The 121,896-nt window shown below is 37.4% G+C and overlaps 1 protein-coding gene across 2 annotated transcripts; it reads right to left on the bottom strand.

Annotated features, from left to right (window-relative positions):
• Positions 1 to 245: 245 nt before the first annotated feature.
• Positions 246 to 61,722, bottom strand: LOC131076215 (uncharacterized). 2 transcript variants are annotated; one of them, XM_058013289.1, is made up of 6 exons: positions 61,492 to 61,721; positions 61,347 to 61,402; positions 45,240 to 45,363; positions 44,836 to 44,942; positions 668 to 752; positions 246 to 590 (listed from the first exon to the last, which is right to left on the bottom strand). In XM_058013289.1, the coding sequence occupies exons 1-6, from the start codon at positions 61,577 to 61,579 to the stop codon at positions 517 to 519; spliced, it is 534 nt and encodes a 177-aa protein (XP_057869272.1). In that variant the 5' UTR covers positions 61,580 to 61,721; the 3' UTR covers positions 246 to 516. The 2 variants fall into 2 exon arrangements, with proteins under 2 accessions (XP_057869272.1, XP_059073060.1); XM_059217077.1 differs by lacking the exon at positions 246 to 590 and having other exon boundaries at positions 663 to 752; positions 44,841 to 44,942; positions 61,492 to 61,722.
• Between the last annotated feature and the right edge of the window lie 60,174 nt (positions 61,723 to 121,896).

Below are 121,896 nucleotides of genomic sequence, written 5' to 3'. Positions count from 1 at the left end.
TCCAATGTACTGCAGCCTGAGAAACCATGCACAAAGGCAACACCAAGAGGTCTTCTAACGTTTCCATCACTTACTATATTTCTGCAACCAAGTCTGAGGTCGACATAACAAATGAGCGTTATATGACTTTTAACAAAAGCTTCTATTCAGAAGTGCATTGCAATATAAATTGGAACCCACCTGGAAAAAATTTTAAAATATTATATGAATCTCGAATATAGAAGATTTTGCAAACATGCTGCCAATACTTCAAACATTATGTGATTAGATATTATCATATTAGACATCCATAAACAGGCAATAAAAAGCCATTCTCTACTTCGCAAAAAATTAAAGCTACCACCATTTACTGTAGCAAAACATAAAGAAAAAGGTTTATTTCTGAAAAAAGGTTCTGGCAATCACTTGTCCTCATCTAATATTTAAACTTATCGGCCTATGAGAAATTTTTCATTCGGCATCTTTCACTCATCTGAAAATACAAATATATATAGCATTTATATTTTCCACATGTTCTCAACTCCTCTTTGAAGACATGTTTAGTAGTAGAGAAATCGTTGCAGACGTCGTAACAATTTGCAGCAGCACTCCTGAGACAAAAATGCGTATCAAAGAAAATGATAACACAGCAAATTTCTAACCATGCAATAAAGAGAGATGAACCTACCTATAAATATTCGCCATGTCTCCAAAGTATCGAATAACACTGACAAGGAATCTCTGTCTTCGCTCTGTTTCGAATCACTAGTGAGCTGTTCAACATATATAAGAGCAATATTAAAATCTATATGTAGAGAGGCCATGAGCCTACAACCAAGAACATTGTCGATCACCCTGCATATTGTTAAACATATTAATTTAGCTTCAAATATCATAAATAACTTTTAGAGTGTAATTTTTTTTATCGTGAAAACTTGCCCTGGCTCATATCAATTGGATGTTCATGTAACCAGATCGCTGCACCTGATTAGAAAATGTCCTCGATGGAATCAACTCATCATTATGAATTTGCCATCAAAAGATCAGAAACCTTAAAGGTGAGAGGAATTGGCTATTGCAAAATAAATTTAAACTGATTTTCTGTCATGTAGAACTTTGTTGACATTTCATACAGCTAGTTTAACAATATATGAGGAGATTCTGCTGCCCCAGGTAAACAATTGTAGTCAAACTAGTTTATGCGTTGTTGCCATTGTAGCAATGAGGTATCAAAAAAAATATGTCAGCATATACATAGTACATATACCAAACTAGGAAGATCTAATATAAAATGGGAAGTATGACCTTACCAGATAATGAAAACCTAAAAGATCAAATCCGTGGAGAAACCAATATGTAGAAAACTCAATCATTATATAGCAAAATAATATCAATATACACATATTAAATCCAGTAAACTGAATTAAACTTTGGGAAATGCAAAAACATATGCAATGAGTCACTGAGTAAAAACTACGAACACTATTTTATTATCAAAAAAAATCTGTATTGGCACCCATAACCCCAGACCAGGACTCGCCTTGTCCAGTGTACAAAGATCCAAAAGTACTGGGGGTACACCCAGTTCACCCAAAGATTACGCAAAGGAGACTTTCAGCTTGTAGAAGAGAGCATTGGCAAACTGTGAATCTGAATAAACCGCAAATATGATCTGTCAGAATTCACGACAGAAAAATTAATTAGCCCTTTGGTGGGAGTGCCACTTGGCACATAATGCTCAGAGACAACATTCTTCAAGTACAAAATAATGTTTGATATCGAAGGGCTGCTTTCTACAAAGAGTGCCATTTTTAATGACTAGCATTTCTCAGTCCAGGGATTGCTATTTTTAGAGAAAATTAAGAGGGCACGAAAATTGGTTTCTTCTCATCTAAAAGCTTAATATACAGATTTTCAGACTGCTGAAACTTGGCAACAGTGGAATTTGGCTCTATCAGTACATTTCAAATTCACTTGATTCTGTTTCCAGGTTTGCAGGCAGGAAACTTCCGGAGATAGGGATTGGAAAATGAGATTATTAGCAGAACTCTAACCAGGCAGATTAGTTCTCTTTGAGAGAGACATCTGGATTTACTTTTACCAAGTTTGCCTGTGGAGATGATTAACATGGTTAACCATGATAACAGATTTAACGAATTTCTATTAGAAAGGTCCACCCAGATGTCGAGATTGTGATTGGCTTAACAGTACACCAAAACTAGGAAACTTTGCATCAATTCATGGCCAAAACTGAAAGCACATATAAGAAATACATGAAACAGAGCATATCAGTTGTATGTTGATCAAAAAAATTAAATAGGCTCAAAAATATACTATAATTTATAGTGTGGATTAGATACACTCCCTGGTAAAGCAAGTCACAAGATAAAGGAAATATAGAGTTATGCCTTTCTAGATATCTCTTGAGGAATCACCCACCATTGAAGCATCAGATGTGCTTCCAAAAGAAATCCAAGTTGAGCAAGCGTTAAAGTGACTTGGAATAAGAAGAGTTTTGCATTGCTCCACGAGGATGCATCCCTTGCCCTGAATGTCCTTGTCCCCTATAGAGGATGTTTCAAGGGGACAGTAACATGTAGGAAACGTCCCCAGGACATCCCGAAAAAATAAGAGATGTAGGGACAGCTAGGCAATGTCCAAACCATCCTGAGAACAGCTAGCCATCCCCTACAACCCAAGCATCTTTTTGGTGCTTTTAAAAAACACACAATTTTGATTAAAAGGGATGGGTGGGCCATGAAGGTCTGTGTGGTTTTGATGGTCATTGTTTGGGCTTGGTGGCGGGGGGGCCACCCCTAGACCCCTAGACCCCACACTGTATCACAACAGAGAACGCACCAGCAGCATTGCCCCTGGACCCCGTGAGAGGTGCTGCCCCTCAAACCCAGTGGGGGCACTGAACCTTGTCCTGGTTGGGGGCATTGTCCCCAAACCCCCACCAATTTATAAGTATAACCAATTAAATGACCAATGATTAATCATGATCACAAAACCTATAAAATAGTAAAACACATAAGATCTCTATATCTTCATAGTCAAAGTCACAGTGGAGATTTATCTTATTTCATACATTGGACAATTGTTCAGTATACAAGGACTGCCGGTTAAGTCATAGTCAACAAGAAATGCCCACTTTCATAATGCAAAAAATTAAAATGTATCAATCATACCCTTAACAAATTGATAAAACAATCCCATCTATTGGTATCCCAATTAGAGGCAAACTAGAACATAACCAGTTATCTTTTAGTTTTTACTTCATCATTCTTCTTTGTTGTTAGTTAGTTTGACAACATAGCATGCAAAACTTGAATTGACAAAATAACATGCAGTCTTCAATAATTAATTCCACTTGAATATACACACCAGTTAGGCATATATATATATATATATATATAATGTCATTCTATGAATATTTAAGAAATTTTTATTTTTTTTATTGCCATCCCTAAAAAATGGGCTTAGAAAAAGCTGTCCCGAAAACATGTCCCCTGCCATCCCTGCCCTGAAAACATGGGGGAGCATTGCTTGAGACTCATTTTTTTGGCACCATTTTTTTGAAGTGCATATTTTTCATAAAAAAACTTTTTTTGATAAAGAATACATATTTTGCATTGACATATGTCAAAATATACAATGATGTATGCAGCCTCTGAGCAAGCATGAAGATTACAAAATTGTTGTGGCAATAGGAAACAAAATTGGCCGTGATCAATTCCTCTAACAATACAGCAATATTATTATCTAAATATTTCCAATAAGAAGTTGCCTATGAGTGAGGCTTATTTCCACCATCGTCTTTGTCTTCGATAAGCAAAATATTTCAGTCTAATTCATTGATTGGAGCAATTCTTCAAGAAAGCCTTATTTCTCCTATTCTTTTCTACTCAGTCACCAGTTGAGGGAGTTAAGATCACCCACAAGTTGGCTACTACACCATTGCTGACCAACAAGGCTGCAATTGGGATGGCAAAGCTGTGTCTAGGAATGCATCAATCGATATTTGATCTAGCCCTCCCAACCAAGCCAATTTGATAAGAGCTTTCACCAAAGTTTTGATGATAACTTTATCAATGTTTAGATCTAGCAGAAGAGCAATAAAACATTGAGATTATATCAATGTTAACTTGATTGCTATGATGATTTGCCAAGAATTCATCCCCTCGAGCCATCCTAATGGCATGAATAACAACTCCACATTCAGTGTTGAAGACCTCTATTTGTCGATCTGAGATATTGCCTAAGAATGCAGTTTGTCTTTTGTTTGCTACCAATCTAACATTGAAATCCATGTTTCAAATAGCACACTGCTTTTTTGGCGAGATGCAAGGGAGACATAAGAATGTTGTCAAATTAACTAGCATAGATGTTATTTTCAGCCTGAAGCCTATCATTCTTCCTATATTACTGGCGTTACCATTATTGTACGGTTGTACTCACCCATCATGTTGCTTTATGCGGTTCATTTTCTCAAGTCGCCAATGGTGTTCATCAATAATTTCCAGTGTGAGGCCAAATCTTATGAAATTTTACCTTTAGCCCAACTAAATGATTGAAGATCAATGCTTGAGAGTTGAGACAATAGCTTTTTTTAATAATTTCATAGCATCAAAAGATCCCTAGGCATCTATATGTTTGCCAATTATGCACTCCACTTCTTTGCCGATGGTATAGTTATCTAGGAAGTTGCTTCATTGTTAATTTCTCTATATACATGTTGTAGAGAAAAGGCTCTGAAAATCTAGGATAAGCCAATGTTCTTGTTAGATATTGATAATTGTCCAATGTGAAGAGCCCCTATTATGAATGGCATTAATGATGATCATTAAATCTCCTTCCACCTTACATTGCATACACCAAGTTTTTAGTATACATTAAGACCGAGAAGGGGTCATGTCCCTGTTTTGAGCTAAAAAAAAAACAATTTAACAATTTAATTTTATAAAAAACAACTTATATTTTATTATTAAAATAAAGTATTTCAAAGTGTTATTATATAAGTGCTTTAAAAGGAGGGCCCAAAATGATGTCACTAGGACAAAGGGGCTAATTAAAATATCAAATTAAGATGCGAAAAAATTTCAAGGAACTTCTTGAGGAAGGCTAGAAATAGCAAACTGGTGATTATAAATGGAGCTGAGTTATTGGAAAATGCATCCATTGTTTGTTGTCAACACCCCCTTTCTTGAAGATTGAGCATATGTTGTTCATCTTTTAGGTAGAGGATGAAAACCCTCTAGCTTTCCGAATTGGACTTGGGGATAAAATCCAACAGCAGAATTGCACTGGTGCAAAAAGATTAGTTTCAAGAGCATATTGAAGATTTCCAAAGTTGTGCCAAAGATCAAAGAATATTCGACTTCTGATTGGTTTGTGGTTTTCCAGGTTCAATTATTTTGCATAGATGGAATACTCACATAGTACTAGGCGAATTTTGAAAAACTCGCGATTTTTTTTGCTCTGCGAGTATTTACGACTTTAACTTGCAGAGTTTTTGGGATTGGCGAGTTTTTCACAAAAACTCGGCGAGTCTTTGGAAAAAACTCGGGCTGAACATAAAAAAGGCCTAAACATGTCAAAAAATTATCTAATTTTTTTTTACAAGTCACTCTCATTCTTCTCATTAGAATATATACATGAAATATAGCATTCAAGTATAAGTGACATTTTCTTATAATTTAAGTTAAATTTCATGTATATATTGGCAGTTATATAGTGGGAGTTATAATGCAGATTCTAGGTTTTAGAAAAAAATTTAAATTTTCAGACTCAGTCAAATTTCAATAACCAGTAGGCTCCTACTGGCATAAGTCACATTTCAATATGTCTTTTTCCATTTTTATACATTAAGTTATATTTCATGTATATATTGGCAGGATGTTTGAGAGTGGTTACCAGGGTAACCCAAGATGGGAGCCGAGACCTATGGAGGCCTACCAAGGTAGCCATACCAAGCTATGTGTGGAGGAGTTATAATGCAAATTCTAGATTTTAGAAGAACTTTTAAATTTTCAGACTTAGTCAAATTTCGGTAACCAGTAGGCTCCTATCAGCATAAGTCACATTTCAATGTCTTTTTCCTTTCTTATACTTTAAGTTATATTTCATGTTGTGAGATTTTGCCAAGAACAAGGGCACAATGAAAGCTTAAAAGAGAGACAAAAGTATGACAAGAACAGACTGTATTCTCATCAATATGCAAATGATCAATTGGATTAACCAATACAATGAATATGGGCCTACTTATATAGGCAAGGCCATATGGATATGTGAGCACACAATCATGACATGTGGCTCAATGAGAAATAAGGGTAGGTAAGAAAAAGTAGGGGTAGGTAGGAGAAATAATATAATATTCCACAAGAGGTGGATGACCCACCGAATGTGGAGTGTAACAGCAAGATAAGACCACAAAAGGTGGAATTTCTCCTGCAAGCTACATCCCTATGTGCACACTTCCCTAAGTGTCTCATATCCAAACTAAGATGAGATGCATTATCCTAAGTTAACTTAAGTAAAGTAATAATATCCATGATGAATAATTATTTACACCAACAACCCCCAATAAGTGCAACTTAGGGGAATGAAGACTCAAGTCAACAATGCAAGATGGGTCCCGGCTACTAGGCCATGATAGGTACCCATGTACAATATGCAAATGCAAGCAAACCTATGCAATGCAATCTCTCACAAACGAAGAAAGGGAGAAAACCCAGTGGGAAAAAACTCCCCCCCAAAAGAGAGATGAATGTACAAAAGACTCAAAGAAGAAGGACAAAACTTCAAAGAGGAAAAAGTCCCCCCCATAAGAAAGGAAGGAAAAGTCCGCTGACCCCCCCTAATGAGACATCCTGCAACCCCAAGAGAGCTCGCAACTGCTGGAACTTACTCTCAGTGAAAGGTTTGGTGAATATGTCTGCAACCTACTCCGTTGTAGGACAATACTGCAAATCAATGACCTACACCTGAATCAGCTCTTGGATGTAGTGCATATGGATTTCAATGTGTTTGGTCCGTTGATGCTGGACCGGGTTCTTCGAGATTGCAATAGCACTCTGATTGTCACAATGTAGAACTATCGGTCGTGGAGTGGTGAACCCAAACTTTGTGAGAATCTGCTGAAGCCAAATGGTCTCAGTCACTGCGTTAACAACTCCTCGATACTCAACCTCAGTCAAAGAGAAAGCAATAGCATGCTACTTCTTGCTCTGCCAACAAATGGGGGCCGAACCAAGGTGGAAGCTGTAACCTGAAGTAGACTTACAATCATCAAGATCGCCAGCCCAATCGGAGTCTGTGTAACCAACCAAGCGAAGTCCTATGCCTATTGCATAGTGAATCCCATAGTGATGTGTACCCTAGATGTAGTGAAGGATGCGTTTGGCGGCTTTCCAATGAAGCTCATGTGGTTCCTCCATGAAGCAGGAAACCATGCCAACTGCAAATGAAATATCAAGGCGTGTGTGAGTCAAGTAGATGAGACTACCCAAAAGTTGACGATACAATGTGGCATCAACTGGTGGAGAAGAGCACTGAGCCTCAAGCTTGACTCCTAAAAGAAAGGGAGTTGGGGCAGGCTTACAATCAGCCATATGAAAGCGTGCAAGTAGATCAAGAGCATACTTGGGCTGCGATAGTGTAATCTCGGAAGGTGACTATGAAATCTCTATCCAGAGAAAGTAATGCAAAAGACCCAAGTCAGTCATAGCAAATCTATCATGCAAAGCAAATTTGACACTGCTAATGATGGATGCGATGCTCCCTGTAATGATCAAATCATCAACATAGAGCACAAGTATCAAGTGAGAGTCATCCTGTCACAAAATGTAGACATTTGGATCGAAATGACACCTGGTGAACCCTGCTGAGAGAAGAAAGGAATCCATCTTGGCGTACCAAGCCCAAGGGGCCTGCTTAAGGCCATAGAGAGATTTCCTTAGTCTGCAAACCAAGGAAGAATCTTGGATGAAACCCTGTGGCTGCTCCATATAAATCTCCCATCAAGATCCCCATGAAGAAAAGCACTCTTCACATCCATCTGATGTACAGCCCAACCATGAGCTGCGGCAATAGCAAGTGTCAAGTGAATGGAGTTCATCTTGGCTACGGGCGCAAAGGTCTCATTATAGTCAATACCTGGAACCTGAAGGAAACCTTTCACAACAAGCCGAGCCTTATACTTATCCACACTACCATCTGCTGCAAACTTGGTCCGATAGATCCACTTACATTGAACCATCTTTCTCCCCTTAGGGAGAAGGACTAACTCCCATGTGTTGTTCCTCATCAAGGAACTATACTCTTCCTCCATAGAGTGGTCCCACTCAGGAACCCCTGATGCTTCCCGAAATGTCTGTGGATCGGAAGCGGTAGCAATGAATGCATGTGGAAGGTCCTGATGCTGCGATCAAGTCCTTTGTGTATCTGAAGGATCCCCAACAAGAGAACCCGCTGACTCGAGTGTTTGTCGAGCCCAACGAGGTCTAGGTTGAGGTGGAGAACGAGGCTCCTCAGCTGCAAGTGGACCCTGCGGAGGTGTAACTCTGCGAGTCGAAGTTGGAGTCTCATCATCTGAATCACTGGCATCACTATCCACAATGGAGGAAGGTGGAGGAGGTAGAGAGGCTAAGCTAGGAGAGCTTTCCTCAAAATGAACACTCCTCTCAATAAACACCTCATGTGTCTCAGGATCTATCAATCGATATGCCTTAACACCCGCAGGATATCCAACAAAAAGACATGGCCTACTCTAAGGTTCCAATGCCTTGCGTTTCTACCGAGGAATGCGAGCCCACGCTAGACACCCAAAGACTCTAAAATGTCTCACAATCGGTTTCCTACCAGCCCAAGCCTCAAAAGGAGTAATACCTCTCAAAGCTTTGTGAGGAACCCGATTTTGGATGTGTGTGGCACAACTGATAGCCTCTGCCCAAAAGGCGGGATCAAGAGAACGTGCATGAATCATACAGCTAGCCATTTCTTTGAGAGTTATATTCTTGCGCTCTGCAACTCCGTTTGGTCTTTTGTGGCACAACTGATAGCCTCTGCCCAAAAGGCGGGATCAAGAGAACGTGCATGAATCATACAGCTAGCCATTTCTTTGAGAGTTATATTCTTTGAGGGTGTATGTTCAGGATGTTCCATGGGCAAGCATCCCAAGGAGAAGTTTGATAAGGGGAAAGCTTGGAGAGCTTTGGAAGTTCTTCAACTTGTTCACAGCGATGTAGCAGGTCCATTTCCATCACCTTCATTTAGTAAGGCCCGCTATGTCCTCACCTTCATTGATGACTACTCCCGCTTCACTTGGGTCTACTTTCTTATTCATAAGAGTGAAGTGTTTGACAGATTTCTAGACTTCAAGGCTCATGTGGAGAAGCAATCCGAGAACGTGCATGAATCATACAGCTAGCCATTTCTTTGAGAGTTATATTGTGTGTGGCACAACTGATAGCCTCTGCCCAAGAGGCTATTATGTGGAGAAGCAATCCGGGAAAGTGGTCAAGATTCTTCGCATAGATAATGGAAGGGAATATGTGAACAAAAGACTTGAGGATTTTTGTACATTTGAGGGGATTGATCTTTAGCATTCTGTTGCTTACACTCCACAACCAAACAGAGTTGCAGAGCGCAAGAATATAACTCTCAAAGAAATGGCTAGCTGTATGATTTAGGCTTCCGACCAGACCAAACCTCTTCTGGAGTCTTCCCCTTAATAGCCTGAGTAGGAGAACGGTTAAGTAGGTAGACAGCAGTAAACACTGCTTCAGCCCAATACTTATTCGGAACACTCCTATGTTGTAACATAGAGCGAGCCATCTCAACAACCGTACGATTGCGACGCTCGACAACACTGTTTTGCTGAGGAGTTGTTGACGTGTATTTTGTACACAATCATACACAGAATAAAATACCTAAAGGCATCTTATCCTCTCTTGAGAAAATAGTCTCTAACTGCTGAAGATTCGCGTAAAGGATCAGTTAGGTAGACTCCAAGGTTCTTTTAGTGGGGTCTCCACGTGTGGACAAGCTCCAGTGGTATGATGTGATTTGCTGGAATCACAAGGGGACTTACATTGAACTTCCGATCTGCTTTGCTGGACACAGGCTCTTACTAACTTAGATTAAAAAAAATAGAAAAAGGATAAGGGCGAAGAGAGGATCTAATCCTAATACTAAGAATGTAGGAGCAATGACTTGACCTTTTGATGAAACTCTAACTAGGTCTTGTTTTGACATCAATGGAACATCTACACAAGACTAGTGCAATCTTCTAAGGGGAGCTTTATGATGTTCAAGTTATCACCGCAGGCATAGATACCATCCAAGTTGATGCATATCAATGAAGAGGCAACAAATTGAAATTGAGCTTAGGCTGAATGATTCCAGTTGACTACGCAAGGCAAGTCTGCAATCAACAAACTGCTAGTAGTATGGATGTACGAATTCCACCATCAATCAATCACATTTCCTCCATTCATCTAATTATCTACCATCTAAGATTGAAGACTCAACAAGAAACCATGCAAATTGCAAGAAAAACGACATATTTCACCATTACTTCAATGAAAATGGAGTTTGTTTACAATCAATGGCAACAATTTCTTGCCTTGTCCTCCTATTCTACTCTCTAACTACTTTCAACTATTTACAAATCTCTCTAATTCTATCTAAAAATCTCTTTCACTCTAATTCTCCTTTTACAAATGAAATGTTTGGGCTTATATAGTGCCCACAATACAATTTGATGGCTTAGATCAATTCAAGATCAATGGCCAAGATTTTACAATGAAAACCCTAATTAGGGTTTGTTACAACCATTACATAACATTTAATGCTTGACCAATGATAAAATTGTATTGCTTGGACACATGTCCCTTCTAGAAAAATCGACCAATGGATAGCCGGGGTAGGTACATCGGAGTTTGTGCCACCTTCCATGAGTTAAGTACATTGAATCTGGACATGCTGAGATGGACTTCTCTGATTGGAGAAATGATGACTAGGACGCCACCTCATCTGACACTTGAAGCTTGCTAGATATTTAATTTGATGTCGTTGAGAGGCTATCTTTGATTAACTCTTGTTCTAACTCCTTTTGTCCTTGATGTGCAGGATGATGTACCTCGCCTTGGAACGCTGGATTGGAAGAGGTCGCCCATGTCTTGGCTTGATCGTCCTGGCGAAGACCGTCCTTGATCCGGCTTGATTTTCCTTGAAGAGACCTCCATTTGACGCCTACACAACATTTCAAAATTAGTAACATGATTTTGCAATACATAACATAAATTAGAGAGCAAATTTTAGGAAACTTAATGATAAGTCCTTTATTAATCATTTCCTAAAAACAACTGAGCTAAGGCAAAACAAAATTTCAAAATTCAAAATTAAGGCAATGACGATCAAAATTTGAAATTAAAACAAGAGATCTTGCCATACCTTACTTGAGAGCTTAACTCTAAAATGCAAAATAAAGGAATTCGCCTAGGCAAAATTTGAAATTCGATAGTCTTGATGTGATCTTCAAAAGAACGTTCCTCTTATCAACTTCGCCACCCTTCAAGCCTTGGACGTGATCTTTTCTTCAAGTTAGCAATTTCGCCATCTTTGATATGTCTTTGACGTCCTAGGCAACTTCGCTCAAATAGAAACTTCAAGTTCGCCTCTCCTTTGGATAGTTACTAGTGCCTTCTAGCTTGAAATGAAATTCGTTCCTCCTTTGCCTTCTCCAAGTCGCATATGAGAGATGATAAATGATGATGTGAAAATGAAATAAACTACCCCTCCCTTTATAGCGCTCACACCTCTCACCACCATTTAGGCCGACTTTGTAAAAATAAAGCAATTTAAATGATTTTTAAATGAATAACAAGGGCCGACCTCCATAAAACAAATAAATACCAAGCGCTCCATTTAATTTTTTAATGAATTAATAATCAATTATTAAATGCCTTCATTTTTAATTAATAAATTCGATTTTCTTACAAGGCAAAAATAATCAATTAATACCAAGCGCTAAATTTAAATGCCATTAATTAAATATCGATTTTCCTAGCATTTAAATAAATTCAAAAATGCGTTTGAGCGCCAAAATTTTTAAAAAACATGGAAAATATGTACCTCATCGCCCTGGTCCCTGACTAAGGGACAGGAGCGATCCATCACTTGGTCTTGATTTTTTGCACTTTTGACGTTCAAAGCCTTTAACCTCACGTTGGAATTGGCATTTTCGCTAGGATTTTCAAACTTGAGTGACTTGTCTTGCAAATAAATGTCCCTTAGATGTGATATCGCCCTGGTCCCTTGAAGAGGGACAGGAGCGATCCTGAAGCTCTAGCCAAAACGTGTCATCTTTCATCCTTGGTTCCTCGTTCATTGCCTCTTAAAGGACGTCCTTGACCTTAGCTATCCTTGCATTGTCTTGATTTTGTCGGAACATGAGTGTTTTAGTAAAAATCGCCTTGGTCCTTGTCCAAAGGACAGGAGCGATATGAGTCCTTTAACTTAATTGATAACACTTTTACGTTCAAAACTCTTGCATATCATCTTCAAAAGACACCTTGTACCTTTTACCCCTTTGCAAAACCTTGACTTAACGTGATTTTTGAAGGAATTAGCAACTATAATCAATATCGCTCTGGTCCCTTCCTGAGGGACAGGAGCGAACTTCAAGTCTTTGGGTTCATGCTTGCGTTCTCCAACTTGCAATCACCATCATCGTGCAAAATAAAGTTCCTTGATCCTTCGTGATCACTTGATGCTTGATAAACTTTCAAATTTTAAGCCTTCATAAGAATTTCGCTCTGGTCCCTTGGAGAGGGACAGGAGCGATTTTAGCTCTATGGGCCTTATTTCACTTTGTCACCTTCAAAACTTATATTCAACGGGTTCGTAATGTGCTCTTCTATTCATCCATGCCTTGAGATCGGTTCAAACTGTGCAAGAAAGTCATCCACAACAAAAATCGCTCTGGTCCCTTCCTGAGGGACAGGAGCGAACTTAAGCATTTTGGTCCTTTGTTGACGTTTGATAATCTTCAATTTGTCTTCAACGGGTTCGATTGACCTCCTTTCTTGCCTTCGAACATAAAATTTGCTTGATCTTTGCCTAGATCGTACCTTATGAAGAATTTCGCTCTGGTCCTTCAGTGAGGGACAGGAGCGAATTTGACCCTCTAGGCAAAACTTCATCATCTCATTGTTTTTGATCAAGTCTGGATGCTCTATCATGCTCATTTCGTCCTTCACCATGCCTTTGATGTCTCGATTCGTCCAAACAAGGTCAGGAATGGCTCAACTAAGCATTTTCGCTCTGGTCCCTTGGTGAGGGACACGAGCGAAATTTGACTTGTCGCACTCTCGATCAGGACAATTTTAATGGAATATAACATTTAAGTATAAGTGACATTTCCTTCTATGTTTCTTCTTTCTTATACTTTAAGTTATATTCCATATATACTTTCAGGATGTTTGAGAGTGGTTTCAGACCTCCAGGAGTTATATTGCAAAATCTAGTTTTTGGAGGTTTTTTCAGTTTCCAGACTTAGTCAAATTCAGGATCAGGGCATTCCAGACTTAGCCAAATTTCAGGATCAGGACCTCACTCAAGCCGGACTTGCTACCCTGTTGATCTCCCCGACAGCACTTCAAGTTATATTCATTTGATAAAATGTACCTCTTTGGACCTTCTCACATCGTCAAGACGTTAAAATCTTGCAAGGACAAAGCAAAATTGGATTTGTAGCTCCGGTCCTTCACTGAGGGACAGGAGCGATTTTGCTCCTACAGGCCAAAATATCATGATTTTACACATTTTATCACTTCACAAGGCGAAAACAAATCATTTGAAATGCCTAGGATCAAAAATCAAAAAAGTCAAAATTTGGTCAAAATTACTCAATTGGACAAAATTCATGTTTCATCATCAACACTTAGACGAATTTAGACTCTGCGTCAACATTCCAATTGAAAATTAGACCATTCTGGCGAATTCATTTCATTCAAAATTTGCATTCTAGAAAAGGAAACTCAAAAGCTCTCAAAAGCGACTGGATTCTGGTCCGAAAAGACGGTAATTAAAACCCTAAGGCTTGACCCTAAATCCAGACAACTAACAAACTAACAAAACCCTAAAAAAAAGCAAAGCGAAAACGAACAAAACGAGCAAAAAACATGGGTCCCCATTTGCAATGGGGCGATGTGTGAAAACGTCACAACATCTAGCGCCACCTTGAATAAATGTTGAAAAACATTTCAGAGATAAAGACTCAATCGACACCTAGAACCTCTGGAAAATTCAACCTAGCTCATCAAGAGATTAGAAAATGTACTCAAAGTAGAAGGAGAATCCTTAACCATATCTAGACACTTAGTCTTTGATTACCCAGGTGTGTGCAAGTGTATTCATTCCTCTCGACAAGACAACTATGACTTTCAGGTTCCCCTGTGATAGGCTACGTAGTATATCTGAACTTCAAAAGCATCCTGGATAGAGCCTCGCTGCCAGTCAGACGTCCATAGTCCCGACGAGGTTATCGCCGCAAGCTCACGAACATTGCTCCATTGCCAGCCAGGCGTCTATAGCCCCGATGGAGTTACTCGCATATTCCCTTTAGCCAATTTTGATATTTCGTTTCATTTCACTTTTCTCTTCATTTTTTTCTTTCATTTTCTCTTTTTTTTTTCTCTTTTTTCTCATTTTTTCCTTTTGATATTGCTTTTTCTCTTCGTCAATTCCTTTGGCTTGTAAGCAGTGAAGCTTACTGGGGTTTGAGGATTGCGGTGGCGCTGAAGCCAGATTTTAGATTTTTCACCAATCACAGCTTTGCCTAAAAACCATAATGACTCGGAGTCTATTAATGTGTGAAGATATAGTAATCAACAGATGTCGGCATCAAGACACAGAAAATGATTCCCTTCCAAGTCAAATACAGGTCCTGATCAGATGATAAAGCTGAAGAGGAACAACCTCGGATTCCGAGCACTTCATGAATAGATATCTAAGAAATGAGTCTAACATAAGATCCAGGATATTGCCAGCGTGCGGGCAACAACACAAACGCCCTTCTCACAAGATGGAGGCTCCCACTCAAGACACCTAAACTAAAGCAAACCGACCGACAAACCGACCCAAAGCAAACTAAACTAAAACGCACACCAAAAGAAAACAACTAAACTACCTGAGCCACACTAGATCATGAGTCAAATGACTCAAGGCAAATTAAGAACAAGGCTCAAAAGACCTCTAATCTAAAAACACAAAAAGAAAACCTACTCTAAACCTATATACAAGAGTCCTAGACTCGACACGACTCAAAGAAGCAAAATATGTACATGACTTTACATGATTTCTCAGGTTGTGCAACAGGAGCATGGCAAACGTGATGGTTCTCAATCGGGCAAATTCATCCTTAAATACAAAAAGGCAAACTCTCACCATGCACATCTCATACTCAAGCAAGTTTTCACTCAAAATGATCAACTGAGGTAATTCGTTAGGACCATGATCAATCCAGATGCAAGTTGTTTTCCCAAAATCCCCATAATCAAAATCATAATAACTTTCAAGGCTAGGACTAAGGAAAGAGACAACCTGGCGTATTTCAGGCTCAGACGACATTGTATTGTCGGAAGCGAGGTCACCAACTGCTTCAGGAGGTCGCCATTGATGACGAATCATTCCACGAGTATCCACAACATATTGATCTTGATTAGGAAATTCCTCTTGAAACAAGCTCAGCGCCCCTTCGAATAGCTCAAGATTCTCTGTTTTCACTGAGATATCTTGCATAAACCAGGCATCTTCATGAAATATTGTTAGCATATCTTCAAAAATGAGAGTCTCCTTGATAGATTGAGCTTCAAACATCTCCTCTAGTGGATCAAAGATAATCTCAGGTGACCTTTCTTCTTCAAGTATAGTCTCGGGAGGTCGAAGTTGATGATGGATCATATCACTCCCAGTAACTTGCTTATCTAGAAAAAATTTTGGCAGTGATTCCATTTGTGTTTCCTCTGCAAAATCTTTCAATGCTTCCTCAAATAGCATAATGGTGATAAAATCTTCAAGCGCCCCTTTGAATTGTTCTTCATACCTGGGCTCACTTATGATAATTTGTAGCTCTTCACTCAATATCTCAACTTGATTGTCTTCTTCAATGAGGCCATTCGAAAACTCTTGCAATTCAATTTCAAGGATCTCCTTTTGTAGCATAAGTGAGAATTCTTCAAGGAATGAGTCGTCCTTTCCTTTAGTTGCTTGTTCAACTCCTGGATCTTCCTTTATTATTGCTTGAATATTCTCAACTGATTCTTCAACTTTTGTTTCATAGTATTCCTTTTCAGGTGCAAGGCATGGCAGGCTATCCATTGTAATACATTGATCATCAGGTGCATTGGTATTGTCAACGTACACTTGATCCTTCTCACATTCAGATGTTGGAGCAATGTCCTGTTCATAGGTTCTCCTAAATTCGGCTGCGAGATGTGCACCCCAAGATCCATTCATGATACATTCTTCCTCGGACAAAGTTGGCATTCCAAACTGGTTTATGACTTGATTGATAGCCATTTCACATACTAAGCAAGTAAATTCCGAGTGAGGTGAGTTGTGAATTCTACACCACAATGGTAGCAATATGTTTTCCAGACGCATTTCACCATCCAAAACGAGTTGACTCTCGATCATCCACATGAAGCTTAGAAGAGGATCTTTAGTCTCTGGGACACTGAAGTTGCCTTCTTCCGTTTCTGGCCTTGGGACATCCCAAAAGAAGATTTTTCCCTGTGCTGCCGATTCCATCCTTGATAAGTACTTCAAGCAATGCATTTCATCATGTTCCTCTGTCTCGTGAACTCGACACTGCCCTGGTCTTGCAAACTCGGACAATCTACGTGGATAAAGTTGTGTATCTAACCTCCACCAAAGTTCAGGAAAATCAACTTGTTGCTCCTCGTGAAACTGTTGTCGCTCCATTGAGAAATCCTTCTTTTTGATTTTTTGATTTTTTGATTTTTTTGGATTTTCTATTTTTCACTTTTTTTGGATTTTCTATTTTTCGCTTTTTTTTTGGATTTTCTGGAATAAGAGAGATCTTGAATATCTCGGATTCAACTTGAACGTTCAACTGGTTCCAGCTTGATTCCTTCTTGCGTAAGTCCAACTAACGATCCAGCAGTCACCTTCCTTCGAGTGTTTGAGAAAAAGCTTTCCACTGATCTTCCTTGGATTCAAGAGTTCGTGTTCACTGTCAAGCGCTTCTCAGGATCTGACGTTCAAATGCTCAGCCCTCCTTCTAGCGCCAATTCTGTTGTGCGCGGGAGGAGGGACAAAAGCTCTTGAGATAACCTCCGTAAATTTGAAGTGATAGAATCTGGAGTTCACGTACAAGCCCTCCTTCTAGCGCCAATTCTGTTGTGCGCGGGAGGAGGGACAAAAGCTCTTGAGATAACCTCCGTAAATTTGAAGTGATAGAATCTGGAGTTCACGTACAAGCCCTCCTTCTAGCGCCAATTCTGTTGACGTGTATTTTGTACACAATCATACACAGAATAAAATACCTAAAGGCATCTTATCCTCTCTTGAGAAAATAGTCTCTAACTGCTGAAGATTCGCGTAAAGGATCAGTTAGGTAGACTCCAAGGTTCTTTTAGTGGGGTCTCCACGTGTGGACAAGCTCCAGTGGTATGATGTGATTTGCTGGAATCACAAGGGGACTTACATTGAACTTCCGATCTGCTTTGCTGGACACAGGCTCTTACTAACTTAGATTAAAAAAAATAGAAAAAGGATAAGGGCGAAGAGAGGATCTAATCCTAATACTAAGAATGTAGGAGCAATGACTTGACCTTTTGATGAAACTCTAACTAGGTCTTGTTTTGACATCAATGGAACATCTACACAAGACTAGTGCAATCTTCTAAGGGGAGCTTTATGATGTTCAAGTTATCACCGCAGGCATAGATACCATCCAAGTTGATGCATATCAATGAAGAGGCAACAAATTGAAATTGAGCTTAGGCTGAATGATTCCAGTTGACTACGCAAGGCAAGTCTGCAATCAACAAACTGCTAGTAGTATGGATGTACGAATTCCACCATCAATCAATCACATTTCCTCCATTCATCTAATTATCTACCATCTAAGATTGAAGACTCAACAAGAAACCATGCAAATTGCAAGAAAAACGACATATTTCACCATTACTTCAATGAAAATGGAGTTTGTTTACAATCAATGGCAACAATTTCTTGCCTTGTCCTCCTATTCTACTCTCTAACTACTTTCAACTATTTACAAATCTCTCTAATTCTATCTAAAAATCTCTTTCACTCTAATTCTCCTTTTACAAATGAAATGTTTGGGCTTATATAGTGCCCACAATACAATTTGATGGCTTAGATCAATTCAAGATCAATGGCCAAGATTTTACAATGAAAACCCTAATTAGGGTTTGTTACAACCATTACATAACATTTAATGCTTGACCAATGATAAAATTGTATTGCTTGGACACATGTCCCTTCTAGAAAAATCGACCAATGGATAGCCGGGGTAGGTACATCGGAGTTTGTGCCACCTTCCATGAGTTAAGTACATTGAATCTGGACATGCTGAGATGGACTTCTCTGATTGGAGAAATGATGACTAGGACGCCACCTCATCTGACACTTGAAGCTTGCTAGATATTTAATTTGATGTCGTTGAGAGGCTATCTTTGATTAACTCTTGTTCTAACTCCTTTTGTCCTTGATGTGCAGGATGATGTACCTCGCCTTGGAACGCTGGATTGGAAGAGGTCGCCCATGTCTTGGCTTGATCGTCCTGGCGAAGACCGTCCTTGATCCGGCTTGATTTTCCTTGAAGAGACCTCCATTTGACGCCTACACAACATTTCAAAATTAGTAACATGATTTTGCAATACATAACATAAATTAGAGAGCAAATTTTAGGAAACTTAATGATAAGTCCTTTATTAATCATTTCCTAAAAACAACTGAGCTAAGGCAAAACAAAATTTCAAAATTCAAAATTAAGGCAATGACGATCAAAATTTGAAATTAAAACAAGAGATCTTGCCATACCTTACTTGAGAGCTTAACTCTAAAATGCAAAATAAAGGAATTCGCCTAGGCAAAATTTGAAATTCGATAGTCTTGATGTGATCTTCAAAAGAACGTTCCTCTTATCAACTTCGCCACCCTTCAAGCCTTGGACGTGATCTTTTCTTCAAGTTAGCAATTTCGCCATCTTTGATATGTCTTTGACGTCCTAGGCAACTTCGCTCAAATAGAAACTTCAAGTTCGCCTCTCCTTTGGATAGTTACTAGTGCCTTCTAGCTTGAAATGAAATTCGTTCCTCCTTTGCCTTCTCCAAGTCGCATATGAGAGATGATAAATGATGATGTGAAAATGAAATAAACTACCCCTCCCTTTATAGCGCTCACACCTCTCACCACCATTTAGGCCGACTTTGTAAAAATAAAGCAATTTAAATGATTTTTAAATGAATAACAAGGGCCGACCTCCATAAAACAAATAAATACCAAGCGCTCCATTTAATTTTTTAATGAATTAATAATCAATTATTAAATGCCTTCATTTTTAATTAATAAATTCGATTTTCTTACAAGGCAAAAATAATCAATTAATACCAAGCGCTAAATTTAAATGCCATTAATTAAATATCGATTTTCCTAGCATTTAAATAAATTCAAAAATGCGTTTGAGCGCCAAAATTTTTAAAAAACATGGAAAATATGTACCTCATCGCCCTGGTCCCTGACTAAGGGACAGGAGCGATCCATCACTTGGTCTTGATTTTTTGCACTTTTGACGTTCAAAGCCTTTAACCTCACGTTGGAATTGGCATTTTCGCTAGGATTTTCAAACTTGAGTGACTTGTCTTGCAAATAAATGTCCCTTAGATGTGATATCGCCCTGGTCCCTTGAAGAGGGACAGGAGCGATCCTGAAGCTCTAGCCAAAACGTGTCATCTTTCATCCTTGGTTCCTCGTTCATTGCCTCTTAAAGGACGTCCTTGACCTTAGCTATCCTTGCATTGTCTTGATTTTGTCGGAACATGAGTGTTTTAGTAAAAATCGCCTTGGTCCTTGTCCAAAGGACAGGAGCGATATGAGTCCTTTAACTTAATTGATAACACTTTTACGTTCAAAACTCTTGCATATCATCTTCAAAAGACACCTTGTACCTTTTACCCCTTTGCAAAACCTTGACTTAACGTGATTTTTGAAGGAATTAGCAACTATAATCAATATCGCTCTGGTCCCTTCCTGAGGGACAGGAGCGAACTTCAAGTCTTTGGGTTCATGCTTGCGTTCTCCAACTTGCAATCACCATCATCGTGCAAAATAAAGTTCCTTGATCCTTCGTGATCACTTGATGCTTGATAAACTTTCAAATTTTAAGCCTTCATAAGAATTTCGCTCTGGTCCCTTGGAGAGGGACAGGAGCGATTTTAGCTCTATGGGCCTTATTTCACTTTGTCACCTTCAAAACTTATATTCAACGGGTTCGTAATGTGCTCTTCTATTCATCCATGCCTTGAGATCGGTTCAAACTGTGCAAGAAAGTCATCCACAACAAAAATCGCTCTGGTCCCTTCCTGAGGGACAGGAGCGAACTTAAGCATTTTGGTCCTTTGTTGACGTTTGATAATCTTCAATTTGTCTTCAACGGGTTCGATTGACCTCCTTTCTTGCCTTCGAACATAAAATTTGCTTGATCTTTGCCTAGATCGTACCTTATGAAGAATTTCGCTCTGGTCCTTCAGTGAGGGACAGGAGCGAATTTGACCCTCTAGGCAAAACTTCATCATCTCATTGTTTTTGATCAAGTCTGGATGCTCTATCATGCTCATTTCGTCCTTCACCATGCCTTTGATGTCTCGATTCGTCCAAACAAGGTCAGGAATGGCTCAACTAAGCATTTTCGCTCTGGTCCCTTGGTGAGGGACACGAGCGAAATTTGACTTGTCGCACTCTCGATCAGGACAATTTTAATGGAATATAACATTTAAGTATAAGTGACATTTCCTTCTATGTTTCTTCTTTCTTATACTTTAAGTTATATTCCATATATACTTTCAGGATGTTTGAGAGTGGTTTCAGACCTCCAGGAGTTATATTGCAAAATCTAGTTTTTGGAGGTTTTTTCAGTTTCCAGACTTAGTCAAATTCAGGATCAGGGCATTCCAGACTTAGCCAAATTTCAGGATCAGGACCTCACTCAAGCCGGACTTGCTACCCTGTTGATCTCCCCGACAGCACTTCAAGTTATATTCATTTGATAAAATGTACCTCTTTGGACCTTCTCACATCGTCAAGACGTTAAAATCTTGCAAGGACAAAGCAAAATTGGATTTGTAGCTCCGGTCCTTCACTGAGGGACAGGAGCGATTTTGCTCCTACAGGCCAAAATATCATGATTTTACACATTTTATCACTTCACAAGGCGAAAACAAATCATTTGAAATGCCTAGGATCAAAAATCAAAAAAGTCAAAATTTGGTCAAAATTACTCAATTGGACAAAATTCATGTTTCATCATCAACACTTAGACGAATTTAGACTCTGCGTCAACATTCCAATTGAAAATTAGACCATTCTGGCGAATTCATTTCATTCAAAATTTGCATTCTAGAAAAGGAAACTCAAAAGCTCTCAAAAGCGACTGGATTCTGGTCCGAAAAGACGGTAATTAAAACCCTAAGGCTTGACCCTAAATCCAGACAACTAACAAACTAACAAAACCCTAAAAAAAAGCAAAGCGAAAACGAACAAAACGAGCAAAAAACATGGGTCCCCATTTGCAATGGGGCGATGTGTGAAAACGTCACAACAGGAGTGTAGGGTGTAGTCAATTGGCGTTTGATGCCATGGGTATCACAGAAGTTGGAGAATGCAGAAGAACAAAATTCCCCCCCGTTATCTGTCCTAAGAGTAATGATACTATGTCCAAACTCTTTTTCAACAAAGGACTTAAACTTCTGAAAGATACTAAATACATCTGATTTATGTTTAAGAAAGTACACCCACATCCTTCTACTAAAATCATCTACAATAAGCAAAAAGTATTTGCAACCAGTAACAGAAGATGTATTCATAGGACCACAAATATAAGATTGAAGTAATTGAAGAAATGGCTAGTCTGAATATCAGGTAACCCTGAAACAAGTCCCTCCCGAGATAGCTGAGAGAGATACTGAATGTTGAGATGTCCATATCTCTGATGCCACAAAGTGCTGAGAGGAGAAACACGAGCTGCCAGAGCCACTTCAGGAGAATCACCAGTGTCAAGAAGCCTATGTAGGCCATGATCCTCTAGACCAACAGCAACAGTAAGACGAGTCTCCCGATCAATAATAGAACACTTGTGAGCACTGAACACCACATCTAGCTGAGGAGAATTCCTCATAATCTGACTGACAGAGAGCAGATTAAGTTCCATTCCAGGAACATAGTACACATTCAGAAAAAAAAGAGTCCTCCCACCAGACTGTATTTGAACAGTGCCTCTGCCAACAACTGTATACTCCTCACCTCGGCCAAATACAACGGAATCACTGAAAGGTGAGAAGTCTGTAAACCAGTCACGCCAATGAGAAAAGTGACGTGAGGCACCAAAGTCGATGTACCAAGCAGAAGACCTGGCATGATCTGAAGACCTCTTAGCCATAAAGGCATAAAAGGCAGACTCCTTCTGCTCGGAATGTTCAGCAACATGCGCCTTCTGGTGTGACCCTCCCTGCTTCTTTTGTTCAGAAGCGAGCCTCTGACGGCAATCTTTCTTCATATGGCCGTACTTGTGACAGTAATTGCACTGCACATTCTTCTTCTTAGCTCCATCCTGTGTCTGAGAAGAGCCTTTCTGCTGAGAAGACTGAGAGGACTGAAATTTGCCTTTATCCTTGTGAAAGGATTGGGCTGTGAAAGCATTTTCCGAGGAGGCTGATGTAGTACCACTACCAAACTGTTGTTTCCAATGATCCTGCTGTAGAAGTTTGGTGCACAATTCTGAAAACTTCAGATCAACATTAGTGGAAGTAATATTGAGGGTCTCAATGAAGTGTTCATACGATTTCGGAAGACTTTTCAGAGTGATTACTACCATGTCTTCTTCCTCCATAGTCCGACCAATAGCTTCGAGCTGATCTCGAATGTCCTTAATTCTTGTGAGGTGTTCCTGTAAGGACATACGTTCGTCCATCATAATGGAGAACAGTTGATTCTTTAGAAAGAATGCTCGGCTCTTGTCGGATGTCTCATGCAATTCCTTCAGATGCTTCTAAATGTCGGAAGCTGTCTTGCCGGAAGGAATCTGTGGTAACTGATCATCAGTCACTTAGAGTTTGAGAAGCATAACTGCCTCCCGATTGCGTTCATCAAACTTATCTTGATCTACACCAGGTGTACCAGGACTGAGCTCTTTTCCCAAAACAAGCTGGTCAAGACGCCTATATTCAAAAATGGTCAACATACGCTGTTTCCAGATGTTGTAATTGTTGCCATTAAAGCATTGACTGCCTTCTAACATCAGGTTGGTTAGAGAAGCCATTTGCACGTTTCCCAAAATAATTCCCGGCTGACCCAGAAAAATCCAAAGACAACCCACAAATTCGTGCGAAAAACCCAGAAGGAATCTGCTGTCAGAATCTGGATCTGTGGGCACGAAAATCAAGGCACCCAGAAAAAACGGACAACTACCCAGATTAGGGTTCGAAAAACCCACCACGAATCTGCAAGAATAATTTATTTTCGATGGAGACTGAAAGGTAAACACCTTAATCGAAAATTTCAGAAGATCGTGGGAGCCATGGATTTCACAGAAAATAAATGGCATCGCCAAAGGTGCAGGTTGCGACGCGTTTGCAGGTTGCAGATCGCGACGCCGGAGGTTGCAGACGCGCCGGAGGTTGCAGGTCGCGACGCCGGAGGTTGCAGACGCACTGGAGGTTGCAGGTCGCGACGTCGGAGATCGCAGATGCACCGGAGGTTGCAAGTCGCGACGCCGGAGATCGCAGACGGAACATCGGTCACGACGACCCTGCAGGTCGCGCGAACACAGGTCGCGAAAGAAAAACGCGACTGTACAACCCCGAGGTAGGTCACAGGAGCTAGGCAACAGAAAAAACCTTGATGGATTTTTTTTTTTTTAAAAAACCAGAAATAATTTCGAAAATTTCCACTAATTGGAAATTAGGATTAAAAAATTTCTCCTATAGCTCTGATACCATAAAACAAATGCAGAAGCATATGGATTTCAAAAGAATTGATCTATTAACAAAATGAGCAAGACGCTCATAAATAATACACGAATATTTACAAAAATAGCAAGTTTCTAATAAGAAACTGTTGAGAAGATCGAAGACGATCTAACTAAAATAGAATATACACCATTGAGCATTAATACTAAAATTAACATTATTTTAATATTCTATTACTTGGGATTAAAGTTGGTGAGCTCATTGTCAATCTTTTGACCTCTGATTTCATCAACTTGACCATACAATTTCTGAAACATTTCCCAAGCCTCCCAAGCCTCTTTGATTGTAGAACACTTCTCAATGTGAAAAATGAGGTCATCTAATACATACTTACGCAAAGTTCCAAGAGCCATGCAATTCTTAGTGAGCCATTCTAACTGAGCATTAGGATCAACCTTAGGATCAGGTGGTGCTGCTATTGTTCCATCTATGTAATGCATGAGTCCTTTTTGCATTAATTTGCTCCATGTTTTAATTTTCCAAGATACATAATTATGTGGAGTTAAAGGTGGAAATTTATGAGGACTCATAGCAACAAAAATGAAAGAGCACAAGGAAAGAGAGGCACAATCACACAAGACACCCCCCCAAATTCACTCAATCAAAGAACCCCCCCCCCCGCCCCCCCCGCCCAAATGATGATTTGGCACTTTATACTTAGTGCGTGTACAATGGGCCTCTTGCAAAAAATGGCAAAGTGGACTTCTGATTTCAACTTTACAATTGCCTCAATGAGGCCAAAGGAGACTCAAACTGATGATGCAAGAGATCTAAACTAAGATCCAAGCAAATTAGAAGTACCAAATAGGCCAAAGAAGACCAATATCTGAAAGCAAAATATCCACTCAAAATCTCTGAAAACTAATCATAGATTATGAAAGTAGACGAAAAAATATGCACTTTCAAAAAAAAACCTTTGAAGTTGCAAAATCAAGGATTGGACAGGAGGTCGTATGAGCTCAAACGAAGCCCTTGAAGTTGCAAAATCGAGGATTGGACAGGTTAAGCTGAGAGAATCCGAAAATTCTGAAAAAACTGTGCACCAAATTTAGAAAATAACCACACCACAGCGGAGAGCATAAAAAATTAGCCCAAATCAAAAAAAAATTGCACCCAAAAAAGAGCAAAATTGAGCAAGTTATGAGCCTCCAAAGTTGACCCAAAAAACCAAACTGCTCAACGGAGAGGGGTCTAAAATTTTCAAAAAAAATGCTGACGTCAGCAAAACACTGTGTTAAATTTGACGCTCGTCTGACCATCAAAATGGTCATCGCACCCCTTGGCTAACCGTATGGAAAAGCTGACGTGGCGTTGTTGACAAGTTAGAGGGTTTCCACGAGCCAGTGGCCTCCTGCCACGTGGCGAGCGTGGATTCGCCAATGTTTTCCGCTGACCGGCCCGATGGTGGGGCGTAAGCCTGTGGGGTTCCGGGAGCCGGTGGCCGGAGGGTCGGAACTGGTGGCGGTGGGCCCGATTGTCGATGGTCGGGGCTGCCGGAGCCGGAGCCGGAACCGGTGGTTGTCGGGGCTGCCGGAGCGGGGTCACCAGTGGCTGGAAGGTGGAGGCGGCAGCGGAGACCAGGGAGCAGCGTCGGGGAGCAGGGGAGATCGTCGGTGGACGGGGTCTGCACGGTGGCTGGGAGCACAGAGAGAGGCGGAGACCGAACTATGATGGCGACGGTCAGACTCAACCTGCAACCTACAGAATGGCGGGGTTCACGAGGGGGGGGGATCTACAGACCCCCAAAAATTTGCCTTTTTTTATTTATTTATTTATTTTTTGAAAAAAAAATCGCCTTTTTAGAATGAAAGGAAAAAAAATATTTTTTTTTTTTAAATCCGAAAAATTCCTTACTGTACCACTCAAACTGGGCAAAAAAATTCTCCACACCCAAAATCCGACTTTCGCCAAAATAGGTCGAGTTTATACTCTATTTTTATGGAAACGGCCTCCCGAATGCAATGGTGAGGTCAAAAACACTCTAGGATGCTTCCAAAACGCGCAGTACCTCAGATCCAAAAATTGAAGCCTTCCAAGGTGTCTCCCAAAACTAATCAATGAAGCCCCAATGGCTCTGATACCATGTGAGATTTTGCCAAAAACAAGGGCACAATGAAAAGCATAAAAGAGAGACAAAAGTATGACAAGAACAGACTGTATTCTCATCAATATGCAAATGATCAACTGGATTAACCAATACAATGAATATGGGCCTACTTATATAGGCAAGGCCATATGGATATGTGAGCACACAATCATGACATGTGGCTCAATGAGAAACAAGGATAGGTAAGAAAAAGTAGGGATAGGTAGGAGAAATAATATAATATTCCACAAGAGGTGGATGACCCCCCGAATGTGGAGTGTAACAGCAAGATAAGACGACAAAAGGTGGAATTTCTCCTACAAGCTACATCCCTATGTGCACACTTCCCTAGGTGTCTCATATCCAAACTACGATGAGATGCATTATCCTAAGTTAACTTGAGTAAAGTGTAATAATATCCATGATGAATAATTATTTACACCAACACATGTATATATTGGCGAGATGTTTGAGAGTGGTTTCATATTTGTAGGAGTTAGAATGCAAATTCTAGGTTTTAGAAGATCTTTTAATTTTTAGACAGTCAAATTTCAATAATCAGTAGGGCTCCTATCAGCATTCTTTCGCTCTCTCTACCTCCCTCACTTTATCTACCCCGAATTCTAGACCTATCTATCTTCCTATCACTCTTCCTCCATCCCCTCTCTACCACTCTCTATCTCTCTCTCCTCTCTTCCCCAAGATCTAGACCTATCTCTCTACCTCTCTCTCTCACCCTCAGACCCCTGCAAGGGGTGCTATGCTCAACCTCATTTTGGAAAGGTGGAGGAGGCACATCGAACTCCTAGGACTAGAGCCTCTAGTTCTATGTCTCCCCTATTTTTCATTAGAGCTAAGAAGAGGAAGATGTAAAATGTTTTGATGTAGTATTGACCTTTAGTTTTAGAAAAACAATTTGCTATTTCATTTTGTTTCAGTCTATCAGCCACCAGCATTCCATAAGAGGATGCCATTTTGTACCCAATTTGTGTTTAAATCAATCAAATATATCTAGACTTAGCGCCTGTTTCTTTTGTGTTCTCATTTATTGACTCATTGGGTGCATCTCATCACAAAGAACGGTAAGGTCTTATTTTTCTTTTTTAGTTTTCTGTACTGGACGATTTAGAATTTGTTCTATATGCTCTTTCTTTTAGGGCGATCTCAAATTCTTTTTGATACTTTCTTATAAGGAAGACCCTATCCCGTATAAGAACCGTAAAAAAAAATACCTATTAAACCAATAATGAGAATACTCGCAAAAAGGCCTATCAACCAAAGAGGGATCCTTCCGGTGCTATCGGTCATTTCTATAAACTCTTTTAATATTTACTTTAAGTTTTCATGTTAGATTATATCTCAATAAATGAAATTGGGCAAGAAAAAATATTCTCACTGCTCCTAATTGAAAAAGTAATTAGAGAATAGAACAGCAAGTACAAAAATAAGTAACAACCCCCAATAGAGGCTGGTACGATTCAATTCAACATTTTGTTCATTCGGGTTTGATTGTGTCATAAATAGCTCCGTGATTTAGTTTATAAAAAGCTTATCGCTGTATGAACTGTATTGCTGATATTGATCCCAAGAAAAAAACCGTAGGTACAGCTAGCCCGTGAACGGCCAACCATCTAACTGTAAATATCGGATAGGTTCTATCTCTAGTCATTAATACCTCCTAAAAACTAGATCTTGTAAATTCATCAAGTTGCTCTAATGAATCGAAACGGCCAGTGACTAATGGAACCTCTTGTCGGCTTTCAGTGAAATACTCATTTGGCCGAGGGCTCCCGAATACATCATAAGCTAAACCCGTACTGACAAATAACCACTACATTTTGAAAAAAAATGCATTTCTAATTAAATTTAAGCAATTTTTTAAGTTGTCGAGTTTTTGCCGAGTACTAGCCTAGTTTTTCCCAAGTTTTTTTTTCAGGCCTTGGCGAGTTTTTCCTTTTGGCAAGTTTTTGCTTTTGGCGAGTGGTTCAACTATGATTTTGGCTGTTTGGGATTCTCATAATATAATAAAATGATGTTATTTTCCAAAATCTGGATGACACCAAAATATATATTTTTTACATACGAGATTTCGGTGATTAAGTTTTATCTATGTTCCACAGCGCTTCAGGGACAGGGACAGGGGGACCGCAAAGGACGCATTTCCAAGACGGCAGTCCGAGGACCATTTTTAGGGGACAGCTGAATACCTTACCATCTTCAACTATTTCCCTTACCAGCTGAATACCTTATTTTGAAAAATAATGTTGCATGGTTGACTGACTTGTATGTCCTTTACCTAATTCAACCAACTGAATATGTATGGTTTAGGGTGAGATTTCCTTGGAAGATTCATTCTCCTGGCAATATCTACCAAAATCACATTTGTTTGATAACCATATGCTTTTGTTGATGTTACAAAACGTCCTTTGTCATGTCCCTAGCTGGAAATCATGTAAAATATGCGACTTTTCTGATTTGTACAAGCTGAAATGAAACCTTATTTTAGAAGGAAAAATTTTTTTAAAAAAAACTTATATTAATTATTTTTTTGGGCCGGAGTGTCCCCAACCATGGGGGATGGCTAGGCATCCCCAAACAGCATGGGGACGTTTCTGGCGTTTCCAGAGCATTTTGAGAGATAGGAAACGGCAGGGGGACGTCCCCATGACATCCCGCCATCCCCAAAACAGCTAGGGGACGCGTCCCTGTGTATCCTTGAGTTTTATTAATTATGGTGATGATAAAGGTACTACTATAACTCCTACTAGAGTTGGTGTTTATTTAAAAACTTTGTACTACTATAAGTTGGGCCTGACCATAGCCTTTAATGACTGCTGAAACCATTTTGTTTGCTATTATCAAGTGCCGCAGCTATTAGCCTTACTAATTTACTTAGTGAAGAATAGCCAAATCATATCATATGATGGAATATTGGTGAGTGGCCAAGACAAGGTGACAAGGGATTAATTAGAAAAGCTTAACCATTTGTGTTGTACAATCGAGGAGCGGTACCTAACACATCTTCTGACAAGTTGATGACTCCTTAGCTCATCACAGTTTATAGTAAGTCAATTTTCATGCCCAGTGATCGTAATTAGAGGATAAAGAAATAAATAGAATGTAAAGCTTGCAGGCCCAACCACAGCCTATTAAGGAAGGGAGTTGAGTGAAGGAGCAGCTTAATAGTTATTTAATTTGCTGTCATTTTGGGTCTCCAAAATCCCAGCTGTCCCTTTATATTCTTTGGAGAAATTATATACTAGAATATGCAATGATAACTAATATACAAGGGAATTTTGTGGAAAAAATAATAATATTTGATACTGAGATTATGGAAAAATAATAATATGAGATGATAATTCAGTCTACCAAACATATTAAAAAGCTTCCATACAGCAATACTAGTTACAGAAAGATTTACAGCAATTGACTTAGGTATTCAGGTTACAGATTTTGGAGCTTGTGTACAAAGGGTCCATATCAACTTTGTATCAGCAGCACTAATTCAGGTATTTTACATCTTATGCAATTCGCTTTCCACCTTTTTGACAGAATGTTATTTTTCAGATTGTAAGACAACTATTTTTCATAGTTCCTGGATTTGAAAATAGAAGTGTTTCATTGCTTAATCACTCATATTGTAATCATCTATGCAGTTCACCACCAGATTATCTTTGGATTGTAAGTCTGCATGGAAATGCAGCAAATACATAATTAATAATATATCCATTCTACATACATAGTAAAAAATTTGTTTGTCATAAGTAAGTTGGTAGCCCAAACACCATATGCTCTCTCACCTTACCCACATCAAGAATTGGGCGATGAGACAGTGTGAGAATTATGCATTTCATCAAATATTTGTAAAAAATTCAAGAAAAATCAATTTCAAGGACATTACAAAGGAATGTTTGTGCTTCTACTTCATTGTTGGTGACAATTGTCAATTTCTTTTAAGTTGCACCAAGCATCTCCCCTTTGTCGTCTTCAATGATGCAGCCTGCACTACACAGTGCCTTGGTTGGCTGAAGATGACAGTTGCCCCTTGCTGCCCCATCAAAGGTCATCTTCAGCCAACCTGCAGGAGGGGAAGGCCAGCTGATTCCAACTCTAGAATTGGGCGATGAGACAGTGTGAGAGTTATGCATTTCATCAAATATTTGTAAAAAATTCAAGAAAAATCAATTTCAAGGACATTACAAAAGGAATGTTTGTGCTTCTACTTCATTGTTGGTGACAATTGTCAATTTCTTTTAAGTTGCACCAAGCATCTCCCCTTTGTCATCTTCAATGATGCAGCCTGCACTACACAGTGCCTTGGTTGGCTGAAGATGACGGTTGCCCCTTGCTGCCCCATCAAAGGTCATCTTCAGCCAACCTGGAGGGGAAGGCCAGCTGATTCCAACTCTAGAATTGGAAGTATAATTAATTCTAATCACCCCTTGTACATGAGGACCTTTTAATCCTTTCCACTTCTTTAGGATTTCATTATTCTAGGCTAAGAAGTTCTTATTTTGAGATTGTTGAGTTGCCACTTTTGGCATGGCCACTTCTTCAAATCGTGTTTCACCCTTAACTAGAAATTTGCATTACTCTATATCTTTATCCTAAAAAATAATCCTATTCCATTCATTCCAAATCTCCCAAATAACAATGAGAGGCAATCTTCCAAAGGCGTGAGAACACAAAAATGTTTTGTATATGAGGCCAAGAGATAAAGATTGCAATATGATCATTAGGAAGTGCTCCTAAACAAGCACAAAGCCATTGCCAGTATCTATATAAGAAGGGGCAAGAGACCAACAAGTGATTCATTGATTTTTTAGGTAACCCACTACACACACACATTGACGGACCAAAGTATCTTAGTTTTTTTAACTTGTCCACAATTTAAATCATTCTTAGTATAGCAAACCAAGCAAAGGCACATAACTTGGGAAGACAATTCTTGCTCCAACATTATTATGTTCTTCAATCACTCATTCTTGGATGCATAGCAGCAGCTTTGTAACCCATTTTGACATTGTAGTTACCTAACTTTGAAAATTTCCATTTGAGATTATCCCCATTCTCCTTGATGAAAACTTTTTGGTGAGACTCCTACTTTAGAATAGGTTAAACTAGATCCTACAGGATCCCCAAGCCATTCATCTCCTTCCATGATCATTCAGCTATTCCATTAACAACCCACAGATATAGGCATTATAATTCTCAAGTTCATATAGAAATGCAAGAGAAAAGCATGCTCAGTTTTTAGGAAACCTGCGGAAAACTTATTAGCTCCCCCTGGATCTCTCAAATAAGGAAACTAAAATCCATTCTTGCACTAGAATGGCTCTGGTGCCATGGTAGAATCTAAAAAGATGAATAACCCAAAATAACTAGTGCAAACGAATAAAAATAAAATTGTGAATGTAAATGATACAATATCAAAATAACAACACAGAATTAGTCTCCAAGAGAGAAATGCAAATGCTGCAAAAGCAAAATAGCATTGGGAGAATGCAAGAACAAAAAGTTGCAGAATGGAATTCAAAGACTAGTAAAGAGTGAATATATATAAGAAATGAGAGAGGGAAGAGGTGGCAAATACGACCGATGGAAAGACACTACCACAATAGCCTAAAAAAGGCAAGTGTAACTCCCATGGAAGATGCTGACACCTTGCACCCACTCACACTAACACTCAATTAATCCTAAGCAAGTTTAATTAAAAGTGTAGGAAAAACCTAGGAATAGGAAAATAAATAACCAACTAGGAAATAAAAACCTACACTAACACCCCCCTTAAGCGCAACTTAGGTGGATAAAAAGATGATGGATCTCAACAAGTGAGGCCATACTAGGTACCCATCTACAAAGAATTCCCACTCCCCCCCCCCCAAAGATATAGAAGAAGCCCCTCCCATAAATAGATAGAGAAAAGAGGACTAAAAACCCCCCCAAAGTGGACACCTGTCACACTCTCAACAAAGCTCGCAAATGAAGGAACTTGCTCTCACTGAAGGGTTTGATGAAGATGTCTGCAATCTAATCTGATGTAGGACAATACCTGAGATCAATGATATTCTCATGAATCAGTTGCCAAATGTGGTGCATGTGGATCTCAATATGTTTGGTCCTCTGATGATGGACCGGATTGCGAGAGATCTGTATGGCACTCTGATTGTCACAAAAGATGATTGTTGGATTCCAAAAAGAAATGCCAAGCTCAATGAGAATGTTCTGAAGCCAAATAGCCTTAGTAGCAGCATTAACAGCAACTTGATACTCAGCATTTGTAGATGAACGAGCAATTGTTGACTGCTTCTTGATCGACCAACAAACTTGGTCAAAACCATGAGGAGCAATATCTTGAAGTAGATTTGCGATCCTGAGAATCACCTACCCAATCTGAATCTGTGTATCCCACCAAGTCGAACTTTGTGCCAGCTACATAGTGAATCCCATAACAATATGAGTACCCTAAATGTAGTGAAGAATCCTCATAGCTACTTTCTAGTGCAGCTCATGGGGATCCTGCATGAATCGAAAGACAATGCCTACAGCAAATGAAATGTCAAGTCTCATGTGAATCAAGTATATGAGATACTAACAAGTTGTCGATAGAAAGTGCCATCTACCAAAGGTGAACAACAATTAGCCTCAAGTTTGACTCCAGACAGAAATGAAGTTGGTGCAAGTTTACAATCAGCCATTAGAAATTTGGAGAGCATATCAAAAGCATACTTAGGTTGTGCAAGGAATATCACTGAAGAAGACTAAGTGATTTCCATCCCCAAGAAGTAGTGTAAAAGGCCTCAGTTTGTCATCAAGAAACAATCATGAAGGGTAGTTTTCACTACCTGAATGGTGCATGAGTGACTCCCTGTGATCAACAAGTCATCAACATAGAGAACCAAAAAAGTGAGAGTATCATCTTGCTAAAAAATGTAGACATTCGGATCAGAATGGCAACGAATGAACCCAAATATCAGAAGGAAAGAGTCCATCTTGGAATACCAAGCCTGAGGGGCCTGTTTGAGGCCATAGAGAAACTTTCAAAGATGGCAAACAAGTGAAGGATCTTGAATGAACCCTTATGGCTGCTCCAAGTATATCTCCTCCTGAAGGTCACCATGAAGAAAAGCACTCCACATCCATCTAATGAACCTTCTAAACAATAGCAAGGACAAGTCGGATAGAAATCATTTTGGCAAGTGGCACAAAAGTCTCAGAGTAGTCAATCCCAAGAACTTGGGAGAATCCTTTAGCAAACAAGTGAGCCTTATGTTTATCAACCAACCCATTTGAAGCAAATTTTGTCCAATAGATCCACTTACATCGAACAAGTTTTCTTCCCTTAGGAAGAGGGACAAGATCCCAAGTTTGCTTCCTCTCCAAGGAATTGAACTCTTCTTGCATAGTTGCATCCCACTCGACAACACTTGAAGCTTCTCAAAAGGACTGTGGATCAGAAGCTAAAGCAATAAAGAGATGTGGAGCATGTTAAAACTATGACCTTGTTCTTCTAGTATCTAAAGGATCACCAACCCAATCACCTGCTAACTCTAGTGTCTTACGAGCCCAAAGAGGTCCCGAGACTAGAGAACCTAGAGGAGCATCATCATCACCTGAGTGATGATTGTGGGAGGAATGAGAATCCTCATCATCACCATTTGAAGTGGAGAAAGAAAACTCCTCATCAAAAGTAGGAGGATTAAGATCCTCTAAAGAACTATCATCATTATGTAGTGGCCTCAATATGATAGACGATGGAGAAGTGGTAGAAGAGCTAGAATGACTCTCCTCAAAACGAACACTCCTCTCAATGAACAACTCATGAGTGGTAGGATTAAGTTTGTAGCCTTTGACATTATCTGTAATATGTATATCCAACAAATATGCAAGGCTTACTCTGTGGATCCATAGCCTTGCGTTTCTCTGTTGGAATGTGGGCCCATGCATGAGAATCAAACACTCAAAAGTGCTTAACGAAGGGTTTTTGACCAATCCAAGCTTCAAAGGGTGTTACCTCCTTTACAACTTTGTGAGTACTTGATTCTAGATATAACACGCACAGTAAATGGCTTCTACCCAATATGGTGGTGCCAAAGATTTGGAGTGAATCATACAATTGACCATTTCTTTCAAGGACCGATTTTCTCATTCTGCAACTCCATTCTGCTAAGGACTATAGGGAACTGTTTGTTGCAATCAATGTCCTCAGAGACACAAAACTGCTCAAACATGTTGTTTACATACTCCCCCCATTATCCGTATGCAAAACTTTGATAGATTTCCTAGATTGTTTCTCTACAAATGCTTTGAAGTCCAAGAATGAATCAGAGACTTCAAACTTTTGTTTGAGAAAATATATAAAGGTGTATCTAGAAAAATCATCAATAAATGTCAAAACATATCAAGCTCTACTGAAGAATGGATGTGGAAATGGTCCAACCAAATCACTGTGTACCAACTCCAAAAGTTGTGAAGCTCTCCAAGCTTTACCTTTGTCAAATTTCTTCTCATGATGCTTGCCAAGAATACATCCTTGACAAACACCATCTAATAAGTGAACTGGAGGCAATCTTGTAACAATGTAGTGTTGACTAAGCTACTGCAAGTAGCAATAGTTTAAGTGGCCAAACCATTGATGCCACAAGTTACTCACTTCATCAGAATGAGTGAGAAAAACAGATGAAGGAGGATCAGGAACAAAATGAGAAAACAAATAAAGTCGAGATTGATGATCTGCTTTCCCAACTGCAACTGTAGAATCATTGTGCAACTCACAAATTACCGTTGAATCAGGAGAGAACTCAACCCACTTGCTTGAACCTGTGTGAGTGATCCGACATACTGATAGGAGACTAATTGATAGTGATTGCACACAAAGAACATCATGGAATGTGCCATCCCCCACATCAACAGACCCTCTCCCACACACCTCAACAAGAGTGTCATCACCCATCAAAATAGCAGGCATAGAACATGGCTCCAAAGATGCAGTTCATCCTTTGATGAAGCCATGTGGTGCAAGGCACCTGAATCAAGAACCCAAGTGGATGGTGGTGAAGCAAATGCTACAAGGGCCTTGCCCTTTCCTTTTCCATTGTTTTATTTAGCCTTGTTAGACCCATCACTTAAACTCTATTTTACTAATTCAAGTAGACTAATATTATTATTTTCAAGAATGTGTCAAGTGATCAATTTGTTTCTTCAAACATTTATGCTCATCATGACCGAGTCTTTTACAATAAGCACATTTTACCTTCTCTTTCTTAGGCTTGTCACCATTAGAAGATTGGGTCTCATTAGCTGCTTTTGAGGCAGCTTGTTTTTTATCCTTCTTCTCACTGCTATTCTTTTGTTTCTTCTCTGTATTGTTGCTCTTTGTCCTTTCTGGTTTTTTGTGCCTTGGTTGACACCCAAGGCATGTGACTTAAAGGATTCTACAATGCCCATCTGGATTAGCTTATCTTGCTCATGTGAGAGAAATAGCAAAATCATCTAATGATGGCATGTTAAATAGAATCCCAAGTACACCTTTAGTAGCATAGAAAGTAGAAACAAATACTGAATATTCAGAACTTAGCTTAAAGATAATACTAAGAATCAGTTGTTCATTTTTCTTTTCAATTCCACATTGCTTACTGCAGCCTTACTGATTTCAATTTTGTGAATAAATCTTGGATTGTGTTAAAATTGGCTGGACTTTTATGAGTTCATTTTCCAGCATATGACCCCTCATTGAAAACTGAGTTCCAGATAAAGTTTCTAACTTTGTCATTGTTATCCTATGCAAACCGATTTTTCTTAAGTAGATTGTCATGTGTGATTTCCACTCAAAATAATTGTAATGAGTTAGAATGGGAATTGTTCTTTGATCCATGATGTAGAAATGCAAAAATAAGTGCTAAAAAAAAGTGAACACAAGAACACATTACCCCCACCCTTTTTAGTAGTCTCAAAAATCACCCCCCCAAAAATAATACAATGTTGGCACTTTATATTTTAGTGCGATTACAAAGCTTTTCCCAAATTTAAGGCCCACAATGGCAAAAAGTAAAATCATAGAATCTAGAAAAAAATGGCTATGTAGTTGTGTTCAGGACCAACTTCAACATGAAATATTTGAAAAAAGGAAGTAACAAATCTAATTGAGACCAATATGGATGGAAAATGCTTATCTTTATCTTTCCAATGATATCTTGTTTGCTAAAATCGGATACCCGAGCAAAAATATATGAATTTTTTAAAAACTGATTTTGTCCTCCAAGAACATTTTTTCCTAGCAACAAAATTTGATTTTTGAATGTATGCAGATAATATCAGAAACCTAGAAATATTTTTGAGCTACAAACATAACCCAAAAAATGTTTTTAATCCAACAAGCAGAAGCAAAAAAAATAAATTAAATTCAACTTTCTATGGCCAAAAAAATGGTCGTGCAACACTTTTTGGACAGCAATTTTTGCAATATTTGATCAATATCTACAAAATCTAAAAGATACCAAGATGGTATTTTGAAGCTTAGAAACAAACCCAAAAACCGTTTTTCAATTTGACTTCTTGTGCTTTGATTTCAGTGAGAAGAAAGCCAAATCAAACATTCCTGAGCCTTCTAGATGCTATGGAATAGCTGAGAATGCCACTAGGATTACCAGATTGCTGCAAACACCCAGATTTTACAAAATATTTGCACAAAAAAACCCAAAGAGTAGAATTTTCCCTCAAACTTTTTTGATTGTCAAGTTCACAGAGAAATGCAAGAGAAGAGCATACTCAGTTTTTAGGAAACCTATAGAAAACTTATCAGCGCCCCACTGGATCTCTCAAATAAGGAAACTAAAATCTATTCTTGCACTAGAATGGCTCTGATACCATGTTAGAATCGGAAAAGATGAATAACCCAGAATAACTAGTGCAAACGAATAGAAATAAAATTGTGAATGTAAATGATACAATATCAAAATAACAACACAGAATTAGTCTCCAAGAGAGCAAAAACAAAATAGCATTACAAGAATGCAAAAACAAAAAGCTACAGAATGGAATTCAAAGACTAGCAAAGAGTGATTATATAGGAAATGAAAAAGGGAAGAAGTGGCAAATATGACCAATGGGAAGAGACTACCACAATAGCCTAAAAAAGGCAAGCGTAACTCCCATGGAAGATGCCAACACCTTGCACCCACTCACACTAACACTCAATTAATCCTAAGCAAGCTTAATTAAAAGTGTAGGAAAAACCTCAGAATAGGAAAATAAATAGCCAACTAGGAAAGAAAAACCTTCACTAACACTATTCTCAATCATGCAAGGACAAGTATTGGGCGGGATAGAAGGTGTTCCAAGGACAAAATTTGATGCATATTCAAATTGCCTAAGGATAATGTGATGTCAGTGTAAGGTATACAAGGACAAATCAAGGCGGCTTTCTAGGCAATGCAATGACTTTGGTGAATGCAAAATGAAGGTTTTGACAAGGATCATCGAAAATTTGCTAAGGAAAATTCCATTTTGAAGGAGACAATATGGACCTAAACCTTGAATTACTCGTTACCACTTTGGAATTCCTCACAACAACCTAACAAGTGTTGTTGTATGAAGACTATGTTGTATGTTGTCATTGATGGCAACTATGTTTCTACAAACATTCGAGTCCTACAGTTCAACCGGTAAGCAGAGACAGTTTTTATCAAAACCGATAATTAGGACTTTAACTGGTAAAAAACAGACAGAATAATATTCGGGCAACCGGTACAAGAAATTTATGAAGAATGGGATGATGCGGTTTTGCAGCAGCAAAAAAGACTAGTAGATGAAGTTATGTTCGTGACCGCATGTGGTGATTCGATCAGGTGAATGAGATTTGATTGACAAAGCAGGTATTCTGATAGAGACTTAACCGGTAGTGATGAAAATCACTTAGATCGGTAAAACAGCACAGAATTGGATTTGTTATGTTGGTGGCTGACATAAGTATGGCGTGGAATGCAAGTTTGTCTAGATTCATTGAACCTAAGGAATTGTTCCAAGGTTCTAGCTGACCTAGTGATGTTTTTAAGATGTGTGATGAGGTTTGAAGGGATATATGAATATGAGCTTGAATGTGTAAGAAATCATTAGCGAATTTCGTCTTTTTGATAGTGCGGTGATCAGAGGAGTTCTGAGATGAAGTATATGTGATGTTATAATGTTCTGAAGCGGATCTTATCAGACACTGATGGTGTTATACTGAGATCATTTGAACTTGTTGTCTTCCTAACAATTGCAGCAAGAAAATCCTCTCACAAGGTCACTCCTAACAAGGTGCAGTCGGATCCTAACAGGTCTGATCATTAAATCCTCTAACCATGTGACACATTAACTTGTGTTTGCAAATCCCAGTAACGTGGGTAGCTCCTTGATGGAAAAATTGTCATTGATGTCAAAGAAGGTTGTATGTTATTCAAGCCAAATTATATAATCTCAGTCTGATTATGTAGCAGTATGATGATTATATAATCTCAGACAGTACTACAGATAGTATGCTACAGAACGTTGATACACTATTACAGACAGTAGCAATCTGATCATATATACACTCTCAGTCTGATCATACACAGACAGTACAATGTATACTGAAATATATAGACAGAACATTTTTATACTCTGTATAGAGACAGCAGTCATGGCAATATTGAGTCAGCGATTGAAGTTTAAGACAGAGATTCTTTATCGATGGAATGATTATAAAAATAAAAGCAACTATAAGGTTATCGAATCTGTGAAGATAACATAAGCAGCGACTTTATTAAAAACGATAAAGAATATAACAAAATTAATATAGACAAATATGAAGCAGCAAATATGACAGTTGAATAGATGGAACAGAGACAACGAACCACTAAGCAAGGATGATATGGCTGTTGTAAATAAAGAATGGCACAAAGTATAACTCTAATACTTATGAAATCACCCAAACATAATGAAATCAAGTATGTGCAGCGGCTTCATATTCCAAAATCCGACGTCACAGAAACATGTATATAACAGAGAAATACAACTATAATTTTATCGACTCTTTAAGAGGAAGAAAGACAAGACGTCTCATCTAAGAGACACATATGATACAGGTGTAAAAGAACGGCTTCAGTTTGTAGACAGTAAGGATTAATTTATATTGTAAAGGGACATTGACCTTCGATATATTGCCTCAAATACTGATTTTGGAGATTGGTCGAATATATTCATGAAATTAGTATTGGTAACGAAGTTAGACATGACACGGCGATAAAGGAGACAGAAGAGTCGGCAAATGACTATACAATAATAAGCGCTTATATTATACAAGGAAAGTAACAATATTAAAACAGATTTTTGATGGCAGATTGTAAGGACTTTTATCAAAATGCTGACAGCGATTAATATAAAAGAGACTTATGCGATTAGTGGAAAATAAAAAGACAGAGATTAATTCAAAGACAGCGATTATTGGAGCATAAGAATAAAAGATCATGGTTGACTTCTTAAGTGCCCAGCAAATGCATTATAAAGTTAAAGAAATATGAGTGCTATTATTAGGAACGGTGATCCAATAATGATATAAGTTACACGTTGACAATGATTAATATGAGTTAGAATGCCACGATTCATTTTATAAATGAATAGGTGTGAATATATCGAAGGATTAATTTTCTTATATTTATGACTCTCTAATTGCCCCAGTATGATTAAAGGAATATTTGTTAGTAAAGATCGCCTCCCTGGATGAAGACACAACTCTATAGAAACATTGTAAGAGTCACATCCCTTAAAATCAATCTGAGGGTATAAAAAAAAAGGTTTGAAGATTCCAGTAAGTAGTGAATGTGGTATGTGTGTTGAGCGAGTGTAATGTGAGGTGTGAATACAGCGATAATTCTGAAATTCTTATTTCAGAAAATTTGTAGCAGAAGAAAAAATATAGAATTCTGAGAAATTGTGAAAGAGTCTTGACAGACTATAGGAGTATTATGACATAAATTTTCGCAGACTATGTATATGTGAAGTGTTGACAAAGTGTATAATGCTGGCAGACTAGGTGTAAAACAGCAGATACGAAGAGAAATTTATGAAAATCAGTTTCAGATCTAAAAAGTAGTCAGTTCATTAGCAGGTATATAGACAGGCTGATTGGAAACAAATACTCATGTTAGTTTTTAGTGATCAGATTAACAAATAGGTAGCAGAAACAAAATACGCAGTAAAGCAAAGCACACAACACAAATATACCCTGGGAAAATCTCTCTCTTGGAGGAAACACCCAGCAACCAAAGTCTCAGATCCGAATATTATCAAGGGCAAAAAGCAGTTACAACTTAGCCCAGCTAGGGCACAAATATGAATGTCAACTAAACACACTTATCTGATGTCCTGATCAGATCTGAATATGATCGAATCATTCAGAATATTATGTGCAGACCCAGACCCTGAGTGAAATTCGCTGGTCCTCATATGAATTTGTCAGCCTTGAATGGAAGTATGCTCAGCCTATATGATGTTCGCCCAGCCTAGAAGATAGTTTGCCAACCTTATATGATAGTTTGGCAGCTCTTGAATGCCTTCGCTCAACACATGAATTGCTTCGCTCAGCCCTTGAACAACTTCAGCAGCCCTTGTATAAATTCGTCACACTTGTAGATTCGCTGATGTTGCATATGCTGATCATGTAGCAGACCTAGTTTGCTTAGATAGCAGACCTTGTGTAGCAGCAGTCATAAGTTCGCTTGCTTAGATTGTGTTTGTGATCCTCAAGTCTCCTTACATATAGGAGATTAAGCATAACATGATACTTGGTCGGCCTTGTGTATTTTGCCGCCAAGTTACAATTATTCAAATGTATTTCCTATGCATTACAAATAGGCCTTGACCTATATAATTTACAAGTTACAAGTTACATGTTCAATAGGACCCAACATTTTGAGTTACAAGTTACATAAAGGATAGGTCTTGCCCCATAACCATTACAAGTCACATAAATTGAGCGCCCAAATAGGGCCTGCCCTTTCAATGTTCACAAGTTACATTAAGTTCCATTTGGGCCCAGCCCAATTACATGATATAATTAATCAATATAATTAATTTTAAGGCCAAGGGCCACATTAAAATTAATTGAGCTAGGGATTCGACCTAGCTACATTTCAACAACTCAGACTTATAGTGCAGATCTATATCAGTTAGAGCAGCATTGTAAGGAGCTTTTAATACAGATTTATGTCAATCACTATAGTAAATGTTTGACAATTATCCAGCAGATTCTGGAATGAAGTTTGTGATCAGTTTTGTGGAATATAGTAGATTTATGTACTGAGGTTGGTGCCTCAAATTTTGTGGGTTGGTGCTCACTAAATCTGAATTGGGTGAAGTTGGTGCTTTGTCCTTGTGGGTTGGTGCTCACTAAATTAGAATTGGGAAGTTGGTGCTTCTTGTAGGTTGGTGCCTACAATCTTTGTAAAAGACAATTATAAAACTATTTGCATTATTACCGTGGTTTTCTCCCTCATTGGGTTTCCACGAGAAAAAGTATTGTGTTCTTTGTGTTCATTATAAGTGTGTGTGATTCATTAAAGTTCCAGTTTTATTTCAGTTTGTTTTTAAAAAGGGTAAAATCACATAATATACTGATTCATCCCCCCCCTCTCAGTATATTTGAATACTCTTCACTCCTAACAGGGCTGGTCCTCACAAGCCTTATTGTATAGCTCTTAACTGGGCTTAAACAATCCTAAGAGGGTGTGCCCTTAACCGCATGTTGTAGACCTTAACCGGTCAGATCTCTATACTGCAGATAGTGGATCTTTGTGGGTACTAACTCCCACCGTGGTTTTTCCCATTTGGGTTTTCCACGTATAACCTCGTGTCATATGGTTTATACTTTATGTGGTGATTGCTTACTTGGTGTTATTTCTTATATGCCTATTGAGTTTTAAGTTGGTGAAATTGATAATCAGATTTGTATTGTTTTTACTTGCACTGATTCACCAAAGACTTGAACTCAGGATCAAACTTGAATTTCAATGTTTCACCTTTACATTTAATCTTTGAATTCCACACTTTGAATAAGGATTTTCCACAAAATTGCAACTTTGTCTAAGGATTTTACAAAAAAATTTCCTCATTTTCCATTCCTACCAAGGTCGAAAAATCTGACCTTGACAAGGAATTTTCCTCTTCAAGACATTGAATTCCTTGGAATTTTTCACCATCTGCAACACTTTAGCAATTTCAAAATCTTATATCCTCTTGACAACATTCCCTAACAACTTTGGGGACATTTTTTGCACTTTTGACAACTATGACAATATTTTGCAAGATTTTATAACTTTGACGACTTTTGACAATTTTTAGCAATTTTAAACTTTATTCTCAATCCTGACGTTCCATTCAAGGATTCTGGACTTGAACTAGTCTTCCAAAAAGTTGTGAAGTCCTTTTTGTCTTCATTCGCATGGTTGAGTTCCTTCATCCTTTGGATTGTTGTCAAATCCTTAGATGTCTTGGTCTTGATCCTCCCTTGTGTTGATGAAGCATGCATCATCTTCCTTGCATCATTGTCTTCCAAGTTTCTTCATTTTTTCTCAAACTTGAACCTCGAATTCCAAACTTGATCACAGCCCAAGGACAAACTTTTGCACTCTAAGTCACTTCAAGGATGGATAAACACACTCTTTCCTGAACTAACAAAACATAAACCCTTCTCACTAGCAAAGGACTAAAACTATTGCCAAGTTAAGACAAAATGCTAATCTAGCGAGTGAAAAAGTGGGGGTCCCCATTTGCAATGGGGCGTGTGTTTTTACAACACATGTCCATGTATATGTACCATTACCAAGTGTTGACAATATCAAAAAAGTCAAGCTAAGATTGAGTTATTCTATTTGTGACACCCTTTTCTAAGCTGGCAAAGATTGCATTAAAATCTGCCCCCAATATGACTATTTCTTCCAAAAGCGATAGGAGAATAGCAGAAATTTGTTCCCATACCCTTTTTTAAGTGTACGTCCTACAATCCTATAGATGTTAAAAAGACAAAAATAAAGATTTGACAACCATACTAACCTGCCAATCTTGCCCAGCAGCCATCCATGTGATTTGAGTCATTGAGTGGGGCCAGAGGATGCCCAAACTGCTAGAAACCCCATTAGCTTCCACAAACTAAGCTTGACACTACTTCCATTTTGTATAGTTGGATATGAGCATCATTGTAGTTGAGCTTAATTTCTTGCAATAGGAAAAAATCCAAGCTAGCTACTAAATATTAGACTAATATTAAATAATTACTAGAAGATAAAGCTTACAGTTGTAATAATGTCACCTTAGTGGCAAGTGTTTTTCTTTTTAGTTCGCTAATTTTAGCGTTCAATGAGTCATTGAGTGGGGCCAGAGGATGCCCAAACTGCTAGAAACCCCATTAGCTTCCACAAACTAAGCTTGACACTACTTCCATTTTGTATAGTAGGATATGAGCATCATTGTAGTTGAGCTTAATTTCTTGCAATAGGAAAACATCCAAGCTAGCTACTAAATATTAGACTAATATTAAATAATTACTAGAAGATAAGGCTTATAGTTGTAATAATGTCACCTTAGTGGCAAGTGTTTTTCTTTTTAGTTCGCTAATTTTAGCGTTCAATGAGTCATGTCATGTTTATCGGTTTGCATGGTTTCATCCTCCAATCTCTGTGTAAGGAGAAATCTCTTTGTATTTGTTATCCTGTTAATTAATAGAATACTAAAATATTGTGTTCTGCTAATTTTTACAATATGGTACCAAAGTAGGGGGTCACAAATGGGAACGCATTGGCCTAAATCATTTAGTTTGCTCCATAAATATATTTTTTAATTTACATGTTTGCAGTCAAAGACTGGCCATTGCTTTTAGTTGCCATGCACTGTAAGTAACGGAGGTTTTATTGTAAATGTTTATCTATCCTGATTAGTTCTCTTGGAGGGAAACAGCCTCTTAAGCTGAAGCTTCCCACTGATCTGATATCTCCATTCACAACTACAAGAGATAACTTCAGTCTATATATCAAAACACAAGAAACACAATCTAAGGCACACCAACATTTTCAATATTATTCAAGCTTGAACCACATCAACTTTTTTCAACCTGCATGACATGCATCATATAGTTTTATAAAGTGCTCACATCATACTTTGGATACTTCACAACAATAGCTAGAAACAACAATACTAAATGTATTAATACTCATGCAGTGAGGTGGATAGCCCCATGATAGAAAAACTAAATAAGAAAAGCAATGTAACTACTACAATATTCAATAACTACATAATATATCCATTGAAGCATTTTCTTGAGCTCATACATTTTACTGTGTAAGCAAGTACTATGTCACAGTAAGCTTGAAGAAAAAAATTGTTCCAATATTCGGTAATGTCCTTAAATGAAGGTGGAAAAACGAACATTAGAGAACATTCAGCAAAGAATCTTCTTACCTCACCTGATAGGTGACCCGAGCTGCCACATGAAACAGATAGTGCCGTTGCAAAAGATGATGCAAAAATGTACAACTTCAGTAACATAGAACTGGTGCGCCTTCGACCTTGCAAAAATAATAATTGTTTCAAATTATAAAGAATGATTCAGTATAAGTAAAAGCAGAATATTCATAGCATACCCGCCCATATATCAGAAAAAACATATCAGGAGCAAGTTCAACAATAATAAATATCCATACCAAGATCAAGAAAAATAAAGCATGCTACATAGAATAAATAGCATCTCATGCAGGCTGTTGTCAATCACCTATTTCTTCCCTGATGATTGCAGCCAAGATCAAGAAAATATAAAGCATTCTACATAGAATAAATAGAATCTCATGCAGACTGTTGTCAATCACCTATTTCTCCACAAATGATTGCAATAATGCCACTTGTAATTGAAATGAACACAATTTTGCTGACTTCCCTTCCTTTTAACATTACCAGTGCTACCCATAGTAAGGCCAGTGCCTGACAAGCAACCTGTAAACTCACAAAATTGCAAACCAAACAAAGGCAGTAATTAATATATTACTTTTGGATCCTATGCATTAAAATAAGCCATTACCAATGGGAACAATTTGAAAACATGATAAAGTCAACTAATATGCAATCTTGACACCAAATTTCCTAAGAAATGGCAAATCCTCCTCAGAAATGAGAAGTTCATTAACATACTTGATATCAATCTTAGGAATCCAGCAGCCTATCTAATATTTATCATAATTACAGTTTATCCGATGTAGCTTTAAAATATTACATGACAAATTAAGCAAACGAATATAAAACTACACATAACATCTGTGTCACAACATGCTCAAGTCTTCCAATACTCATCAATTTGCATGTCAAAAGCATCCAACAATTGCATTTTTTATTGGATGCATATCGTATCTCATTGTTTTACTAGGAAATGGCAATCAGTTTGCATCATTGCATTACTCTAAAAAGAGCATCAAGAATCAAAATGAAATTTGTTGAATCCAAAGAGTCGACGGTTTTAATGTACACCTGTATTTAGCCCCCTTTAGCACCTTTTCTAAAGACCTTAATTGCTGTTACATGAACCAGCTTGCAGTTTTCATAATAAGACAATTACTTCAATAGTATGCTTGAGAACCCTCGACCTCTGTTTTACCAAAAAAAAAAGCCTTGCCACTGGGGCTACGACTCATTTCAGTTACAGTATGTCTACATTATTGTGTTACTCTAAAAACATCATCCAGAAACAAAAGGAAACTTTCCGAATCCAAAGATTCAAAGGTTTTAATGCACACACCTGTCACTAGCCCCTTTAGCAACTTTTCTAAAGCCCTCAATTGCTGTTTCAAGGACCGGCTAGCATAATTCATAAAAAGACAATTAGTTCAATATTTTGTTTGAAAACCCTTAACCTCTGTTTTATCAAAAAAATGCCTTATCACTATGACTACAAGTCATTTCAATTATATGTGCCCAGAAACAGTGATTAAAATTATCACTTTACTTTAGAAAGTTTCTTCCTTTGCACAACAGGATACTAAAAACAGATTATATCAATGATATGTTCAAGAAATATTCAATTTGGTTGAGGATGGTATATTGTGATTGACTATAAATATTGTATTTGTCTCACGTTCACTTACTGTCCTATTGATGTGTCTTTCATGCACATGCGAACACAAAATAAAATACCAAGGTATCTTATCCCCTCTTGAACAAAGTTATTTGAATGTTGAAGATTTGCCCAAAGATCAATCGAAATAACTCCAAGGTTCTTATATGTAGGGTCTCTACGTGTGGATAAGCTTTGTTGGTGTGATGTGATTATGCTGGAATCACAAGGGGACTTGCGTTTGTATGCCTGAACGTTTAATCTACTAGAACTTGAGTCCTAACTACTCACCGGGATAATAAAGAAATAGCAAAAGGTGAAGGGCTCAGAAAACCTACTCTAAGACCTAGAATGTAAGAAGATGGATGAACGACTAGGTGGAGTCCTACTGGGCTAGGTCTCGCCATCAACTAGAACAATCTGACACCAGCTCAGTGCAATCTTCTAAGGAATGCTTCGAATATGTTCAAATCATTATTATCATACATTGATCACCATTCAAGTTAATGCATGAACAATAGACACATAACAATTTGAAGTTAAGCTCATAAATGTCAGTTGACCACGCAGGGTGCACTTACAATCAGTAAGAGGCTAGTGGTTTGGACTAGGTGGATTCCACGCGAGTGCATACTTCCTTCATTCAATCTAATCATTTACCATCTAAAACGAAGATTCAACAAGAAACCATGCATATTGCAAAGAAACAACACACTTCACCATAACTTCAATGAAAATGGAGTTCATTTACAATCAAGGCAACAATTTCTTGCCTTCTCTTCCTACTCTACTCTAATTGCTATTCCACTATTCTAACTACTAACTCTTGACTATTAGCTATTCTCACCTCTATTAACTAACTATTAACCTTTACAAATGAAGAGCCAGAGCCTTATATAGGGAGCTCTTTACATTTCAATGGCTCTGATTGATTTAGAATGAATGGCTAGGATTTTAAGATGAAAACCCTAATTAGGGTTTGTTACAACAAACTCCTTTAGCCAATAAGAAAATTACATTTAATGCATGAGAACCAATGGGAAACAAGGGTAGGTACATTGAAGTTTGTGCCTTTGTGCATAATTGTGATTCAACGAATCTGTACACGCTGAGGTGGAGACTTCTGATTGGAGTAATAGTGACTGGGATGCCACCTTGTCTGGTAACTTCCTCTGTGATGACCTTTGGTCGATCCTCCTTCGTCCTTGATGTATTTGAGAAACAATGTACCTTTCCTTGGCTCTCCTGTGCTTGACGAGGCTTCTTCACGGTCAAGTCATTTCTTCTTCTCTGCCATCTTGTGATTTCTTCATGTGATAGAATGAGGTCCTTGAGGATGGTCAGCTCCATTGCTTGCAATTGTTGATCATTTGAAGTCCTTCCACCCTAGCAGCACCTTGGGTCTCCTTCCATGCATTTAAGGCGTCCCTAATGATGATGAGGTTTGAAGAGGCCGTCCTTGTCCTTGCCCAATCTTCTTCCAACTGCAAAACAAACAAAAGGTGGTGTCAAGCACTTATGATATATTCATCCTAACATGGTGTTTCTCACTTCAAACCATTAACAAGAAGGCATTAAGATCAATTTCGCTTTGGACCCTCTGGAAGGACAGGCCCTATAATGAAATTCGCTCTGGACCCTCTCCAAGGACAGGCCCTATAATGAAATTCGCTCTAGACCCTCTAAGAGGTACAAGAGCGAATTTAGCAATTTCACTTAATTCCCTATTCATAAATCGTTCTTCAAGGCATTAGACCTCATAATTGTGCTCCTTTTAGGTATAGACAAGTCGCTTGCTCCCAAAAATTGCTTAGGAAAACAAAAGACCTCCTAGGAATTTCGCTCTGGACCCTCTAAGAGGGTCAGGAGCGAATTTGGCATTTTTGGAAAAATTCTTCACATTTTGTGACAACTCACTCAAATGCATGCCTAAGGATGCCTCTAAGTTCAATCCACCTCAATCAACGCTAGGATTAATACAAAATTGGGAGCAAAAGGAGGTTTCAAGAAAATTTGCTCTGGACCCTCTGGAAGGGTCAGGGGCGATTTTTGTCTTTTAGTCTCAAATTCATCATTTCCTTTGCTTCAAATCACTTCTCAAGGCAAGTATACATCAATCTTCTCTCAACCATGCCTTAGGAACCAAGTTTTCGACCCCAAACAAGGAGCAAATTATATTCATATATGGAATCGGGATCGGGATGACATTCCAAACTACTTAAGACGAATTCGCTTTGTCCTTGATGTAAGTGGTGGGCCCTAGGAGGACATTATGCATTCAACCAAGGTTTGATTTAGCAACTTGAAGTGCGATCGGATAGTACTCAAAAAACACCCTAGGAATGATCTAAATAACTCCTAATCACTCAATTGACCTGACCTCTTGAGGAGATCCACCTGACTTAATCCCTTCAATGCAAAGGCTAAGACACTAAAACGACTCACAACAAAACCAAAAGGGCTAACCCAAGAAAGCAAAAAGTGGGGGTCCCCATTTGCAATGGGGCGATGTGTGAATACGTCACAACATGTCCCACAACTAAAACAGCTCTTGTCAAGACAAAATATCTATAAATTTAATGATTAAATCTAATTTTAAGCCAAGCTATTTGACATCTATCATTTCTTGTGCTGACGTACTACAAGAATTTTGTTGTTGATCCCATTTATTACCCTTTTAATCTTCCAAATACTTTAAGATTGAGCTTTATTTTGTGGGACTCCAAAAATCCATGCTCTTATTATAGCCTTATCCAACCTACACTTCAACAACTATGTTCTAACAAGGAAATTTAAAGATAACCTCCTGTAGGAACCTATGATGATAAGTAATGACATGATTCACCATTACAACATTTTGTAAGCATCGATTTGTACAGAAAAGCTTTGAATACCTCTCACACACAATTTAAGAATAATGCATATTCCGTGATAGACTGTATCAAAAGAAATTCCAACAGTATTAAACACCCCTCTACTTGGTCAAAACCCTTCAGTATGATAAAGACCAGTGACATTAAATGCACAACTTTACATGCAAGACAAACATATATACAATTTTTTTACTGAGACGTGTTGATTTTTTAACCATTTTTTACTTCTATTACATGATTTGAAGAGAATTTATTGCAATTCTTGCAAATCAGTGACGGTTTAGACTGCTCTGAATGAATTATAATGGCATTAATGTTGTTGCAATAGTAATTAATGAATTGTTTTACTTTTAATTACCTATCCCTGCAGTAAACTCAAACTTGGTTTATTTCCTTGTCCCAATATGGAGCTCGATGCTGGCATCAAAAGTATTGCGAGGAGCACTATATATATATATATCAAACTTGGTTTATTTCATTGTCCCAATATGAATTAAGATTTATATTTATATGTATGCATCTTTTATAAATATATAAAAGATGCATACATATAAATATAAATCTTAATTCATATTGGGACAATGAAATAAACCAAGTTTGATATATATATATATAGTGCTCCTCGCAATACTTTTGATGCCAGCATCGAGCTCCATATTGGGACAAGGAAATAAACCAAGTTTGAGTTTACTGCAGGGATAGGTAATTAAAAGTAAAACAATTCATTAATTACTATTGCAACAACATTAATGCCATTATAATTCATACATATATATGTCTGTATGTACATACAGATACATAAATATGTGTATAGACATGCATATATGTATGTATCTGTATGTATATATATACATACATACATACATGTGTATGTATATATGTATGTGTATGTGTGTATATATATATTATACATAAAGATATTATACATATCTACATATATAAAACTCCTTTTCCAAGTCGGACTAAACTCCTTGTAAGTGGATTGATTTTGATCTTCCTACAGCCTAGACCTGTTAAGTTTGATGGCAAATTTGCATGCTGTATGTGCAGGTACCATTAGAGTCCAAGAGTAACTGTCTTGTATTTTATTATTGAGTGACTGAGTATCTTGTGGAATAGTGCATACTTGTTCTTGGAGACTATCGTGGCCTTGCTTTTATGCCCATTTGACGATGCACTTCTCAGATGACAGGTAAATCTGATTTCTTGCATACCCTAATTTTTTTCAGCTACTTCTCTTGCATACCCTTCTGCATTTAATCCCTAGCATATGATAATTTTTCATTGAGATTTGGTGGTGTTGTTTGTGTATTTTCAATCAAAGCCAAGCTTTGTATTTTGTGCTTTGAAACACAAAGGCAGCCAGCATCTATGTGATGTTGCTCACTTCTTGTAGTGCGTGCACAAAAAAGAATAACTATTTACTTACCCACAACGGCTGCAAAAGTTGTGAATTTGTGAGGGGTGTTGATACTTGCCCACAAAATGCATGATTAGAAATTCCATTTAATTAGAGGCTTCTCTGCTGTCAAAGCATTTTTTTCTCAAGTGAGGAAGTCATTGCTAGGATTTCTAGAGATGACACTTGTGCCCATATGAAACTTTTTGTATTGTGTCAAGTTGTACGCCAAAATCTAGTCGTTTCTCATCCATAAGTCAAATCTTTGTTCCTAATGAATGTCAATGTGGCCCTCATCATTTTTTAGCTAACATCTTTGCAAGGCCAACGAAAGGAGTTATTCAATGCAATAGGCAGGGTGGACAAGGAAACTCAAACAAAGAAGAGATAGCAAAGGCATTCTGAGGCAGGGAAATAATCATCAGGGTTTCCAAAATGAGCCTTGATAATGGAAATGTACAAGGATTTGAAGTTGGAAAAGGATACAAAAGTGGTCAGGAGCATGTCAAAAAGAGAATGCCATGCTCAAAGGTCAAAAACACTCTAAAATGAAATCCATGTAATCAAGCGCAGGCCAAGGAGGGGAACGTCATTTTGACGAATTTCAAATCAAAAAGATAAGTGGTAGAAGTGTAATGTCAATGATGAATTAGAATGTGAAAATCACTTTAGTGACTTAAAATGCACTTTTTTGCTCAAGTGGCAAAACTAAATGTGAAATTATAAGAAAAAGTGCATCATATATCATGTTTACAATTGATCCTAATAGATTTAGCCCCTCTAAACCCAACCATGGGATCAAATTAGGACCAGGATGTACGCACAAAAGATGATAGCAGAAGCTCTCCAAAATTAGAAAGGGGCTTGCAAGACTCAAAGCTTTACTACCATGTTGAAGTCTAATGCAGGAGCATCACTAATAACGGAATCTATTTTTGCAATTGACAGTTTGTGGGATGTCAGATGAGCATTAGATGGGGCAGTACCTAATTTAAACTTTATTTTCGCACCGTTGGCTGGTGCAGAAACAGGAACAGATGTTTAATTTGTTTTCAGAGGTGTTTCAACCTATTTTTGGTAAAAAGGGAGAGGATTGCTCTCAGCCCCGATCTGACAAGTGAATCTGAAAGAGAAGTTGTCTCACGATAATGAGACTTCACAATTTCTGCTCTTAACATCAATAATGAATGCAACAGTAGTCATGATTACCAAACAGATCGCAAGGAACCAAGATACCATTGCAGGCAAATAAGATAACAATCACCTTATGAGTCGATCCTCTAGCAGTAGTTCCCTCCAATGCGAACATGGTGAAAGGGTGCATTCGGCAACAGAGATCTCAATCTGGTGGCAAAGAGATGTGCCCCACTCAAAGAGTAACAACCTCAAAGAAAAGCCACAACCATCCAAACTCGATAGAGGAATATAAGAGGACATCACCAGCATTTAAGAGGATCATGGAACCAATTACTTAATACTGGATAAGACATTGAATATACAGCAGATCGATTGATTATTACTGTTTAATATGAGTTCCTTTGTATATAATAGCATGAATGCTGCACTAATGAATATACTTCTGCAACCTACTGATTGAGTAATAAATTGCTGTTATTATCGTATCACAGTAGCCATTAAACTGCATCTGATTTGTGTTAGTTGTATGCATGATACTGGAATCTTTCCTATTTTTTGAGTACTTCCAGCCATGTTAAAAGGAAAGAAGGCCTACAAGAGGGGTACGGTGATGGGGCACTCCTCTATGTACGCCACCTCTATGAGGAGTCTAGATGATTCCATGAGGCCAGGGGGGTACAGAGGGTACTGCCCTTAGGCCTAGAGAAGATGGCTTCCGGGGCACCCTATTGTAACCTCTTTGCCCTATCATGGTGCATCAAGACAAGGAGACCAATCATAGAGAGAAGGAAAAGGATGGCAAGCTGAGGGAAAAAGGGAAGTGGACACCTCACGAAGTAGACCACCTCATATGGATGGCATGGGCCACATGAGGCCAAGAGGAATGGTATACCCACTCTTGGGCCTAAGGTAGAGGATCCAAAACACTCTATCGAGGTCACTCTCTCCCATGCTCTCTTATGATTGGGCCTTCCAAATATGTTTAATGCTTTATGATTGAATTGATAATTCTGTCGTGGATTTACTAATGTTCAATTATTATAATCAGCTTATTGGAATTATTGTTGTTGTAAATGATTTCTAATCTATTTGCAGGGTTTCAATCAAGTGAAGGTACACTCTAAACCCACTTACTTGGAAATTGAGAATTATGGCAAATTTAGGGCATTCCCAATTAGGGGACGTTACAGTTGCAAATATAAAAAGAGGATGTTATGAAACTTTCTGGGAGAAGATTGGACTTTAGAATCATAGTTTTGGTGTCTGAAAAGGAGTCTTTGGCATTGCAAGAAGATATAGTTTTGTATTAGGTCTGGTTGTTAGTTCGATGGAAAATATTAGAATTGTTAGTAAATTTTGTAGCAGGTTTTGTCTTGTTTTGAGTAAGTGAATTTTTCAGGTCATTTATCTAATCATAGGAGGAGATATGGAGTGATGTATGTCTTATTAGTTCAATAAAATGTCATCAAGATTTTAAGGTGTAAATGTGTTTTTGTTTGAAGTATGTGTTTAATTGCAAGGATTGGCTGTCTTTCATTGGGTACTTGGTCCTTGCCTGCATCAATTGGTATCAGAGCAAGGTGATCCTTGGATTGAGTCTGTGAGAAGAGCTCTGCTAGTGTTGGAAAAGATATGCAAATGAATTTGAAATGGGGTGCTGGTAGACAGCGTGAGAGAATTGAAGCATCCAGAACTGCAGATTTAGCTCAAGGAATGAGAGATTTATTAGCAAGATTGGCTGCAATAGAGACAACTCAAAGGAGGGGAGTTCATCTTGAAGATGTGAGTGATGAAAAAGGAGAAGTGACTCAAGAAACTCAAGGACATGAAGAAGAAGTGGTGGATGCTGCAGAGACCAAATTTCTCAAAGCCATTACAAAGATTGAAGGTACACCTAGATTAGACATATTGTATTATAATGGAAGCTTGAATGGTGAAGAACTCATAGATTGGATTGTAGAGATGGAAAGATATTTTGACTATGAATCTACAGAAAAATCCAAGGTGGTAAAATTTGCCTGTATAAGGTTAAAAGGCCATGCAGCTTTATGGTGGGACTATGTACAGACTAAAAGGCAAAGAAAAGGGAAAGAGAAAATAAAAAGTTGGAGTAAAATGATTTTGAAAGGTTACTAAAGTCACTAGAGTGGTTTTCAAATTATGTAGGGTCAAGACGAGGCAGGTTGGGCATTGGGCTGGGTCGAGGGGTAACCCTTGGCACAACAACAACAACAACAACAACAACAAAAGGTTTCAAAGTTGAAGGCCAAATTCTTACCTTCAGATTATCAGTGGAGTTTATTCAAAAGGTTACCAAACTTGAGACAAAGGGTAGCAGATGTAAAGGAATATACTGAGGAATTCTACAAACTCACTATAAGGGCTGGACATGAAGAAGATGACCCGGAAAAGATAGCAAGGTATGTGAATGGACTCCGTTTAAATACTCAAGATGAAAATAGTTTGTTGAACTTGAGAAGCATAGACGAAGCCTATCAAAGTGCTTTATAGGTAGAAGAGAAGTTATCTAGAAGGCAGCAAAATAATTCAACAGGAAAAGGAAGGTCCACTATTGGAAAGGAACAAGCAAATAGTAGCAAGGAACAACAAGCATATGAAGAGGAAGTAAGCACTTCACAAAATAATGATTTCACTCAAGGTGCAAGGAACAACAAGCATATGAAGAGGAAGAGGTTATTTATAGAAGAGGTAGAGGAAGAGGTTTTACAAGCTCGTGATATGAATGTGGAGAAGTTGGGCATAGGACATTTGAATGTCCTCTAGTACAAGAAGACAATGGTAAAAATTGTGTGGCCAGAAATCATGTTGCACAAGCAGATGCAGAAAGTGCTGTATCACCTCAGCATATAGAAGAACCAGAACAAGGAGAAGCATTAATGTTCAAGAGAGTGTTACTAAAAACGGAGAAAAAAAAGCAAGATCCTGAACAAAGAAGAAGTTTATTTAAGACTGTGTGTCAATCAGGTGGAAAGTACTGCAAGGTAATTGTAGACAGCAGTAGTACAGATAATTTGGTGTCACAAGAAATGGTGGAGAAGCTGAAATTGAAAAGGACGAAGCATCCCAATCCCTACAAGGTTTCTTGGTTGCAAAAAGGTAATCAGCTCTTGGTAAGTTAACAAAGTTCGGTTAGTTTTCAAATTGGAAATTACAAAGACGAAGTTATGTGTGATATAATGCCCATGGATGCTTGTCATATTCTTATGGGTAGACCCTAGCAATTTGATAGAGAGGCTATGTATGATGGAAGAAAAAATACATACACTATTGTTAAGGATGGAAATAAATTTACTCTAACCTCATTTAAGGAGAAAAATTTGAAATATTAGGTAGTCCTATTGTGTGTTTAAGCATGGAGAAATGATTGTTGAAGACAACAAAAGAGGTTGCGAATAACCAACATGAAGTAGATAATGGCAAGGAGAGGAGTGGTATTGAAGGTAACCATAAATTTTTCAAAGAGGTGAAAGAATGCTCAAGAGAGGACACTAAATATGCTAGCTTCAAGAGTAAAATTCAGAAATTTTCAGTTGGAGATTTGGTATTTGCTCATATACCGAAGGAGGGATTTATGAAAGAGATTTATGGTGAGTTACAATGGTGAGGTCCTTATGAAATTTGCAGCAGATGTTTATGAAATAAGGCTTCCAGAAGGAGTAAACATTTCACCAATTATTAAAGCAAAGGATTTGTATCCTCATTATGAAGGACAAACAGTGCAGAAATAAATGAGTGTTCAGTTGTACAAACAAATAAGCAAATGAAGAAGACCAAAATGAAAGTAGACAAGGAATGCGGAGTAATGAAGAAAGTCAAAAGGATGAAGTTCTTTGGATCAAAGGCAAAGATGGGATTTCAGTCCCAAGATTCTCCAAATGATCAGAAGCATCACCGATAATGGAGTCTACTTTTGGAATTGACAGTTTGTGGGATGTCAGATGGGCATTAGATGGGGCAGTGCCTATTTTTAATACTTAATTTTTTGCACTGTTGGCTGGTGTAGGGACAGGTACAGATGTTTAATTTGTTTTCAGAGGTGTTTCAACCTATTTTTGGTGAAAAGGGAGAGAGGGTGGCAGATATAAAAAGTGGATGTTATAAAATTTTCTGAGAGAAGATTAGACTTTGGAATCATGGTTTTGGTGTCTGAAAAGGAGTCTTTGGCATTGCAAGAAGATATAGTTTTGTATCAGGTCCAGTTGCCAGTTCGCTGGGAAATATTAGAATTGTGAGTAAATCTTGTAGCAGGTTTTGTCTTGTTTTCAGTAAATGAATTTTTCAGGTCGTTTATCCGATCATATGAGGAGATATGGAGTTGATGTATGTCTTATTAGTTCAATGAAATGTCATATATCTCCATATGAGGAGATATGGAGTGGTGTATGCCTTATTAGTTCAATAAAATGTCATTGAGATTTTAAGGTGAAAATCTGTTTTTGTTTAATTGCTGTGTTTGGCTGCAAGGATTGGCTGCCTTTCATTGGGCACCTGGTCCTTGCCTGCATCAAAGTCACCACAGAGACTCACAGAAGCAGCAATCTTCTACAATACCAAATAACTTTTCACACATAGGAGAGAAGCAACAAAGGATGTTATACTGCCAATAATGATACAAGCAGACAAGATGATGCAAGATACAAGATTTATAATTTAAAAATGAACCCTTGCTTATAAGGGCAACGTGAGAGCTGGGACAGCATAGGATTATGTGTCATAATCATATGACATAAAACACAAAGAGATGAGTATTCTAAGTGCACACTCAAAGTGCCCTGAATAAACTTAAACAACCCAGATGCGCATAGGTCTTATGAGGGAACCAATTACAGAATACCCCCATTCGCGCCATGTTAAATACTTAAATTGGAAAAAATAAATAGAAAACTCATCTTCATTCACTTATGACATATTCCTTTCAAACTTTGAATTTAATGTAACCCCCTATAGGAAGTTGTTAAATACAAACAGGATCTATGGACATCATTAGGATCCATTATAAGAAGAAATAATGCATCATTTTGCCTTCTATAAATTCTTGCAAAAATTTGGGATAATGTTAAATATGTTTAACATTCCATTCCACCGCATTTGGTCAATAACTCTTCACTGAAGGTTCTGTTGAAATATGTAGCTAGAATCAGATTCTAGTTTAAGTTATTCATGTAATTGGGTTGGGCCCCATTGTAACTTATAATAATAGGGCAGGCCCTATTTGGGCGTTCAACTTATGTATTATGTAATTGTTATGGGGCAAGACCTATCAAATATGTAGCTTGTAATTAGACCTTGACCTATATAATTGTAATGTGTAAAACTCTTGGCATAATATATGCAAGCCGACTTAGGGTTATTGAAGGCATGTGTCACCTATATCTACAAGGTGATTTGAAGACAAACAATCATCCAATACAAGCGATGTATGTCTGCAAAAACAGCGAATTTCCTACTAAACTATCAGCGATTCTTCAAGAAGTGCTGATTCTTCAAGAAGTCAGTGAACTACTTCTGTGATCAGCGAAGTATAAACAAGGTCAGCGAACTGTTGCAGAGACAGCGAATCATATCCCTAGGACAGCGAACTGGTTCCAATGGCAGCGAACCTTATTGTAGGGTCTGCAAACATCATCTTGAAGACAGCAAACAGTTGATAAGATCTGCAATTCACCTTGCAGTGACAGCAAGCTCCAGCAAACTCCCCTGTGGCAGCAAACATCTTGTGTTTTGCAGATAAGTTCATCATTTGCGTGTTCGCCCTAATTTGCAGACTTAATACTATTGTGCTGATGTTAAATACTTCATGTGCTGAAGCTAAATTGTAAAGATACCTACTGATTATTGAATAGTAAGATCTGAGAATTGTTGCTGGGTTTTTCCTCTAGGAGGGAGGTTTTCCCAGGGTACTGCTGTATTGTTCTTGTGTTGTTTTGTGCCATAATGTGTTGCATTTTCAGTTTCTGTTATTTACTTTAAATCTGATTACTAAAATCAACATGGTATTAGAGCTTGGTTTGAATTAGGGGTAATCAGATTGATTGTAGTTGTTCCTCCTCTTCCTATTTGCTCTTATCACTTCATTCGAAATGTTGAACTGTCTCAGGGTTGAAGATAGATTGGATGGTGCATCCAACTTCACGTCATGGAGATTCCGAATCATGCTTGCATTGAATGGAAGTGATCTTGCAGACTTTGTGGAGAGATCATCCATTGAACCTGAGGCAAAAGAGGAAAAGACTTTATGGCAGAAGAAAGATTTTCAAGCTCAAAGAATGTTGGTTGACTTCGTGAAGGATCATATTGTACCTATCATCTCCAGGCTGAAGATTGCCAGCGAAATGTTCAAGACATTGGAAGAGATGTACGAAATCAACAACACCAGCTGTGCCCTAGCTTTGAAGCAGCAGCTTCATCACATCAAGATGATGAAAGGTGAATCCGCCAAGCATACTTCATGAGGATTTCTGATTTGAGAGATCAGCTCTCATCCATTGGGAAGGTTGTTGATGACAGTGACTTGACCATGCTTGCTCTCAATGGTCTTCTGGCATCTTGGGAGTCTTACATTCAAGGAATTAGTGCAAGATCAGAACTTCCCAAGTTCGATCGTTTGAGAGCAGATTGCATACAAGAAGAGTCACGGTTGATAGCAAGAGGAATTGAGCGTGATCATTATGATGTAGAAAATCAAGTCCTTGCTTCGCATATGGTTAAAGGCAAAGGAAGGAAGTGGGATAGAGACAGAGATTCAGATCCTGCCCCTAAATCAAAAAGGAAGGACTTATCTCACATCCAGTGCTTTAAGTGTGACAAGTATGGTCATCGTGCTCAAGATTTTGCAAATTTGGGTCTACTCCTCTTGCTTCTTTTGCAAAAGTTGGCATAGGGACATCTCAGGAGGAGCAAAGGTCAAATGAAGACTTCCTTTTCTAAAAGGAGGAAATATTAGAGGGAGCTTGACATCTTTAGCTTCAGAGGGAGCTTGTCAAGCTCAGAGGGAGCCAGTTTCTTTCAACTTCAAAGGAAGCCACATTCTTTGGTTAATGCATTCTTCTATGGGAGAAGTTTGAGGTGAAAGCCCTCGTTCTCCACCCTTTGCGAGTAGGCATGGTGGTCCCACCCTCTGCGAGTAGGCATGGTGGTGTTGCATTCTTCTCTAGGGGAAGTTTGAGGTTAGAGCCCTCGTTGCACCCTCTGCAAGTAGGCATGGTGGACCCACCCTCTACGAGTAGGTATGGTGGGTATCATTGAAGAAATTCCACCCTCTGCGAGTAGGTATGGTGGGTATCATGGAAGAAATTCCATGATGAGTTCGTTCACCCTCTGGGAGTAGCTATGGTGAACGTATCTTGTGTTTCAGAGTAACCATGGTGGTAGCCACTATGTGACTTGATTATTCATAGAATACTCTCTAGCTAAGAGGGAGTGTTGAAATATGTAGCAAGAATCGGATTCTAGTTTAAGTTATTCATGTAATTGGGTTGGGCCCCATTGTAACTTATAATAATAGGGCAGGCCCTATTTGGGCGTTCAACTTATGTGTTATGTAATTGTTATGGGGCAAGACCTATCAAATATGTAGCTTGTAATTAGACCTTGACCTATATAATTGTAACGTGTAAAACTCTTGGCATAATATATGCAAGCCGACTTAGTGTTATTGAAGGCATGTGTCACCTATATCTACAAGGTGATTTGAAGACAAACAATCATCCAATACAAGCGATGTATGTCTGCAAAAACAGCGAATTTCCTACTAAACTATCAGTGATTCTTCAAGAAGTCAGTGAACTACTTCTGTGATCAGCTAAGTATAAAACAAGGTCAGCGAACTGTTGCAGAGACAGCGAATCATATCCCTAGGACAGTGAACTGGTTCCAGTGGCAGCGAACCTTATTGTAGGGTCTGCAAACAGTTGATAAGATCTGCAATTCACCTCGCAGTGACAGCAAGCTCCAGCGAACTCCTCTGTGGCAGCAAACATCTTGTGTTTGGCAGATAAGTTCATCATTTGTGTGTTCGCCCTAATTTGCAGACTTAATACTATTGTGCTAATGTTAAATACTTCATGTGCTGAAGCTAAATTGTAAAGATACCTACTGATTATTGAATAGTAAGATCTGAGAATTATTGCTGGGCTTTTCCTCCAGGAGGGAGGTTTTCCCAGGGTACTGCTGTGTTGTTCTTGTGTTATTTTGTGCCATAATGTGTTGCATTTTCAGTTTCTGTTATTTACTTTAAATCTGATTACTAAAATCAACAGGTCCATTTCACTCTTTAGGTAGCAATAGAGGATAACTAGCAGCACAATATTTATTTAAAGCCACTCATGATGGTAGGGATGTTTTTAACCAAATGAGTCTAAAGCAATCTATATTTTGATCACACGTCTATAAATGTGATGTTATAATTAATTCACAAAGTCACAACTCCACTGCGTTGCTACAATTAGATTCTCTCTCCTTGTGGAGAGGACTCCAAATACCTTGTTATAACTATTTTGCACTCTCTCTTCCACTACAGCAAAAAATAACTTTGCCCCCATTTCTGTTTACGCTTTTGATCTTGCAATTGGGTTCTAACCTACTGCTTTCCAATGTGTTTTTCAGCCATAGAAGATTATTAGGAATTTCTGGACAAATCAAACAATAACGATATTTTCAATCTATCGGAATAAAATCAGGAAAATATCAGGCTAGGAAAATATCTGTGGAGAACCGGTATTTTAAAAGAAGCTTGAGGGCGACTGCTGAGCTTAGCATACATTCTCAAATAAAGAAGAAGGTTTGAGAATAAGTCGCTCTTGTAGAGTGATTATCCATTCTCTAAAAATTATCCACCGCCTTGGGAAAATGACAATTTAATTTTTCCAATCGGTGATTAAATTAACACCCAATTCATTTCATATTTTTGATCTCCCTTCCCTAGGTAGCCCATATTTGGCATACTTGGACTTTAGTAGCATTATTTATATAAAAGGTCTCTGTCACAATCGTAACCCATGTTCTTAATGCATCCTATAGTGAATCACAAAGAGTGATCGGGAATGTTAATTCATAGTCTTTCGCAGAGTTTTTTCTGAACGCTTGTTTCATCGCCTAACGTATTGGAAATGTTTTTGATGATTTTTTTTTGCCTTTCGCTGAGTCTTTGTCCTTGTAAATTAATTATGACATTACAACTCGTTCCATGTTCAGCCCTAAAATGACACAAAGAAACTACAGTAAAACTTTATTTTCCCTAAATTTGATCATCTTCTAAATATTTCAAAATAACACCCCTGACTCTTAACAACTTGGAAAGCGTCATATGTTACATAGCTCGGTTTCCGCAGGGCGAACAGAAAACCATATATGGTTGTAACTGACATTCTGTTAGATCAATTACAATAACCCACAATTTCCATTTAGACCTAATTGGTTTCGAAAACAAGATCACTGATATTACCTGCGCCGTGTACAATCTGTAGAGCTGTGCTTTTCTTAAAGCAACCTTCTGATATCCTGGACAAACAAATAATGACAGAATTTAAGGTATAACTGTACAAAATTATTTAATCCTGAAGCTAAATTTAACATGTTACTAAATATACTTTGATCGACAGTCATGCGATATGAGTAATCGAAGCCGTCGGTTCCCAAAGGCCTGCCAAAACCCATGCCTTTCTGCGCTCTCTCCATTTCACTTCAGACAGACTAAACGCGAGTAATCGATGGCTGTGACGCTTGTATGTTTCTCTTCGCCGTATAAAAAAAGGGTTCAAGAAATTTGGACGAAAAACTTCATTTGTAGGTCTGAATGTGTTAGCCTCTTTATGTGTATCTCATTCCCTCAGGCTTGGATATATAATTAGTAAAAACAATTGATTTCTTACATATGCTTTTTTGGTTTTATTTCTTACATTGACCTTATCATTTTTATATGTCATCTTTGAGTGTATAGTTATGTTATTCTCCACACAAAATGGTATATCTATAATTGATCTGCAAAAATATACATAACATGATAGTTTTTGGTTGGATTGTTTGGGTTTTAACAACATTATGGAGGTGAATTATGAGGATTGGGATGGTGAAAATCGTGTAAAAATTCATCGCATTTTGTAGATTTTTGTTTTCGTACGGACAGTGTTTTTGTGTGGAGAGTAGCTATGTTTTGAGTTTAATACCTCCTAGACTCATTTTTTGGCAGTTTTGTTTTATTCTCGACGAGATTACATTTCTAATTATATGTAATGGATTAGATCGTCAGTGAAGTCTCGTTTTCATTTGAGCAAGTTAATAGCTTCCATTAGAGCTATACATGTTATATATTAGTTTAGCAGAAGAGGTAGAAGAAGAGTGATGGTAGCAGTTTTTGATGGAGAAACTTTGGCAAGAGTTTAACCTTGAACATGATGAAAGACAAAGCCTCATCTGCAACAATTACCTCCTTGCTCTTGAGAGTGGCTTCTCTCTTTATAGTTTTGGTGTTGGAGTTGTGCCTTAAAAGTAGCTACAATGCTTTAAATAGGATTCAAGTTTGGGATATCAAATATTTTCCCAAGGCTAATCTATGCAAGTTGGTTATACCTAGAAACATGTTAAAGTGTCAATTCAATAGACCTTATTTCATTGCACTACAAACACACTTCATCATTATGTAATGCAGAAATAATTATTTATCAAATCGCCCCCCTATCAACATCAAGCCCATATGTAAATCATATTTGGTTAGAGTGTAGATTAATTTCCCCTCCGATAATAAGTAGCTCTTGACATATTCACTTGCAAGCATTGAGATTAGGCCCTCGTCCTAAAAAGCCTCCATAATATTTGACTAAAAAATGGTAATTATAGTGATGTATTCTAGGATATGATGGCTTCTCATCAACACATCTTGGCCTACTAAATTTATATTGCATTTTCCACCTTATAATCAAAATGAAAAAAAAAATGGATTAGCTCGATAGAGTCATAGCACCCCAATTTTGGTGGCTCTATTTACTAGGGTAGATTAGCACTTGCATGTTTACCAAGAGGGGCTCCAAAGATTACTTCTAGCAATAGGTTCCTCGACTTTTAGTATATAGGGAAATAATAAATAGTTGCAATGTCACTTCTTATTAGCATTATTACATTTAGATTGTGAAGAAAGAAAAATATTTCTTGAAAGTTGAAATCACTATCACATAAAGTTGATGTGACTCCGAGCTATCTAACACAACTCCTAGACATGGATTAGGCAACATTTTTGGTGTGTTGAGATCCTTTTATTCATGACAAAATAATGGTTGTGATTATAGGCATCACTTCGCACGAAGGAACAATAATAATAGGATACTTTTGCAAGTTATTACAAGGTGGGGGCTTGCATTCCATTTAACACTAACATGTTACAATTTTGTCAATTTAGAAAATGCTCTTTAAATGATCTTTTGAACTTGTAGACCATCACAAATAAACATCAAAAGTATTAGGCAATATTTATGTTAGTGTTACAAATGAGTGTTTCATGGTCTCTTTAAGAATTTTTTATCTTTAAATATGATCCTTTAGTTTTCCTTGTCAACTACTCTTAAAAGATTTGTATGATCTTCATATTCTTCCAATGGCCAATTATCAAATTGTAAAAGTGAGCTACTAACTTGTTTGCTTCTTTGTAGTATTGGTTGTGTTCAAAAGAATCAAAAGACTCGATTAAGTGCTACAATATCTAAAACATATTTCTCAAAATCTAATTAGAACTTGTCCTTTGTTTAATGGCATCTATGGTTAACATAAAATCGCATATAAGAATTCTTTAAATGTTTAGTTATTTTTATATTACAAGATCCTAGAGAATTGCTTAGATCTTTGTTATGTTATTGGTTCCCGTGTGTATCTTTTTTTAGATACTACCAATAATACTCGTCTTGCACTTGAAAGCCCTAGATTTACAAGGGAAGCACCTTTAAAATTTAACTTTAAAACGGATGATGGAGAGGCATTCCAACTTATTTGTGATCTATTTGGTTTATTCTTAATACCAAGTATTGAACCATGAGGTGGCGGATTTAAGAATGTTTATGCTTGCAAAACTAGTAATTTTTTAAGTTGGAAGCATTCATTTGTACATAAGACATTGTAGTTTTTGAAATTTCCCTTTCTAGGTTAGATAGGATAGCTTCCACTAAAGATGAGATTCCTCTAAATATTCTATAATTACACTCTTTCCATGATCACTAGATTGACAAAGAGGGAATTATTTTACATAGACATGCCTAAGTGGAATCTTTGTATAATGTGGGTTAGTCCATGGTAATTTGAAATAATAATTTTATGAACTTGTACCTCCTCAATTAAGTCTATTGAATTATCATTTATAACACTTGTTGTCGAAGTTACAATTAAGAAGGAGGTGGTTAGTATCTTCTATTTCTTGCACTTGTTGATAAAGTTACAATTAAGGACTCGGAGGTTGTTACAATTAAGGAGGTGGTTAGTGTGTGTGTGAAAAGTGGACCTGTATCTTTATCTGGAATACACAACACTTCAATTAAGTCATTACATGTATGGTTAGACAGATATAAGCATGAACATGAAAACCATAACAAATCGACCCATTGCCTTCTAAAAGATGTGAGTATAAGATTGCTCTCAGATTTGTATAAGCAATCCAGTAAATAGACAACACCAAGACAAAGGATTTAATCTATATGAGCATGATATTAAGCTAGATGGATGCAAGATTAATCTAACAAAATTTAAGCAATATTAAGCTAAATGATTTAATCAATATGAAATAATTAATATGCAATATTCTCAATGAACCTAGAGTAAAAACAACATAATAACAATATATTCTCCAGGATTTTTTTGAATGAGAGATGAGAGCCTGGATTTATAGAAAATTCAAAAAGAAACCAAAGGCTGAGATTAAATGATGATGAGCGGTCAAGATTTTTTGAGAGGAAGCACAATCCAGGTGAATTGATGTGATTGGATGCTTTTCTCAGTTTTAAAGGAAATTGAACTAAAATTAAGATAAAATCAAGAAAAAACTGATTTATTCTCTATTTCATTCAATTTTAATACTTAATTGTTTTAATTGCTTTCTTTTAGATTATTTATCAATTTTTAATTTGTTTTTCAAGATTATCTCCAATTGATTTCTTTTCTCAATTTTTAATTTTTTTTTGTCAATTAATTCCTTTTTTTATTTATTTCCTTTTTTGAAGATTTGTGCTCATAATTTCCAATTCCTCTTTCTTGATTTGTTTCCTTTTTTGAAGATTTATGACAATTTTGATTTATTTAATTAAATATGCTAGGATATTTAATAAAATAAATAAGATAATTTTTTAAAATGATTTACTTGGAATGATCAATTAATTAAATAAATATAATTAATATCGATTGATTAATTTTGCAATGTGACATTGATGATTTTAGAAATTAATTGTGTGCTCAAGATTGATTTAATTGCCTTTGGTTAGGACCTTGGTGACGTTGTCAGGATTAGGGGCTCATGGTTTAGATGACCATTTTTAGGGTATTATATTTGCCCCTCTTTGAATTAATGTGCGAGCAGCGCATTGGTTCAAAGAATAGTTGATGTCTAGGAGATACCAGTTATGAACTTGATTGATCACGAACTAGATGAAAAGCAAGGTGTTAAGCTTGATTCGAAGTGACGAAGTTGAATGAAGCCTGATTAAAGCGATATCGATCCCGATCTTGATTGAACTTAGGAACAATAGAAAACAAAAGATACCGAAATTGAACTTGATTGATCAAGAAGCGGATCTTACTGATCTAGAACTTGATTGATCTAGATACAATGAGCGATGATAAAAATCAAACTTGAACTTGATTGATCAAGACATGATGAGCAAAGATAAATTGTCCAGCTTGATCCAAAGCGACGAATATTGAACACTTGCTTAGATTGAGTGTGATCAAAGATACTATTTAAACCCTTGATTGAGTTTAAACGAATAATCAACTTGATGAAAAGCGATAAAACTGATTAACGTTAAGAGATTGATTCAGATGAAAGACAACTATCAGATTGATATGAAGCGATAAAACTGATATGCCCCTAAAGATTGATTTGATTCAGATGATCGAGAAATCTCAACTTGATATAAAGTGATGAAGTTGAGATGCCCCTAGTGATAAGAATTTGATTGATTTTCTTTAGTTGAAAAATATTTTTGCTCTAGTTTTGATGAAGATTTGAAAATTTTCTCGACATTTGAAGACGTGAGATCATAAGGTCATGAGTATGCCCCCTCTGGAGTGAAATCGAAAGATAGCGAGGGTGCATGATGATAGGCAATTTGTTTTTTGTAGCGATGATAATGATTTGAGCACGAAAGTGATTCAGAAGAATAAAATTGAGACTCAGCGTTGATTGACAAGAAATTGAGCGCAAATTGAAGAAGAGAATGAGCAGTTGATGAAAGCGCTAAGTGGTCAACATCATGAAATTTTGATGAGAGAATTGACATCAGATTTTGATTTCGATCCCAAAAATGGACTCAGGACATCCGATTTACGAGCTCTTGATTTGATTTTATTGTACTTATGTTGATTGATTATGAGATGTCCATCTATATGCTTTATTTTATATGTATGCATTTCTTTCCAGCATGAATGTATGTAATGCAAATGATCATGGATGTCTATTGTTCTTTTTATGCAAATAAATGAATGTGCAATGAGTAATGAGTAATGCAAATTTTTCATTTTTCTATGCAACAAGATGAATGCAAATGAATGATAGTGAATGTATGAATCTATATAAGATGCTCATGTATGCAGCTAACATCTCAAAACACAAGTACTCGATCGGAGAAATGATGAAAAATAGACCACTTAGCTAAGAAATGATTGTGCTTCCAACTCTCATGCAGAAGATAAAGAGATCATTGTTACCATACCAAAATCACTCTAAATTCACAAGATACAGAATGAAATGCAAAATGATATGCAAAATGCAACCTAAACCTAGTCACTGGATTTGAAAAGCTTAATTTTTATCATTGAGCATTTTACAAACATAGCAGGCAGATTAGAGTTCCTTTCTTTTCATGTGCAATATTAATTATCTTGTCCGCAACGACCCTTTTTCGTTCATATCCTTGGACAGATTACGCATGGACCCGAATTGCACAATGAAGAAATTCCCTCAAAACAAACAAATAAATGATGGGAACCTCCCTGTAGCATACAAATAAGCGGAGTCGAGGTATGTGTGGCGATTTCACCTTAACGTGAAGGCACTTATCACAGACACCCAGCTGATTAGATGTTTTCAGATCATCAGAATCATTCCTACAAGTATAAAACAACGAAGATATTATGCCCCTAATCCTTGCTCCTCTTAGTCGAGATAGACTTCCTCGAGTTACTCAGAGGGATAATAAGCGAAAGCCAATGTAAAAGACAACACACAAAGAAAATTTCATGCATATCTCAAACAGTTTAGTGATTGTTTTCAGTTTTGTTTTGCTTGTGTACTCAGTAATAAAACTCTTCAGTAGTTAGGAGACAAGTGTCTGACTCGGAGTGGACGACCAAGTTTCACTTACGTAAAGTTGACTTGGTGGATACTGCTTAGGACATGTAATGTGCTCTCGTTGATTACCTAAGATTAGGACATTGATCAGTTTCAAGCCACAAGGGTTCCAACGAACCAGGATGTCACAAAAGTGACTGAAATATGTGTATAAGCTAAAGAGAAGATGCAACATTTCAGTACAAGAGATAAGACTACCCTGGATAAAATCCAGCAGTCACACTGATCGATATCATTGTTTTTATTTGATCATTGATAAGAATGTCTGGTTTCAAAGACTAAGTACCCTGTATAAGACTGATCTGTCTGGTTTCGAGTGTACCCTTCCTTGTATAAGACATGTTGATGTTTGATAGAGTTTGATAGATTAATTAACAAGACATACGATAAGTTTGATTGTAGACTCTGAGAGTTTTTCTGTTGTTGTTTTAGTTTGATGGATAGTCTATGCTTTCTTGCTTTGATTTTTTTTCAGTTTTTTATTTTGTGAGTTTTTTATTTTTAGGATTTTGTTCAAGACATTTTATGATTTTTAGGAGTTTGTTCAAGACATTTTATGATTTTTTAGGAGTTTGTTCAAGACATTTTATGATTTTTTAGGAGTTTGATGTTTTCTCCTAGTGTCTAGCAAGGCAAAAGGGATTTTGAGTACATGAATGGATAAATGAATGATGGTGGACTCTTTCAAGGACTATCTCACAACATTAATCCAAGCATAGGGTCTAGATATAGCAATGTAAAGCAAAGATTTTAGCGATGTAAAGCAAGGATTTTAGCGATGTAAAGCAAGGATATAGCGTAACAAAGCCATATGGTCCAAATAAGTGGCCATGTCAAGAGGTTTGTGGAAAACATGTTTTTGCATTTTGTCCATATCCGTTGATTAAGATCAAGGGATAGATTTGGATAGGAGGCAGATAGGATAAGCAAGATCAAAGGTAGTAATGAAGGATGTAAGAAAGAAATGGATATGAGCTAAAGGGTCTGGATCAAGTGTAATAAATAGGACACATGAAGCCTGCAAGGATCCTTAACCTTGTCAAGATCAAAGGTGGAAAAGAGATATGAATGTAGATAGAGCGGATGAGGGATAATGGAGGATGAAGGATAATGGAGGAAGAAAGATAATAGATGGATGTACATGGATGGAACTTGCCCCCAGTGTAAAGTGCAAAAGGATAATGGATTCAACATGATGCCTGTTTGTCAGGTTTTCATCATGGTACTTGCCCAAGGAGCTACAAGAAGTGGTTTTCACTCGTGGACGAAATTATTTCTCTTTACTTTTTTTTTTCTGATTTTTTTTTTCATTTTTTTTTTCATCATCTTTTTTCTTTCTTTTTTTGGAAGATAATGAAGGCATGATAGGGGATGGAAGAAGGACCCTGACATCTCGCTTCTTTGGATGGTACCCTTAGAATATCAGTTGCAATAGACCATGGCTATAAAGGTATGCTCAAAGATGTTGGCAGGATAATGAAATGAAACTAGGGCAAGGATTTATGCAAAGGATTGGATAAGAGGGATGGAAGGGTGAAAAAGAGGTTTTGGATAATGGATGGGATGTTGGAAGAATTGTGTATGGATAGATGGAAATGCTAGGAAGATCAACATTGGCACACACCTTGAGGGATGGTGGATACATGGAAGAGAAGTGAATCTCAGATTTTGAGATTTGGAAGGAGGAAAGGTTACAAATTTTGGGGCATAAGAACCCAAAATGGATGAAGGAGGTGATGGAGGAATAGACTCAGAAGGTTTGGATGGAGGAACAACAATTTTGTATGCCAATTTTGATTTTTCTTGAGACTTTTGTGCTTCAAGTACCCGCTTTGGGATCCACATGGTTTTTGATTTTTCATGCTTTTGTAGTTCCTTAGAGCGCATTGATTGTACAAGTGTCTTAGGAACCCATATAACTTTTGACTTTTCTTCTTTCTTTGTGGGCCTTTGTGGCGTTTTTTATTTTTCTTTTTCTTTTTGGATCATATTTTGCTTTGTTTTGACATGTCGATTAGATGGGACATGTTGACCCTTGAATACATGTGGATTGCTTGATTTATGAATTTTATGCTTGGCATCCAAATTGCTTGGAGGGAGATGCGTGGATAGATAGGAATGATATGGAGGTCTTTTAGATGGATGGAAGGTACTCGAATATGTGTGCCTTCATTGATCCTGCATAAGGGATAGAGGGATATAGGGACCTAGAATGGATGGAAGTGACGATGGGGATAGCGTATATTTGGATTTAACTGGAGAAATTTAGGATTTATGAGAGATACCAACATATTGAGAAATGTCCCTGAGGCCATGACCTTTAACATTTTCTTTAATATGGAGGGGTTCTTGCTTGTGGAGATCTACCCCTTTGCCTTTATAAATATTGTAACTTGTAGGATACACTGTGCTTTGGAAAGAAGGCGCGGGTCCATTGTGAGATGAAGGTGGAATGTAAGGAATGGTAGGATCACGAGAGGGATTTGTAGGCATGATGGATCGTTGAGGTGAAAATGGAGGATTATGACAAGGAGACGAAGGGATACTTTGATCTTGACATGGAAGAGGACCATTGGATAGAGTAGGAAGGGTGTTTGACTCTTTATTTTTAATAGGACCATTTGAAAAGGTGGAAGAGGCATCATGATCTTGCTTAGGAAGTAGAGTAGGAATGGGATTTGGAAGGATTCTTTGCTCTTGAGATGGAAGGAGTTCATCTTGGAAGAAATGGAAAGGTATAAGGGGATCATCATGGGATTTTAGGGAGGTAGGATCTGTTTCAATCATTAGATGGGATTGAGGAGTTTTGGTGTCTTGATCTTGATTTATGATAGGACTTATTTCTTCATTTTTCAGATTATCCTCTTGACATGGAGTCACTTCTAAGGAAGGGATAGGATTTTGCATAGGCGTAGGGGATTCTTGGAAGGTCTCCATATTTTGGCATGATAGGGAAGCATTTTGAGTGGGACTCTCTGGAGTGGGTACGTTTGGAATTGAAGTGTATGATGCCATAGGATCTGGGATTTTTAAATCTTTAGAGGAACTTGTATCAATATTGGCATTAACTTGGATTTCCATAGGAGATAGCCCTTGAAGGTCAACATGAGAAGTTTCATTGTTTCAAGGAGATGGTATGGATTGTTGCTTAGAAGTTTTAGGAGATGAAGGCATCATGGAAGGGATGGAGGCTACATATGGAGCCTTGCTAGACATAGGTTCATGATTTTGATTATGCTTAGAAGTAGTTCCTTCTTTTTCTTTAGGTGAGTCATTAAGATCTTCAATTTCAATGACACCATCATCAAGGAGTTCTTGAATCTTATGTTTTAATTCCATACACATTGGAGTCTTATGTTTGTTATGCCTATGATATACACAGTAACTAATCAAAATTGTGCATCCCATGCGGTCTTTTTAGGCAACATGATAAGATTGTTCTTAAGAAGCTCTTCCAAAGCTGACTCAACAGATTTCCCCAAAAGTGTAAATTGTTTATCTAGGGAATAGATGTCTTTTTGTCTTGGTGAAGGTGTTTTGTGATCTTGTTTGAGATTTGGCTTTTGATCGTCAATTATTTGTTGGTATTTGATTGTCAAATCATATAATTGTTTTAGCATTCCTTGAAGTTTCTCACTCTTGATATCATGCATTTGTTTTTCAAATGGAGTCATTGATTTATTTTGTTGGATTTCCATGTCATATATTTCTTTCTTGATATCTTGAAGCATTTGAGCCAAGGTAGCCATGGGAATGTGAGCTAAGGTATCCATGAGATTCTTTCTTTTGTCAAAAAAATTAGAAGAGCTTTTGGTTTGAACAGGCATTTACAACCGACGGGACCGAGAGCTAGATGTGTTGCAGAAGTCAAGATCAAATTGGAGCTAGTTGTTTATTTAACATGGTGATTGAGTGAAGTAACTAAGATCTTATCTAGTTTTAGGAATGATATATCATGTGTAAGACGTTATCTAAGTTAACTTAGGTTTGATAAGATGTTTGTTTGAACTAGCTTAGAGATGATCAACAAAATCGTGCAACGCAACGATGGGGGTACATTATCAAGGTTGTTTATGCTCAGGAGGATGATAACCAGTTTTATGCTTATTGTAGACTGATCTGGGCAATTTTGATAGTTTTGACTGACAAGATCAGGAATTCATACGATAGAGGATTGGACAGAGACGAGATTCTGACAGACAGAGTTTCAATGACTGACGACTACTAGTTTTTGATAAGGATTGATGTTTCAATGACTGACAGAGACCAATTTGGACACAGACAGAGTTTATCGCTAATTTTGTTTGTTGTTTTCTCCAGTTTTGGTATTCCAGTTTTATTTTTAGGGATGAAAATATAGAAAACACGCAAGATATATAATAATTCAATCACGACATGCTAACCCTATGGAAGTTGGCTTAGAGAAGAAAAACTTTGCTTGCTGACTTAGGTACACACCAAATAGCTAATCAGAATATGGTCGCTGAGTCTCACGCAATGGATTCTCAACGCTGTATTAGCCGACTCCAAATGCTAATGGGGGCACGATATGGCAAGTGTCTTGGGAGAGTTACTATCTCTCTTGCACAAAGATTATCCCCCTTTCGGAGGTGAACTAGGTAGATTCTATCTTATAGTTCTTAGTCAGGAATTTCTTTTGAAATTACCCCTTGAAGTCACGCAAGCATGATTGAGGCCTATAGCCCAACAAGGTACCAAAACAAGATGCAATCACGTAAACGTGATTGAGACCGTGAGGCCCTACAAAATGCTCGATATGAGAGTTCTCAAAGAGAAAACTCAAATAATCCCATCCTCTGAGACTTTAATCACCAGAGGCCTATTTATTATAGTGAGTTGGAATGCTCAGGTCCAGCTGCAATCACTTGGTTCGTTCTCACAGGGTGATTACTTTTTCCCACTGTGATAGGCCCGCTAAAGGTACACAAATCTCAAAACTTAGAAAAAAGCTTCAAGGGTCTAGATTTCTGATTGTCTATAAAAGACAAGAGCATACTCTCCTACCTCTTAGATTTTTTCTAAAAACACGAAAGACAGATTTGTTCTTTAACCAAATAGAAATTTAAGTGCCTAATAAAATACTAAATGAATACACAATGTTTAGTTGATTCTCCTTAGGCAACCTGCAAAACCAATATGTCAGTAGTCATTTTCTTCTTGATTCTTTGGTAGGCGTATGTTTGATTGATAGATTCTTTGACAAGCGTCCTTTTGAACCAAAGATAATTTGGAAATCGCTTCGGTGGAAATGTGGAAAACTTGGTTTTACAAAACATATTAAAATTTAGGTTAGATCCAACAGTTCAATAAAAAATTATGCCCTCCGAACTGAGACCATTTATGACTGTCACAGAAGAATAAGTAAAATGATAGTCCTGCACTCTGTCAATAATAAATTTTAAACCCAAAATCTTTAGGAAAATCCCTTCGTTTAACCTGTAGAAAACTAAGTTTTACACAACATATCAAAAATTGGTTTAGATCCAACGGTTCAATAAAAAGTTATGCTCTCCCAACCGAGACCATTTTTTACTGTCATAGAAGAACAAGCAAAAAGAAAGATTTTTATTTGCAAATTAAACACATGTTTATTAGTTATAAAACCAAACATTAAATTTGTTCAAGAAACATTAAAAATCTTGTAGTTGTGGGTTCGAGCCCCACGGTGGGCGCCAAAAATGTGTGTGTGAAAAGTGGACTTGTATCTGTATCTGGAATACACAACACTTCAATTAAGTCATTACATGTATGGTTAGACAGATATAAGCATGAACATGAAAACCATAATAAATCAACCCATTGCCTTCTCAAAGATGCGAGTATAAGATTGCTCTTAGATTTGTATAAGCAATCCAGTGACTAGACAACACCAAGACGAAGGATTTAATCTATATGAGCATGATATTAAGCTAGATGGATGCAAGATTAATCTAACAAGATTTAAGCAATATTAAGCTAAATGATTTAATCAATATGAAATAATTAATATACAATATTCTCAATGAACCTAGAGAAAAAATAACATAATGACAATATATTCTCCAGGATTTTTTTGAATGAGAGATGAGAGCTTGAATTTATAGAAAATTCAAAAAGAAACCAAAGGCTGAGATTAAATGATGATGAGCGGTCAAGATTTTCCAAGAGGAAGCACAATCTAGGTGAATTGATGTGATTGGATGCTTTTCTCAGTTTTAAAGGAAATTGAACTAAAATTAAGATAAAATCAAGAAAAAACTAATTTATTCTCTATTTCATTCAATTTTAATACTTAATTGTTTTAATTGCTTTCTTTGAGATTACTTATCAATTTTTAATTTGTTTTTCAAGATTATCTCCAATTGATTTCTTTTCTCAAATTTTAATTCTTTTTTGTCAATTAATTCCTTTTTTTTATTTATTTCCCTTTTTGAAGATTTGTGCTCATAATTTCCAATTCCTCTTTTTTGATTTGTTTCCTTTTTTGAAGATTTATGACAATTTTGATTTATTTAATTAAATATGCCAGGATATTTAATAAAATAAATAAGATAATTGTTTAAAATGATTTACTTGGAATGATCAATTAATTAAATAAATATTTAATTAATATTGACTGATTTATTTTGCCATGTGACATTGATGATTTTAGAAATTAATTGTGTGCTCAAGATTGATTTAATTGCCTTTGGTTCGGACCTTGTTGACGTTGTCGAAATTAGGAGTTCATGGTTTAGATGACCATTTTTAGGGTATTACAGTTAGTATATTCTATTTCTTGTTCACATTGAACACACTTGAATGGATTAGATATCCCTAACTTTTTATTATTATTTTTACTTGTAATGAATTATTGTAGAGAGATGACCAAGAAAAACTCTTTCTTTTGGGAGACAAGCACTATCCCAGCATAATAATGATGGCCAAAATATAGAGTTTGAATGATGAATTAAAGCCACACAACTTTTTCTTGTTGAACATCCCCTTTTTTAAGTCATCCAACTTAATTCATCCTCTTTATATGAATTTTTTTTTCCTTTCTCTAAGAGCTCCTTGAGAAAAAAATAATTATCTTGAAAAAATGGATAATCCTTATAATTCTTATAAGTAAACTTGGGCACTATAGCTAACAAAGAGACTTTAAAGTAGCCTTTTACTTTTTAGTCCCAAGGCTGAGTAAGAAATTTCTTTGCTTCTACTAAATCCAATCTTCTATCTAAAGGCTTATATCCATTCAAAGAAATGGCCGAAAATAGAGCTTTCTCACCATTGTATATAACCTAAGATAGGTGGGAGTGATTACATCTCTACATAGTTGTAGTGTCATAAAATTGTGCCTCCTGCAATTTTAACCATATTTTATGTCCTTGCCTCGGTGATGACATCTTCTTCCCCAACCAAGGCCCCTTTCTGCATTTTCACCCCTTACCCCCTTCATGTTTGAGCCCTAAGATAGCCTCAGGACCCTGTCTGGGCCCCAAGATAGGGTAGAACAGGGATGTGGCACCCCTGTCCCCCCTAGGATAGGGGCATGGCACCCCTCTCCCACCCTCTTAGGGTGGCCCCAAGATAGGTCCCTCCGGCCCCATTTGCACTTCAGGATCCTAAATCTCCCTGATGTCAGCCTTTTATGAGATGAATTAATCTTCAAGAGGCATGTATAAAAGGGAGTTGGTTTTCTCATTTGCATAAGGAGGAAGGGGAGGCGAATTTCAAGTGAAGGGATGATAAGCAAGCATAGGCGAAGATATACATCATCAAGCATTCAAGCATTCAAGTCTTCTTCATTCATCCATTGGAGCAATATTTCAACATTCATTTGCAAGCATGTATGTGTGTTAGAGTTTTGTCATATTACATTCCATTCCATACAACACTTGTGATTACATTCCAGAAGCAAATCAATCATCATCAACAAGTTGCAGATCTACAAGGTATACATTTCCATTGTTTACATTCAAGCATTTGCAATTACTTTCTTTCAAGGTTGATTCCTCAATCGGGGTTTGACTGAGGCAAACCCCTATCCACAACCGCTTTTCCTCTCTTTTTTGTGTGTAGGTTGCAAGTGCGCAGTTGTAATTGCAGGTTTGGGCTTCATTTGCAGAGACAGAAAAACCCTTTTTGTTTCACGGATTTTGTGGAGGACCATGTACACTCCAGCCACGATCCCAATGACTTTTCTCCAAATTTGTAGGGCAGATCCGTATCAGTCTAATTAGCTCAAATTCGAAGTTACAACACGATCCCGAACCAGTAACTCTTCATTTCACTCATTTTCTCTCTCTTTTCCACATAGTCAACAAGTCAACTTTCTCATTTACAAAAGAGGGTAAATCACACTTCAAGCCTTGCAATCCACTTGGAATTTAGATCCTTGTTTCCCTTGGATTTTGATCTAGTGGATTCAAGCCCCTCTTTTCAATGTAAAGTTCCTCCAAGTGCAAATCATCCTAGTGGCTTCCTTTCTCTCTCCTAGGTGGGGAGTTACTAGGATCTAATTTTTCACTTTACATTTTGGTGAACCTAACGTCTTACACATTAATTCTGATTTATCATTATTATATTTGATTAATTGTAATTTGGATTTTAAATTTTCATTTCCAAGTTTGATCTATTTGCAAATTTTAGAGGTTAATTGCATAAAAATCCTAATTTTTCATTTTGAGAAAATTAAGCTTGTGAAGTGTAAAATTTTAATTACTTGTTTCAAATCTTATTTCTATTTCAAAATTGCAATTCAAATTTGTCTCTTTATTCTGAAAATTCAGTGGTTAAATCATAAAACCCTAATTTTTAAGATTTTTCTATTTTCGACCTTTGACTGCAAATTTGACCGATCTAGACATCTCCAAATCAACTGTTTTTTTTTATTTTGGAATAATATCATAATACCTATCATCCTTGAAAAATTTCGAAAAAAGTTGGTCGAACCATGTGCACTTTTGCCACGATCCTTGGTTTTTTTCCCGAAATTTTAGGAGACGGAATTGACTGTGTTTTTTGTGCTTAAATCCAAAAAATTGGCATACTTTATTAATTTTAACACCCTCTAAGGTCGAACACAAATTCAAATTCAAATTTCAAATTTGCAGTTCAAATTCCATTTCCCCTCCTTTGTTAAGTTTTCTATGCATGTATGGGGTGAACATTATTCTTATTTGATCATCAATGAATATGGAGTTCTTATCTTTTTCTACTAATTCAATTTCGAGTTACATTAAAGATATTCATGATGTTCCCTTTCATGCATATGATGATAATTTAGTTCTCCCTTTCATTCATAGTTATGATTTACCCTCTCCCAACATTAATCTCATTAATGAGGGCACATTGGTGCAAAAAGGGAATATGGACACTTCTTTCAAAGATCTCCCTCCTAAAGATGAATCTTTGGAGAATTGTGTTCCTTCTCCTCCTACAAAGTACCTCCCTCATAAGGACTATTTGGTGCAAGAGGATGATATTATGACTACTTATCCTAGTGATACCATACCTTCTTTTCATGATCTTCCCTCTAAAGATGAAGCATTAATTACATATGATAGTCCTTTTTCTAATGAGTTTATTGAACATAAAGATACCTTAGAACAAGAGGATGATATTATTTCTCATCATAATGCTCTCTCTCCCAAAAATCAAGAGCCTAACAAAAATCAAATCAATTCCATTCATGTTCCTACGAAACCAAAAATTCTTCCTGATTATCTTGTTGTACCTTACACATATACTAATTGTTGAACACAATGTACCACTGAGAGGGGGGTGAATCAGTGGTTCCTAAACTCTTCTTATTTTAAAGAAACCTTAGAATACTGGTTTTTATCTAAAGCACTAAACAATCAAACTGGTAAGGCAAATGAGGATACCAAAGAAGACAATCACACAAATGCAACTCACAACACCAGATGTACGAGGAAAACCCAATATGGGAAAAACCTCTGTGAGAAATGTTGTTGGAGACTACTGCTCCAATCCAGCCTCACAAATGAAACATTGAATTACAAAGATTTAGGGCACCAACCCAAGGAGCACCAACCCCTACTGATTTAGGGCACCAAGCTCCAACTTGGCAATGTATAATAAAATACAATTTTGATACAATTATAGCTTCTGGTTGTAAATGAGTTCTGCAACTCTTGATCAAATAGGTCTTTGTCGGTTAACAGTCTTCTCTTCTTCACTGGATCTCACACTGTCAGTTAACAAATTGCTCTTTCTGATTCTTGGCCTCTCTTCTCTTTCTCTCACAGCCTCACAACACATTGTGTCACACTTGGATGCCTTCTTGATCAATCATACCTCACCGATTAGCTCAACTGTTAGAATTGCTACAGTTTACTGGTACTCTATCACAACTGGTTAAACCCTCTCACCGGTTTGCTTGTTAGTTCACTCTGCAACTTTATTAGAATAAATTCTAAGGGAGATGATTCTTCTCTGCACTCAAGGTCTCTTCACTCTTCTTCTTCTCCTAAAGCATCATAATTTTATGTTTCAAGCTCATCTATTTATAATCTTGGATTCTCGCCAAGAATGCATTCAATCACTGTCGTGTTAGGTTTTACCTTCTCCAACTTGATCTGAATTCGATTTGATTTGATTTTCTTTTTAGAGGTAAGATATTCATGACATCGATCAATCACCAATAGAGCTTCACATTCCAATGTGCATTTTCTAAATCAAGAGATATGCACCATGCATTTCTTCTTTTCTTTGTCATTCGCCATTAATAGCTTTGTTGTTTCCTTCACCAAATGGGTACGAAGATCAAATCTTCTTGCAGGATCAGTTCAGTCGCTTTGCCAACTTGTCTTCCTCGAGCCGCAATCATCTTGCATCCTCTATGACTTGTGGGTTCTCATTAAAGCCGACCTGCTTGCAAATTTGTTACGTCGATGCACACTCCACCAACTTGTGCAATACCTCCACCTAGCATCCAGCTGTCATGCTTGTCGAAAACCACCTCTTCTTGGATTCCTATGTTGGTTTGACATTATTTGTCGACCAAGGTAGACTACCAGCTTAGTGCACCTTATTGGTATGACCATCAAACATCCTTTGTATTGATAGCACATCTCGGGTTTGTGGCTTACTGGTAAGCCTGCTAACCGGTAGATGACACAATACATGTGTATCGGTAGCCTTCCTTCTATCTGCTCACTCTCATGTGCATTGCCATCATATGCCTTGCTCTTCTTATACCAGTCACCACTTCTTACTTATCGGTGACTTGGCTAAACTGGTTGACAATAATGACAACTTAATGTCAATAATGCCAACAATCTCCCCCTTTGGCATTGATGTCAACTTACAGCAAGACACTTCATAGCGGTAGATTTCTCCCCCTTTGACATAATGACAAAGGGTATGGTCCACTCCCCCTTTGACATAATGACAAAGGGTATGGTCCACTCCCCCTTTGATCCATACCGAGCTCCCCCTTAGACTTCTACCAGTGATTTCAGTTGGTAGTGAGATGTGGTTCAAGAGTTATATATGCTGCTATGAACTCCCCCTAAACCATATAAAACCTTCCTTTCTCAAGTGCATAAGACATAGCTCCCAACTTGTGTCTTAGGTACTCAAAGGTGCTTATCGGTAATGGTTTGGTGAAAATGTTTGCTACTTGTTCTTTGGTAGGGACATATTCCATCCTTACTTCTTGTCCTTCAACCTTCTCTCTAAGAAAATTATACTTGATGGCAATGTGCTTTGTCCTAGAATGCATCACCGGATTCTTTGCTATGTTAATTGCACTCGAATTATTACACCGGATGAGAATAGGATCAGTGATGTTCACCTGTATGTCTTTGAGGGTTTGCTTCATCCAAAGCACCTGAGAGCAGCATGTAGCAACATCAATGTATTATGCTTTAGCAGTTGATAGAGAGATAGAATCTTGCTTCTTGCTATGCCGTGAGACCAGTCGGTCACCTAGTAAGAATGCACTTTTGTTGTTCTAAAAAATGAGCAAACCAAGTTCACTTGCAATCTATCTATGAAATAGCCAACTTCATACAATGAATAACTTCAGGACTTGGACAACTTACCAAGGATTTGAAATCCTTCTACTCTCCAGGCTCTGCAAAACCTAGGTGGGTGTACTTTTGATGCATTGAATCAGACTCATTACCCACATATGATAGCATCAATAAAAGAAGATAGATCTCATAAGGCTTAACAACTAGGAGGTTACTGCAGATGGGCTAGATCTACATTGACATCTCAACTAAGTTGAAGCATGAGATAGGTGGAACAAACTACAACTACAAACATAAAAGTTGTTGGTATTATGGATGTGTTCCATTGGTTTTGTCATTGAAGTCAACACTTATCCTTTTGGAGATCTTTGGTTATGTTCACCGGCAAGTTCAATGACTTATGCACAGTCATCGGTATTTGATTCACCGACAGGTTATATCATTCACCGACACTGAGGATGACTTGCTATCATCTGGAGATCACTTGGTTATGTTGAAGACATGGTTTGGACACTTGATTTTGGTATTATGGTTATTGGTCTAATCAAGTTGACATATTTGTTGTTATCGGAAAATTGATCTAGGTTATGGACCGGCACACATTATCTATTCCAGATCAACATGACACATTATGGAGATGATTTAATCAATTGGTATTGTTGTAATTACATTGAGCCGACATGATGCATCACATCTTGACTTACTTGTTGTAATTGATTTTATTGTAATATTCTTTGTTAGCCGGCCTACACATTTGGTCTTAGGTTTTGGTATATATGTAAGATCTCATTTGTGAGATGATGCAATAAGGAAGAAAGAAGATAACGATATATGGTTATGGTATAACATGGTATGTGCGAATATTGAAGATCATATGAGCAGACCATAGAGAAGGTGATTATCAGAGCTTAACCGGTACTGAATCCAACATTGGAGATGCTACTTTGAGTAGTACATTATCATTGAATTTAATCATCCAATTGTAGTTAGTGTGACTCATATTTTGTGATTGAGCAGTGAGTTCTAGGCGATTGGCCTTTTTGCATGTGCAGACCCCATTTATACACACATACTATCTGTAGTAGTATCATCTGATTGTGGGTAAGGTTTCCCACCGTGGTTTTTCCCCTTACAGGGTTTCCACGTACAAATCTTTGTGTTATGTGTTGTGGATGTTGTTTCTCCTTCTGTTTCATGCATTAAGTTTCATCGGTATTGATATTAAATGATAATCTGTTAACCGACATTAAGTTTGGTTTACCGGTATTATGTATCAAGTTTGATTAAGTTATATTTGGGTTGAAACTAATAGACAACTGATTCACCCCCCCCCCCCCCCTCTTAGTTGCCTCTGGGTCCTAACAATTGGTATCAGAGCTAAGTCCTCTTTTTGCAGAAGTTTAACAACTTGAGGAGATTCTATGGCAACTAACTTTTTCAGGAAGGACAGTATGGAACTTGATGGAACTAACTATGGTATATGGAAGATCAGAATGGAGACACATCTAAATTGCATTGGAAGAGACATATGGGATGTTACACCAAATGGTTATGTTTGTCCTACATCGGGTCAACCTAATCCACCTAGATTGGGTAAGGATCAAGAGAATGATTGCAAAGCAAGAGAAGCACTTTTGAGCGCCTTGTCTGATCAACAAATCATGGGATTATCAGACCGATCTACTGCTAAAGCTATTTGGGATAAATTAGAGACATTGAATGAAGGTGATACCACTATCAAAATTGCAAAACTGGAATGCTTTCGGGTCAGGTATGAAAATCTGAAAATGGAAGAAGATGAAAGAATTTTTGCTTTTATGGAAAGGGTTAATGAAATTGTTTTAGGAATACAATGTTGTGGAGGTTCCTTAAGTGAAGATGAAATTATTTCTAAAATTTTGAGAGAATTGCCACTAGCATACAAAATGAAAGTAACTACTATTAATGAGTTGAGAACTATGCCTAATACATCAGTATCTAGAGATACCTTGGTTGGAAAACTTTTAGCATTTGAGCTTGAGGAATTTGGTCCTGCTGCTACAATTAAGACAGATTTAGCCTTCAAAAGCATCATCATCTGCAACATATTCATCATTAGCTGACAAATCTGATTGGAAAACACTTTATGCAAAAGAACTTGAAGACACCAGGAGGGAAAATGAAGAAATGGAAGAACTTGAAGCATTGTTTGCAAGGAAAATGCCTAAAGGTCTTATTGGAAGTAAGTATGAAGGTAAAGCACCATTTAAATGTTTTAACTACAATAAAGTTGATCATATGGCATCTAGATGTCCTGATGGACATGCAAGATTGAGAGAAGAAGCTAAAAGAACATATAAGCCTAACCCTGAATATCAAAGATACAAATTTAAGAAGAATAGAGACAAATCATGTTACTATGTTGATGAAGGAGTTACTGATGATTTTGATGAAGAACCGATAGACAATGGATGGGCTTTTGTTGCAATAACAGAAGATCAACTGACCCCTACTGTTCCACCGGTAGAGCAGGCCCTGGCAGCTAAAATTGAAGAAAAGGATGAATGGATTATAGATTTTGGATGTTCACATCATATGACTGGTGATAAAAGTAAATTCTTATATTTTCAAGAGTACAATGGAGGTCTAGTAAGATTTGGAGATGACAAAGCCTGTTTGCTCAGAGGAAAAGGCATTATATCTTTTGATGGTAAGTACAATATCGACAATGTTTATTATGTGAAGGTTTGAAGCATAATCTTTTGAGTGTTGGTCAATTAGTTGAAAAAGGATTTCAGTTACAGTTCAAGAATGGTAAATGCAAAATCATGAATAGAACTGGTTTGGAGATTGCAACCGGTAATCAGACTAGAGGTAATATCTTTCATTTGAATAACAATGAAAAGACATGCTTGATTGCACATGTTGATGAAAGTTGGTTATGGCATAAAAGACTCTGTCATGTGAATTTTGATTACATTGTAAAGATTAGTTCATCTAAGGCAGTAAGGGATTTACCTAAGATTGTAAAACCTCATAATCCGGTATGTAAGGAATGTCAAATGGGAAAGAAAGTTAGAACAACGTTTAAGAGTATTTATGAGAAAACCAATGATTTTCTTGATCTAATTCATACTGACTTATGTGGTCTGGCAAGAACAAGAAGTCTACAGGGAGATAGATACTTTATGCTAATCATTGATGATTGTTCTAGAATGTGTCGGGTTACTTTTCTCAGGGAGAAATCAGAAGCTTTTAGGAAATTCAAATTATTCAAGGCACTTGTAGAGAATGAAACCAGTAAGAAAATCAAATATTTAAGATCAGATCAAGGAGGTGAATTTACATCTAAGGAGTTCAATACATTATGTGAAGTGAATGGAATTAGAAGACAACTATCAACACCCCAGACACCTTAGCAAAATGGAGTTGTGGAAAGGAAGAATAGAACTATTCTAGATGCAGCTAGAAGCATGATATCAGAAGCAAATCTACCTCATGTGTATTGGAGAGAAGCAGTAAATACAATGGTTTACACTTTTAACAGAGTTCACATCAAAGGTGAAACCGGTAAGACACCCTATGAATTATGGTTTAGTAATATTCCTACTCTTAAGTACTTCAGAATATTTGAAAGAGAATGTTACATTAGGAGAGATGAGTATATTGGTAAATTTGATCCTAGAAGTGATGAAGGTATATTTCTTGGTTATTCATCTAAGAGAAAAGCATATAGATGTTTTAATAAAAGATTGCAGAAAATCATTGAGAGTGCAAATGTGAAGATAGATGAACAATTTAGAGGAAATTCAAGGTCTATGGATTCTGAACCAGCAGTTGAGATGATCATAAATGATCCTATATAGAATGCACCAGCACATAATGTTGATCCAGTCGCACCGACATCATTAGAGAATTCCACAGTGACTGAAGAACAACAACAAGTGAACACACCTAGGTATGTAAGACAGAAGAGGTATGCTTAATTTCTCAAATTGAACCAGCATTTGTTATTGAGGCATGTGAAGATAAACATTGGATTAAAGCTATAGAAGATGAATTGGAACAAATTGAAAAGAACAATACATGGACATCGGTTCCCCGGCCTAAAAACAGAAATGTAATTGGAACTAAATGGGTATTCAGAAATAAACTTAATGAAGATGGTAAGGTAATCAGAAACAAAGCAATATTAGTGTGTAAAGGCTATTCACAGAAAGAAGGAATTGATTACAATGAAACTTTTGCACCGCTAGCCAGAATTGAGGCAGTCGGATTATTTCTTGTATTTGCAGTACACAAGAACTATAAAGTATATCAAATGGACGTAAAATGTGCATTTCTGAATGGTTATCTTGAAGAGGAAGTTTACATTGAACAACCTGATGGATTTTCATTGACAAAAGATAAAGATATGGTTTGCAGATTAAGGAAAGCTTTATATGGATTGAAGCAAGCTCCTAGAGCTTAGTATGCTAGATTGGACAAATATCTTTTGAAGCTTGGTTACACTAAAGGTAATGCTAACAACAACTTACATTTCAAAGTAACTAATGAAGACATCTTGGTTATTGAAGTTTTTGGTGATGACATCATTTTTGGAGGAGGAGATGGATTGTGTAAAGACTTTTCTAATAAGATGCAAGAAGAATTTGAAATGTCCATGATTGGGGAGATAAAATTCTTTTTAGGATTGCAAATTTCATAGACTGATAAAAGTATATTCATATGTCAAACAAAGTACTTGAAGGAACTACTGAAGAAATTTGGTATGGAAAACTCTAAACCGGTAAGTACTCATATGACTACAACTAATAAACTATCATTGAAGGATGATTCAGGTCCTGTTAATCCGACAAGATACAAATCTATGATTGGAGGTTTACTTTATCTGACACAAACAAGACCTGATATAATGAATTCAGTGTGTATTGTTTCAAGATTTCAGAGTAATCCTAGAGAAAATCATGAATTTGCAATGAAAAGGATTTTCCAGTATCTACAAGGCACAACAAACCTTGGCTTATGGTATCCTAAAGATGAAAATTTTGATTTATGTGCATACACTGATGCTAATTGGGCAGGAGATATAGATGACAGAAAGAGCACCACCAACAGGGCATTATTTCTTTGTAGTAGATTGATTCCATGGTTGAGCAAGAAACAGAGTTGCACATCACTATCAACAGCAGAATCAGATTATGTTGCAGCAACAACTAATTGTATTCAGGTATTATGGATTAAGCAAATGTTGAAGGACATAAAGGTAAAATTCAAAGAACCTATAATCATCTATTGTGATAATTCAACAACAATTGATATATCTAAGAATCCGGTATTTCACTCTAAAACTAAACATGTTTCTATCAAATACAATTTTCTAAAAGACAAAGTTGAAGCAAAAGAAGTGAGATTGGTTTATGTGAATACTAAAGAGCAGATTGTAGATATCTTTACTAAGCCTTTGCCTAAGGAATATTTTCAATATCTAAGAGAGTAGCTTGGGGTTATACCCTCACTGGCAGAGACCTAGACAGTTGATACTTGGCATCAAACCGACAAAATTTACAGAGAAATCTTTTTCCGGCTTTGATGAAGGGAGCTACTTCTCAGGGGGAGTAGTTGGAGTAGTTGGTTATAACAATTGGTATTTGTAATTGGTTATATGAACTAGTTGTATCTGGTATTTGTATTGCTTTGGCATTTGATGTCAAAGGGGGAGAGATATCTATGGAAAAACAACATTATCCTTTCGGGAGAGATTATTCCTTGGGGGAGAGATACATACTCTGCATTTATTTTCATATCTATTCTGGAGATTGTTGGTTTTTGGTTTTTGGCTTTCTGTTTTGGCACTTAGATGTTTTTCCATCTTTGTGTTGCCATCAATGCCAAAGGGGGATATTGTTGGTATTATGGATGTGTTGCATTGGTTTTGTCATTGATGTCAACACTTATCCTTCTGGAGATCTTTGGTTATGTTCACCGGCAAGTTCAGTGACTTATGCACAGTCACCGGTATTTGGTTCACCGGCACTGAGGATGACTTGTTATCATCTGGAGATCACTTGGTTATGTCGAAGACATGGTTTGGACACTTTATTTTGGTATTATGGTTATTAGTCTAATTGGGTTGACATATTTGTTGTTACTGACAAATTGGTCTAGGTTATGGACCGACACACGTTATCTATTCCAGATCAGCACGACACGTTATGGAGATGATTTAATCAATTGGTATTGTTGTAATTATATTGAGCCGACATGATGCATCACATCTTGACTTACTTGTTGTAATATTCTTTATTACCCGGCCTACACATTTGATCTTAGGTTTTGGTATATATGTAAGATCTCATTAGTGAGATGATGTAATAAGGAAGAAGGAAGATAATGTTATATGGTTATGGGATAACATGGTATGTGCAAATATTGAAGATCATATGCGCAGACCATAGAGAAGGTGATTATCAAAGCTTAACCGACATTGAATCCAACATTAGAGATGCTACTTTGAGAAGTACATTATCATTGGATTTAATCATCCAATTGTAGTAAGTGTGACTCCTATTTTGTGATTGAGCAGTGAGCTCTAGGCGGTTGGCCTTTCTGCATGTGCAGACCCCATTTGTACACACATATTATCTATAGTAGTATCATCTGATTGTGGGTAAGGTTTCCCACCATGGTTTTTCCCCTTATAGGGTTTCCACATACAAATATATGTGTTATGTGTTGTGGATGTTGTTTCTCTTTCTGTTTCATGCATTAAGTTTCACCAGTATTGATATTAACTGATAATCTATAAACCAGCATTAAGTTTGGTTTACCGGTATTATGTATCAAATTTGATTAAGTTATATTTGGGTTGAAACTAATAGACAACCGATTCACCCCCCACTCTCAGTTGCCTCCGGGTCCTAACAAAAGTAAATGGATATTTGATTTTTAAAAAATCTCTGAGAAACCCCAGAATCTGCAAGACCAGTGCCTTATCCAAGGGCATGGAGTCATACATCAAAATGTAAATGAAAACTTCTATTGCAAATCCATCTTCATCATTGAATATTCCTACATTAATGCCTTACATAAATGCATTACTCGGCTCATTCACAAAATCATCAGATCTTGAAAATATATTCCATTATTTATGATTGATTACATAATTTAAATTCTTCATTGAAGAATGAATGCAAACAATCACAACAATCTCCTTGAGATGACAAATTCCGGCCTCCTTGAGGATTTAATTTGTAACAAAGAAATACATATCTCAGAGACAATTATGTGTGAATTTATGCATGCCATACATACATAAGAACCTGCAACAAAAACACCTACAACAAGAAGATATACTCCATTACTTGAAAGAAGACATTACACTATACAAACTCTGGAAGAAAAACTCAGAGTTGGAAACACAAAATTATGGAGCTCCATTATTAGGCTTAGAAATTGCTAAAAGACATGGGATCAAGTTGTTAAGGGTTTATGGGGATTCCGAACTAGTAGTGTCTCAGATAAGGTCAAGATATGCATCTAAAAATGACAAGTTAAAAAGGTACAAGCATGTTGTTTGGGATGTCATTGAACACTTTGATGCATTTTCCATTGATTGGATTGAAAGGTCTAATAACATTATGGCAGATTTTTTAGCTAATGTTGCATTAAAAAATGATGATGTAACATTGACTGGAATTTCAATAATTGAGACAAAAGCCAGACCAGCCATCCCGGATAATGTGTACAATTGGCAAGTTTTTGAGGATGATGAAGACATCCTTAGATTTGTACAATGCATGGATGACTATGAAGGTCAAAAAATTGATTGTAATGCATTGGTGGAGGTTTTAGATGGACATGAAATGATTTTTGGAAGTGACATAGTGCAATTAGAGACAAATGAAATACATAGGGGACCAGTTGAACTAGAGGGTACGTTCAGTTATAGTGATGGCCACCTACATCAAGCGTCATATACAAAGTTGGAGGAGTTGGATGAGGTGAACTTAGGTACAAAAGCATCCCTAAGTTGGTGTATATTGGGAAGAACCTGTCTCCCCATATTAGGACCAACCTCATTAACTTATTAAAAGGGTATAAACATGTTTTTGCTTGGTCCTATGAGGACCTAAAGGCATACAGACAAGACTTATTTCAACATAAAATTCCTCTGCATGCTGATGCTAATCCTTTTCGATAGAAACAAAGACCTATTAACCCCCTTTTGGAGACCAAAATGCAACAAGAATTAACCAAGTTAAGAGAAGGGGGATTATAAAACCTAGAAGACATTCTTCATGGGTGTCCAATTCGGTCCTTGTCAGAAAGAAGAATGGGGATATAAGGCTTTGTGTAGATTTTAGAAATTTGAATGTTGCCTCTTTAAAAGACAATTATTCTTCCCCGAATATGGAAGCCATGTTACAAAGTGTAACTAGTTGTGATTTATTGTCAATGATGGATGGGTTCTCAGGTTATAATTAGGTACTAGTGAAAGAGTTTGAGCAATTTAAGACTGCTTTTACTACCCCTTGGGGGACCTATGTGTATGTGAGAATGCCATTTGGTCTGAAGAATGCTGGAGCTACTTTTCAGAGAGCAATGGATGTAGGTTTTAAGGAGTTTATTAACATCATAATGGTGGTTTATCGGGATGATTTGACATGTTTCTCAAAGAAGGCAGATGATCACTGCGGTCATTTGGAAAAGGTTTTTTGCAAGGCTCTGGAGTTTGGTGTATCCTTGAACCCCCAAAAATGTCATTTTGTAGTGACTGAAGGAAAATTATTAGGGCATATTGTCTCCAAGGAAGGGGTTAGAATAGACCCTAAAAGGATTGAATCTATAAATAATGTACCTCAGCCAAAAAATGTTAGAGGGATTCAATCTTTCTTGGGCAAGGTGAATTTTGTTAGGAGATTTATATCTAACTTTGCTAAAATCGTTAAGCCTATTGTTAAATTACTTTAAAAAGATGCAAAGTTTTCTTGGGATGAAGAAGCTGCACAAGCTTTTAACAAAATTAAGAAGGCCATTCAGGAAGCACCAGTGCTAAAATCCCTTGATTACAGTAAGCCTTTCTCATTATTTTCTTTTGCTTCTTATCACACAGTAGCAGCAGTTCTGCTTCAAAAGGATGATGAAGGATACTAACATCCAATTGCTTTCTATAGCAAATCTTTATAGGTTGTTGAGTTAACATATGAAATCATGGAGAAGCAGGCATATGCTCTAGTCAAATTCGTAAAAGCATGTAGGCCTTATCTGGTAAATGCTTGAATTGTAGCCTATGTACCAAATGCAATTGTAAAAGACATTATATCCCAGTCTGAAGTAACTGGAAAGAGATGCAGATGGATAACTAGAATACAAGAGTTTGACTTAGTGATCAAGATCACCATACTGGTAAGAGGATTAGGCCTTGCAAAATTGATGGCTGAATCAAATCTGGTTACTGTTGATGTTAATAATGTTGAAACTAAGGAAGTCTAGGTCACTAGTATCGAGAGGCAGCCATGGTATTCAGATGTGGTATACTTCTTGAAGAATGCCTTGTGTCCAGAAGGTATGACACACAACCAGATGAGAACATTAAAGTTAAAATCACAAAAATATGTTCTTATTCAGGGAGACCTGTATTGGAGGAACAATGATGGGATGCTACTGGTTTGCTTGGACAAATTCCAAGCTAAGATGGTTCTGAAAGAGATGCACAATGGGGTGTGTGGAGGCCACTATTCAGCTAAGACTATTGCTGGTAGGATAATCAGAGCAGGGTATTATTGGCCAACTTTGTTCAAGGATGCTCATAAATATGTTCAAAAATGTGATCCTTGTCAAAGGTTTTCTTCAAAACTAAAGTATGCTGGTGCTTTACCTTTGAATTTTGTTCCAGTTGAAGCCCCTTTTGTTCAATGGGGCATTGATTTTATTGGAGATATGATAGAAAAATCAAGCAGGGGTCATAGATAGATCCTAGTGGCTACAGATTATTTCACCAAGTGGATTGAAGTCTTACCTACCAAACATGCCACTAGTAAGGTAGTCATTAATTTTTTGGTGGACAATATAGTGAGAAAGTTGACCAACTAAAATAGTCATGGACAATGGTTTGTGCTTCAGGTCTGAGGAGTTTCCAGAGTTCTATGCTAGTTATGGGATTATTATGTCATACTCTTCACCATACCACCCACAGGGAAATGGCCAAGCAGAATCAAGTAATAAAAGTCTCCTCAACATCATCAAGAAGATCCTAGAGGAAAATAAAAGGTCCTGGGATCAAAAGCTCAGGTTAACTTTATGGGATAACATGGTGACTATAAAAAAGGCCATTGGTACATCCCCTTTTGAGCTAGTTTATGGAGTGAAAGCCATATTACCTATGAATAATTTGCTTCCAGTTTACAAATTTTTGCAGATTGAAGAATTAGAAATGTCTGAGCCCATGGAAGAAAGAATGATTCAGTTAGTAGAGCTGGAGGAAATGAGGACTACAACCCATAAAAGGAATATGTTACTTTAATTATAGTCAAAGTACCTTTTTGATAAAAGGACTAGTACAAGAAAGTTCCAGATTGGTGACATGGTGTTGTAGTGGAATACAAGAAACCAAGACAAAGGCAAGCATAAGAAATTTGAATCACTGTGGATAGGCCCTTTAATTGTTTGTGATATCAATGGAAAGGATTCATACTTCTTTCAAAGAATTAATGGCGAAGTACAGGAATTTCCAGTGCATGGACAATTCCTGAAATATTACTTCTCTCGATCTGTTTCAGTCCATGCACAATAGTTGTAGGTTGTATATATTTTAGGTTTTCTTTCGTTAAGGTTTTGTTGGTTTGCGTTCTAGAGTTTTTGCTAAATTCTTGTGTTGGTCTAGCATCCAACCATCCCCAGTTAGAGCCACTGTTGGGACTCATAAGATTTTGGTCAATTTAATAGGCCCATTTCAAAGAAGGGTAAAATGAAGCCAATACCTTTCCCTCGTGTGCTTGTCATGTGGGCCATGAAACTCTCAACAAATCCGATCAATGAAAGAAAATCCAAGCAAAGGCAATTGGCAAGTGTAGAACCAAAATCTTCCCTATCGTGAGCTTGAGGGGGGTCACGTGGTCGCTAATAGAGTAAGGGTTTTGAAACTTCCAAGCAATTTCAGTCGCCAGGCATGAATAAGCATTTATCCCACATTGGTGGTGGGGAGGATAGTTTTAATATTTAAAGTAAAGACGCATATATCCTTAGTGTCAAAGCTTACGAGCTTTTGACAAGGAGCCGCACAACGATCCGGTGGGTCCCCCGTGCGCATCTCAAAGCACCCAAATTTTACAATAGAAGGGCAAATTAACCAACGAGCAAGTCGGGCAGATTGAACGGTGATCGCAGATGATCCGACGGTGGTCTCTATACCGCGATAGAAAGATGCCCGTCGAATACTCACTGCGACTTGGCGACAAAGCACGTACCGAAAATGGGAGAGTTAAAGATCGAGTAGATCGCTGAGATCCATCAAAAGATCATTGAGATCCAACAGCAGATCACTGAGATCTAATGACAAATCCAAGGAAGATCAATAGTGGAGTGGAATTTCAGGGCTATCCATGACTGTGGCTGTACCACGGTTGTGAAGTGCCTGGAATGAAAACCCTTGCGACAGGTGGCAGGCAGGTGGCGCCTAGATGGTGGCCAGTTGGATGCACAGACAAACCAAAGAGTGACCTATTCATGCCCAAAACCACAGATTGGAAAACCAAAAGACTTGCCAAATCCTCAAGTAATCCAATCAGCCTTGGCCAACGAACAGGGATGGTCAAAGACCAAATCCCTCTACACTTTAGGCTCCACTGAACCTAGGTGGGTGTGCCTATTCCTCTCAAGCACAAAAGAGGTTATTTATAGTGGATTTAAATCTTTTAGCAAGTTTACACAACTGGCAAATTATTGTTCTGCAACTATGCTTTATTATGTGCATTAACTGAATGCTTTGAAAAGAAATGGTTGTGAATGTATATTGAAAATGAGATTGCTTTCAGGACTTAAATAAAATCTGCATATATTAGTTCATATAGGATTTGGGAAGAACGTTTCTCTATCAAGGACCTTGAATGCATATAGATCAAAACCTTAAAAGATCAATAACAGACCAGTGCCTCTATCTGAGGATATATATGACACTTTGTGGACAAAATATCTTATCAACTCAAGAGACGATTTCTCATCAACTATGAAGGTTCAGTATGCGTTACACAAACAATAAGAACTCAATCTTTCACTTAATGCAATGACATGTGATTCACACCATAGCAAGTCTATAAACAGTTTTATCAAGAGGACAAAGATAAATCATCAACACAAAAGTGTACACAATATTTGGAAAAAGAGACAGTGAACCTTGTATATTAATCTTCAGGAAATAATTGCATACATAAGCTGCACTTGTAAATACTTCATTACAGATTGCTTGCACAAAATGATATTTCTTCTTCCTACAGACTTCTCTGATACAAAATGATATTCAATCCCCACAACATTATGTCCTTCTTGTGACTCCCCTTTTTACATAAAAAATGACTCCCTATAAGTATCTGAATCAAAAGGCATATATGAAAGGACACACCCTTTCATACACAGATAATTTCCCTCCAAAGGACACACCCTTTGGTTTAATAAAAAATTACAAATGAGAACCTTTAAAAATACTAAATGATGCTTTAATAATGTGTATTCAATTCTCCGTCTCGATAAAAATCTTCGGCAAATATTCATCATCCTCTCATTACTTCCTGCACACAAGATAAGCCAATCAAATTCCTTAATTTTGAAAATTAGGTATACTCCACCTTAGATTTTGAAAAGTCAATTATCCTTGTATAAATACTTGTTTAAAATAGTCCAATAAAACCAAAGCATTTCCCTTCAATATTTTGCAAACATAGCATCCGTCCATATAAAATAATACCTTACCCTAAAATATATATTCGAGGCATTCATTCAAATATAAATAAATTTTATCTTTAATGCACTTTAAAATAAAGTAAAGCAGAGAATATATTTCCCTTTTATTATTTTTAGGAATTTTCCCTTTTGCTACGCATCCATTCGTGCCACGTATCTTCTTCTCATTCGTTCGAGGATCACCCTTTATCTTTTCGCCAAAACTTCCTCATCGGCGAGCTATTCACAGGTCTTATTGATTCTTCAGTTTCATCGATACCTTTTGTTTTCTATGGGACCGCATTTGATTTCTTCAATGAACCTCATGTCGATGAAACTTTTGCTTTCGGTGAGTCTGTTTTGAAATCTATCACAACTTAAGTTTGTTTGATAAGCTCTGCACCGCCAGACTGTTTCACTTCAACCGTTTGCCTTAACCGCCTCAGTCTACTACCTGCTGCTAGCGGTTAGTCGCCAAGTCACGATGAATACACATCAAACACCTTCCGATCATGGTATAGCGACCACCATTGGATCAATTCGTCCGACCATCTGATCATCCTTATCTTCTTGACCTTTAACCCTGCCTGAGCGACTCTTTCTTTTCTTTGTCTATCCGTGTCGTGTGTTACTTTTTGGTTCGCCTGCGGATCCACCTTGACTGCCACTAGACCCTATCTGTCTTGCCATTTCATCTGCCACTGGACCTGGGTTCTTCTTCTGTGCTCCACCATGTGGCAGATCTTGACTTTCTTGCAGACCTACTGAGACGACACCTCATCTGCCACCTTGGCAGTCGCTATGTCGCAGGGGATATAGGTCGTGCAACTTCATCTTGCGGTATAGCGATGACCATTGATCCAATTCGAACTTGCGTGCTCGTTAACCTCCACTTTTCTGCACGTGCTTAGTTGCCAAGTCGTGGGTTTAAACCAGCATGCATCTCTATCTTGCGACATAATGACGACCGTCAGATCCTCCGTGATCACCATCCGATCAGTCAAACTTGCTCAATCTTTAACCTCCATCCTCACCAGTCTATTGTAAAATTTTGGTTTCCTCAAGATACGTGTGCGCGTGGGGTCCACCGGCTTCAACCTTCTTCATGCCAAAAGCCTTTTGTCTTTTGACAGTTATCATACGGGCCACTTTGGACTTAAACATTAAATGAGCTTATCCCACAAACAATGTGGGATAAAGGCTTTCCCTCTGCTAGCGCAACACACTTGAAAGTTTCCAAAGCCTTTTCCACCATTCTATATGCGTAGGTTTGGGAGTCTTGGCGATGCCAGTTAATCTTTGGACAACTCCATTTTCTTCAGTATGCTCCTGCATATAAAACACCCGCAGTAAATGCTTGAATGATAAGAAAAAGGGCATCTATTATAGCACAATATTTTGTAAAAATATGTGCTAACATGACCTATCGAACAGGCTGTGGCTTTGATGGATCTCTAAAAGGACTCACTGAAGGCTCAGTTCCATCGATACAAGGTACATCGAAGAAATTGGAATTGGTCTCATTGATAAAATAAAAGTATCGATGAAACTACGGTGTCGATGAGACATGCAAACAACTCACCGAGGGAGGAAGTTTGGCCGAAAGAATAATATCGAACGAACCAAGGTGGGCCCAACTCCAATGGCGAATGAAGTGGCAAGACGAGTGGTGCCCAAGTAGATCTCATGAGCGAACCAGTGGTTGACATGTGGTGACACGTGACAAAAAGAGGTAGATCAACCAAGGTAAGGGTCAGGCAGATCAAGGAATATCGGACGGTGATGCAAAGGATCCAACGATGGTCGCTATACCGCGATGGAAAGAAGCTCACCAGTTATCCCTCGTGACTTGGTGACAAAGCACGTGTGGAAAAGGTGAGTGGTTCAGGTATTAAGGATCGAGCAGGTTTGAACCGATCTAACGGTTGTCGCTATACCACGAGATGAAGGTGCTCACTGGTTATCCCCCACGACATAGCGACTGGCGAGGTGGCAGTTGAGGTGGCCATCCAGGTGTGTTCAGAATGATTCAGGATGTGCCATGTGGCAGAGCATAGAAGAAGAACCAAGGTGGGCCCAAGTCTAGTGGTAGGTCCAAGTGGCGAGTAGGTGGATCCAAAAGCCAATCCAGAGGTGACACATGGCAGGGGTCTGCAGACAAGTGAAATAGACAAGGGGCCCGCTTTGAGGGTTAAAATGGTTAATGACCAGATAGGTCCGATGTAGATCGATGGTTGTCGTTATACCGCAACACAAAGGTGCACGATGGTTATTCCTTGCGACATGGCGACAAACCAGTAGCGGAGAGCTCAGACAGCGGTTAAAGCCAGTAGTTAAGGCGAGCGGTTACGACGGACAACAAGTGGTAGCGGTTAAGTTTTCAAAGGTTTTAAGGATCGAGCGATTGATAGGTGATCTGACGATTGTTGTTGTACCGCTACACGAAGTTGCCTGACCTTTAGTCTTCGTGGATCAGCAACCAAGTGGTAGGCCCTGTTTTGAGTGAGTTACTCAGGAAAGTTAAAGGGCATGCTAGTTTTCCATGATCAGATGGTTGTCGCTATACCACAATGGAAATACATCCGAACTTTAAACGTCATGACATAGTGACTAAAGGAAGGGTGCTCAGAAAGAAGGCCTTCTTGGTCCGTTGGCACCAAAATTTATATATTCAAAAGAATTAATGGTAGAGTTGTGCAAGTTCCATCCGACATTATTTCAAAGTGAAAAGTTGGTGAGAGGTATTCAAGGAGATATGCAGAGAACATAATGGTGCGCAGCTGTGTGTTTTCTTAGGAAGAACCTATCAATGCTCTGGCACTAGACATTACACTAGAATTATGAAGTTGTCGGTTGTTGTAACTGATTTTGGGTAATAGGAGCCTGCTCTTTTGGCCCCTTTCCAGCTAAATGACCAATGAATTAATGAAGCACGCATCCCAGAAAGAAAGTTATGCTTCTCCCTCAACTACAATGGTACAACAATGTAACTTTTGGAGTAAATGACAGTTAGGGTAAGAGTTTTCTTCTAGGTAGTCTGAAGCTTGTTGCATCCTGATTTCTATAAAAGGATACCAAGCCTACCTAGAAAAGGGGTAAAAAAATTTGTAGCTAAACTCTGGCAAAATCAATACAAGCCTTTTTCTTAGCAATTTCTGAGTCAGATATGATGTACTTGTAACCTTTTTGATAGAGGAATGAAATATAAAGTCCAAAGAATTTAAACTTAGACTTGTATTGTCTCTATGTCATTGTACTAATGTTCATTCTATTTAAATAATCAAGGGGTTTATTTGAATGATTTGCTAGGCATATAATGAAGTTGTTTTTAGTCTTTTTTCTCAAGGAGGAAAATATAAATATACTTTGAACAAAGTCATTGATATCAGTAATTTTGGTGTGGATTTGATTATGAAGTCTGGTTCAGATTAGGACTCTGTATATGTCAGGCATATTCAGAGTTGATAGATCAGGAACTTGTGATTTGTGTGCAAGTTTCTTTTGTCAGGTTGTAGTCTGTTGTAGATGACTCTATTGCCCAGATAAGGCACTGGTTTACCTGTTGGTTTTTGGGTGCATTTTGTGATCCTTTTCAAAAGATAAAATTAACTTTCCATTTATGTTTTAGTTGTACCAGTCAAAAAGGAAAGTTTACAGGAATTTACACTGGTTTTCTATAAATCTTTTGCTATTTTTGTAAGAAAATAGTCTTAAAAGGGTTAAACTGCCCAATCTTTTAAAGACTTAAAGTGTAGGAGGTTTCCTTATTTGGAATCTCATATTGTTGTCTTTATTTCAAACTTTTGTTGTTCTCTTACATTGCAGCATAGAGGCAGTAGCTTTCATTTTTAAAGAGAAGAAACATAAGTTTTCAAAATGGAGAACAACATGCACCACCACTTGTGCTCTTCTGGTCATCAATGCAAACTGCCCAATCAACATTAGTGTATGCTTCCAAGATGAATTCCCCTTGTTTAGGGTACCACAATGCATAATTGAGTGTTCCTTAGAGGTGCCTAAATATTTTGCTTACAACATTCATATGTGACTACTTAGGTGCAGCTTGAAATCTGGCCACCATGCACACTGCCTGTACTATATCCGGTCTAGAAGCAATTAGATGCAATAGACTACCTATCATGGATCTATACAATGTTTGATCCACCACCGGTGATTCATCATTCTTGCTTAATTTTCTTCCGGTCACCATGGGGGTACTTACCGGTTTACAATCATCTAGTTGAAATTTCTTCAACATATCCTTTGCATACTTGGTCTGCGAGATAAAGATTCCCTTCTCTTGTTGTAATATCTGCAAACCAAGGAAATATGTCAATTAACCAATCATTAACATCACAAATTCTGATTGCATCTGATCAGCAAATTCTTTGCAAAGGGTGTCTTTGTTGCCTCCAAAAATAATGTCATCTACATACACAACCACAATGAACATGTGGTTTCCATCTTTCTTTATGTATAAGGTGTTGTTAGCACTCTCCTTTTTAAATCCTTTCTCCTCTAGGCAGCGATCCAATCTTGAATACCATGCTCTAGGAGCCTGCTTTAAGCCATACATGGCCTTCTTCAACAGGCACATAAAGGTCTCATCATCATGTAGCAGAAACCCTTCCGGTTGTTCCATGTGCACTTCTTCTTCCAAATTTCCATGTAGGAAGGAAAATTTTACATCCATCTAATATACTTTATAATCCTTATAGGCAGAAAAGGCTAGAAACATCCTGATTGCTTCTAATCTAGCTACTGGTGCAAATGTTTCTTCAAAACCAATTCCCTCTACCTAAGAGTATCCTTTGCACACCAATCTAGCTTTATGCCTAACAATTTTACCTTCTTCATTCATCTTATTCTGGTAGACCCATTTGGTGCCAATGATATTCTTGTCTTCGGGTCTAGGGACTAATTCTCAAGTCTTGTTCTTCTCAATCTGTTGCAGTTCTTCTTCCATGGAATCCATCCATTCTTGTCTTTTGTTAGCCTCATTGAATGTTTTAGGTTCTACTTTTGTCATGAGGCAGAAGTTGACTTGTTCATCATTCAGGGCAAGTCTTCTTCTAGTCTGTACACCATCACTCTTATTTCCTAGAATTTGTTCTTCTATGTGATTTAACTGCACATACCGGTTGGGAGCCTTCTTGAACGCTTCTTCTAGTTCATTGTCTGACTGAGCTTCCTCACCTTCATCACCAGAATCATCATACCAGTTTACTTACGAGTGACTTCCTTTGTGCATATCCTCATCAACTTTTACATGCACACTCTCAATGACCCAACTTTTTCTTGAACACACATTTGCATCCCATGGGCTTACATCCTTCAGACAAAGGTACCAGATCCCAAATATTGTTCTTCTTCAAAGATGCCATCTCATAATTCATGGCTTCCATCTAAGAATTTGCATCATGCATACCCATAGCCTCTCTAACAGTCCTAAGATCATCAATGTTAGCAAACAAAGCAAAAATACAACTAGAATCTAACAATGAATATTTATACCTTTTTGGTAAATAACCATATCTTTCAATTTTTTGCCTATCACAAGTAGACCTCCTCAATATCTAAGGTTGAGATTCTTCATCTTCAGGTCCACCAAGAGCTCATATTTCTTCTTTTTAGGGGCGGAAGGAATCTGAACTACTCATTATTTTGTTTCTCCTCTTTCTCTAGTTATTGCTCAATAGTGGAAGGTCTCATCTCTCTGAAAACAACACTTCTACTGTAGAGAACCTTCTTTGTTGCTAGATCCCAAAGTTCATACCCTTTTATATCGATACTATAGCCGATAAAGATGCACTTCACTGTCTTATTCTCTAGCTTAGATTTGTTTTCACTCAAAACATGAGTATAAGCTTCTCAACCAAATACTATGAGATGTCTCATTGATGGATTCTTTCTTGACCACACCTCCATAAGTGTCTTATCAACAAGTGCTAATGCAGGAGATCAGTTTGTCTACAACTTTAGCCCAAAACTCTTGTTCGAGGCCACCACCGCTAAGCATACTCCCAAATCTCTCCATCAACATCATGTTCATTCTCTCTATGAATTCATTCTATTGAAGGGTGTATGGAGTTGTCATATGCCTCTCAATCCCATGGTCCTTATAGATCCTACCGAAATCTATTGAGTAAAACTCACCACCATTGTTAGTCCTCAAACACTTAATCTTTCTACTAGTATGATTCTCAACAAGAGCTTGAAACTCCTTAAACCAACTAAATACTTCATATTTACTTCCGAGAAAATAAACAAATGTCCTTCTACGATAGTCAATAATGAATGATATGAAGTACACAGATTTTAAAATCGAAGGAACATTAATAGGACCAAAAACATTAGAATGTATCAAGTCCAACAACCCAGAAGATTCATGAAAATTAGAGTAAAACTTAACACAATTTTGTTTACCATAGATGGAGTCTTCATAAAAATCAAACTCAAGATTAGAATCATCAAGCCCCTCTACAAGGCATTTGTTTTACAGGTTTTTGAGACCCTTTTCACAAATATGTCCAACTTTTTGGTGTCATAAAATTGTCTTCTTTTCTAGGAGTTTCATCTTCAAAGCATTGTCACCCTTGGGTACCTAGAAAGCATGACGATCAGATGTAGAAGCAACAATCCTCTTCACAACTCGATCTGATGGGGAGGATGAAGAATCTAGAGCCCTCTTATTGGACTTCATAGAAGCACTATTGCATTGTATAGCACATGCATCTAGCTTATTCAAGGTGCCTATCCAAACACCCTTAGCAAGCACCATAGAACCTCTTATCATCTTGCATCCATCTCATGAGAAAACAAACTACACACCAACATCACTCAACTTACTTACAGAGAGTAAATTCTGTGCCAATCCCGAGATGTGCATTGCACCATCAATCCCCTTCACTCTGCCACCAAGGAACCTAATATTGTCTCTTCCATGACCAACAACCTTCAGATGAGACTCATCAAAAAGATACACCTTCCCACCATCAGATTCTTCATACTTTGAAAACCAACCTCGATGAGAGTTCATGTGAAAAGATGCACCCAAATCTATCAACCACACATCTTTTGATGCATGCATTTCTAAGGCTGCAACAAATGCTTCACCGTCATCTTGAGAGGATTTGTCTAAATTTGAATTAGAGGGTCTCTTATTCTTCTTTTTCTCCTCACAATCTTTACTAAAATGATCGGTTTTGCCACAATTCCAATATTTCGCCTTGGACTTCCCAAGAGACTTAGATCTCCCACAAGATTTGGATCTGCCTCTATCATAGTTCTTATCCTTCTTCTTGCCTTTCTCTTTTGATCCACCATGAACTACAAGAGCCTCCTTTGTTGTCTCACAAGTCTTCCTTCCCAACTCTGCAAAAAGTAATGATGCTACCACCTCATCCATCTTGAACTTGGTAGTTGTACTCCCAATAGCCATAACAAGGTAGTCCGATGAGTCAGGCAAAGAACACAACATAAGCATGCAATGATCCTCCTCCTCGTTCTTATCACCAACAAATCCAACTGAGCAAAAATATTAAAGGCATTGAGATGATCAGTAATGGATCCTCCATCTTTCATATTCAAATAATACATCTCCTTTCTCATAAAAAGCTTGATTACCAGGGATTTAGCCTGATAAACATCTCCAAGGTTCTTCCAAAGGTCCTTCACAATATTCTCTTCATGGACATTCAATAGAACGAAGTATGTTAAACAGAGCCTTATGAGACCCTTAGCTTTTCGATCCATCATATCCCAAACATCTTGCATCATGATCTAAGGTTTTGTTCCGAATATTGCAGCCCATAGATATCTATCCATGGACATATCCTCCATTTTCAACTTCCAAAGTTTGAATTTATTGCCATTAAACTTCCCCATATCAACTTTTACAGATTGCTTGCCATCTTCTTCCTATAATAAGATTTTAAATATACTTTGCAGAAGCTTGCACTCAAACTGAGATCAATAAAAAAAACCTACTACCCAACAACGGGACCAAAACTAGCCAGGATTTGATACCTATTGAAAGGAAGTTAAGGTGCGGAAAACACTTCCTAACACTAATCTAATGGGGGAGATAATGCAATTGTTTTTATAAATCTTCTATTATAGAATCATAAACACATTTACTAGTAGATAATAAACATGCATAAAGATCAGCATAATAAACATAAGATATATCAGGGGGAAAACCCTTTTGGGTGAAAAACCCCACACTCCAAAAGCACAACACTTTGTATTCTAGTAAACTAATAGTTTTAATAAAATACCAACACTTAGCTTCTTCAACATGAGTCCACAATTGACAACCCACACTTTGGATTAATTCCATTAGCATGACATTTCACCTACTACACACAATATGGCTTCAACTCTCCAAGGCTACCTTTTATAGAGAGATACAACTGAAGAGGAAACTTCTAGATGAAGTTACAAGATGGAGTCATGCAAATCATTTGGCCCTATTTTTCGGCCACCAAAAAGCATGTAAATGACATGTGTACACCTCCAAATGACTCCCCATTCAAACCTCCTAAGTTGGGCACCCAAAATTCACTATTTGGAGGTATGATAGATGCTCGTACACATCTTACAGATGTCATAAGTAACAATACTTACAGTTGTAAGAGAATCCATCATTAATGACAATTATTAGTTGTTTTTCTTACTTGTCATAACCCAACTTGGGCACCCACCTTCTCCATACAAAAGGTATCTCCTACCACTTGTTGATTTTGTCATAGAATTGGTCATAGGCTGACACTTGTCAAGATCCTAAAAGTGGGATGCCTACCTCCATATGTGCAACATATGTGTCATATAGTCATCGCCAAGTAGGATGTCACCAAGCTTGTGGGTCCCACTAGATGACTAGACATTTACAGGTAATAAATAAATTAAAATAATAAATAAATATACCACAATTAATAGGATTTATAAAGGTTGATACACCTTAATCCCAATAATTTTTAGTTAGGATATCGTTATCATGATGTGATGGATATCTTGTTTACACACTTTATTAGTAGCTTATGATAGTGATGTTTGGTCGTGTTGTATCTTCTTCGTTTGTAGATCGTGGTTGGAATTTTTCCTTTAGGAGTACTTGGTGTTGAGTTATTAAATTGTGTAAAGGCCACAAATGATCTTTAGTTATAGGATGGTTTTCAAGATGCCATGGAGAGTTTGGTATCATGGTTTAGTGGGAGCTTGTGGCAGTGATGTTGGATTCACCATTTGATTATGACTGATCCTCTATAGTGTTTGTTGACATCATGGATGGACTCTTGGATTATTTTTCATTTATAGTGAAGGTTCTTTGACATCTCAGGTTTCATTGATAGGAGATGATTATCTCTAGGTGATTTGGATATGTTGACATCTTAAAGCCATGAAGGACTCTTGGAGTCTTTGTTTGAAGTGTTGTTTATGCTTTTTTTAGTTTGACAAGTGATGTTTATTTTATTGTATGATTCATATTATGTCATGATGTATTCTTGATTCTAGATTAGATTTTTGGCATAATAATTTATCTTGCAACCATGATTGTTTATTGGAAGATATGTTCTTCCTTTGTGGATAAGTGAGATCATGATGTCATGGTTTATTATTTATACTCAAGGTTGGAGTTTTGGCATCGATATTATTTGATTATCTTGGTATTGAGTACATGATAATTTTCCTATTTGCTTGATGATGATGTTGTATTACATTTTGGAGTTTGGTATAGATTGATTGGTTATAGGTGCTCTAGATACTTTGAGATATAGGTGAGGCTATGAGTTCTCATATGATTAGAGACATGTGTTGAGATGACTAAACTCTATAAGGACATTTCAGCAGGAAGTTTGAGGAGCTTACACCTTGGTTGGATGTGAGTTCAACATGGACCTATAAAGAGATTATTATTGGATGGGTCATGGTGAGTTGGATATCTTCAAGGATCATTCTTATTCCTCACTCTTGGTCTACTTGGAGGTTTATCATCTAAGAGGCATTGCCCATTTTTTCTTGCTGATGCATTTTATTTTATGATTTTTCTTTTCATGGATATGGATCTTGAGCTTGTTCAATTAGTTTTGGAGGGTTAATTTTATGAGTGTTGGCATTCTTATTTCCTTATGCATTGTGAATCATTTACTATGAAATTCATTGATGTTGAGTTTAGGATATGTTATTGGGCTTATTCATTTGGATTGGGAATGTATTTGGTCTAATCTTCCTTGGTTTGAGATGCTTACCTCCATTTTGGTTATACAATACATGTTTTATTTGGTCAATGGTATTGAATATATTGGTGTTGTTAATTCTATTCTCCTTGGGATATTATGGAGGAGATCATACTTACCACAACTTAGCATTTAGAGGTGTGTGTAGAACATGCTATAGGTTTCGATTTGCATGTTATCTCTTTGGTATTGCTTATCTTCCTAGATTTTTAGATTCACATGACATTGGGTGTGAGGTTTTGTGTGGAGCTATGGTGATCACTAGACTTGTGGTCATGTGTTGTCACTTGTACTACATTTTTTCTTAGTGATGACATGGAGGTTCCTTTATCTCTTTCCATTATTTGGTGTGAATAACTTGGGGGTGCTATGAAATCTTGTGGTGAGATTTGTATTTGTAGCATATTGGGTTGCAAATTTTGCATATCATTGTGGATGTTCCTTGGTATACATGATTACAATTTCTATGTGACACTATTGGTGGAATTTGGATGCCATGATCATTTTCAAATTTGACATTATCTATGCATTGGGAGTTTCTAGATGTGTATTGATGGGCTTGTTTAATTCTCTTTTAGTAGTTTGTTAATCCCTTATTTCCTTAGAACTATAGAACTTTTACATAGAAACTTCAATATTTTCCTTATTTTAAGACTATTTGATAAGTACTATATGCATTTACTCATGGGATGTTAAATATAATATACATGTGCATGACTATTGATGAGAATGTGGTGAAAGAATCTGATTAGCATTATGAGAAATGTTTCTAGAGACAAACATGTTGTCATGAGTGTGAAGTAGGGTATCTGCAACTGCAACACAAACACTCAATAGATCATTACAAGCACAGTTAGCAAATTGAAATCAAATTAAAGATAAACCATGACAAAGTGACCTATCACCTCCTAAGAGATGTGAGTGTGGATTTGCTCTCAGATATGGATAAGCAATCCCAGTGACTTGACTACACCTAGATGGAGGATTTAAAATGATATGATATGCAAGCTAGATGAGATTGGTTATGCTAGATTGATCCAAGAGGAAAATTAAGCTAATAATATGCATGATTAAGCTATGATGATGATGCAATTAAGGTAGAATAGAGATTGATTATGCTATATGATTCAACAATCATGCTAGAATATGATCAAATTAAACTAGATCTAAGATGCAATTGCCTATGATATCAATGCTTAAATGATGTGCTAGAATGGATATGCCTATAGTAACAATGCATAAAATGATATGAGATGGGATCCCTTGTGCTCCAAAATGGGGGATATTTATAGGATTTCTAAGGCCAGGGGTGAGGTGGCAGAAATAAACGGTCAAGATTGAGTTTGAAGATATCAAGGGTGAAGTTGGAGGAGGTTGGAGAAGAGGTTGGAGGGAGGGACACTTGTCATCTCTGCGGTGACAAGTGTCAAGGAATCTTGCTCACAAGAGGGCACGTGTCTAAGGGAGGAGACATGTGGGAAAAGTGCCATGTGTCTCAAGGGGAGAATATCCAACCCATAGTAGGTTAGGATAAGGAGGTTAGGATGTGCAAGATTCGATAGGGTTAGTTAAACCCAGGATTAGGTGGAATGGGTTAGGCTAGGGGATGGTTAGGTTAGGTGGTTAAAATTTAGGAGCCATGTGGGGAATTTGAATTTAAAAATTCAAATAATAGGAAAAGGCTAATTAACTTTCAACAAACTCATAAATTGGTCTGTTTTAATTAATTAGGGGATTAGAATAAATGAATTTAATAGGGGGGATTAATCAATTTAGATTAATTAATCAAATGGGACTATTTAAATGAACTTAATGAATAAATCCTTAGATTTATTGATAAGTAGATGAATGGGGAATTAATCAAATTGCTAGTGAATTCAATTAAATTGGAAAGGGGGGTTAATTAAATAATTGATTATTTAATTAGTTATCTTCAAACCATTTTTAGGTGTATACATTTTGCCCCTCTTTGAAGTGAGGTGTGATGACGCGTTGATTCAAAGAATAATCTTAATTTGATGATGTTGATGTGATATTGGTTCAATAGGATGCCCCAACCATTGATTGCTAAATTGTGATAAGATGATGCCCCCTCAGAAGATCAATTGAGATAATTGACCTTTGGAGTTTTTGGATCTTTGCAAAGTTGATTACCCGATAGATTATTGGATGATTCTTGCAATTGTGGTCGATGAAAGTGTGAGTTCTTCAATCAGTTTGATGTGGTTCTTGATGTGATGATTGATAGAGTTTGATTTAATTGATAAGATTTATTAGATTGATGAGATTGAGATCAAGTCTACTTTCAGGAATGACACCTCCTTTATAAGACAAATATGATCAAAGCGTCTGGTTTTAGGAACGATATATCCTATATAAGACTTGATCAAAACGTCTGGTTCTAGGAAGGATTCATCATGTATAAGAAATGATAGAATGGATCAACTGAGATGGATTGATAGAATTGATAAGATTGATTGTATAAAGAACTAACATTTTGTTGATATCATGTTGCAGGAAGATTTAGATGCACTGATGTTGGTGCATTCGGGGAAATAGCATAAGATTCGCTTTGGGTCGACAAAATTGGGAAAGAGATGAGTCATCGTTCTGATTGTGTATACACCTATGATGATATATTGATGATTCCTTTGATAGATTTGGCCTTGGATAAGATGAGCTTTTGTGATCCTATGCAAGAATGAAATGCAAGCTAAATGCAAATGCAAATGCAAATGAAATGCAATGTTGCGATCGCACCAGTCATTGGGTTATTGCTTTTTATCATCATTGAGATTTTTAAAATGTGGGAAGTGAGTGCAAACATCTATGGTGTAATTGAACCCTGATGACCTAAGCACTACTTTCTTGGATTTTGATATTGCAAGTTAGCATAATAATCAAGGTATAATTGAACCAAGATGACCTAAGTGTTGCTTGTGTAAAACAGGCAGTATTAACCATTTCTATATGCCAATCCGAAATGTCTTCGATGATACTCTGATGATCATGTCCTGAGAAAAAATTGCACATATTAATGATTAACTTACAGACAATAGACAAGAAAATATCATGTTCCTTCCTTGTTCCTCTAGTCAGAGACATCCTGGAGTCACTCAGAAATCATGATAGCAAAACTCAAGATAGATAAGTTGAAACATTATGTTAAAATCATTAGTCAAAAGATATCATCCATTGATATGTGTTTGTCATGCTTAGAATGATAGTTGATAGTTGATGGTTGATGGTTGACAATTTGATCTTGTGTTCAACGTTGGATGTGTCTCAGTTTTCACTTGATGAGCGTTGTCTGACTATTGTTCTACCTATTTGATTAAGCTCAAAACGATATAAAATTTTGCCCCCAGCTAGGTGCAGGATTTTGCCCCAAGCCTAGAAACAAATTTATTATGATAAATATGATGATCCAAACCATGGTGAGAAATCACACGCGATGCCTGTGTATGTACAAAGGCTTTATTATGGATATCAATGCAAGCGAAAGGATGCATGAACCAATAGATGGAAGAGCTAGCTTACAGATAGTGCTTGTTTGCTAGGTTTTCACCATCTATTTTTATTGCTTTTCCACATATTTGATTTTCTTTTGCTTTTCATTGTTTTCGTTGTTTTTGTATTTTCTGGTTTTTCACTATTTTTTATTTTTTCTGCTTTTTCACTGTTTTTTTATTTTTCTGCTTTTTCACTATTTTGAATTTTTTTCCACTTTTTGTTTTATTTTTTTTCTGCTTTTTCACTGTTTTGGATTTTCTACTTTTGTACTTTTTTTTGGATTTTTCTGCTTTTGCATTGTTTTTGGATTTTTCTGCTTTTTCAGACATAAAACTTCTTCAGATGCATGCTATTGATGGGTTCGTCGAGCTGATCCCCATCCTGTGTTGATAGCTAATATGCTCGTGACCCAAATATTATTGTGACCACAAACGAACCTAACCAGTTTGGTTCAAACTTCCCTTTCTTTTCTCGATCTAACTGGTTTCATGGATTTTCCTTTAGTACTAGTTCCCCAACTTGAAAAGCTCATGTTTTGACCTTGTGATTATAACTTCAGCACATTCTTTGTTGATATACCTTTAAATGATGAGAGACATTTTGTCTTCATTCATGGATCGATTCTAACTCTTGCAATCTAGATACTCGTTGTTCTTCATCTGGGATAAGGCCTTTTAATGATACTCATAGAGAAGATATCTCTACTTCAATTGGCAGTATTGCTTCTGATCCATAGACAAGAGAGAAAGGTGTGGCACCTATTGGTGTGTAGATACTAGTACGGTAGGCCCATAAGGCAGGGTTCAATTGAATATGCCAATCTATGCCAACATCATTCACCATATTTTTGAGTATTTTAAAAATAGTTTTGTTTGATGCTTTTGCTTGCCCATTCTCTTATGGATAGTAGGGTATGGAAAATCTTTGTTGGATCTTGAATTTCTCACATATCTCTTTACATCCTTATTCTTGAACGGTCACCCATTAAAAGTGATAACAGTCATGGCTATTCCATAGCGATAGATGATGTAGTTCAATATAAATGCAACAATTTTTTTCCTATGATATTGATGAGAGGTACTACCTCAATCCATTTTGTGAAATATTTTGTAGCTATAAGGATGAATTTGTGACCATTGGATGAAGGATGATTTATCTTTCCTACTAGATCAAGAGCCCATTGGCAGAAAGGCCAAGATGCTACCAAAGCATGAAGTTCTTGTGCTGGTGCATGAATTAAATTTCCATGGATCTGACACTGTTTTCATGTTTTAGCTATTTGAAAAGAATCTCGTTCCATAGTTGGCCAATAATAGCTTAAGAATATGAGTTTTTTTGAAAGGGTAAGACCACTTGAATGAGTGCCACAAATGTTGTTATGGACTTCATTTAAGGCCTTCTCAGATTCTTCTTGCTCGAGACAAATTAAAAGAGTACCGTCCAAACCTCGTTTAAAAAGGGTATCTGTGACAAGAGTATAATGGGAGGATTGGAAAATAAAGTTTCTCTTTTGGTTTTTTGATAAGTCAGGAGGGAGGGTGTTATCTTTCAGGTATGTATAAGTTTGGCCATAGCGGGAGGAATCATGCCCAACAAGGTGACAAATAGTTTTGGAATCAAGATAATTATGAGCAGGGTAAAACAACTCTTCCACCAGGAATTTGTAATGCTCTTGATTTTCCTTTGTTTGAAGTAGAGAAGCAAGTGTTGCCATGACATCTACTGCTTTGTTGTCATTCCTTGGAATCTGCTCAAAATTTATTATTACAAAATACTTCTTGAAATCATCTACCATCTTTTTATAAGGCATTAGATTGTCATCCTTTGTTTGGTAATCGTCATTAATTTGATTGATGATGAGCTGAGAGTCTCCAAAGACGTGAAGTTGTGTAATGTTCCATTCTATGGCCATCTTGATCCCTGTGACCGAAGCTTCATATTCTATTGTATTGTTGGTGCATGGAAAGCTTAATTTGTATGCTTTTAGAATTGTATGACCTTGTGGCGTGATGAATAGAATGCCTACTCCTGATCCATGCTGCGTATATGAACCATCAAAGTATAATTGCCATGTTTTTGTGGTGACTGTTAGGATATCAACATTTGGAAATTCAATGTGTAAAGGACAATCATCTTGAAGTGGTGCCTCTGCTAGTTGGTCGGTAATGACTTGCCCTTTGATAGATTTTTTGTCCACATACTTAATATCAAACTCACTTAGGATCATGATCCATTTTGCTAATCTTCCTGTTAATGTCGCCTTGTTGAGTAAATACTTCAATGGATCAATTTTAGCAATCAACTTGATGGAGTGAGATGATAGATAGTGTCTTAATTTTTGAAAAGCAAAAACTACCGCCAAGCATACTTTTTCTATTGGTGAATAGTTGAGATCGTATCCTACTAATGCTCTGCTGATGTAGTAGATGGTGTGTTCTTTTTCTTCATTATCCTATTGTGCGAGCATAACTCCTAATGATACTTAAGTGGTTGATACATAAAGTAACAATGTCTTTCCTGGAATTGGTTACATTAGGATGGGTGGTTGCATGAGATACGCCTTGATTTTGTTGAATGCATCCTCACATTGATGGTCCCACTTGAAATTAATATTTTTGTGTAATAGATGAGTAAATTGTTGACATTTATCTGCTAGTTGAGCAACAAATCTTTTGATTGACTGCAGTCTTCCTTGGAGTAATCTGAGTTGACTGATATTCTAGGGAGATGCCATTTCCATGATTTCTTTGACCTTGGCTGGATCTACTTTGATACCCCGAGCTGAAGCAATGTATCCCAATAGCTTACCTGAAGTGACATCAAAGGCACATTTCTTGGGATTTAGTCATAGCTTGTACTGTTCTAACATGTCAAAGATCTTTTCTAGTATCCCTATATGTTCTTCTCTGTTGCATGATTTGGCCAATATGTCTAACACATAGTCTTCCATGAATGTATGCATCATGTCATGGAATATCATTGTCATAGCTCTCTGATATGTAACACCTGCGTTCTTTAGTCTAAAAGGCATGGCATTCCATAAGAAAGTACCCCATGGACATGTGAAAACTGTCTTTTCTTGATCTTCAGGTGCTATTTTAATATGATTGTATCCAGAGAAACCATCCATTAGAGAAAACATGGAGTGTCCAACAATTAAATCCACAATGATGTCAATGTTAGGCAAAGGAAAGTCATCCTTTGGACATGCATTATTAAGATCTTTGAAGTTTGTGCATACTCTGATACTTTTATCTGGTTTGGAAATAGGAACAATGTTTGATACCCATTGAGGATATGCTACGGGTATGATGAATCCTACATCCAGTAATTTCTTTAATTCTTCTTTGACCATAAGAGTGATATGAGGATGCATCTTCCTTAATTTGTGTTTAATTGGTTTGGCTCCTGGACTAACATTTAAGTGATGCATAATAAGATCTGGATCCAACCCTGGCATGTCTGCATATGACCAAGCAAAATTGATTTGTTGTCGTTTGAAGAATTCCATATATTGTTGCATTTCTTGTTCTGATAGAGAAGTTGTTGAATTTATAATCTTTGGTTGCTTTGTTGTCCCAATGTTAACTGCCTCTATTGGTTCGATCAAAATTGATGACCTTTCTTAATAGTACTCAAGTAAAGTGTGAAATCTCCCATCTTTCAGCGCCTCAAGGAGGTTTTCACTGTTATATGTGTAGACACCTAAAATTGTCATGTCTAATTAAATAAATATTTTATTTATTTAATTATCTAAGCTTAATTCTTCTATTAATTAAATAAATCTTTATTTATTTAATTAATTCATTTATCCTCTTCTAGCCTTATTTCTCATTTAAATAAATACATTTATTTATTTAAATTATCCTTTTCCTAAATTAAATAAATATCTTATTTATTTAATTGATCCCACTTCTTCTATTAATTAAATAAATCTTTATTTATTTAATTAATTCATTAGCCTTTTCTACCTATGACACATGTCACTCATCTCTTAATTCATACACTACCTACCTCTCTCATTATTTTTATTATTTCTTCTACCTACCCTCTAATCATAGCCGACCTCCTTTTACACCTCTCAATCTTATCCCTCTATTTCATATTGTGTCTTCTATTTAAGGAGATGCCTTCTTCATTATCAAACCCTAATCGACAATTCAGAGGACTTGACTACACTACGATCCTACTTGCAACCACATTCCGTTCTTTGTTGAGCTCTTGTGCACATAAAATCTGAGAGCAAATATATCAAGCAAGATCAATGGAGATAGGAAGAATGGAGATCAAAACCCTATTGGACATGTGATGGTATAATCTTTGTGATTTCATGTGATTTGCATTGTCTTAGGTAATCTTCATATGTTATGGTGGATCTTTGTTGTTGTTAGGCTAGGGTTTTTGTGGTTGAATCTATTTAGCCTTTCAATATTGTTGTTATTGTTATCCATTTTCACCATATACATTTTGGCACGCCCGGTGGGACTCTTGTCCCTTTGCATTTAACCTCCTTGTTGCAGATCTTGTGTTTTTGAAGTTGCAGATCGGACATTTTCGGCAGCATTTTTGGTATTTTCACGTCTTCGCACTTTCGGATCGCGTTTTTATTTTTCAGGCGCGTCTGCGACACCGAGATCCGCATCTGTGTTTTGTCAAAATTTTATTTTGTAGGTTCCAGGAAGGCGCGTCTGTGTTACAGAAGCGCGTCTATGTCATTTTTACCCGCGTCTGTGTCGAAAAGGGGCATCTGTGATTTGTAAGCGCGTCTGGGTATCACAGAACCGCATTTGTGTTCTTCAGGAGCGTCTGTGTTGGGGGTAATCGCGTCTGTGTATTTTCTGTTTCAAAATTTTGAAATTTTAGTGATTCAGTTTTCAGATTTTTGCATTTAGGGTTTCAGATCTGGTTTATTTTTGGACTAACTCTTTCAGATCTAGCTAACAAATTTGGTGCAGTTTGTCTTGGAAGCAAAATCGTTTGGTTGAAGGCCCCTATTTTCACAAAGTCGTTTGGGTTTTAAAATTTACCTAACTTGTGTGCTTGCAGGAAGGGGTGATCATTTGAAACAACCCAAACTACTAACAAATCTTTGGTGCAGGTCCTTGGCAAGGTTTTTTTTTTTTTTTTTTATTGTATGCCTTGTTTTCATAGACTAGCAAACACTTCCATTGGTGCACTAAAATTGAACCATTGTCTTTTGTGTCTTGAGCAATAGGCTCTTTTTGTTTAATCTTTAGAGGGCCTGTCTTCCCGTGTGGTCATTAGGACTACTAGTGAGAAGAGGACGACCCAAGTGGTAGCGAGGAAAACCCACCTCATCCGAACCACTATAATCAAATGTATTCATGGTGAAAACTATGAATAACGTGTGCTGATTAGTTCATACCGACACTATGTCTCCCCATAAACCCGTTTGATCAAATTTATTTGATCATTTGTAGGGCGTAGCCCCTACCGGCTGGGAGCCTTCTGTATTTACAGAGCTAAAAGTGCCGCATGTATGGCCACACGAGCGAATGCCCTTACTAGCACCATTTTATTTTAGAGGCCCAAATCCTTCTAGTTGTTGGGGCAGGAGGTCGGACCTCTGGTAGCGGCTCACACACATACGGTTCTTAGTAGAGATACAAAGTTCACCATGGGGAGTTTTCATGGGGACTGATGCTTGGCTGACCCGAGAAGTGAGTGCCGAGGGTGGAGCCAGTGAGGTCAAGCATCTAAGTATTCGCTCTGAATACCGTAGCCTCAGGGGTAAAACCCTATGTGGGATCAACAACTATTGTCTTGGCTAGCCATAAGAATTGTGCTTGACTTATGTTAAACATTCAAACAATCAAGACCAAACAACAAAACATTGTGTCTTTTGTGTCTTCAAGTGTATGCAAAACAATTTTACATCAAACAACACACTTTTCTTGGAGTCATTTTGGAGTCTAAACACTTGCAAACATTGAGTCCTCATCAACATTGTGTCCTTTTGTCACGAAAAACAGTCAAACAGTCAGATTTGGTCACAACAAAATGACTTCACAGATTGGAAAAAATTGCACAAATTTTACAGAAACGCGTTTGTGTCTATTTTAACCGTGTCTGTGTTGTCTAAGCGCGTCTGTGAAGAGCAGAATAGCGTCTATGTTTATAACAGCGTCTGTGTTAAACAGAGTAGCGTCTGTGTCAGGAAACTGCGTCTGTGAAGTATACAGTCGCGTCTGTGTCCAGAATTGAAAAAAAAACTGTTACAGTCTAGCAAACATAAACAATAAAATCTCAGAAGCGCGTCTGTGTTAAATAGAGTAACGTCTGTGTCAGGAAACCGCGTCTGTGAAGTATACAGTCGCGTTTGTGTCTAGAATTGGGTCTTCTTCATCCTTGTATAGCCACTGTAGCACATCTTTGTCTTTTGTTTCCTCTGATAAGTTCCTAGCACTAACAAATGCTCCATCAAATATTGGAAGATGTTTCACAATTGGTTGTTGTTTAGAGTTTGATGATTTTCCATAGGATTTAGGAGAAAGTGGTAATTGGGATAGTGAATATTCTCCATTACCTCGATCTCTTAATTGTATTTGTTTTTCCGTAGACAAAATTGAGGCAAATGATTTTTCTTTGGATTATGTGTTCGAAGACAATGCCTCCCTATTATGAGGAACAATGGCCTCTTGAGCTAGTTTTAGATTACTACAGTACTGAAATGGATTTGAATCTACTGAGATCGTGATTTCCTTCCCATTGTAGGGAAATTTTAGGCACTGATGATATGTTGATGGAACAACCTGTATGTCATGTATCGAGGGTTCCCAAGAGTATGTTGTATGATATTTCCAAGTCTAGAACTTGACATGCTATGTCTTTCTGCAAAGGTCCCACTTTGATGGGTAATATCACAATTCCTTTAAAGGAACGCTCTTCTTCATCATATGCTTTGATGGTGATCTTTTTCCGCGGATCAACTGTATCTTTTGAATAACCTAGAGAATGAACAAGACTCAATGAGTAAATGTTTAAGCCATCTCCACCATCTATTAGGATATGTTTAACGCGTGTCTTATGAATGAGGACTTTAATATGCAAGGGAGTATTATGGGGATGTTGCAAGGACATGTCATCTTCTTCGGTAAATAATAAGCATTGAGGGGTTGTGAGGTGTCCCACCATGGTTTAGAATTGATCTATATCAAGATCTTTGGATATTGTTGTATCTACTAATGCTCTTTCTAGAATTTCTTTGTGTGCAGGTGAAAGCTTTAAAAGTTCTAAGATGGATATTTGCACGGGAGTTTTTTGTAGTTGATGCACTAGATTGTATTGTTTTGTAGTGGATGATGTGTTAGTTGTAGTGTTAAATTCTGTGAGAAGCAAGAATTGAGCCAGGATCTGATGTCGGTCATAGATCACATGCAACTCCAAGCAACGGATGATTGAAGATCAAAATAGCTGAATGAAGATAAATCTGATATGAGAGAAAAATAGAGATAAAGAAGAGAATTTAGAGAAGACTCTCACTGAGCTATCACTTCACTTGTGAAGGTGAGAGTATATTGCTTATTATATAGAAAAATAATAGCATATACAACCAAGAGGTGCATTAACTCCCACCTCCATAAAAAGTGAGAGGTTTTACCTACTACCCCATAAAAGGTGGGAGGTTTTTACCTACTTGGTAAATGTCAAAATATGTGGCATAACCTCCTTACATGAAAACAAAAAAGGAGTTATAAGAGGTGGCACATAAGGCCAAAAGAGGGTGAGAAACCCAACTACCCCATAACCCACTTAGGAAATGACAAAATAGTGGTTATGAGAGGTGGCACAAGCAGCCAAAAGAGGGTGTGTAACTCAACTACCCATGTGAGGTGGAGAGTTACACATGTAGCTAATGTATTCCGCCACGTGTCCTCATATTAACCACACCTAATAAGCTAAGCAAGCTTAATAATATATGTGTAGGAAAAATAAATACCCCTTAACATAAGGAAAATAAAAAAACCTACACTAACACCCCCCCTTAAGCGTAGCTTAGGTGGGTGAAAAGATGGGTCTCGGCAAATGAGGCCATGTTAGGTACCCATGTACATAAATATCCCCCCCAAAAGAAGAAGCCCCCCATAAGAGGAATAGACCCCCCCAAAATAGAGAGAGAAAGAATGAAGGACTAAGAAGCCCCTCCTGAAGTAGACACCTTTTGCATCCCAAGCAAAGATCGCAAATGAAGGAACTTGCTTTTAGTGAAAGGTTTGGTGAAGATGTCCGCAGTTTGCTCCGATGTAGAACAATACTTAAGATCAATGATGCCTTCCTGAATGAGCTCCCAAATATAGTGCATATGTATCTCAATGTGTTTCGTCCTCTGATGATGAACTGGATTTCTTGAGATCTGTATAGCACTCTGATTATCACAAAAGATGATGGTAGGCTTTCTGACTGGAATACCAAACTCAGTAAGAATATTTTGAAGCCAAATAGCCTCAGTGGTGGCATTGACTGCCCCTCGATACTCGGCCTCTATCGATGAAAGAGCAATTGCAGACTACTTCTTGCTCGACCAACAAACTGGACCAGAACCAAGTGAGAAGCAATACCCAGAAGTAGACTTGCGATCCTGAGAATCACCTGCCCAATCTGAATCTGTATATCCTACCAAGTCAATATCCACACCTACTACATACTGAATTCCATAATTGTGAGTACCCTGAATGTAGTGGAGGATCCGCGTAGCTGCTTTCCAATGCAACTCATGTGGCTCCTGCATGAATCTAGAGACCATGCCCACAGCATAAGAAATGTCGGGTCTCGTATGAGTCAAATAAATGAGGCTTCCAACAAGCTGTCGATATAAAGTGCCATCAACCAAGGGTGAAGAGCACTTAGCCTCAAGTTTGACCCCTGACAAAAATGGAGTAGGTGCAGGCTTACAATCAACCATGTGAAATCTGGAGAGCATATCAAGTGCATACTTGGGTTGTCCAAGGAAGATTCCTGAAGATGATTGAGTGATCTCAATTCCCAAGAAGTAATGCAGAAGACCCAAGTCTGACATCAAAAATCTATCATGTAGAGCAATTTTCACTGCTTTGATGGTGGATGAGTGACTCCTTGTGAGTAACAAGTCATCAACATAGAGAACCAAAAATGTGAGAGTTTCATCCTGTTGCAGAATGTATACGTTTGGATCAGAATGGCATCGAGTGAAACCAACTGTCAGAAGAAATGAGTCCATCTTGGCATACCAAGCTCGAGGAGCCTGTTTGAGGCCATAGAGAGACTTTCGAAGTTGACACACAAGTGAAGGATCCTGAATAAACCCCTGTGGTTGCTCCATGTAGATTTCCTCCTGAAGGTCACCATGAAGAAATGCACTCTTCACATCCATCTGATGAACTTCCCAACGATGGGCTGCAGCTATAGCAAGAACAAGTCGGATGGAATTCATCTTAGCAACTGGAGCAAAAGTCTCAGAGTAATCAACCCCTGGAACTTGGGAAAAACCTTTTGCTACCAAGCGAGCTTTATACTTATCAACTGACCCATCCGCTGCAAATTTTGTTCGATAGATCCACTTGCATCGAACAAGTTTCCTTCCCTTAGGAAGAGGAACTAAATCCCATGTGTGATTCCTTTCCAAGGAATTGAACTCTTCTTGCATTGCAGCATCCCACTCAGGAACACTTGAAGCTTCTCGAAAGGACTGTGGATCAGAAGCTGAAGCAATGAAGAGATGTGGAGCTTGCTGAAATTGTGACCTTGTTCTTCTAGTATCTAATGGATCACCAAGCCAATCTCCTGCTGACTCAAATGTTTGTCGAGCCCAAAGAGGCACTGAGGCTGGAGAGTCTGGGGGAGAATTATCAACCTCTGAATGATGACTATGAGAGGAATGTGAATCCTCATCATCACTGTCACCATCTGAAGTAGAGGAAGAAGACTCCTCATCAAGATTAGGAGGATTAAGATCCTCTGAAGAACTGTCATCATAATGCAATTTCTCCAATGTGATAGTGGATGGAGAAGTGGTATGAGAAGAACTAGAAGAACTCTCCTCAAAACGAACACTCCTCTCAATGAACAACTCATGAGTAGTGGGATGGAGAAGCCTATACCCTTTGACATCATCTGGATATCCAACAAATATGCAAGGCTTACTCTGCGGATCCATAGCCTTGCGTTTTTCAGCTGGAATGTGGGCCCATGCAAGAGAACCAAACACTCTAAAGTGTTTAACTGTGGGTTTTCGACCAGTCCAAGCTTGAAAGGGAGTTACCCCTTCACAGCTTTATGAGGAACTCGATTCTAGATGTAACTCGCACAGTTGATGGCCTCTGCCCAATACTGAGGTGCCAAAGACTTGGAGTGAATCATACAATTAGCCATCTCCTTCAAGGACCTATTTTTTCGTTCTGCTACACCATTTTGTTGAGGACTGTATGGAACTGTGTGCTGCATGTTGATACCTTCTGAAGCACAAAACTGTTCAAACTGATTATTAACATATTCACCCCCATTATCTGTACGCATAATCTTGATGAACTTCCCAGATTGTTTCTCTACAAAAGCTTTGAAATCTAGAAAATTTTCAAAGACTTCAGACTTTTGTTTGAGAAAGTAAACCCATGTATATCTAGAAAAGTCATCAATAAATGTCAAGACATATCTAGCCTTGCTGAAAGATGGTTGTGGAAATGGTCCTGCCAAGTCACTATGTACCAACTCCAATAGTTGTGTAGCTCTCCAAGCTTTACCTTTATCATACTTCTCCTCTGGATGCTTACCAAGAATGCACCCCTGGAAAACTCCATCAGAAAATCGAATAGAAGGCAACCCTGAAACCATTTCTTGTTGACTAAGTTGTTGCAAGTAACGGTAGTTCAAGTGGCCAAACCATTGATGCCACAAACAACTCACCTCATCTGCATGAGTGAGTAAAACTGTCGAAGGAGAGTCAGGAACAAAGTGAGAAAACTGATATAATCTAGAATGATGATCTGCTTTTCCCACAACAACAGTAGACCCATTATGCATTTCGCTGATTACCACTGCATTTGATGTGAACTCAACTCGCTTGCCAGAACCAGTGTGAGTGATCTGATAAACAGATAGGAGATTAGTTGATAAAGATGGAACACAAAAGACATCTTGAAATGTTCCTTCACCCACATCAACAGACCCTCTCCCATGCACTTCAACAGGAGTGTCATCACCCATTAGGATGGAAGACATAGAACATGGCTCTAAAGATGTGAAATCATCTTCTGAAGAAGCCATGTGGTGTGAAGCACCTGAGTCAATTATCCAAGAATTTGGTTGTGAAGCAATAGCAACTAGGGCCTTACCCTTTCCTTTCCCCTTACTCTTATCTATGTCTTTAGAAGATCCTTCCGATGAACTCTGTTTGACTGAATCAGGAACCTTGATATTATTCTTTTCAAGAAGATTTGAAAGGTGATCAATTTGTTTCCTTAAACACTTATGTTCATCATGACCAGGCCTCTTACAATAAGAACACTTGACCTTCTCCTTCTTAGGTTGTTCACCTTTTGATGAAGAGGTTTCATTGTCTACTTTTGAAGTAGCAGATTTCTGATCTTTCTTCTTCTCTCCTTGGTTCTTTTGTTTCTTATCTTGCTTACTAGACCCTTTATGTTCTTTTATGCCTTGATTTACAACTAAGGCATGTGACTTAGAGGGCTTTATTGTACCCATTTGAACCAATTTGTCCTGCTCCCTAGTGAGTTTTGCAGCAAAATCATCTAAAGAAGGCATTTTGAATGTGGTACCTAGGGCACATTTAGTAGCATAGAATGTAGAAACAAACACTGAATAATTAGGACCAAGCTTAGAAAGAATACTCAAGATCAGTTGCTTATCATCTTTCTTAGTTCCACACTGTTCCAACTGCAATCTTATAGACTTAAGTTTAGTGAAGAAGTCTTATATAGTATCAAAATTGGTTGGATTCAACCCTATGAGTTCATTCTCCAATTGATGACCTCTTAGTTCATCCTGCTTACCAAAGAGGTTTCCCAAAGTAGTCCATACTGCATTTGGTGTAGTAGCAGATTCAATGTGAAAAAGAAGGCCAGGAGAGACTGACATGCACAATGTACCAAAAGCTTCATCACATTTATTAAACCATTTAATCTTTTCTGCAGCATCTTGAGGTTCAGTTTCAAGTCCCATAGTAACACGATGATATCCATGTCTTTTCAGATATATTATCATCTTAGATTTCCATTCAAAGTAATTATATGGTGTTAAAAGTGGAACTGTAGGTGCATCCATGATAGCAGAAAAGAAGATTGCAAAGAGTCAAGAAGAGTGCAAGAAAGAAGACACAAGAGACACCCCCCCTTTTCACTAGTCTTTGAAATCACCCCCCCCCCAAATATTACAAGGTTGGCACTTTATAATTAGTGCATTTACAAGGCTTTTATCAGATTACAATGCTTTCTAAGGCTTTAATGGCCATAATAGAAAGTTTAAATACATATAAATTTAACACAAAATCTGAAAAAATTAGCCTTATTGCTGCTCAATGTATCTTAATACCTTTCCAACAACTATTCGTTTTTGTAAAATAGAGTTGTGAGAAGAAAGATATGATCTATAGAACGGAAAAAAACATGCAGCTGATTCAACCTGCAATATCTAACAAAGAAGGGTAGAATATTTCAATAAGACCTGCAATTATGAAGAGTGCTCATTTCCAGTTTTCCGTCAAGTACTCATTTGCAAAAAACTGACACCCGAGGCAAAAGTTATGCAACTTTTAAGAAAGGTTGCTGAATTTCCTTGATAGAAAAATGACTTAAGCCTTGTTGAAACTTGATTTCTGCAAAAATTATTAATTTTATAGAAAAACCCTCCAAAACCCAGAAGTTTTTCGATGCTGGAAACAAAACCCAGAAATCTTTTTTTCTGAAAATGAACGGAGATTAGAACACTAGGGCCGAAATGAAAATAGCTCTAGTAAAATATTTCACTCTGATTTTTTTTTACTGTGTTCTCCAAACTCTAAATTTGGTGAAATAAAAGTCACTTATGATTTTCACAAGCCTTCTGGACACTCTGGAAAAGCTAAAGAAGCCTCCAATATTACCAAAAATGCTGCAATCACCCAAATCTCAAAGAACACATATATAAAACCAGATTTAACTAGAAGCTTATTTTCCTTTAAACTATTCTGATTCTCCAGATCACACGAAAATGTAGGAGAAGAGCATACTTGGTTTTTAAGAAAAATATTAGCTATCTAACAATCTCAAATCTCTCAAATAAATCAGAAAAGCAATGAGCTATACCAGACAACACGGCTCTGATACCATGTTAAATTCTGTGAGAAGCAAGAATTGAGCCAGGATCTGATGTCGGTCATAGATCACATGCAACTCCAAGCAACAGATGATTGAAGATCAAAATAGCTGAATGAAAATAAATCTGATATGAGAGAAAAATAGAGATAAAGAAGAGAATTTAGAGAAGACTGTCACCGAGCTATCACTTCACTTGTGAAGGTGAGAGTATATTGCTTATTATATAGAAAAATAATAGCATATACAACCAAGAGGTGCATTAACTCCCACCTCCATAAAAAGTGGGAGGTTTTACCTACTACCCCATAAAAGGTGGGAGGTTTTTACCTACTTGGTAAATGTCAAAATATGTGGCATAACCTCCTTACATGAAAACAAAAAAGGAGTTATAAGAGGTGGCACATAAGGCCAAAAGAGGGTGAGAAACCCAACTACCCCATAACCCACTTAGGAAATGACAAAATAGTGGTTATGAGAGGTGGCACAACAAGCCAAAAGAGGGTGTGTAACTCAACTACCCATGTGAGGTGGAGAGTTACACATGTAGCTAATGTATTCCGCCACGTGTCCTCATATTAACCACACCTAATAACCTAAGCAAGCTTAATAATATATGTGTAGGAAAAATAAATACCCCTTAACATAAGGAAAATAAAAAAACCTACACTAACATGTAGGACCCGACAAAACAACTTTAGCTTTGCTTCTTGTAATAGCATGAGCTGGGTCTTGATGTTGTTTCTCTTTAACCAGTCACATTTACCACATTGTCATATGCATAAGCATAGTTCAGCTTTGCTTTACCTTTACCATTTTGCACTGCTGATGATTCACCCTTCTCATAGTTAGGAAGTGGAGTTTTGAAAGTCGTGTAGGATTCGATTGTTGTATGTCCATCCACAGTTATCACTCCATTATCAATCAAATCTTGGATGACATGTTTTAACCGTTGACAAGTATCTATTTGGTGTCCTTTGTTTCAATGGAAATCACAATAATGGTTGTCGTTCAACTGAGCAGGTTTTACCTTGGGTTCAAAGTTTCTTGCTAACCCAAGTGGTTCACCAATGTTTGTAAATTTCCTTCGAAAGAAATTGTTGAAAGTTGATTTTTGATGGTTGCTGTTTTGTTGAGCCGATGCTGAGTGATTGGATAAATTAAAAACCGGTTGCTTTGGTTTTACATTGTTGTTATCCACTATCCCATCGTTGACAACATTTTGATTTCTATTCCAAAATTTTAACTTATCATTGTTGTTGTTGTTATTGTTATTAGGAGGATGAACTCCTTCTTTGTATAGCTTCAACTCACCCTTCTTTACCATAACTTCTTCCATTCTGATTTCATTATCAATCATTTTTACAAAATTTGATGACATTGCATTTTCAGATTATAACTCATGTGATCATTTAAGTTGTTGATGAATATATCCATTTTCTCGTATTCTGCAATTGTATGAGGATATCGTGAAGCTAACCATCTCCATCTCTGTAGAAACGTCATGAAAGGTTCTCCACTCTTTTGTTTAGTATTACATAGGTCGAGCATTATGACCTCATGTTAAATGTTGTAAGAGTATTGTGAAACAAACTTATCCACCAATTCTGTGAATGATCTAATTCCAAGTGGAAGTTTGGAGAACCATTCCATAGCTATTCCACTTAAGCTCTTTGGAAATAATCTCATCAGGTATGTATCCTCATGTGCAAAATCCATACTCATTGTGCAAAATTCTCGTATATGATCCTGGGGATTAGTGCTTCCATCATATTTATCATATCTAGGAGTTTCACAACCTATAGGAAACAGTATCATGTTTAGATTTATGTCGAATGGGTAAGGAAAGATTTCTTGAAGCGAGTATCTTCTAACATTTCCTCTTTGCATATCTTGAATTTGTGTTTGCAACATTTGTATTTGTTGTGTAAGAGTTGTGATAGGATTACTAACATGATTTTTTCTTGTATAACCATGAGTTTGCATTCTATTATGATATTGATATATTCTTGTATCATCTCAACTCTTTCTTGTGTCCTCATTAGTTTCAGCTTTGTTGAGAATTTCTACATCATCCTTTTTGGGAACATAAGTTTCCTCATCAGTTCTTGTGTTATTAGGAATTGATGCATCCTTTTTGTGACCAAAAATCTCCTCATGTCATTCGTTATCATGGAAAGGATCACTTCTCTTTTGTCCTGAACTGCTCATATCGAAATCTTGGGGGAGTGTAGCACCAGATTTTTCTAACATAAGAAAGTATTTTTCTTTTTCTCCCTCCAATATTTTCTCCATAAATTTATTGAATTTAGGATCTTGTTTGATTTCTCTGATATGTTGATCTGTTACCTCTTCTTGTATTTTATTTTTGTGTTCCATGTTCCTACAATCTTTAGTTATTTCAAATGTTTCGATTTATGTTTCTTCGATCTTTCATCTTTGAGCCCTAGTTAAAACGGGCATACATGTGTTCTAAATGATTTTATGAGGTTTAAATCTT

This window comes from Cryptomeria japonica, chromosome 3, assembly GCF_030272615.1.
Source record: "Cryptomeria japonica chromosome 3, Sugi_1.0, whole genome shotgun sequence".
In the NCBI taxonomy this organism is placed as follows: domain Eukaryota; kingdom Viridiplantae; phylum Streptophyta; class Pinopsida; order Cupressales; family Cupressaceae; genus Cryptomeria; species Cryptomeria japonica.
This window is presented reverse-complemented; position numbering and strand designations above follow the sequence as displayed.

What these genes read in the sequence shown, in the direction of transcription:
- LOC131076215 (XM_058013289.1), bottom strand. Translation starts at nt 61,579, where the DNA reads ATGGAGAGAGCGCAGAAAGGCATGGGTTTTGGCAGGCCTTTGGGAACC. An exon ending in AATCATTTGTGGAGAAATAG is followed by an intron (nt 44,943 to 45,239) that starts GTGATTGACAAC and finishes TATTTTTGCAAG; the next exon opens with GTCGAAGGCGCACCAGTTCT. An exon ending in GACATGGCGAATATTTATAG is followed by an intron (nt 591 to 667) that starts GTAGGTTCATCT and finishes TTTTTGTCTCAG; the next exon opens with GAGTGCTGCTGCAAATTGTT.